We start from the raw sequence: 144,179 nt of genomic DNA, 5'->3' as shown, positions 1-144,179 counted from the left end.
TACAACCTAATGGAAATATATATGAATCCCCCCACCCCCATCATGGAGTCCCAAACCCTTGGACACTTCTCTTCCTGATTCCTCCCTCCAGTTTTGCGGGCTTATTTTCCCAGGCTTTGCCATGAGCATGTGCCAAAGAACAAAGGAGGGACTGAAAGTCTCTGCATCACCTTAGGGAATGCACATTTGATCCAATCAGACTACTTTTTGCCTTACATGGGCAAATGCAATGTCTGGGTAAGGCTGTAACCTCTGTGGTACTCAGCCAATGAGGAATCAGGGGAGGGACTTCTTGCTAGGAGATAAATTGCCTGCTGTAACTGCCCCGGGTGTGCCTGTCCATCAGACATCTGCTCTTGACTAAAGCCTTGCTTCACTGTGCTCCCAGTCTCCGCGTCCCTCCTTTGATTGGGTCAGTGGACTTATTTCTCAGAGTTTATATATGTCGTTGAAGGGGCACCTGGCTGGCTCAGTCTGTGAAGATGTGACTCTTGGTCTCAGGGTCGTGAGTTTGAGCCCCATATTGGGAGTAGAGATTACTATATATATATATATATATATATACATATATATGTATATATATATATGTATATACATATACATATATATATGTATACATATGTATACATGTGTATATGTATATATACACATGTATATGTATACATATATATGTATATATATACACATGTATATGTATACATATATATGTATATATACACACACACATATATACACATATATATGTATATACATATATGTATATGTATACATATACATATATGTATATATGTGTATACATGTATACGTATATGTGTGTGTATATGTATATATGTGTATATATGTATACATACACATATATGTATATATGTATACACATATATGTATATGTGTATACACATATATGTATATATGTATACACATATATGTATATATGTATATATATATGTATGTATATATATGTATGTATATATATATATGTCATTGAGTTTTCTCAAATCAGGATATACCCCATTTTTCATCAAATGCAAGATCCAGTTATTTTTCTCTAGCTTTACTGAGGTATGATGGACCAAAATTGTATATATTTAGGTTGTACAGTGTGGTTTTTTAAAAAGATAATACAACACGATGATTTAATATACATATACATTGTGGAGTGGTTACCACAATGATGTTAACTGATACATCCATCACTTCATAGAGTTATCATTTTTTTGTCTGTGTGGCGAGAATACTTAATTAAGATCTGTTTACTTATCAAATTTCTGGTATACAGTGTGGTATTGTTAACTAGAGTCACCATACTGTACATTAGATCTTGAAACCATTCATCGTGTAAGTGGAAATTTGTAGCCTTTGACTCACATCTTCCTATATCCCCCACTCCCCAGACTCTGGCATCCACCGTTCTACTGTCTGGTTCCACGAGTTCAACTTTTTAAAGTTCCACATATAAGTAAGATCGTACGATATTTGTCTTTGTGTGTCAGACTTAACTTTACTTCGCATAATGCCCTCCAGCTTCACCCATGCAGTAGCATAAGTCAGAATTTCCTTCTTTTCGTAACGTTGAATGATATTCCATTTTTTACATATATCACACTTTCATGATCTCTTCCTCCATTGACAAACATTTAGGTTCTTTTCAGGTCTTGGCTCTTGTGAATAATTCTTTAGTGAATGTGGGGGTGTAGATATCTCTTAGAGATTTTTAAAAAAAATTTTTTAAAGTTTATTTATGAAAAAAATTTTTTCAATGTTTCTTTAGTTTTGAGACAGAGAAAGACAGAACATGAACGGGGGAGGGGCAGAGAGAGGGAGACACAGAATCTGAAGCAGGCTCCAGGCCCGGAGCTGTCTGCACAGAGCCCGACGCGGGGCTCGAACTCACGGACTGTGAGATCGTGATCCGAGCTGCTTAACTGATTGAGCCACCCAGGCACCCCGTTGTTTATTTATTTTTGAGAGAGAGACAGAGAGATAGAGAGACAGAGCATGAGTGGGGGAGGGGCAGAGAGACAGGGACACAGAATCCTAAGCCGGCTCCAGGCCCTGAGCTGTCTGCACAGAGCCGGACGCAGGGCTTGAACTCCTCGTGAGATCATGACCTGAGCCAAAGTCGGACGTAACCGACCCAGCCACTCACGCACCCCATCTTTCAGATGGTGATTTTATTTCCTTTGGATATAACCCAGATGGGGGATTGCTAGATCATATGGTAGTTTTCTTGTTAAGTTTTCGAGGAACTTCCTTACTGCTTTCATAGTGGCTGTACCAATGTAAGGTGCCTTTTCTTTTTTTTTTTTTGAAGTTTATTTATTTTTTTACAGAGAGAGACAGCACGAGTGGGGGAGGGGCAGAGGGAGAGGGGGAGACAGAGAGAATCCCAAACAGGCTCCATACTGTCAGCGCAGAGCCCAATGCGGGACTTGAACTCACAAACTATGATCATGACCCAAGCCGAAATCAAAAGTTGGAGGCTTAACCCACTGAGCCACCCAGGTGCCGCAGTGTAAGGTACTAATTTCTTCAATACGTTTTGAAAATAAGGAATATTTTTCTTTTTATAAATTAAAAAAAATTTTTTTTTTAACTGTTTATTTATTTTTGAAAGAGAGACAGAGCTTGAGCAGGGGAGGGGCAGAGAGAGAGGGAGACACAGAATCCGAGGCAGGCTCCGGGCTCTGACCTGTCAGCACAGAGCTCGATGTGGGGCTGGAACCCACGAACTGCGAGATCATGACCTGAGCCGAAGTCGGACCCTTAACCAACGAGCCACCCAGGCGCCCCAAGAATATTTTTCTCGAATGGAGTTATAGAAGTCTGTTCCCAACAGCAGAGCATCAATTCAAGCATATCCACGTTTTCCGTAAGATGGCACAGAGGGAGTCTAGCTGGCTGCTTAGCATGTCTATTCATGGTGGCGGGAGGAGGGAGAACCACAATGCATTACAGCGTCTACTTATCGGGGGCTTGAGGGGTAATGTTCACAGTGAAATATGTAGTAGATAAAAGTCTCTTTTGGTATAAAGGAAGCATAAAGGATTGAATTATCTTAATGGCTAGGGTAATCCAGTTATAAAATCAGATGCATCCACTGCTTTTATAGGGATAGGGCTGTAAAGAAAAACTGCGATGAATCACGGGAATCTACCCCCGAGACCAAGAGCACACTCTTATACACCGTATGCTAGCTAACTTGACAATAAATTATATTAAAATAAAGAAAAATAAATAAAAGAAAAATAAAGAAAAACTGAATGGCACCAGAGAAATGGACATATGGCTACACACTGAATCTCTTACTTTATTATATCTCTTTATCAATTATCACAACTTTTGTCCATTTTAATTTTTCCTCATGAGAGACATGTTTTACGTGGCCTTGATTATAGCTCATTGTTACATTTTAACCTGACACCGTCTTTTAAATGGGGTGTTTCCGACTTAACCCCCTAGTCCAATTATAAACATACTCAGAAATCACCTCTTACGTGGGTTATTTTCCTGAAAATATTTTCCCAGGAGATTAATTTTATCCATTTGGTTTTGATTCTTTTATTTTTATTTTTTTTAATGTTTATTTTTTTTTTAGAGAGAGAGAGACAGAGTGTGAGCAGAGGAGGGGCAGAGAGAGAGGGAGACACAGAATCTGAAGCAGGCTCCAGGCTCTGAGCTGTCAGCACAGAGAGCCTGATGCGGGGCTCAAACTCACGAACTGCGAGATCATGACCTGAGCCGAAGTCAGAGGCTTCACTGACTGAGCCACCCAGGCACCCCAAGGAGATATCTATTTTTAAAAAATATAGAATGCAGGGAGGCCCAGTGGCTCAGTCGGTGAAGCCTCTGACTTTTGATCTAGGCTCAGGTCATGATCTAAAGATTTGTGAGATATATCCCCGCATCTGGTTGTGTGCTGATGGCTCAGAGCCTGCTTGGGATTTTGTCTCTCCTTCTCTCTGCAACTCCCCCGCTTGTGCTCTCTCTCTCTCTCAAAGTAAATAAATAAATTAAAAAAAAAAGAAATATATATATATATATATACTAAATACAAAATACTTATATAATAAGTACTATACTATATATACTATATATAAATATATACTAAATATATATTATATATATAAAAAAGCATATATACTTTTTTTAAGTTTATATATACATATATATATAGAGAGAGAGATAGAGAGAGAGAGAGAGAATGCATTTCAAACCACTAAAAGATTAACATTTTGTATTCTTAATTTCAATTTCAGCTAAATACATCCCGAGTTCCTGCCAGGTTTTACTCACACTAAGGTATATTCAAAAGCTGTTTCTCTGGGATTAGTCACATCTCACTGACTTCACTCACTGATTAACAGGCCGGGTAAAGGTCAGTTGCTTTCAAGCAGACCAATGAAGTATTTCCATGCATTTAACCAGTTTCTCAAATTGTAATATGAAACCTGTCAAGGAAGGGTTATAGGTGGGAACCAAGACAGATTTCTTTAGTTTCAACCCACTACATTAAATTTCGCCTTACTTCAATTTCAGTTAGCTTCTTAATGCTGAAAGAATAACCAAAAAATGTTAGAAGTTTTGGAGTTGTAAATAGTCACTTTAGGGGTGACTGGCTGGCTCAGTCGGTAGAGCATGAGACTCTTGGTATCGGGGTTGTGAGTTTGAGCCCCATGTTGGGTGTAGAGATCACTTAAAAAAATAAAAAATTAAAGGGGTGCCTGGGTGGCTCAGTCAGTGAAGTATACTACTTCAGCTCAGGTCATGATCTCACAGTCCGTGAGTTTGAGCCCCGCGTCAGGCTCTGTGCTGACAGCTCGGAGCCTGGAGCCTGCTTCTGATTCTGTGTCTCCCTCTCTCTCTGCCCCTCCCTGGCTCCCGCTCTGTCTCTCTCTCTCTCAAGATAAATAAACATTAAATAAAAAAATATAAAATAAAATGAAATAAAGAACACAAACAAAAAAGCCAGTTGAGGACATTAATAGAAGTTCTCCTATTCCTTCGTTAACATTTCTATGATTACAGCTTATATATACATTTTGTATTTTGTGAGCCTATTTTTTAAGACAATGTTTCTGAAGCCTTTATTTTTATATTAAGAAAACATTTCTGAAGGCTTTATTTTTATTTTTTTTTTTTAAGGAAACAGGAGACTAGATTTCCAAATACGCTCCTATTTTTACCCTTTCTGTATTACAAAGCTATATACTTTGTAATACTTGAAAAATCATTTTGCTGTGGACTTTAAAAATTGGCTAGTTTTTATATACGGATTCGGCTGATAATATGTTCCTAAAGGTACAGAATGGTTTAAATTTGTTTTGAAGTTCAGAAACTGAACATTACCTACGGACTGTGGCTGACCCATTATATTTTAATGTGCAAGCCTTTTAATGATAAATTTCCAAACCACTCTAGGGGAGTTACCATGGACACTAAGAGGCACTCCACTGCCAAATCAGATGGATAGGAAAATGGTTCTTTTAATACATTTCAGGTATCTGTAGACTTCCAGAACTGGTTCTGTCACAAATAAATGGGACTTCGCTTGAATTTATCAGAGATTTTCTGACAGCGTTTCAGTGACACATTTTTGTGTTTCTCTCTTCTGCGCTCTACCTCAGTCTATATTTTATCTTTGTGAAAGACCTTAGAGTGAAGACACAAGATCATTTCCTGAATGTTAGTTAGCTTTGACAATAAGGCCTGTGTTCAGGATTGGACCGGCAGATGAGGGAAGGAGAGATTTGCTTAGTCTGTCTCCTCTACAGGGAGAGCTACCAAATCTTGGGGAGACATCTTTCCGCCTATAACCTTTCATTTGGTAAGTGTCATCCTGCATGTGTTCTTGTTGTTGTGTTTTTGTGATTGTTGCTATACCTACTCTAAAATAATGAATTTACAATCTATTTATGCTCTTGGGAGGATCTTCTTTGATAGGATTTACAATGTCATCCAGTTGATAGACTTATGAAGCCGGTTCTACTCTGAAAAGGTTTGGCATGTGGAGGGAATATCTAAAATCTCTTTTAATAAAATGTTATCAAGTGAGTTTGGGGCAAAATAGGGTTGGCTCTCTCCTGATTACACAACAATTAGACATTTTTATGTATCATCAACTACGTCGGAAACATAATTAGATAAATTTACATTCACGTATTACAATGTTGCTTCCGTAAGAGTGTTCTCAACCTGATCTCTGGTGTTGACCTGACCAACAGACAGTCAAAAATGTCTATGTTTTCCTCGTTCTAGTCATTTACTTTTACCTTCAGACAATTTAATTTTTTTCCCCAAACTTTTATTGCTATTAGGCCTACACAAATTCACATCCATTTCCATCCACCACCCCGTGGTCTCTTCTTAGAGGGAGGTTAAGCCATTAAATATACATAATCCGGGGAAGTGTTATATAACATTATTCTTTGTCTCACCACACCAATTACCTTTATTTAGGTCACTTGTTCAGAATTTCACCTATATTGGCAAGACTTTTGTTTGTTTTCCTCTCTACAGCAAATGCCCAACAGATACATTAGGAAAATAGGCAGACAGCTGGTAAACAGAATCATTCCCTGCCTCAGGGCTGAGAAAGCAATTCGCCAAATCCATCTTTCCCTAGTTTGATTCACATCATCACTATTTCCAAATCTTCTGCTTTTGTTCTTTACGGATTTGAGCATCCCTAGTGTATACAAGTAGCTGAAACCAAACTTGCACTTCACCAGTTTCGATATTAGTTGAAAGGGTTCTCTTTTACTAATGTCTAAGGCATGGTTTCTTGGTTTGGATTGATTCATCTTCCTTTTATTTTTATTTTGTTTTTATAAAGTTTTTAAAAAAATGTTTGTTTTTGAGAGAGAGAGGGAGAGAGAGAGAGAGAGGGGAGGAGGGGCAGAGAGAGGGGGACAAAGGATCCTAAGCGGACACTCACAGCAGGGGGCCATGAGGGGCTCAAACTCAGGAAATGGAGGTCATGACCTGAACCGATGTCCTATGCTCAACGGACTGAGCCACACAGACGCCCCTTTTCCTTTTATTTTTAATTACATCATATAACTCCCATTTAAAAGATTATTATGGGGCGCCTGGCTGGCTCCTGACCTCAGGGTTGTGAGTTTGAGCCCCATGTTGGATGTAGAGATTATTTAAAAATGAAATCTTTTAAAAAATAGATAAAGAAAAAGAGAAGATTATTATTATAAAGACTGTAAACAATGTATTTCCTAATATGCTGAATCATGAATTTTCAGCATCAGTCTTAATATAATATTAGAATTTTCAAAATAAAATTGCTATTAATTTTTTTGGTTTGGATGAAGTCAGAATCACAGTTATGGAAATACAATACCCAGTTATGGAAATCTTTACCAGGTGTTGAGGAAACTGGCAATCTCATGCAAAAGAGGAGAAAAGCCAGGGTCAGCCGTGTCCAGCCATGACTGTAAATTACATTAGACTAGGGTGATAAGGTGATGTTCCAGAGTCAAGAGCAGCAAGACATCATGATGGCAGTGACAACCATTATTCCTGGACCCTCACTATGTTTCGGGCTTTGTATTTGTAACGTAGTTCTCCCTTTCAATACTAATGACAACAATGGGATAGGTATGTGCCCAAATCCACATTTTATGGATTTGTTATTCAATCAACAAATATTAACAGAATAATAATAATGTACCAGGCCCTGGGGCTGTCATAGTAAACAAGATTCTTGTCTTCATGGAGCTTATGATCTGGTGGTCATGAGCCACTTACCTGAGTCTTAGAGAGGTTGCATAAGTAACTCAAGATCAGTCTGTGTGGCTGCGTATCCACACATTTACCTTCTACTTTATATGAATGATGGCGGTGAGGTAGTAATCAGAAAGTAGGTAATAGTCATAGGAAACATTGTGCCAGAGATCAAAGCCAGCTGGGCACTAGGTAAGCAAGTAGGGTTCCAGAACATTATTGCTGAAAGTCAGAGCAAGAGACTGTTCTGTGTACTAAGGAAATGATCAGAAAACCAAGTAGTCAAATGGGACAATGAGTGTATTTAAAAAAAAAAAATGTTTTTAATCTTTATTTATTTTTGAGAGAGAGAGAGTCAAAGTGCAAGCAGGGGAGGAACAGAGAGAGAAGGAGACACAGAATCCGAAGCAGGCTCCAGGCTCCGAGCTATCAGCACAGAGCCTGAGGTGGGGCTTAAACTCGCAAACTGCAAGTTCATGGCCTGAGCTGAAGTCAGACACTTAACCGACTGAGCCACCCTGGCTCCCCGACAGAGAGTGCCTTTTAATGTATACCAAACCATTATTAGAGTTCAGTGGTTCACAACTGGAGATAAAAAACAATAGAAATGCATGAATAAAAAATCTGGACATTCTCAGTGCTCCTTGTAGGCTGTTTTCTCTCTCTCTTTTTTAATGTTTATTTCTGAGAGAGAGAGAGGCAGAGTGTGAGCAGGGGAGGGGCAGAGACAGAGGGAGACACAGAATCCGAAGCAGGCTCCAGGCTCTGAACTGTCAGCACAGGGCCTGGAGGCGGAGCTCCAACTCACCAACTGTGAGATCATGACTTGAGCTGAAGTCGAGCGCTTAACCAACTAAGCCACCCAGGCGCTCTGTCTGTCTGTCTCTCTCTCTCTTTTAATCTTTATTTTAAGTAGGCTCCACACCCAGCATGGGGCTTGAACTCACAACCCTGAGATCGTGCTCTACCAACTGAGCCAGCCAGGTGTCCTGGCTCTTTGTTCTCTCATCTGTAGCTTGTTAGTTTTCATAGGGATTTCTCCTAGATTTTCTCACTATACTCTCCCTGGGTGATTCTGTCTATTTCATGTGGTTTCAAAAGCTGATGTCTTTCAAACCTAATCTCTGGCTCAGATCCCTCTCCTTCTTCAACATATGCAATTGCCTATTTTCTATCTTTATGTGGATACCTTATAGGCTGCTCAAATTCTCCATGTTCCAAACTGACCTCATCGTGTCCACCTTCTCTGCATAGAACCTATGGCCCTTATTTCTCTGTCTCACTGAGCAATGCTACCATCCATTCAGCTGCTCAAGCCATAAACCTAAGAACTGTCCTTGTTTCCTGCTTCTCCTTAACCCTTACATCCAATCATCAACTCCTATCAAAGATAACTTATAGGGGCGCCTGGGTGGCTCAGTCAGTTAAGCGGCCGACTTCGGCTCAGGTCACGATCTCGCGGTCCGTGAGTTCGAGCCCCGCGTCGGGCTGTGTGCTGACAGCTCAGAGCCTGGAGCCTGTTTCAGATTCTGTGTCTCCCTCTCCCTGACCCTCCCCCGTTCATGCTTTGTCTCTCTCTGTCTCAAAAATAAATAAACGTTAAAAAAAAAAAGATAACTTATAATCTTTCTCAAATAATTCACATCTCTTCATCTCCAATATCTTCTCACTGGTCTAAGCAATGTTGTCTTTCTTCCAAACTACTGAAGAAAGCCTTTTGTAACTGGTGTCCAGGCCCTTAGTCTTGCCTGCTCTCCAATATTTTCTGGGCACTAAAAAATATTTTTTGGTAAACTAAAAATTTGATCCTATTATTTTCTTTCTTAAAACCCTTCAATGGTTCCACATTGCCTTTTGGGATAAAATCCAAAGTCTTTATTATGATCTACATGGCCCAGAGAGATTTGGACCCCCTAGACTATTTTAGTCTCATTCAGACTTGGACCCCATATACCGTTTCAGTGCCAGTGCCCCCTGGCACTTTTATTCTAGCCATTCTGAATTGCCTTCATTTCCCTGAGTGGGTTTGCTATCTTTTGCCTCCTGCCCTTTGCATAGGCTCTTCTGTCTCTGTGCCTCGTTAACTCCTGCCAATTGTTGAGCTCTTAGCTTAGATATTATGTCCTCCAGAGAGCATTCCCGGACTCCCAAATCCAGTGAGGTGCACCTTCTTTATGTTCCCTTAACACTTTGTATTTCCTCCATCACAGAACTTATTGCTCTGTAATTGTACCTTTATCCTGTTTTCTGACTACACTGTACATTCCATGAAGACAGGAACATTGCTGCCTGTTGACCATTGTATCTCTACAAACTAACACAGTGTTCAATTCATACTAGTTGCTCACAAGCAAATGCTAAATAAAGGAAAGATCAAAGAGGGGCACGCGGGTGGCTCAGTCGGTTAAGCTTCTGTATCCAGCTCTTGATTTCAGCTCAGGTCATGATCTCATGGTTCATGGGATCTAGCCCAGCATCAGGGTCTGCACTGACAGCAAGGAACCTGCTTGGGATTCTCTATCTCTCCCTCTCTCTCTGCCCCTCCCCTGCTCACTCTCTCTTCCTCAAAATAAATAAATAAACTTAAAAAAAAAAAAAAAGGAGAGGCGCCTGGGTGGCTCAGTCGGTTGAACGTCCGACTTCGGCTCAGGTCATGATCGCACAGTTCGTGGGTTCGAGCCCCGCGTCGGGCTCTGTGCTGACAGCCTGGAGCCTGTTTCAGATTCTGTGTCTCCCTCTCTCTGACCCTCCCCCGTTCATGCTGTCTCTCTCTCTGTCTCAAAAGTAAATAAACGTGCTTCAGATTCTCTGTCTCCCTCTCTCTCTGCCCTTCCCCCATTCACACTCTGTCTCTGTGTCTCTCAAAAATGAATAAACGTTAAAAAAATTTTTTTTAAATAAAAATTAAAAAAAATTAAAAAATAAAAAAAGGAAAGATCAAAGAAATCAGCATTATCAATTTTGGAGGCCACGGCATAATCTCACTAGTTTGAAGCTTTTTGCATAAATTTATCAAGTGCGTGAGTTAGAAGGGGTTCAGGAAATCACTTTGTTCAACTTCCCACTCAATGTAAAAACCCTATGACATCGTGCCTTAAAGACAGCCCTTTATCCCCTCTATATGAACACTTCTAGAGATGAAGAACACGCTGATTTTCAAGAAAGTTACTCCTATTGATGACTAATTGTTTTTTTTTTTTTAATTTTCCTCATTGTAAGCACTTCCCTATTACAGCTTCCATCCATAGTTAAAGTTCTGCCTTCTTGAGCAGCACAAAACTAATCTTTTCCTTTCTTGAGCAACTCAAAATTAATCTTTTCCTTTTTCCGTATAAGAACCCTTCCAAGTAGATGAAGGTCATTATTATGTCCTTTCTAAACCATTGATTTTCAAGATTTAATGTACAACAGAATTGCGTGGGGAAGATGCAAAAAATGTAGATCTCCTGGTCCTATCCCCAGAGACTCTGATTCAATAGGTCTGGGATTGAGCTCAGGAATCTGAAATTTTAACAAGTATCCCAGAGAATTCTGATACAGATAGTCCATAGACTACTTGTCAAGAGACACTGCCTAGGAAAATGTATTTTTAAAAATTTCCAATAAATGGTGTTTATAAGACTTGGTCTTCAAAGTCACTAGATATTTGTGTCTATTCAAGTGTAGCCCCCATGCTAGAACCAAATATTCAGGTATATTTTTTAATTTTTTTTTTACACTTATTTATTTTTGAGAGAGAGAGAGAGAGAGAGCAGGGGAGGGGCAGAGAGAGAGGGAGCCACAGAATCCGAAGCAGGCTCCAGGCTCCGAGCTCTCAGCACAGAGCCCGACGCGGGGCTCGAACCCACGAACTGTGAGATCACGACCTGAGCCGAAGTCCGACGCCCAACCCACTGAGCCTCCCGGGCGCCCCGGGTGTATTTTGATTAATTAGAAGTGGAGCGAAGATATTATCTCCATTAACCTGCTTTCTGTACCTTCTGAAACTGTACACGTGTCACGTTATTGACTGTGGTTTTGTTGTTAGCTAAAACCCGTTAGGGCGGGAATGGATTACAGGGAATGGATAACCTGAAGGTCACAGATGAGAAAGAAAGAGAAAGGGGCACCTGGATGGCTCGGCCGGTCAAGCGTCTGCATCTGGCTCTCGATTTCAGCTCAGGTCATGATCTTACGGTTCGTGGGATCGAACCCCGCGTTGGGCTCCGCGCTGACAGTGAGGCGCTGGCTTGGGATTCGCTCTCCCTCTCTGCACCTCCTCTGCTCACTCTTTCCCTCAAAAACAAACACGTAAACGTTAACAAATAATGACAGAGGGAATGGGGTGAGACGACAGTAGATAAAGGCATATCCTGAAGAGGGGCAGCCATATATAGTATCCCGCTAAAGGTGGCACACTGACTTCTGGGTAAGTCCACTTCCCCTGAGCCCCTGAGATGTCCCCCTGCCAGCCTTTTGCGGGAACTGCTGCCCCCGGTCACCTCCTGATCCTCTCTCTGGAGTCTCAGCAGATTAACAATCTGCTTTACGTCTTATTAGAAAGCTGTCCTTCTTGTCCAGCTGCCCAACCTCTTAACCCACAATAAGGATCACTATTCTGTAAGCAGCCCTGCCACATCAGAAGGAACTGGAACCTTGGCACACTTCTTCGGAAACATTTTTGATATCTCACAGACTACCGAGGGTACCTTGGCATATTTGTAAAAGATGATCTAAAACTCTAAATATAGCTATGAGCACAATTCTCCCACATGCATACAATTTGAATAGGTCTGGCAAGATGCTTTTAAGCTCATAAAAGTGTCATAGAATGTTATGAATTGGCTTTACATGCTTCAGTACACCCGGTGTACAGATTAGCACTTTCTGTTATGACACCCAGGCTCTGTGCTCTCTACTCCAAACAGCAGGAAAAATTTATGAGCCAGAAAACCTTTCTCGGATTTGGCCTTAGGGCAGTAAGCAGTGGAATTTAGCTGCTCACAAGGCTGGAGTCTGAGGCTCCCAGAAATCCAGGGGGGGGAACAGTCACATTGGGTGAAATTAGTTGTTAGCGTCTTCAGATAGAACTGGAAGTCTGAAAGGGACTTGGGGTTGCAAGCAACAAAACTTTGAAACATGGCAGCTTTGTGGAGAATGCAAGGATGGGGACATGATCTCAACTATGATGTGAACAGAGGCGAGTTTAGAATGTGAGTCTGAGAAAAAAAAGATCTTTCTTTTTTTTTTTTTTTTTTTTTACATTTATTTATTTTTGAGCTACAGAGAGAGACAAAGCGCGAGCGGGAGCAGAGAGAGAGGGAGACACAGAATCCGAAGCAGGCTCCAGGCTCCGAGCTGTCAGCATGGAGCCTGAAGCGGGGCTCGAGCCCACGAATCGTGAGATCATGACCTGAGCTGAAGTCGGAAGCCCAACCGACTGAGCCACCCAGGCGCCCCCAAAAGATCTTTCTACTGCAGATGTTAGGATGAAGTGATTTCAATTCTCACATGCATATATGCATACCTCAAAAAGAGTTGGGACCAGACTCTTTTAATTTTTGAAAATTTGTTTTTTTTTTTTTTTTTTTTTTAATTTTTTTTTTCAACGTTTATTTATTTTTGGGACAGAGAGAGACAGAGCATGAACGGGGGAAGGGCAGAGAGAGAGGGAGACACAGAATCGGAAACAAGCTCCAGGCTCTGAGCCATCAGCCCAGAGCCCGACGCGGGGCTCGAACTCCCGGACCGCGAGATCGTGACCTGGCTGAAGTCGGACGCTTAACCGACTGCGCCACCCAGGCGCCCCTGAAAATTTGTTTTGAGAGAGAGAGCAAGGGCGAGTGGGGGAGACGGGCAGAGGGAGAGAGAGAATCTCCAACAAGCTCCAGGCTCAGCGTGGAGCCCACTGTGGGGCTCGATCCTATGACCCTGGGATCACGACCCGAGCTGACATCAAGAGTTGGATGCTCAACCGACTGAGCCACCCAGGTGCCCCTGGACCAGAACTCGGTAATAACCAATTAGAGAAAAGCCCAGAACGTATTGAGAACAAAGTGAGCCGGAGGGAAGCCAGCTGATGAGAAGTTGAATAAAGGCTTTTTGGAAAAGCGATGCCTCAACTGAATCCTGAAAGATGAGTAGGCGTTACCCAGAGGAAAGAGTTCGGGGAGTTCAACTCAGTCAAGGGGAGCGGCATGGTATGTGGCAGGAAATGTAGGTAACCGAGGAGGACTAGACCAGAGCATGAAGTACAAAGCCAGTGAGTGGTGAGAGATGAAGCTGGAAAGATAGGCAAGAGCCAAATCATGAAAGGCCCTGTATGCTACGCTAAGGCTGCTGGACTTTCTTCTGTACGCCGTAGGGGAGCTGGTAAGTGACCATTTTGATAAGGTGCTCTGGCTGTAGTGTAGAGAATGGAAAGGACCAGAGAGAGGCAAGACCAGAAGGAGGGCGACTAGTTAGGAGGCTGCTGTAATAGCTCAGGATGTTGTGACTAGGGTCTGAACCAAGAGGGAGCACTGGGGATGGCAGGAAGGGAATGGGTTTGAGTCTGAGAGAGACTGTTCAGACAGAGTTGTGTTGTCCTCGTTTTGTGTTGATCCACGCCTTAGTTTGACCCTGAGGTCAAAGTGGTGGATGTGGTGGCAGTAGAGAGAGGGTATGAAAATCATTCTGAAAACGTCCTTTTCAAAAGAAAAATATTCTCTTCTCTGCTCAGCTTGCAAGGGTAACCATTTGCCGACGATTGGTCGCTTAGCCTATCGTGGAGGGTTAATAACTAATGTAGTTCAGCCTGATCTGGGCAATTGTGCAATGGGAACAAAGCAAGCTAGGGTCAGAGCAGGGGAGAAAGGTTCTGCCAGCTGTCTCTTTTCCTCTCTCCAAATGCCCAAATACCCTCTGCGCAATCCCACAAAAAAAAAAGAAACTTTCTGGGCCAGAAATCTGTTTATTTTACAAAGGAAGAGTCCGGAAGAGGTATGGAATGCATTTGACAATGATATTGACTTCAGTACATACAGGAACAGTCAGAAGAAATAACTAGAATAAAAAATTATTAGGACAATTATCACAGAAATTAAGTTTAAAACACTACAGGAAGTTTTAGGGGCACCTGGCTAGCTCAGTCGACAGAGCATGCAACTCTTGATCTCAGGGTTGTGAGTTCAAGCCCCAAGTTGGGTGTGGGGCCTGCTTTAAAAATAATACTAAAGAAAGTTTTAAAAATTATAGTCCAAAAGTTTAAAAAATTATAGTTCAATATATCCATTTAAAAATGAATCTTGTGGGGCGCCTGGCTGGCTCAGCCCTTGGAGCATGCGACGCTTTTTTTTTTTTAATGTTTATTTATGTTGAGAGAGAGAGAGAGAGAGAGAGAGAGAGATTGAGAGAATGGGGGAGGGGTAGAGACAGAGGGAGCAGAGAATCCGAGGCAGGCTCCACACTGCCCCTCAGAGCCAGATTTGGGGCTTGAACCCACCAACCTTGAGATCACAACCTGAGCCAAAGTTGGACGTTTTACCAACCGAGCCACTCAGGAGTCCTAAGTATGGGACTCTTGATCTCAGTGTTATGAGTTCAAGCCCCGTGCTGGACACAGGGCTTACTTAAAAAATAAATGAAAAAAATAAAAATGAATCTTGTTGTAAAAAAAAAAAAAAAAACAACAGAATAAACAGAATAAGCAGTATATCAGATTATGAAGTGAGGTTACAATAAAGCCATCATATAAAGCATGTTAATAAAACTGAACTCAGAATGCTTAATACTGAATAAATTAATCAGGAAGAGTTAGATGATAGATTATGCTTGAACAAGAATAGAAAAGATCCCAGGCTTAGATTATATAAATGTGACTATGTAATTATTCTTAACTATGGATGTGAAAGGAGACTTAAATATTAGATCAACACTAGATATCAATCAAATATCAAGGAAACAAGGAATAGAACGAATGATGTGATGGAAATAAATGTCTAATAGGTCTCCAAGCCTTGTTGAGTCCTCCTATAAAATCTCTCTTAAATTTGTCTCCTAAACATTTCTGATACCACTACCTTAGTCTTCCAGAATAGTTAAATCTCCTCTATACCAATTTTTTCCTGTTTAAACTCATCCAGTGTAATGATATCATATCCTCTTTGAGAAATTTGTCTAATAAATCCAACCAAAACATCTCTTTCTGACCTGAAGGTCTTTTATAATCTAGTTCCATGCTACCTATGCAAGCTTATCTTTCATTCATTCCAACGTGCCCCCTATGGTCAGGCCATGCTGCGGCCTGTTCCTAAAACACGACATGCTCTTTTCTGTCTCTGTCCCTTCCTGAGGTGTAATACTCTATCTGCTCTGTCTGCCCCACTGTCCTTCATGGCTCAGATCAAATTCCAACCCTGCCATGAAGATTTCCTTAACTTTCTTAGTTCTTTGATTTCCCATTACGATTATAAATGGAAACATATACCCTATAGATAATTTAACTATTATTTAACAGTGTATTATATGCAAGTCTTACTTCTTCAGCTACATTGTAAACTCATCAAGGGGATATAATTCAATATTACTTCAATTATCCCAATTGGGTCCAGGCCATTTTCATTCTAACATTTTCACCGATTTTGCTACAGTACATATTTGAACTCTAAGAACATGTTGATTTCTTCCTTTCCTTTCCTTTCCTTTCCTTTCCTTTCCTTTCCTTTCCTTTCCTTTCCTTCCCTTCCCTTCCCTTCCCTTCCCTTCCCTTCCCTTCCCTTCCCTTTCCTTCCTCCCTCCCTCTTTCTTTCTTTCTTTCTTTCTTTCTTTCTTTCTTTCTTTCTTTCTAGTAGGCTCCACGCCCAACATGGGGCTTGAACTCACAACCTTGAGATCAAGAGTCACTCTCTCCACTGGACTGAGCCAGCCAGGCACCCCAAACATGTTGATTTCTTACTTGTATGTACAAACATTTGATTCAGAATTACATTTCACTGACTGTTTTTGTTGAGAAAGCATATTAAGAGTGAATTCAATGAACCCAGTTTAAATCTTTGATCAATTTTCTATTAAATGCTATTAAACCATTTTAATATTTTTTGTATTTTTATTTTACTGAAACTTTAATCTTAAGCACTTTTTTCCATGTTCATTTTACAATGAATATTTATCAATTTTCACATTTTTACAGAGACATAATTGACATACAATGAAGTACACATAATGAAAGTGTGCAATTTGATAAGTTTGGACATATGTAGACACTCATGCAGCCATCACCATGATGAACTTGGTGAATATACCATTCTCTCATTCTGTGCTTTCTTTTTTCATTCCCTCAACAAGAATCTTTGTCTTTCAAAGAGCAGAGATTTATAATCTAGATAAGGTCAAATTTGTTAATTTTTTAATGGATTGTGTTATTGGTGTCACGTTTAAGACATCTTTCCCTAAAATCAAGGCCACAAATATTTCCTCCTATGTTTTATTTCAAGTTTTAGGTTTTACATTTAGGTCTGTGATTCACTGTTGGTTAGCGTTTATATGTGATGTGAGGTATGGATCTATGTTTGTCTTTTTTGCATATGAATATTATTTATTTATTTATTTATTTATTTATTTATTTATTTATTTTTTAAGTTTATTTTTGAGAGAGGGAGAGAGACAGATGCAAGTGGGGGAGGGGCGGAGAGGGAGGGACAGAGAGACTCCCAAGCAGGCTCCGCACTGTCAGCACAGAGCCTGATGTGGGGCTCAAACCCAGGAACTTCGATATTATGACCTGAGTGAAGTCAGATGCTTAACTGAATGAGCCACCCACGTGCCCCCGCATATGAATATTTAATTGTGCTAGCAGCATTTGTTGGAACTGTCTTGTTTTCCACTTATTTGCCTTTATACCATTGTCAAACGTCATTTGTCCGTATATATGAGTTTATTTCTGGACTTTCTATTCTGTGCCATTAATCTATTTCTCTGTTTTTAAACGAGTACCACACTGCCTTGATTAGTGTAGCTTTGTCTTGAATTTTGTTCTTCTTTTTCCAAATTGTGATTACTATTCTAGATCCTTTGCATCTTCGTATGAATTCGAGAATTGGCTTGCCAATTTCTACAAAAATGCCTTCTGAGGCTTTGGGGAGAATTGACATCATAACAGTATTGTCTTCCAACCCTTGGAGTTGATATGTATCCATTTATGATGTATTTAATTTGTTTTAGCAGTAGTTTGTAGTTTTCTGTGTACAGGTCTTTCACATCTTTGTCAGATTTCCTATTCTGCAACTGTGTCAAACTCATTTATTTGTTCTTGTAGCTGTTTTGTAGACTCCATTGGATTTTCTGCATTGATGATCATATCATCTACGAATAAAGATTCCTTTCCAATCCAGATGCTTATCTGCCTCAAACTCTCCCTCTCTCTCTCCCTCCCTTCCTCCCTCTCTTCCTCCTTTCTTCCCTTCCAGCTTGTCTCCCACCCTCCTACCTTCCTGTTCTCTTTTCTCTCTCTCCTTCTCTTCTTTCTTCCTTCCTTTCTTTCTTTCTCTCTCTCTCTCCCCTCTTTCTTTCTTTCTTTCTTTTTTTTTTTTTGAGAAAGAGAGAGAGTGCACATGAGCAGGGGAGGGACAGAAGGAGAGGGAGAGGGAGAATCTCAAGTAGGCTCCGTGCCCAGTGCTGAGCCAGACGTGGGACTAGGGGCTCCATCTCACCACTGAGATCATGACCTGAGTCAAAATCAAGAATCAGGCTCAACTGACTGAGCCACCCAGGCGTGCCTTGTTCCTTCCCTTCTCTTCCCTTCCCTTCCCTTCCCTTCCCTTATCTTTTCTCTTTTCTTTTCTTTTCTTCTCTTTTCTCTTCTCTTCTCTTCTTTCTCCTTTCCTCTCTTTTCCTCTCCTCTCCTCTCCTCTCTTCTCTTCTTTTCTTTCCTTCCTTTGCCGTCTTACTCTGTCTAGAAATTTCAGTACAATGTTCAATGAGTTGGTGAGAGTGGGCATCCTTTTCTTGTTCCTGATCTTAGAAAGAAAGCCTTCTTTCACCATCAAGTTTATTGTTAGTTGTAGGTGTTTCATAGATTTTCTTTATTCCAGTCGAGGAAGTTTCTGGAAATTCTCTCAAAGCAATAAAATTGAGCATTTGCAGGTCTTACTTCACTTGTGTCTCATACCTCATGTATTACTTTTTTTTGTTGACTGATATTCAGTGTCTTGAAAACCATAGTTTCATATACTTTGTTCAAGTTTTTGGCTATTTCAGGTAGGACAATAAATCTGGTGTCTTTAGGCTATGTTGGCTTTAAGCAGAAGAACTAAGACTCTTTTTTCTTTTTTGCCATATATAATATATTAAAGATATTTAAAAAAACTGAACATTCCCAGTACTGGCAAAATAATCTTACTTATATTGTTTTGACAATGTAAATAGGTACAACCTTTTGGGAAGCAACTTGTCAATATTTATTAAGAGACTTAAAATATTTCTACCCTACGATTAAGTAACTGAGTTTCTTGGAATCTAGTGTAAGGAAAACATACATAAGAAAAGCACTTTATTAGTAATAATCTTAATAGCAAGGTTATGCATAATAAAGGAATATTGGTAAGAACCTAACATGCAATAACAGATGTACAGATCAAGCAGTATATGGTTATATAATATAGAGAAATATATAATATGCAGTATATAGTTATATCTGTAAAGAGGGGTGCCTGGCTGGATCAGTCAGAAAAGCATGCAACTCTTGATCTGGGGGCTGTGAGTTCAAGCCCCACATCGGATGTGGAGATTACTTAAATAAATAAATTAACATTTAAACTAATATCTGTAAAGAGTAGATAATAATAAAAATGCTTATATCAATTTATAAAATAAATAAATACTATAGATATTTATATGTATCATAACTAATAAATAAAATAAAAATTTATGCCTACAGGAAAACCTGGAATCAAATGTATAAAAATATTATCACCAAATACATACCTTTGGTTGTCTCTGTGAACCAGGGCTAGGGGTAAATTTTCTTAATAATAATAATAATAATAATAAAACCTTTAACAAATCTGTTGTGATAATCTTGGGTTTATAGGATTTCAAAAGAGAAGACAGTCAATATAAGTCCATATAAGAAAGTTGGTTGATTTGAAAATTGATGGAAATTGTTAATGAGTAAACTTAATGATTTTATATAAATTAACCAGGCAGTACTTAGCAACTGGTAGTAACTGTTATATGGAGATAACTTTGAAGGACTTAAGTAGCCAAAATTTTTTGGACTGAGAAGAGACATTAATGCAGATATTTTTCTGCCAGAAGTTACAGTGGTTAAGAACTTAGGGTTAAGGGCACCTAGTGGCTCAGTTGGTTAAGTGTCCGACTTCAGCTCAGGTCACGATCTCGCGGTCTTTGGGTTCGAGCCCCGTGTCCGGCTCTGTGCTGACAGCTTAGAGCCTGGAGCCTGTTTCAGATTCTGTGTCTCCCTCTCTCTCTGCCCCTCCCCTGCTCATGCTCTGTGTCTCTCTGTCTCAAAAATAAATTAAAAAAAAAACATTAAAAAAAAAGAAGGGCACCTGGGTAGCTCTGTCGGTTAAGCGTCTGACTTCGGCTCCGGTCATGATCTTTCAGTTCATGGGTTTGAGCCCTGCATTGGGCTCTGTGCTGACAGCTCAGAGCCTGGAGCCTGTTTCGGATTCTGTGTCTCCCTCTCTCTCTGCCCCTCCCCGACTCACGCTCTGTCTCTCTCAAAAATAAAATAAAACATTAAAAAAATTTTTTTTTAAAAAGTGAACCTAGGGTTAGGAGTCAATCATATTCCTGTTCAAATTTTTGCTTTGCTACTTTTCAACTGAAACCTTGAACAAGTTACTTAATTTCTCTGAACCAGTTTCCTCACTTATAAAATGGGGATAATTTGGGCGCCTGGGTGGCTCAGTCGGTTAAATGTCAGACTTCAGCTCGGGTCAAGATCTCACAGTTCATGAGTTTGAACCCCATGTCAGGCTTGCTGCTGTTAGTGCAGACCCCACTCCGGAGCCTGCTGTCTCCCTCTCTCTGCCCCACCCCCCCTCTCTGCCCCTCCCCCTGCTCGTGTGCTCTCTCTCTCTCTCTCTCTCTCAACAATAAATAAGTAAGTAAATACAATGGGTTTAATAATAATGTCTACTCCACAGGACCTTTGTGCAATTAAGAGAGATCATTTACTAGGTATTACTAGCAAGCAGAGTATGTTAATGATAATGGCAATTATACTAGCAAAGGTTCTTTGAGGACTTACTATGTGCTAGATACTCTTCTAGATGCTCTACATGTATTAAATAATTCTAATCCTCACAGTATCCCTGTAAGGTAGGTGGGATTATCATACCTGTTTTTCAGATAAGAAAAAGGGGACACAAAGAAGCTAAGGTACTTGCCCAAGACCACATAATTATTATTAATTAAAATTTTTTTTGTTAACATTTATTTATTTCCAAGAGACAGAGAGAGACACGGTGTGAGGGGGGAGGTGCAGAGAGAACCAACTGAGCCACCCAGCTGAGTCACCCGGGCGCCCTTAGGTAATTACTAAATTGTAGAGGAATAGAAGCAGAAAGGCCAGTGTGAAGAGACTACAATAGAGAAAATAATGACTTGAACGAAGTTTATGGCGGTAGAGACGATGTTAGTATTCACGTAGTATGGTGCATTTATGGTTTTGCCAACCTATCAAAAGGCTATTGTTTATGACCGGTAGGAGAAGCCATTGCCAGCTCAGAAAATCTTATTTTATTATTATTATTATTATTATTATTATTATTATTTAGCTAAGAAAATTTTAAAGGCCTCTGGAACTGTATGTCTGTATCCTTAAAAAAAAAAGGTTTTAATCTAAGTAGAAGTATTTAAGGTGAAGAATTTATTAAGGAGTGTTCAACTTGCACAAAATAGAGAAGTCAATGAAGCCATCAAGGATAACCTAGTTGTTTATTCAGTAGTACCTTAGAATTATCTACTCCGTTATTGAATGACTATGGCTAGCTGTTTCAATAGAGAGACCTTTACAACCACAAAAGAGTGGGAAAGTGTGTTAGTTTTCTACATTAACTATTCGTGTTAAAGACAGGAAGTGTAAAACATGAGGTCATTGCAACCAATATATTTTCTCCTACTTTGTGGAATCGTACCATAATTGTAGACAAAGTACTTAAGCAGAAATAAATAGCTCTTGAGGGTTAGCATTGCCAACCTAAACCTATAATGTTAGTGAAGACTGAAATTTCTGACTGCCTCACCAAAACAAGACACATCTAAAATAACTTGCAATATTTGATCATACCCTCTCTTGTTCAGGGAACACAGCTTTGACCCTTCCTTCTGACAACTTACAAGTAGGCTAACTGGGGTCATGATTATGGCAGTGGCCAAGAAGAAATAGTCTTGGTGCCACATGGAGAGGAAAAACTGGAGTTTAGGGTCATTTGTGACCCAGTTATCACTTTAGAGCTTTAGGTTTATCAGATTTTAATTAATCTTTTAAGTAATCTCTGCACCCAATGTGGAGCTCGAACTCATAACCCTGACTGAAGTCAAGAGTCACATTCTCTACCAACCAAGCCAGCCAGGCAACCCTAGAAATTTAGGTTTGTAGACTTAGTCTTTAAGAGGAATTTTGGGGTGCCTGGGTGGCTCAGTCGGTTAAGCGTCCAACTCTTGATATCAGCTCAAGTCATGATTTCATGGTCATGAGATTGAGCCCTGCATTGGGCTACACACTGAGCATGGAGACTGCTTGGGATTCTCTCTCCCTTTCTCTGTGCCCCTCCCCTACTCTCTCATGCACGCACATGTGCTCTTTCTCGCTCTCTCTCAAAATAAATAAACTCAAAAAAAAAAAAATAAAAGGAATTTCATCATCAAACCAAACCCCCCGCCCCCAACAAAAAAGCAAAAAGCCCGTGTAGTTTGGGTATACCATCACCAGGTGATACCTCAGTCACAGTCCCACAGAGATTTATGTCCTACATTTACGTGATCGAGAGAGAGGGAACCAAAAAACATAAACCCGTAAACCAGCCACTCTTCACATGAAATAAATGCTATGTATGATAATGAAGATTTGAACCCCCTCCCCCCCAATTTTTTTTAATGTTTATTTATTGTTGAGAGAAAGACAGACAGAGCATGAGTCGGGGAGGGGCAGAAAGAGAGGGAGACACAGAATCTGAAGCAGGCTCCAGGCTCTGAGCTGTCAGCAAAGAGCCTGACATGGGGCTGGAACCCACGAACTATGGGATGATGTCCTGAGCCGAAGTCGGACGCTCAACCGACTGAGCCACCCAGGCACTCTTGAACCAAAAAATTTTTTGAGCCAAATTTTAAGGTAAACAAATATAATTAGACTTTCGTAGATGTGTAGATGTCCAACTTGATTCTTCATCATTTCATCACAACCTTTTTTTTTTTTTTTTTTTTTTTAAGTAATCTCCATGCCCATCGTGGGGCTCAAACTCATGATCTGGAAATCACCACCTAATGCTGCACCGACTGAGACAGTGACCCAGCCAGGCGCCCCACAAGCTTCATTTTATACACAGATTTTGGGCCAAATGTTTCTATCTTATTCTATTTAAGGACATAAAGAATCTAAACCCTGCTGGCATTTATATTTTCTCCTGAGGTTTTAGTCTAGCTTGATATCATAATTCCTTTAATATGCTTTACTGAAATGCCACTAATGTCTGTTTTTCTCTATCACAGATATAGCCTGCTTATAGGTAGCATGATTGTTGCCTAGGTTTTCCTATTAGGAATTTGGATTTTGCTCAAAAAGGCCCTACTTCATCATTCTCTTTCACATAGTGCAAGAAGAAGAAGAAAATTATACAAGACAAGATTACCCAAAAGGCATATGGCATGTTTCCATGTTTATATATAAAGAGGAGACTTTCCAATGTAATACTAAAGAAGACTAAAAAAAAAAAAAAAAAAATCTTCCTCAACCTTATGTTTTCTAATTACAGTTTTAATAATCTAGTGTGATGCTTTATATACTTTCTTTCGGCCAAGCTAAAGTAGCAAAATTCTGTGCTCTAGCTCTGTATCTTTTACATGCTCCTCTAATAAGAAAGCTCTTCAGGATGTTTAACAGACTTGTGTCACTTACACAAAACAAAATAAAACAAAACAAGCAAATATATATATATATATATATATATATACAGAAAAAATATATATACAAAAATATATATATGTATATGCTTTTTATTTTTATTTATTTATTTTTTAATTTTTTTGTAATCTTATTATTTTTTAAAATAATGTATTGTCAAATTGGCTTTCATAAAACACCCAGTGCTCATCCCATCAAGTGCCCTCCTCAATGCCCATCGCCCATTTTCCCCTCTCCACCCCCACCCCGCATCCACCTTCAGTTTGTTCTCTGTATTTAAGAGTCTCTTGTGGTTTGCTTCCCTCCCTCTCTGTTTGTGTTGGTTTTTTATTTTTGAGTAAACTCTACCCCCAATGTGGGACTCGAACTCACAATTCCAAGATCAAGATCAAGAGTCACATGCTCTATTCACTGAGCTGCATTTTAAGGTATATTTTTGAGAAGGATTTGGAACAGATATTTAAACTTTTTTTTTTTTTTTTTTTTTTTTTTTTTTTTTTTTTTTAAGAGGGAGAGAACGCGAGGGGCACCTGGGTGGCTCAGTCGGTTAAGTGTCTGGCTTTTGGTTTCAGCTCAGGTCATGAACTCAGTTTTGTGGGTTTGAGTCCCACATCCGGCTCTGTGCTGGCCTCGTGGAGCCTGCTTGGGATTCTTCCTCTCTCTCTGCCTCTCCCCTGCTCAGGCTCTCTCTGTCTCTCTCAAAATAAATAAATAAACTTAAAAAAAAAAATAAGAGAGAATGAGTGGGTGGGGGAGAGGAGCAGAGGGAGAGAGAAAGACTCTGAACCAGGCTCCATGCTTAGCACAGAAATCGATGTGGGGCTCGATCTCACGACCCTGGGATCATGACCTGAGCTGAAATCAAGAGTTGGGCCACCCAGGCACCCCTGGGACAGATATTTAAATGGATTTCATGATATCAGGTTAACATACTAGAAACCTAGAGGTCAAAATCTGGAATTGCATTAGAGACATTAAACAGGAATTGGAATCAGGTTAAGGGGTCATAGTGGTGACACAAAAGTTAGGAGAGGCAGAAATTTGGAGTGAGTTAACAAGGATATAACTTCAACAGCAGCACAGAGGAAAATGTCTGTTAGCGCTGGTGGCACAATAATACAGAAGAATTTAAGAATTGCCATGCTGGTAATTCATGGTTCACTCAATTCAGTGTTCTATTGGCAAAGTGAACCTAGAAAAAAGATAATAATAACCTTTATAATATGGTAGGTGTTTTATGTAATTTTCTCATGTAATCCTCACTACAATCCTATGAAACAGCTAATAATGTTATGATTTCTGGTCCTTAGATGAGGAGTCTGAAGCTTGAGAGGTAAGACTTGTCTATCTCATACCTTGTAAGTGTCATAGCAGGGATTCTGACCACGACAGAATAAAATAGTGCTTGTTGATGTCGACACTGAAGATTAGGTATGCAATAGCTTCTTTTAAGTAATAATGATCACTGATACATTTGTCAAAATCTCTTTTGAGTTAATAAATATTAACTTTGGGATTAGAGAGTTTGTCAAGATCGGTTAAAGCAGTGCAAAGGGTTAGCTGCAAGGGTAGAAGCAGGGACAGAGAGGCAAAGGAGGATCAAGGATGTTGTAAATAGTGTGCTATAAATTATGCTGAAATAAGTTAACGTATAGTCTTCTGAAAGTCCCATACCAGAACAGGGATTTTGGAAGGGACTAAAGATCAAGTTACTAGAGAGAGGAGGACCAAGTGAGTTTCCCCTTTCCCCATGTCGCCAATCATTTTAAGTGCACTTCTCAGGGCTTTCTCTAATTCAAGAGTTGTGCTGAGATTGGAGTGAGCAGAACTGCACATCTCGTTCTAGCTGCAGCTGTGAAGTAGTTCAGTACAGATATATTAATGGCTTTTCCAGGGGTGCCTGGCTGGCTCAGTCAGTAGAGCACGTGACCCTGGATCTTGGGGCTATAAGTTTGAGCCCCGTGTTGGGTGTAGAGATTACTTAAAACTAAAATCTTAAAAAATATATCTTTGTTGATTTAAAAAATAGGTTGTTTTTTAAAAAAACTTTTTTAAACGTTTATTTATTTTTGAGAGAGAGAGACAGAGTGTGAGCGGGGGAGGGCCAGCAAAAGGGAGACACAGAATCCGAAGCAGGCTCCAGGTTCCGAGCTCTCAGCACAGAGCCCAACGTGGGTCTCGAACCACGAACAGTGAGAACATGACCTGAACTAAAGCCAGACGCCTAACCGACTGAGCCACCCAGGCACCCCAAAAATAGGTTTTTTTTAGGGCTTCTGATATATATCTTGATGATACCCACCATTTCTTATTTTCCCTGAATTTGTTTATTTATTTAAGTAAGCCTTATGCCCCAGGCAGGCTTGAATTCACAACCCCGAGATCAAGAGTCACATGCTCTCCCAATAGAGCCAGCTAGCCCCCTGCACCCCCTTCCCCCAAAATTAGCATGTAATTGACCTGATGTTTTCAGGGAACAAACTGCAGAGACTCACAGGGCTTTTTCTTGGCTTCTGATCAAGATTAAAAAAAAATTCATACTATAGTTTGGTCCATTTAATCCCCAGGTTCATTGACTTGCTCTAGATCCTGAGATAAAACATATCTCACTTTTGATTCATTTACAGACTGGTTAAGAACATCCTGTAGTCTATCGCAATAATCTTGTTCTCTAATAGAAGAATTTGGAGTTTTGGACTGTGCCTTTCCACCTCCATATTGTTTGGAGATGTTGAGTAACTACCAATTTGTTTGGAATAGCAGTGACTCTAAACGGGCCTGGAATTTCAGAAGGTCCCTTTAGACTTCTCTTGAATACAATCACATTTGTCATTTGCCGGTGCTTTATTTGATAGAGGCTGCATATTTTGTTCAAAATCCCTTGTTTTCCTTCTGTAATCTTTGATATGTGTCATCTAGTCCTGGTGATATATCAACATTTGTTTTTCTTTTTTTTTAAGTTTATTTATTTATTTTGAGAGAGACAGAGCTCAAGCTGGGAAGGGGCAGAGAGAAAGAGACAGAGAGAGAGAGAGAGAAAGAGAGAGAATCCCAAGCAGACTCTGCAGTCGGTGCGGAGCCGGATGTGGGGCTCGAACTCAGGAATCCCTGAGGACCACAACCTGAGCAGAAATCAAGAGTCAGACACTAACTGACTGAGCCGCCCACGTGTCCCTATCAACATTTGTTTTCTAAGTTTGGCTTGGATAATGCTGACTATTGACTGCAATTTAACCAATGGCTAACATGTCCATATCAGAAATAACACTGAAGTGGTAATCATTGTAAAATATTCTCTAGTGTAGACTGATACAAAAAAAAAAAAAAAAAAAAGAATCATGCAACATGTCAAGTATCTCTTTGCCCACAATTATCAACAAATCAACTGATTTCTCCGTTGGCTCCTGTATTTGTATATTCCTTGTTATTTAGTTTTCTTTTTTGAGAGGGGCAAGGATATAATAAAGAGATTAACAGTTATTGAGTACCTAATGCTATACTATTACTTGCAGAGAAGAGTTGCTGGAAAAGCGTAATAGCTCATAAGTAACCTTATTTATTCCTAGAACAATCCTTTGTAAAGCACAGACTGTTTTATCTCATCCATAAAATGGAAGAATAATAGGGCTTATTTTACAGGATTGTTATGAGGGCTGAATGGCTTTGTATATGTAAAGGAATGAGACCCGTTCCTGGTAAATAGTAAGCACTACTTTAAATTTTCTTCTCCTTGTTCTTCTTGTTGTCATTTTTTAGTGTCATTTTGCGGAAACTGAAGTACAGAGATTTTAAGTCACTTTTCTGAGTATTCCAGAGGCAGCTAAGTGGTTGGAACGAATTTCTAAATTTCATATTCTTTCCTCTAAACCTTCTCTCTCCTGTTAAATTAATGAAACAAGGAGGCCATCAGACTGAGTGAGGTGGCTCTAGTGTTAAGGCGACTTACTTAAGCAAACCAGAATTTAAGCCTATAAATGCCTCAAGGTTATGAAATCAAAATGCTAAGGACAACCAATCACAAACAGCCAAGGAAGTTTTAAGTCATAGCCAATCAGATAATTTCCCTTCTCTGCTTCCGCATTTTTTCTACTTGTCTTTCCCCTGGCTCCTGTTGGCCGAGCTACTTCTGGTTTGGTACTCTGCCTAATTTAAGTCGATGAGTGCTCAGATCAACTCTGAACATTTTAAAGTATGCCTCAGTTTACCTTTTAACACTCCTTATGGCCTTGATATTTGTGTGAAAGAGCTCTGGAATGTGTTATTTTGTCCGATTGTCTTGTATATCTAGCCAACTTTGCAGGCTTCCTGCTTTTTGTACTTAGACTCTCTTTTAATTCTTTGAACGATAGTTCTTTTTTAAGAATTAATTTTTATTTATTTTTGAGAGAGAGAGAGAGAGAGAGAATGAGCGAGCACGAGTGGGGGAGGGGCAGAGAGCGAGGGAGACACAGAATCCAAAGTAGGCTCCAGGCTCTGAGCTGTCAGCACGGAGCCCAATGCAGGATTCTAACTCATGGACCATGAGACCATGACCTGACTAATGACTTTAGTTTCTCCACCTGCCCTTCTTGATTCTGGAAGTTCTCAATTAATACTTGATTTGAATTGTGATATAAAGATGAGATATAAGGTACAGCATCCCTTTCGGACACCAGTGGGTTTAAATAATTTGATTTCACTTGCTAATTCATCGTAGGGTCTGATTCTCAGTTCTCTTCCTTCTGTGGGTCATGCATATGGCAAATGTGATTTCTGACAGCATAATTTTAATTAGCCTGTATGGCCACAAAGCAATTTAGACAAGTTGTTAATTTCTCCTGCATTTTTCCCCAAAGTAGAGCCAATGGCAGATAAACTTTTGTGGAGATAGCTCTAAGAAAATGAGATTGTTAGCAGATTGCTCAAATTGAAATGCATGTAAAAGAGATGCATTGGATATTCAAATTAATGATAACCGAATATGTCCAAACATTCTGATAGGGTTTTTTTTTTTTTTTTTTTTTTTTTTTTTTTTTTTTTTTGGTAACTTTACTGACTCTTCATGAAAAAGACTTGAATACTCTGAGTGCAGGTAGAGAGGTAACAGTGGCCTGAATGATTGGGTTCAGGTTCTAAGAATGGCCTCCTAAAATCCAAGATTGATTAGCTTGTTATCTTCAGTGTTAAACCTACAGAATTCCACCTAAAACCAAAACCTTCATTCCAAAAATAAACTTTAAGGTTGTTTAACGATCAAAGAGTTTTCCATCAGCCATACTGACATGATGAGAAGAAACCTGAGATATTTTGGAGATCTTGGCACAACTTCAAAGAGTGATAGAACAGCATGCAGAGAACTTTTCCAAGTTTTCGAAGGCAGCAGTTTGGCTGGGACCCACACATACTTGAAAACATTTAAAAAGTCGTTTCCTATTTTGGAAGTCTAAATTATATGGCAAAATTCATATATGCTTAAAACTCAATTCTGCACCAGTTTTCCTCCCCAAATGCCCCTCCGCCGTTTCTCTCCGTGTCAACACTGGTAAACAATTCCTGAGGCATGTGCGGTAAGCGTTTCAATAAGGTGGCTGATAGCCCTTCTGAATGCTGTTTCAATATATTCTGAAACGAATCCCTTTCACCCCTATCTGATATATTTGCCTTTGTTTTGCAGAGGGAGAAAGGTGAAGCAATTTCCAGATTTGGAGACCCACTGCTAACTGACCTGTGTTTAAGCTGGTGTCGCTTCGCAAGATTTTGGTACCCAAAGCAGCGGAACCGACATTTAGCATCCTTCCTCTGAGCACACATTTCTTAAAGCAAGCGTTCTGCACGTTTGAACACCGTCTCTTCTCTACCCAACACCTCCTCCCAGCCCGCCCCCTGGTTCCTTCCCACCCTCAACCTCGCCCCCCCCTCAGCCGCCACCCCCCCCCAGCCTGCGCATGCGTCCTAAGAATCCCCTACACTCGCGGCACAAGCTGAGAGTATTGTCGGGGGCTATTCTCTCTCCCAGGAACATGGCGGCGAGTCAGGGAGGTGGTGTTAACAGTGGGGGCGGCGGTTGTGGTGGAGGTGGAAGTAGCGGTGGCGGTGGCGCAGCCGGAGGGGGAGGTGGCGGAGCCGGAGGGGGAGGCGGCGGCGGCGGCGGCGGCGGGACCCTGGTGGTGCCCATCCCGGTACCGACTCTTTTCGGTCAGCCGTTCCCCAACGGGCCGCAGTGGAACCCGGGGAGCCTGCAGCCTCAGCACACGGTGAGGAGCCTGGACCGGGCCCTGGAGGAGGCGGGCAACTCCGGCATCCTGAGCCTCAGCGGTAGGAAACTCCGAGACTTCCCCGGCAGCGGCTACGACCTGACGGACACCACCCAAGCAGGTGACAGGACGGGGTGGGGGGCGGGGAGGGGAAGCTGGGCTCGGATGGAGGAGGTGGGGGGAGTAGGTGGCTGCGTGGCTGCGTTGTTGGACTCTGCTGGTCTGGGCGGGTTCGCGGGGGCGGCGAGACTGACAAAGTCGGAGCAGCCTGTTCTCCTGAATGTGAGGGGGAGAGGAGGGAATGGTGGCGGGTGTGTGTGTGTGTGTGTGTGTGTGTGTGTGTGCGCGCGCGCGCGCGCGCGTGCGTGTGTGCTGATTGAAGGATGTATGGAAACCGGGCGGGATGTGAGGGGTGAAAGAGCATTATTGTTAAAGCGACTTTGTCCAGTAAGGAGTAGGGAGGGAGGTATTGACACCTTCCTTAATGCACTTCTTCCAACTCTCCTGGATGTTCCCATCTTTCCCCGGACGGGTTAAAAAAAAAAAAAAAAAAGACAATACATAAAATCACAATTGCTACATATTCTTTAAAGGCATACGTGCCTGTAAGAATGGCATATTCCTTTTCGTAGTGCAGCGACAGCAGCATTGCCACGGTTTTCTTGTGTTCTTATTTTGTGTGTGTATGTGTGTGAATCATCCGAGAATATTCTTGCCTTCTTGTCACGTATGCCTGTAAAGACTGAGATTTTTCATTTTCCTGGTGTTGAGAAGGTAGTGGTGGTTAAATTAGTATTTGCTGCAGTGGCAAATGAAATCATCAATCACTAACGTGTCTGGTCACTAGGGGAAAGGATCCTTCTTTTGAGTTATGTTAAGAGTCCTAATTTTTATAGCAGCAATAGCCAAAACATTGAAGGGCATTTTTGAGAGACAGAATGAACTCTGTTCTTCAGGGAGTTGTGGGCTAATGGCTTATCATTTTGGTTGAGAAATTGGCTATTGTAATGTTCTTCGTACCCTCTCTGGTACTCTTTGTTGTGGATGGCATTTTTTGTTATGAACATACTCTCTTTCCCCTCTGTCTTATAAATCAGCGCTGATTGTTTTAAATGTGTTTTGGTTTCATGAAGGGTTTTTTGCTTTTCATAATCTTTACATTTGTTAGCTATTTTTATTTGCTTTGCTGAAAGAGATCATGGATAAAATTATTTGAATAGATGTAGTAATTTTGAAACAGTACAGCAAGTAAATTCGCCCATAATGAGAAGTAATAAAAGGCCTCTTATTTTCGGAGTAACACTATTTCAGTGTGTTCAGTTTCTGGATATTAAATTTAGATATGTGTTTGGAGGAGGGTGCAGAGAGGAGGAAAACCTAAAACTGAAGCCTTCCGCCCAGTGTTCTCTTAGGAATTACCCTAAGAACTATGAATGCGTAATCGATCGCTGATTCTGTATTTTGGAAAGCATGTTTGAGTATTTACTCCTTCACTCTGAACACATTTCATAAACAATATGTTCACATATTTATGAATATATTGACAAAATATTATAGTACTTGGTATGTTCTTCAAAGGCTTCGAGAAAAATGGTTTCAGACTGCATCATTATAAGGCTACACTGTTGCTTATTGTCCTTTATAACCTGTAAAGGATCTGTCTGTAGGACAAAGTTGGAGCATCCTGGCTTGGCGTTCAGGGCTTTCACTGTCTGCTCCAGTTTATTGTTGCAACCTTATTACCCCAAACACTCCTACATAGAACCCTCTGTTCCGACCAAGTCAACTCCCCGTTCCTCAAATGTATTTAATGAATTTTCTGCCTCATGTTTGTTGAAGGTCACCCACATGCTTGGGATTTCTTCCTTTACTCCACCTATTTAGTTTTGTTCAAGCCCCAGCTTTTCCAAGAAGCTGTCTGTGACTCCCTGAGTCCATAGCAGTCTCCCTGTTTTTGAGTCTTTATGGTACTTACTATCTTTACCACATAGTTGTTAGTGCTGGCCTTAGTTTCTTTTTATGTTTGTGTCATGTGGTGCCTGAGAAGATGGGGAGCTACTTAAAGGCAGGGGATAGGTCATTTCCTTGTTTCGTCTTCTCTTTATATATTGCTTATATTGTACTTGATAATATTTTTCATACGCATCAGTATCATCTTGTGTGCTTATAATCTTTAGCTTTTAAGCCTTCAGTTGGTTTTCTTGAGGCGAGCTTTTAACACAAAGCAGAACCGTATTTGTCGTTGGCAAGCATTCATTTGTCATAAACTTTATTGGTGTCTACTGTAAGACAGAGGGTTTGAGATAATTCCACCTCATTGTACTTTTTTTTTTCAGTCGAATGCGTGTTCCTTGTGGGAACCCTTCCAGATTTAAATGAGAAATTTGTGAGTGACTCATTTGCCATTCATTTTTGACAAAATTCAGTCATGAACTATTTAGGGGCAATATTTTTGTATGTTGGGGACTACTATTCATTATGTATAAATGAAGGTGGGCACACTGAAACTGAAGAAGAATAGAGCACATTTGAGATGATACATACACACATACACACGCTCATACATACACATATGTATACATAAAGTATCCTCGTTTGATGAAAACAGTTCTGTTTGTTGGTATTGTTACACTTAAAATGACTCTCAGTGGGATAATGTTTCAGAACCAAACTCATTAGTTAGGCAAGCATATCATGGTTTATTGGATTGGGAGGAGACTGGAGGAAGGGAAAATAGGTAGGAAGGTATTCTGTTAATCTAGGTGTGAGGTGGTGAGAATCTGGGGGTAAAGCTAAGTTGGATAAGAAGGGAAAAGTGATAAATTTCAAAGGAAGCAGGGAAGGCTTTTTGTATCATTTTGCTGTTTCTCACATATACATCCATAAGACAAGGTTAGACCTGTGGTTCTTCACCTGGGCTGCACGTTAAAATCGCAAGGGAGTGTTTTTTAAAAACCCTGGGCCCCACCCCAGACCAATTAAATCAGAATCTCAGGGGCCAAGAGGCTCGTTTTTTGTTTTGTTTTTAAAGTCTTCCCAGATGATCCTAAAGTGTAGTCAGGGCTGAGAAAGTCTAAAATAGCTCATTTTTAAGGTACTCAAGAAATACTGTTTAAGTGAATGAGAACATGGATAAGAATGTAGTGACTAAACCGAAGTCACTTGTCAAGAGGGTCAAAATCAAAATTAGGAGCTATGTATTCAAGATCTAGTTCAGTATTCTTTTCATTTTATTTTATTAGTTTTTAAATACCTAGGAATAAACTTTTCTTAATGTTTATTTATTTACTTGGGGGGGCAGAGAGTGCGAGGGAATGAGTGGGGGAGGGGCAGGGGGAGAGAGACAGAGAGAGAGAGAGAGAGAATCTCAAACAGGTTCCATCCCTGCTGTCAGCGCCGAGCTGCCTCAGGGCTTGATCTCACCTTGAGATCAGGACCAGAGCCGAAATCCTGAGCCGAAATCAAGAGTCTGATGCTTATATATGATTGAGCCACCCAGGTGCCCCTCAGTATTATTTTTATTAGACTTGGTGAAGCAGAGACACATTTTTTTCCCATTATATCATGCCTCTAATGAGTAGAAACTTACAAGAAGCTATAGTTTCTTCAGTTTATATTTGCACTGGTTTATATTTAATACTGTTCAATAACTTTGCGTTAAGAAAATAGTGCCCCCAAAACACGTAGCAGCAAAATCTTGTTTTCTCTATTAATAGTCTTGCTGTGAGGGAAGATGGATAGTTGGTAGCTATTGACCAAGTTTGTTTTTGATGTTTCATTACCTTTTTTGCATTTCTGGTGTGTGTTCTTCACCTGGCCCTGCCCGCCTGCTCTCCTTGTTTCTTTTCCCCTCTTTAGCTCACTCCCCTTCTTCTGCTCTGATGTAGCCCAAAGCTAACTAATTATGCAGCCTTTTCAGGAGATGAATATTTAAAAGGGAGAGTTTGCTAATTTACTTGAATCTTCAATTGGTGGTTTGTGCTCCTGACCTTTTTGAATATGTCTGCCTTTGAGATTCTTCTTGGTTAAAGTCCTCGTCTATATAAAGACATAAAAACAGGGATGAGAAAGCTGGTAATCCATTTCAGGAAAGTAGCTGACTCTTGTTGTAATGTCTTGTCTTCCACGGTCTATAGGTAGACTTGGCGAGGCAAAGGGAAATTACCTAGAACTTTTTCGTCTCTGTGGATACTGTGATAATTTGTTGACCTTAAGAGAGCTTGAAAATTATTTAATAGCCACCCAAACAAATCTTGAAGCTTTTCATCTTTGACTTTGTCACCAATGCTACAAATAAGTCTCAGCCTACTTGCAGCTGCTCCCTCTGCTTCTTCCTACCCCTTTATGTCCATAAACAATAGGTCTGTGAAACAGAGTTAGGAATTCTTACGCGCATCAGATCGTGCTGTGTCCTGGTTAATCACATGTTTTCCTGTAAACCTGGAGTCAACTGTACTATTTCCTACATGTGCTGGTTCACCCCTTCAACTGCGGGGCATATGGTGCATTGTATCAGGTTGTACAATGGAGCCAGATAAACTTTGCAGCATCTGATTGTAGGTGAAGGTCCTCTCAGTGCATCCAGTGGAATGGACCTGTGATTGTGATTTTGTGGACTGATTCAGGTATCTACTTTGCTTTATGTAATAAGCGTCTTCCTGGAAAATTGGACGTGAAGCACATTTTTGACAGTTAACTCATCGTTTACTTGCTCTAGATTGAATTTCAGTTGCTGGACCTTGCAGCGATTTATTTTATTCAGTGATGAATTCTTCTGCAGCATAAGTAGGTGCCCCTAATTGCTCTCTTTTGTAAGTTCACATTTTAAAATAAAATGTCATCTTAAATTGGAGGGTATGTTCATCATTAAAATATTACCATTTATATAGTTCTTTATAAATTTCTAAGCGCTTTCATGTACATTATACTATTGTATCCTAATAATAACCCTGTGAGCTCGGCAGAGTATACATAGTAATTACTCCTTGTTGTTGTGAGAGGTTAAGTGATTTGCCCAAAGCGAAATGGCCAGCGTATGACAAAGTGTGGGTCAGAGCCTAGGTTTTCCGCCGGTAGCACTCACCATTACAGTGTTATTTCCACTGTGACACATTCTGCCTTTATAATAAAACTCTCGTTCAACTAAACACTATATTAATAGAGTATTTGTTCTGGAGAATGCTTACCTAACTTCATAGGTTATATAATTTTCGCTCGTGGCGCAGTGTGTTTTGTTCTGTGTCGCGTGATAGTTGCATAGCTTGTCGCCATGCTTCTCATTCTGACGGTTTTAGAAGAGATTCATTAAGAAAGCCTTTACTGAACTCCAACTTTGGAAACATGACTAGCCAGTACAAAAGAAAAAGACATGGTTCTTGTCCTTGAAGGGTTTGTAACATAGTAGTTGAATGTGTACAGGAATATGTGTGACAATTATAAAAGAATAGGTGTGCCTGGCTGGCTTAGCTGGAGCTCCATGTTAGGTGTAGAGATTACTAATAAATAAATAAATAAATAAATAAATAAATAAACAAACAAACAAACTTAAAAAAGAAACTTACTAAAATATTCATAAAAAGGAAAAGAATTATATGAGAATACTCGAAATTGTATGCTTTTATAAAATCTACAAATAAGTGATGTGAAACTGTGTCATAAGGCTTCCTTTTAGTGGGGGTGAAGTTAGTTTGAGAAAGCTTCCTTTAAAGTTAGATGTATGCTGAATCTTGAGATCAACAATCAGCATGGGATCAAGTTATGGTTAGGTAGGAGGGGCAGTTGCAGAATTTCAGGGGAAAAACTGTTATGAACACAGAGTTGAGAATAGACACTGCGTGTTAAGGGCAGATGTTAACCGAAGGTTTACTCTGTATTTTTGCAAACATACTAAGAGGCTGAGAGGAGGAAACTGGTGGAGAGTTCGGTGTTAAAATGCAAGAGGAGGAGGAGAGAGGACCTTTATTTGAGGGCGAGGGAAGCAAGAACAGGGTGGGGAGCTGTTAGCCAAGGATGGGAGAAGTAGCCTGACTAAGGTGCAAGTGAAGTTAGATGTCTGGGGACGCTAATGTCTTGACTTTTAATCGTAAAGAACTGAGGCAGTGTCATCAGGGAAAAGGTTGATGAGCGTAGGAAAAGGTATTCAGTAGAGCATAGTGCTTTAAGGAATCAATTTGGAGAAGAAGCCACAGTTTAGAATTAGGACTGTGTGGTAAGCAGCTAAATTAGTAGCTTTTGGAAAATATGAGCTTATCATATTTTATGAAAAAATATATATACTCTGTGGCAGGTAAAAGAACAGAAGTGGTTGATCGGGATATTTTGGAATTGGATTTACAGGGACACTTTGCTTAAAGTTTAAAATTTAATACTTGGATTTAGATTATCTGTAATACAAACCCTGAAGCATTTATTTGTCATCAAAGCATAAAGTGGGACAAGATCCAGAAGCATACGGACAAAATAAAAGATGATGCTAGGAATACTTTTCACAAATAAAATATATTTCACCAATGGAAATAATTGAAGACTTGCAGCTTATTGATTCCCTGGTACGTAGTAATTGTTTAATTTCCAAGGCACTGTGAAACTGTGCAGAAGGGCGTATCATTCTCCTAGACCATCCCAACAGTTCACTCTAAGGGATGCTTAAACTGTGTGATACCCACCCTTTATTCTACAAAGTTTTTATTTTTTTAATTTTAATTTTAATTTTTTTGATGTTTTATTTATTTTTGAGAGAGACAGAGACAGAACGCGAGTGAGTTGGGGCAGAGAGAGAGGGAGGCACAGAATCCGAAGCAGGCCGCAGGCTCTGAGCTGTCAGCACAGAGCCCGACGCGGGGCTCAAACTCAGAGCTGTGAGATCACGACCTGAGCCGAAGTCGGACGCTCAACCGACCGAGCCACCCAGGCGCCCCCAAAGTTTTTCATCATGACCTAGAGGGGAAATCTTTTAGTTCTCTCTGTTTTGTTACACTCTGGTATATTTGGGTACTCCTTGAATCATTTTAATACTCTGGAAAGTTTCAGAAAGTTTTGTCTGCTTCCCTTTATAGAAAGGAACACCTTACATTCCAGGGAACCATTTAATATAATAAAAGCTGTACCAGTCAGTTTTATTTTATTTTTTAAAAATGTTTATTTATTTATTTTGAGAGAGAAATAGAGGGAGTATGAGCAGGGGAGGGGCAGAGAAGGAGAGAGAGAGAGAGACAGAGAGAGAGAGACAGAGAGAGAGAGAGAGTGTATCCCAGGGAGGCTCTGTGCTGTCAGTGCAGAGCTGGATACAGGGCTCGAACTCACGAACTGTGAGATCATGACCTGAGCTGAAATCAAGAGCCGGACGCTTTAACTGACTGAGCCACTCAGATGCCCCTGTACAAGACAGTTTTATAATTGTAATTTAAGTTTATGTTTAGTCTCACTTAAAAACTAGTGCACTCAAGTCTTCTAAAGGTCAAGTTTTAAATTTTAATCTTTACATTTCTCCTGTTTCAAATAAATTGTAAGTTGGTAGCATTCCACTTACAGAATATCAGTGTCCTGTAATGGGTAAACAATGGCTGTTTTCTAATGTATTTTTTGATAGGAAAAATTTTAAAAGTTGTTTTTTTCCAAGTAAGGATGTAAATCTAATTTTATGTACTCCTGTATGATTTTTGACAGAGATTTTTGTCACTTTACCTTTAAATTGATCACTTCAGTCTTTTTCAGTAGAATTTTATGCATAATATTAAGGATTCAGGATGACAAAAGACAGAAATAAAATAACTGCAGCATAAACTTTTATTTGAACTCTATGGAGACTAACCAGTTCTAGAACATTTGGGAATTTGGATTGCATTCAGAAATCACTTCATTAGATGGTTATGCCCCAAAGAGGCTCTAGAATGCACAGCCTAGAATTCTTCCTTTCTCTCTTTTTTTTTAATCTTTGTTTTTGAGAGACAGAGACAGAGCATGAGCGGGGGAGGGGCAGAGGGAGAGGGAGACACAGAATCCGAAGCAGGCTCCAGGCACAGAGCCCGACGTGGGGCTCGAACTCACGAAACGTGAGATCATGACCTGAGCCGAAGTCGGACACTTAACCGACTGAGCCACCCAGGCACCCCTAGAATTCTTCCTCTCTTAAAAAAGTAATTACAATATCTAAATCCTTAATACTTTGAGCTATTTGGTTGGGGATGTCTGTGTCAGTGGGAAATCAATTGCTTTTAAGGGTACCTGCCTGGCTCACTCACAAGAGTATGTGACTTTTCATTTTGGGGTCGGAGTTCGATCCCCATGTTTGGTGTAGTTAAATAAATAAAATAAATAAATAAAAACTTAAAAAGAAATCAATTACTTTTAAAGATATTTATAAATTAAAAATAGTAAATTGGACATAGATAACTTTTTTTTTAAGTTTATTTATTTATTTTGAGAGAGAGAGCTCAAGCCGGGGTGAGGCAGAGAGAGAGGGAGAGAGAGAGAATCTCAAGCAGGCTCTGTGCTGTCAGCGTAGAGCCTGATGCAGGACTTGAACTCACAAACTGTGAGATGACCTGAGCTGAAATCAAGAGCCAGATGCTCAATCAACTGAGCTACCCAGGCACCCTATGAACATAGATAACTTAACCTGCCTTAATATGTAAGAATGGATTTGTCATGGGGTACCTGGGTGGCTCAGTCAGTTAAGTGCAGACTTTGGCTCAGCTCATGATCTTGCGATTTGTGAGTTCGCACCCCGCGTTGGGCTCTGTGCTGACGGCTCGGAGCCTGGAGCCTGCTTCCGATTCTGTGTCTCCCTCTCTCTCTTCCCATCCTCTGCTTGCACACTGTATCTCTCTCTCAAAAATAAATAAACTTAAAAAAAAAAATTTGTTTTTTTTTTATTTAAAAAAATTTTTTTAAGTTTATTTTTTGAGAAAGAGAGCACACAAGTGAGGGAGGGGGCAGAGAGAGGGAGAGAGGGAATTCAAAGCAGGCTGTCAGCACAGAGCCCAATGCGGGGCTCGAACCCAAACTGAGACATCATGACCTGAGCCAAAACCAAGAGTTGGACACCCAACCAACTGAGCCACCCAGGTGCCCCAAAGGAACATTCGTTTAAGAAAAAAAAGAATGGGGTTTTCATATGTATTTTACCTATATGGACAAGATTGTAAAGTTGCTGCCTTAAAGGAATTTATGATTTCATAGTGCTATGAAATAAATACTTATTTGTACTCACGTATCTATTGTATAGGCTAGATCAATTGTTCTCAACCAGGGAAGATTTGCCCTAGAGTATATTTAGTAATATCTGGAGATGTTTTGATTGCCACAACTTTGGAATGCTACTGACATCTAGTAGGTAGAGGCCTGGAATCCCCTAAGGATCCTGTAGTGCATAGAGAGGACTGCCACAGTGCAGGTTCAAAGAGGGAGAGGTGACATCTGATTGCATTGGTAGAAAATCAGAGAGGGCTTTATAGAGGATATTGGAGGTAGGGGAAAGGATCAGATTCTATAGTTACTCATGAAGAGGGAAACTACATAAATATTGACATCTTAAAGAGTCTCTTCAAACTCAAAATATATTTAAAAAATCAGCTCCTGGGGTGCCTGTGTGGCTCAGTTGGTTAGGCCTCTGACTCTTGATTTCGGCTCAGGTCAGGATCTCATGGTTCGTGAAATCAAGCCCTGCTATTGGCACAGATCCCGCTTGGGATTCTCTCTCTCCCTCTTTTTCTGCCTCTGCCTCCCTCGTGTGCACGTTCTCTCTCCAAATAAATAAATAAACTTAAAAAAATAAGTTAAAAAACCAGCTCTTGCTATTGACCTTAGGCCCCCTGGTCACCCAGACCATAAACTTGGGAATGATTTTCGACTCTTCCCTTTCCCTTCTATATCTAGTTAGGAACTAAGGCCTGTTGGGCATAGCCCTTTGAATAGCTTTCAGATCTCTTTCCTTCCTGTCTATTTTCGCTGCTATTGTTGTAATTCAGGTCCTCCTCCCCTCACCTTTAACTGGACTTATCAGCAGTTTTCCTGAATGATCTCTCTCTGCCTCCTATATGCTTCAAATCCAATTCTTCACACTGTAGCCACAGCACTCTTTCTAATATGCAGATCTGATTGTCACTCGTAGCTGCTAACACACCTTGGAGCCAGTAAGCTTATTCCTTGCTTATTCCTTGTCTTGAATATTTAAAGAAACGTTTAAAAAAGCTAACGCGTACACTATGCTCTATATGACTGGTAATTTTTGTATTACTTAATATTTATCTTTCATTGTGTGACTATACTCTATTCACTTTCTCTCTGATGGCCATTTGGGTTGTTGCCACGTTTTTGCTCTTGTGAACAGTGCTGCTGTAAGTATTACTATGTCTCCTGTGGTGCACGTGCAAGAATTTCTCTAGAGTATACACTTGGTAGTGGAATTTCGGGGTTATGTGGCATGCCAGCGTTCAACTTGAGAGACTGCCAGATTGGTGTAAAATTTACCTTTCTCTTGGAGCTCCTGGGTTGCTCAGTTGGTTGAGCATCCAGACTCATGATTCAGCTCAGGTCATGATGCCAGGGTCCTGGGATCGAGCACGGTGTCGGTCTCCACGCTGAACGAGGAACCTGCTTAGCATTCCCTATTCTCTCCCTCGCTCCCTCTGCCCCTCTCCCCTGTGCATGCGTTCTCTCTCTCTCTCTCTCTCTCTCTGAAATGAAAAAAAAAAGTACATTTCCTTCATCATGTATGAGAGAGCCTACGAATCCAGATCTCCAGCACATAGTATTGTCAGATCTACACATTTTGGCCAAATGAGTTTAAAATGGTGTTTCAGTGAAGTGTTTCTTGGTATACATTTTTCTGATCACGAGTGATGTTAACATACCTTCAGATGTCTTTTTGGCCATAGGTGTTTCCTGTACTGTGAAATAACTTTTTGTGTATTTTGCCCAATTTCTATTGGCTGTTTGTCCTTTTCTTATAGAATTCTATGAGTTAAAGTATTCCTTACACTACTCATTTGTCAACTTTGCATATTGTGAATATTTTCTCCTAGTTTATCACGTCTTTTTGCTACTTTTTTAAATTGTTTTTTTAAAATTTTTAAAAAACATTTGCTTATTTATTTATTTTGAGAGACAGAGAGAAACAGAACACAAGCTGGAGAGGGGCAGAGAGAGAGGCAGACACAGAATCCAAAGCAGGCTCCAGGCTCTGGGCTGTCAGCACAGAGCCCGACGCGGGGCTTCAACTCACGGACCGCGAGATCATGACCTGAGCTGAAGTCGGACGCTTAACCGACTGAGCCACCTAGGCGCCCCTCTTTTTGCTTTTTTTTTTTTTTTTTCAACGTTTATTTATTTTTGGGACAGAGAGAGACAGAGCATGAACGGGGGAGGGGCAGAGAGAGAGGGAGACACAGAATGGGAAACAGGTTCCAGGCTCTGAGCCATCAGCCCAGAGCCTGACGCGGGGCTCGAACTCCCGGACCGCGAGATCGTGACCTGGCTGAAGTCGGACGCTTAACCGACTGCGCCACCCAGGCGCCCCTCTTTTTGCTTTTTAAGAAGTCTTTTCATTAGCAAATGTTCAAAATTTTAATACAGTCAACTTTGTCCGTGCTTTATAGTTATTGCTTTTTGCGTTTTGTTTTAAGAATGTGTGAAATATATTCATCTACCTTTTTTACTAAGAGTTTTAAAGGGTTGTTTTGGATAAACGTTTAAGTTCCTAATCAATATGGAATTGATTTTTTTTTTTTTTAATTTTTTTTTTTCAATGTTTATTTATTTTTGGGACAGAGAGAGACAGAGCATGAACGGGGGAGGGGCAGAGAGAGAGGGAGACACAGAATCGGAAATAGGCTCCAGGCTCTGAGCCATCAGCCCAGAGCCCGACGCGGGGCTCGAACTCACGGACCGCGAGATCGTGACCTGGCTGAAGTCGGATGCTTAACCGACTGCGCCACCCAGGCGCCCCTGGAATTGATTTTTATATAATAGAATGAGGTCCAGTTTCATATTTTAAGACACAGATCTTTTTTTCCAGATCTATCTCTGCTTACTCCTTTTCTTTTTAACATTTTCTTGAGTTATAAGTCACATAACAAAAATTCACCCATTTAAAGTATATAGATAGTATAGGGGCACCTGGATGGCTCAGTTGGTTGAGGGTCTCTTTTTTGTTTGTTTATTTTTTAGTTTATTTATTCTTAGAGAGAGAGAGAGCACAGCAGGGGACAAGAAGAGAGAGGGAGACACAGAATCTGAAGCAGGCTCCAGGCTCTGAGCTGTGGGGCTCAAACCCAGGAACCGTGAGGTCATGACCTGAGCCGAAGTCTGACGCTTAACCAACTGAGCCACCCAGGCACCCTGAGCGTCCGACTCTCCATTTCAGCTCAGGTCATGATCCCAGGGTCATGGGGTTGAGCCCTGCATTGGGCTCTATGCTGAGCAAGGAGCCTGCTTAAGTTCTCTCTCTCCTCCCTCCACCCCTCCACCACCCCTGCATGCACGTGTGTGTGCCTGCAAGCTCTCTTAAATTAAAAAAAACAAAATAAAAAAAATTAAAGTGTATAGTTTATTGATTATTAGTTCTGCACCCATCACTACAGTGTAATTTTCGAATATTTCCATTGTGTTCCCCCAAAACCCCATAACTATAAGCAGTCCCTCCCCATTACCTTCTCATTCCCCTCATCCAGACTTAGTTAACCGCTAATCTCTTTTCTGTCTCTATAGAATTAGCCCATTCTGGACATTTCATATAGATTGATTCATAAAGTATCTGGCCTTTTGTGACAGATTTATTTACCATAATGTTTTCAAAGTTCGTTTATGTTGTAGCATGTATCAGTACTTCATTCCTTTTTAAATCTGAATAATATTCCATTGTACATTTTATTTATCCATTCATCAATTGATAGACAATTGGATTGTTTCCACTCTGGCTGTTTATTATAAATAATACTGCTGTGAACACTGATGTACACGTTTTTGTGTAGATGTCTGTTGTCACTTTCTTGTGTATATAGGTAGGAGTGGAATTCCTGAATCCCGTGGTAATTCTATGTTTAACAATCTGAGGAAATGTTAAGTTTCCAAAGTGCTAGCACCACCATTTTACATCGTGAGGATTCTAATTTCTCCACCTCCTGGACAACACTTGTTATTACCTGTATTTTTGTTGACAGCCATCTTAGGGTGTGAAGTATAATCTCCTCATGGTTTTGATTTGCATTTCCCTAATAACTATTGATGTTAAGCATCTCATGTGTATATCTTCCTAATGGAAATATCTATTCAGACTTTTTGCCCGTTTTCTAATTGGGCTGTCTTATCTTTACTGAGTTATAAGAGTTTTTATTTTTTTAATTCCGTACATAAATCCCTTAACAGATATATGGTTTGCAGATATTTTTTTCCTATTCTGTGGGATCTCTACTTTGAAACACAAAATTTTGAAATTTTGACAAAGCACATTTTATCTATTTTTAGTTATGTTACTTGTGCTTTTGGTGCCATACCTGAGAAACCATTGCCTAACCCAGGGTTATGAAGGTTTACCCTTATGTTTTTGTTTGAATTTCATAGCTTTAGCTTTTACATTTAGGTGTATTGTCCATTTTTAGTTTTTTGTGTATGGTGTGAGATCAGGGTCCACCTTTATCCTTTTGCATGTGGATATTTGGTTGTCCTAGCACCATTTCTCGATAATAAATTTCTTTCCTCATCCACTTGTCTTGTCACCTTTGTTGAAAATCAGTTGATTGTAAATGTAAATGTTTATTTCTGGACTCTCAATTCTACTCCATTGATCTTTATTTCTGATATATATATATATATATATATATATATTATATATATATATATATTATATATATATATATTTCTGTCCTTATCCCAGTACCACACTCTCTTGATTTCTGTAGCTGTGTAGTGAGCTGTGTCTGAAGTTTTATAACCAGGAGGTGTGAGTCTTCCAGCATTGTTCTTTTCCAAGATTGCTTTGGCCGTTCTGAGACCCTTGCCTTCTTGTATAAATTTTAGGATCAGCCTGTCCATTTCTTTAGAAAATGCAAGTTGGGATTTTGATAGGAATTGTGTTGAATTTCTAGATCACTTTGGGGGAGTTTTACTGTCTTAATATTAGATTGTCCAACCTGTGAATATTCATGTCTGTAAAAATTAAAAAAAATTTTTCCTAAAACGTTCATTTATTTTTGAGAGAAAGACACACGGCATGAGTAGGGGAGGGGCCGAGAGAGAGGGAGACACAGAATCCCAAGTGAGCTCCAGGCTCTGAGCTGTCAGTACAGCTTGAACTCACAAACCACAAGATCATGACCTGAGCTGAATTCGGACCCTTAACCGACTGAGCCACCCCGGTGTCTCAAATGTTCACGTCTTTTGACTTATTTATAGTTTTCATTTCTTTCAACATTTTATAATTTTCCTAAGTTTTTATTTTTTTTTGATTTTACTGTAAATAGAATTTTTCTTTTTTAAAGTTTACTTGTCATAGAATATTAGATTAGTTTCAATTCTACAGTGTACTGATTTGACATTAATAAACATTACAAAATGATTACCATGATGTGTAGTTATCATCTATCACCCTACAAAGTTATTACAATACTATTGACTATATTCCCTATGCCACACTTTACATTCCTGTGACTTATTTATTTCATAACTGGAAACTTGTTCCTCTTAATCCCCATCACCTATTCTGCCCATCCCTCCTCCCACCACCAGTTTGTTCTCTGTGTTTATGTTTGTTTTATTTGTTTTGTTTTTTAGATCCCAAATATAAGTGAAATCACAAGGTATTTATCTTTTTCTGCTGACTTATTTCACTTACCATAATACCATCTGGTTTCATCCAAATTGTTTCATATGGCAAGATTTTTTTTTATGGCTGAGTAAATATGGAAATTTTTTCTTAATTTTGTTGTGGGGATACTCATTGCTAGTGCATAGAAATATAATTGGTTTTTACATACTGACCTTTTATCTTGCAACCTTGCTGAACTAGTGTCTTCATTCTAATAGTTTTTTAATGGTTCAGTAGGTTTTTCTGTATACAAGATCATGTCATCTGCAAATAGAAATGTTTTACTTCTTTTTTTTTTTTTTTTAATCTGGATGCTTTTTACTTGTTTCTGACTTAATTGTCCTGGCTAGAACTTCTGGTAGTACAATGTTGAGTAGAAATGGTGAGAGTGGAAATTCTTGCCTTGTTCCTGAATTTAAGAGGAATGCAGTCAGTCTTTCACCATTGAATATGGTGTTAGCTCTGTTTTTTTTCATAGATGCCCTTTATTAAGTTGAATAACCTTTTATAACCTTTTATACCGAAGCCTTTTATACCGAAGTTTTTGAAAAATTTTTTAAATCACAGTAGGGTGTTGGATTTTTCAGATGCTTTTTCTGTGTTTGTTGAGATGATCACATGGGTTTTGTCTTTTACTGCATTAATATGGTATGCTTACATTGATTGTTTTTTTGTCTATTATATCCCCCTTGCATTCCTGGCTTACTGCTCTTCAAGTTAGTCTTTTTTTTTTTTTAATATTTATTTATTTTTGAAAGAGAGAGAGACAGAGCGTGAATGGGGGAGGGGCAGAGAGAGAGGGAGACACAGAACCGGAAGCTGGCTCGGATCTGTCAGCACAGAGCCCAACACGGGGCTTGAACTCACAAACCGTGAGGTCATGACCTGAGGTGAAGTCAGTCGCTTAACCGACCGAGCCACCCAGGCGCCCCTCAAGTTAGTCTTATACTGCCCCCAGACTCCACAGTGCAGTCTCCCAAACTACATGCTGTTCCTTGACGGTATCATGCACTTCTTTTTTTTTTTTTTTCTTTTTAAGTTTATTTTGAGAAAGACAGAGCACGAGCGGGGGAGGGGAAGAGAAAGAGGGAGAGACAGAATCCCAAGCAGGTTCCACGCTGCCAGCACATTAGCCCGGTGTGGGGCTCAAAGTCACGAAACTGAGATCGTGACCTGAGCTGAAACCAAGAGCTGGACACTTAACTGACTGAGCCACCCTGGTGCCCCATATCATGAGCTTCTAGGTTTCCATGTTTTTTTAAATTTTTTTTTTTCAACGTTTATTTATTTTTGGGACAGAGAGAGACAGAGCATGAACGGGGGAGGGGCAGAGAGAGAGGGAGACACAGAATCGGAAACAGGCTCCAGGCTCTGAGCCATCAGCCCAGAGCCCGACGCGGGGCTCGAACTCACGGACCGCGAGATCGTGACCTGGCTGAAGTCGGACGCTTAACCGACTGCGCCACCCAGGCGCCCCTAGGTTTCCATGTTTTTACCACCTACTGTTAAATGTCCTTCTCCTTCTTTTCTACCTTGTGAATTCCTATTGATCTTTTGTATCCCAGATCAGGTCTTTATTTGTTTCCTGTCCTCTCATCTTCCACATATAGTGATTACTCTATACTTCTGTTATAACAGGTGTGATCCTTTATTGCAATTAATGTATTTCCTTTGTTGTAGCATTCACCATCAATTTAATAACTTTTCTGGAAAAAAAACTTCCACAATAAGCACACACGTGGATTTCAGAAATGTTAACATTAGAAGAAAACGGGCATTATAAAATCAAAGATATATGGTATTTGTTTACATTTCCTTGTACTGATTTTGGAGTTATTTGAATGTAGTTACTTTGCTGCCACTCCAGCACTAAAGTAGAGTGTGTGGTGCATAGTAGGTGTTTAACACATTTGTTCAATTAAGCATACTTCTTACCCCGAATGCCTTTTCAGTTCTCCCATAATTTGTCTATTTCTTTTTCCTTTATATTTCCCACTGCTCATCTGTGTACCCTGTTCTCCAGTCAGATTGGACTTCTCATTGTCTCCCTGATGTTGTTTTAATTATTTTGTTATTGAGGTACCTGGGTAGCTCAGTTGGTTAAGTGTCCGACTTCGGCTCGGGTCATGATCTCGCAGTTTGTGAGTTCAAGCCCCGTGTCAGGCTCTGTGCTGACAGCTCAGAGCCTGGAGCCTGCTTCAGATTCTGTGTCTCCCTCTCTCTCTGCCCCTCCTCCAGTCACGCTGTCTCTCTTTCAAAAATAAACATTAAAAAAAAAATAATTGCTTTGTTATTATTTAAAAAAATGAAAAACTATTAGAAGAAAAGAAATACGTTTATTTTTTATTTTAGTTTTTGAAGGTAGGCTCCATGCCCAGCGTTGGGCTTGAACTCACGACCCTAAGATCATGAGTTGTGTGCTCTACCGGCTGAGCCAGCCAGTCACTACAAAAATAAGTTTATTATTGCTTCATACGCAGAAATATGATTATTTAATTTTTAACTATTGCACATTAGCTATAGTTTTTTTTAAAGTTTATTTCTTTATGTTTTTAATAACCTCTAGACCTAGTGTGGGGCTTGAACTCATGATCCTGAGGTCAAGAGTCATGCTCTTCCTAAAAAAAAAATAGTGTATTTATTTTATCTATAGTTTTTGTATATTGTTATATTGTAGCATGGGATATGTTTTTATTTTATAATAATTGACAGCTTTTATTTATTTATTTGTTTGTTTGTTTGTTTGCTTATAGACTGTATGACCAACATAGGGCTTGAACCCACGATCCCGAGATCAAGAGTTGCATGTTCTACCAAATGAGCCAGCCAGGTGCTCCACAGAATAGTTGACTACTTTTAAATATTTAGGTTAACTAATAAAATTGATTTTTGAAAACTGTGGTAGACTCTAAGTCTAAAGTTCTCTTTTGGCCAGCAAAAGAGCGGGATGCAGGATTAAAGTGAGAGATGGCTAATGTCTGGAAAAAGACAAGAGCCCCAAATAAGGGTCCTTGCCCTGTATTTATTCAGATCAGAAGGCTTACAAACGTGATGGGCGTGCACAAAGAGACAAAGGAACAGTGAACATTAACTTGGGGACATGAGGGAAAAGGGGGGTTTTGAAGATATACGGTGTTTGGGGTTTGGGTCAGTTACAAAACAAAATCCTGGCGCCGGGCAGATGGGCAGATGGTTGTTGAGGGCAGACAGGAGGCGCTGTGCTTGTTTATCTTAGCTAGCCTAGGGGATGAGACAGATAGGGGGAATAACCTCAGGGTTAACAAGGCACCTTTTCTTTTGTTAACCATCTCCACTGTGGGCTGCTTCGCCTGCAGCACAGCAATCCATAGTCCAGTTTATCAGTTTACCTAACTTGGCCCTTCCCTCCTGTGAAAGCAGCTTTTCTGCTATAGTACTAAATTGGGGGGCATTTTGGCCCCGCACGCCTGATCTGGTTTACGTCATATACCTTTGTATTGGGAACCTTTGCGCCCTTTCCTATTTTGGGTTTTTGCCCCTCTCTCTCTATTCTGGGGCTCTGCATCTCCTCTCTATTTTGGGGTGCTTTTATACCTCCCTATTCTTAGTGTGCCAGTCTGGTTTACCCAAACTCGGGTGTGAGCATCCTATGGCTTTGTATTTCTTTGTGCCTTGTTAACCCATTGGTGTAAGCCCGGGGGATTCCTAAGCCCAGCCCCCACAGAAAATATTGAATTATAAAATGTTTTGAGGATTATTATGTTGGTTTAACAAATTCTGTTTTGAAAATTACATTGGTAGATGAAGTCCCGTAAAAATTGGGAGATAAATGCACATTTTATGATTAGCTTTAGCAGTTTTCTTGGTAGTATAGCTCTAAATTGTTTAAAACTATATTTTTTGCATGTCTTGTTCCAGTACTCTGTTCTTACATGATTCGTCTGTCGTCCTCCATTTGCCTTAGGCAAAGCTAAGGTCTACACTTCCGAGCTGCAAAGTTTATCATCCTCAGTAGGATCAGAGCTTAAAGGCCCTCATAAACAACTCTTTATATGTTCAGTGCTTCTCTTGTAAAAAGCCTCATCACCTCATCGTTGAATTTTCTCAACATTTATCTGTGTAATGTTGCCATAAAAGTCTTCCCATTATAGTCTATTGTACAGTCTTCTTCCAAATTGTTCTTCCTGAGTCTTCCTTATGCCAGTGTTCATTGAAGAAAAATTTTTATAACATTTTTTATGACGGCCTAATAGTCTATTGTATGAATGTACCGTATTTTATTTTTTTTTTTATTTTATTTTTAAAAATTTTTTTTTCAACGTTTATTTATTTTTGGGACAGAGAGAGACAGAGCATGAACGGGGGAGGGGCAGAGAGAGAGGGAGACACAGAATCGGAAACAGGCTCCAGGCTCTGAGCCATCAGCCCAGAGCCTGACGCGGGGCTCGAACTCCCGGACTGCGAGATCGTGACCTGGCTGAAGTCGGACGCTTAACCGACTGCGCCACCCAGGCGCCCCTGTACCGTATTTTATTTAACCATCTTCTACTGTTAGAATTTTAAGTGACTATTTAATGTGAGTAGACAGCCAGGTGCAATTGTATTTTTGGCTTTAAATTGCTTGCCCCGAGAGGAATTTAAATGCTTTGAGGGCAGATACAAAAATTCCCTATAGTGTTTGGTTCGGTGTTGTGCTTCTCTGCAATGGTTGTCAGATTTCTGGATTTAAAATTGTGGGGAGGAGCACGTCATGGTATATTCTTTTATGTACGGACTTCTTGTTCTTTTTTACTAAAAACTAGTGGAATGGCTCTGCCACGGTACCTTGGTGATCTTGCACGTTTCCTCATAGTCCACATACGCCGGGCTCGACCACGGTCTGACCCATATCTTGGGGGAAGACTCCTCCCCGGTACAGGGCACATAGACAGATGACGTGAGGTCATTTCTTATCCACCTCCCTATCTTGTGGGAGTTTATTATCTTCTTCTCTCATTTTGGGACGTTGGACATCCAGGTATAGCTGTGAGCATAAAAGTGCAGAGCTGCAATCCAGTCTAGAATTGACGTCTCCAGAACGGGCGGCCCACTGTGCCTGTGGTCTGTCACTTGGTCCCTCCCTCCAGTTTGGTTGTGTCCTGTAGGACTTGAGACGTGGGGGACTGACAGCGTTCCTACGATGCTTTCTCTGTTAGCAATAAAGTGCCTGTGAATTCACTCGGTCTTACTGGTAGCTGCCAGTGTGCTGCTCTGTAGGCGTTGCTTGACCACTTACCACGAACGGATGGAGTCTTCTTTGGCCTGGTTTGTGGAATTTGTCATTACTTTGTGATTAATGTGCTGTAACTTGCTTTTAATTTCCGCATCCAGGGGCGCCTGGGTGGCTCAGTCGGTTGAGCGTCCGACTTTGGCTCAGGTCATGATCTCACGGTCCGTGGGTTCGAGCCCCGCTTCAGGCTCTGTGCTGACGGCTCAGAGCCTGGAACCTGCATCAGATTCTGTGTCTCCCTCTCTCTCTGACCCTCCCCGTTCATGCTCTGTCTCTCTCTGTCTCAAAAATAAATAAAAAAAAAAAATTAAAAAAAAATTTCAGCATCTGATATTTTAGTGCTTTGTTGTGAAACAGCTCAAGTAAGCATGATCTTTGCTTTCTAAATACAGTACTTTTTCTTAAAGAGCACAGTATGCTGCCTGTAAAATTCCTCATAATCTGGATTCATCAAAGATGAAGCAGTTAGTTTTATTTAGGATGGTTTTGTATCTATTTAGCTTGCTCTTGGCTTTGTTGTTGTTGTTGTTGTTTTTAACCCTCCTCAAAGACTACTTTTTTTAAAAAAGATAATTCATTAGCCATTCTTTTGACACTTGATCTTAATCAAAAGGCTGAGAAGCAGTCATTAGCCTCTTTTTTTTTAAGTTTATTTATTTATTTTGAGAGAGACAGAGTGTGAACAGGGGAAGGGCAGAGAGAGGGAAAGAGGGAGAATCCCAAGTAGGCCCCGCATGGTCAGTGAGCAGCGCCCGACATGGGGCTCGAACCGGTGAAACCGTGAGATCATGACCTGAGCTGAAATCAGGAGTTGGTCCACTTACGGGGCACATGGGTGGCTCGGTCAGTTGAGCCTCTGCCTCTTGATTTTTGGCTCAGGTCATGGTCTCGTGGTTCATGAGTTTGAGCCCTGCATCTGGTTGCATGTTGGCGGTGTGGAGTCTGCTTGGGATTCTCTCTCTCTCCCTTTCTCTCTCTCTTTCCCCACCCCTGATCTCTCTTTCTCTCAAAATAAAAAGATTAAAAAAAATTAACAGAGTCAGATGCCTAACTGACTGAGCCACCCAGGTGCCCTTAGGACTACTTTTTTTTTTAAGTTCATTTATTTATTTTGAGAGAGAAAGTGCAAGTCAGGTAGGGGCAGAGAGAGAGAGAATCCCAAGCTGGCTCTGCATTGTCAGCACACAGCTTGTTGCCAGGCTTGAACCCGTGAACCGTGAGATCACAACCTGAGCCGAAGTCAGACGCTTAACCAGCTAAGCCACCCAGGTGTTCCCCCCCACCCCCACCACCCCAGGACTGCTTGTTGAAAGTAAGCTCTACTTTATGAGTACTTTTTGAGCCCAATGTGGGGCTCAAACTCATGACCCTTTTTAGATCAAGAGTCACATGCTCTACCTACTGAGCCAGCCAGGTGACCTCCCCCGCCTCTTTTTTTAAAGAACTACTTGTGTTTTGGAATCCAAAGCCTACTGTTCTGGGGAGTCCATTTGATGCAGACTGTTCTCTTATTACATTAGATTTTTCTTTTCTCATGCAGTAGGAAGCTACTAAGGTGTCTAAATTAAGACAAATAAAAAGTATACTGTATAAACGTATCCTATCTCTCTGTCTCTCAAAAATAAATACACTTAAAAAAAAGAAAAGGATTGACATGAGAGCATGATCTTGCCATTAAAAGTTGCATACTTTCCTGGTAATTTAATAAATTATGATGTTTAGTAGAGTCAGTATAACATGACTCAGCGTCATGTTATAGATGATAACGTGTGATAGATGCTTTGTAGGAGGTTGTGGTAGCAGGACCAAGTTGTGTCCCATCAAAAGAGAAGATTATATATAATACCAGCTTACCAAGCCTGTAACTGTCTGCACATACCATTTTAATGAGTGGGATGTATATGGTTAGAATTCAGTTTACCTTGTGTAGTCAGTCGAATACCTTTAAAATAGTATAATGTTGTGTTTTTCTTATAACAGAAACGTTTATTTATTGTAGAAAACCTGGAAAGTAAAAGCATAGGGAAGAAAATACAAAATACTCTGCATTCCACCAACCTTGAATAAATATTAACATTTTGGTATATTTACTTCATACTCCCACACTCCCTACCTTTATATGTGTATGAAGGAGCGTATAAAAGGTACTTTCTAAAAATGTACCTTTTTAAAGGAAACGGTTCATACTGTGTATATAGTTTGATATTTAAAATGCTCTAGTTATTTTGTGAGTATTCTTATTTTCGTATTAAGAAATTAAATTAAATTAAATTAATTAAATTAAATTTAATTAAAATTAAATTAAATTTTTAAAGGCTGCAAGATCTTCTACTTTAAGGATATACCATATTTTACTTAGCCTTTACCTACTGTTGGACATTTAAGTTGTTTCTAATTTTCTACTGTTTTAAATAATCCTTAAATGTACATAATTTCCTTTTTTTAATTAAAAGGTTTTTTTAAGTTTATTTATTTTGAGAGAGTGCGGGGGAGGGGCAGAGAGAGAGGGGGACAGAGGATCCAAAGCGGGCTCTGTGCTGACCGCAGACGGCCCCATGCAGGCTCGAACTCAAGAAATGTGAGATCATGACCTGATCCGAAGTTGGACGCTTAACCGACTGAGCCACTCAGGTGCTGCCAATGTACATAATTTCTTATGTATCTTTATTTGGTTTCAAAAATTGCTAGAGGTTGATTTCTTGGATCAATGGGTATGAACATTTTTCGGGACCTTGATTCATATTGTCAAATTGCCTTCTAGACAGGTTATCTCATTTTGAAATCCCATCAGTGGTGTATGGAAATGCCTTGCCAATACTGAGCGATACCTTTAAAAACCTTTAAATTTGATGAGTGAGTTATGGTATCTTATTCTTTGCATTTCTTTTGATTGACAGTGAGGTTGAACATATTTTCATGGGCATCTTGGTCATTGATAATTTTTCATTTTTGATTCTGTTTATGTCTTTGGCCCAGGTTTTACCTATGAGCTATTGGGATGTGTGTATACATATATATACACACACACATATATATATATATATATATATGTGTGTATGTATGTATATATATATACATTGCTTTTTTTTTTACTTCAGTTTTCCTTTCTTGTTATGTCACTAAATCTAGAAATCTTTTCATTTTTGAATTATTCCCTTATTTAATGCTTTGAAAGTCCTTCCCCATTCTAATAGTGACTATTCACTACAGTGTTTTTCTGGGTTTTTTTCTGGTTCATTTTTATCTTTTTCCTCCATCTGGAATTTATTTTAGTAAAAGTTATATGATGAGGCTATAACATTTGTCTTTTGAAAATAAAGGTTTTCCAAGAACCATTTAATAAATAATACTGCATAGATTCATAATGCCAAATGTACAGTAGAATAAGTCTTCATAAGGTTTGAAGTATAGTGTCATTTTTAAACATTACTTTGATGTTGGAGTGTCATTGCACGGTTAATTAGTCGTTATTTCTTGGCGAAACTAAAACACTTCGCAGGATTTCCTACAGATAACTGCATGGAGCTGCCCCCTCCTTTTTTTTTTTTTTTTTTTTTAAATAAAGTCTCATACTTCCACGTGGCCTCATAGTTGTATGACTCACAGTCCTTTTCTCACTGAGCATGCATGTAATCTACCCTCTGGTTAGCAGCTGTGGTTTCTCCTTGTAGCATCTGTTTTTGTTTGCACCCTTACTTCTCAAAGTGCCTGTGCTCAAAAAGAGCTTTCCAGTGTTGGTTGCTGTAGGCCAGTGAGGTCTGCCTGTTATTGTTTCTCATAATTGTTGGCTTTAAAGCATTTTTTCTTCATTTTTTTTCACATATCTACTTGACCCCCCTTTTTTTTTTCTCTCCACTGTACTTACGGTTAGCAATTTAACTCACCACGGAGCTTAGAAATTCTGTTACCCATACGTCTTACTCATTCAACAAGGCTTCAGAGTTTTAGATGGACTTTCCATTATCTTGTCCCGAATGACAGCCCAACACCCTTCTAGGGAATACTGAATCAAGAAATCACCTGTCTTTGCAGAGGGCATCTGTTGAAAGCAGATGCCAGAGCCACGGGGTTGTCATTTCCCATCAGGCTCCAACATCAGAGTCTCCGATACTTCAAAGACACTCTCCATTCTTGCATCAACAGACAGCTGTGATGCCTCCTGGTTTCTTGTTGCTTTTGTTTTTGGTCCTGACATTTCTTCTAGATGGAAAAATAGGTAAGGAAGCATTCATATTTGAGAGCATATTAATGAGATTTTACATACTGTAACTGCTTACATTTGAGTAATATCAGTTACCAAAGGGCACAGAAAATTTAATTTTAAAATTTTCATATTAGGATACATGCTTTTGGGTTGGTTGATTTTTATCCACACCCTAAAGACATAGAATTCTGGTACATATTTTCCATGTCATAAGAACTGAATATAATGATCAATTTCTATCATTTTATTTTGTATCTTCATTAGCATATATATATATATATATATATATATATATATATATATCACCAGGTGCAAGTTGGTAATTTTCCCTTCATTTCTATTGTTTCTTGGGATTTTAGGTTTTTCATAGAAGATTCACTCCTTTCCAATATCTCTGAGTGAGTGAGGAATAGTAAATAAGTGACTTTGGCGATGTTTTATAGGTAGTAATCAGTAGAATCAGAATATTCAGATCGAGTTTAGTGCTCAGCTGCTAAATAGTGGCTACCTTTCCCTTTTCATGCTGTCAGTCTTTGTGTGAACTTTGAGATATACTCCAGGAATGATATAGTACTGGTCTCACCACAACAGCTTTATAAAAATTACAATTTTAGTAGAACTAAGTGGGTGTGATTCTTTTTGCATAGCTTCTTTCAGTGAGTTGTTATTATCTAAGTAGATTATATTTGGTGCTAGAGTGAAACAATAATTGGGATTACTTAGGGTTGGTGTCTGATTGGGCTTTTTACCTACCTTAACACCTAGTGCCTAATTCATAGTGCTTAAGAGAATTTTGTTTGAATAAATGAGTCCAGTCAGAATGCTGCCCAGGAAATAAAGAGAATGGGGCTTAGAAGGTGAGGATCAGGATTTGCCTGCCTCTATCACAGACAGTAAGTGCAGGACGACAGCGAACTTGAGAATTAAGGTAATTGTTTTACCTTGTATAGTCTCTGTGGTGAGGCTGCAACTTCAAATCCCTGCTTGATAAGGAATGTACATGGTACTATTGGGAGATAATTTTCCATGGGCTTCATGTTTCTGCACAGCTTGTGAATGAGGCACTAACTGCTCTTTGTTCAGGACTGTCTTTTGGAAAAATGAGATAGTTTCTCTCTGCAGAGCAAAGGACAGTTGTGCTTAATGTCTACTATGAAGATAATGCCTCCCTTTGAACAAAGTGCATGCATGCTTACTGTCTATTATAAAAGATTTGGTTCTCCCAGCTCAGAGTTCCTCTCCTATAACACGATATACTATGTGGGTAAGCATTCATCTGTACTTATCTGTGTTGCCCTGGTGGGATTTGGGAGGCAAGGAGAACTGATAAAAATATGCTGCTTCTGCCACCTGTGAGTAATAAAGTCCTTTGTCTCACAGGAACCTCCTACCTTCATCCAGCATCCATACAACTATGTTAGGCTAACTCGTTGGCTTGCAAGTAGGATAAAGTCTCAGATTCTTCAGAGTTTTTGACAGGTACTCAGCTGACTGGTTTTGCCTATAAGATGTTACTTACCTTTTGAAGAAACTTGTTTCATTTTCTTTAATCCTTGTTCATTGGATTGGTTAAAAATACTGAAAAATTAGTAGAGTCCACTCTTCAAGGAGCCAAGAAAGCTATGTGTTGGCTCAGACCAAACACTTCTGAATTGGTAAATTAGGAACAGCTGAGAGCTTTATAAAGGTGTTCATTATTTTCTTAATTAAAAATTGGACTTGAACTAAGATTTACACACTGCTTCCTATTGCAAGAAGTAACCTAGCCTATGAATGTGGCTAGGAGATTGAGAATTTCTCTGACCCCGCTTTCTGATTCCAGTGGAACAGAATATTTGAAATCTGGGACATGAGGTCATAATAGTGTGTTGAAGGAGTGGAAATCCACACATAGAATGTGGGCTTTGAAGTCCCATCTGAGTTTGGAACCCTGGTGCTGTCAGTTATTACTAGTTTTTTAACATTGGGCATGACATTCAATCTGTTTTTGATTCATACATATAATGTGGAATAATAGCTACCTTACAAGGCTGTTATGAGGATTAAACATAATTATGCAAGGCCTCTAGTATTCTGATCTAGCATATGCAGGGTGTGTGTGTGTCAGAGAGAGAGACAGAGACAGAGAGAGACAGAGAGAGAGAGAGAAATAGTCACCCCAGTTCCACTTAGGTTATTGTTGGTGTGAATTTTGAGTTCTCATTTCAAATTATTTCTCCACTTAATCCTCATGTTTCTTTAAAAAAAATTTTTTTTATTAAGTAAACTCTGCCCCCAACGTGGGGCTCAAACCTATGACTCCCGAGATCAAGAGTCACATGCTCTGCTGACCGAGCCAGCCAGGTGCCCTCCTCATGTTTCTTTCTTTTTTTTTTTTTTTTTAATTTTTTTTTTCAACGTTTATTTATTTTTGGGACAGAGAGAGACAGAGCATGAACGGGGGAGGGGCAGAGAGAGAGGGAGACACAGAATCGGAAACAGGCTCCAGGCTCTGAGCCATCAGCCCAGAGCCTGACGCGGGGCTCGAACCCACAGACCGCGAGATGGTGACCTGGCTGAAGTCGGATGCTTAACCGACTGCGCCACCCAGGCACCCCCCTCATGTTTCTTTAAGCAGAAAATTCTACGATGATATCTCTGTTAATGATGAGGGTGTGTTCCAACAACATGCTTCATTATTAGATATTTTTCCAGAGGTAGAAATGTGTCAGATTTTCAGATATTATCTAGGATTCTTTTAATAAGAGGGGCTATAGTAATCTATATTATTAAATATCACCTTAAGAAGACTCACGCATCTTCGTTTAAATTTCAACAATTTGTGACAAAAACCGTACACTCTTTTGTACATGGAATAAGATCAAACTATAATTAGTATAATTACTATGGTATAATAGTATAATTTCTGAAAGCCGTTTTCTATACCTTGGCAGGAATGCCAGCCGGTGGGCCAGGAATGGCACTGGCTGGCATATGGACCCATCTGTGGCTCTTGTGGCTGCAGCTTGGGGGACAGCAAACAGATTTCCATTCCATCTGACTCCTTTCCTTCCTTCCCCTGGCTTCCTTGACCTCTGAAGCCCAAGAGTGATACAGGACATAATTTAGATCAGATTATGTAAAATGACCTATTAACATCTCTAAAAGGCTCCTCGCAGTTTTACCGGGAGAGGTTTGAAGGAAGGCAGGAAACAGTACACAGCAGTCTGTCTGCTGTTGAGTTGTTGCCAGTACTGCTTGGTAATGATTTATGATTAAAACCAAGACAAAAGAAAAATAATTCAGTGGTTATAAAGGTGCTTATCTCCAAGGACACTAATTAACTGAGATATCACCTTCCTGCTTAAGGAAGAAAAAATGTGCAGCTATTTCATTTAAAAAAGAAAAATTGCAGGCATTCTCTCATTACTTCTGATAAACTATTTTGATGAGGAGTGTGTTAGTTTCCTGTGTCTGCTGTAACAAATTACCACAAACTTGGTGGTTTAAAAACGGCAGAAGCTTATTTTTTTTTTTTTTTTTACAGTTCTGGAGGCCAGAATAGGAAATGAGTCTTATGGGGCTAAAATCAAGATTTCAGCAGTGCTGTTCGCCCTCCAGAGGCTCTACAGGAGAATTCTTTCCTTGCCTCTTGCAGCTTCTGGCGGCTGCTGGCATTCTTTGGCTGCATCGCTCCAATTCTCTCTCCATCTTCACACGGCTTTCTCCTCTTATGTGTGTGTCCAACCTCCCCGTGCCTTCCTCCTATCAGGATGCCTGTGGGGGAAGTTAGGGCCCACCTGGACAATCCATGTTAGTCTCCTCAGTGCAAGACTCTTAATTATATCTGCACGATGTTACCGCGTAAGCGTTCACAGCAATTAGGGCCTGGTGTCTTGGAGGGCCACCATTCAACTCACTTCAGGAAGATACGGAACGAATTTTAGTTTTCTTTTGTGTGTGTGTGGGGGAAAGCAGGAACATCTTTATAATTATCTTTTCCCAAGTCCCGTTTACCCCCAAAGAAGGCAGGCTTTATAAGGCTGTTGTGAGATGAACGTCCCCATAAGGAATAAATTAACAGTTTGTTTTCTCATCTTTGGATGGAACCATATTAAATACGATACCAATTCTGCATGTGTTTCTTGAGTATGTTCGTTACCAGTCATGTTAGTCTAGGTGCCCAACTGTACGTGTTAATTAAATGATTTTGAATGTTGTAAAAATTCCTTTATGTTTTCATTGTACGTCGCAAGATGAAAAATTTAGAAGTTAGAATTTTATCCGTTGTTATCGATCTAAAAGTCCATTTGTACTTTTTTGAAGGAAAATGTGAGCTGCTGTTAGTGTGTGATATTTCAAGAAATTGAGATACAGATTGTTTTGTGTTATTCCCTTTCTTTCCTTGGTCGTATTTTTTTCTTTTGACATTGTTATTCTATTTATCGAATTCCTAGAAAGGATGTTTATAGAGATTTAAAATCTGAAAAACCCTAGAACAAGATATTCTTAATTAAGGGCTTGATAATGGCTTGAGTTTTAATTTTGAGTTTATTATGCTTTGATTTCACTCAATTAAATTAGAATAATTAATTGTAATTTTAAGTGGTGTTTACTAAGCAAGTATATTAGCTCATCCAGAAAATAGGTTATTATTGCAAATTTAATTAAATTCCCTAAGGGAACTCTCAATATTACTTGGTAATTTAAATAATCTTTTTTTTTTAGAGGGGAAAGAACATAAAGCCTCACACAATAATATGTAACTTATTAAAATAATGTGTTCATAGTATTTAAATTATTTTATTAAAATCATTGTTTTTATTAATACTGATATTTTGGCTTTTTTATATTGTCAGGAAATAAATGTACACTCATTTTGTTTCTCTTATGTTTGGGGCTACAGTTACGCATCAGACCAACAGTTAGCTTGTCTGCTGATAAAACAAATCAAGAATAGGGTTATGATTGCTTTTACCTTGTAGCTGAACAAATAGTAATTTTGATATTTTTTTCCTGTCACTTTTTAGAGCACTCTTTCTCTTGACCATTATTTTTAGTCTTCTCTGCTTGCTTTCCCCCCCTCTACTCAGCTTGTAAATATTGGCTATCCTGATGGCCCATTCTTGAGCTTTTTCCAACTCCATACTCTGATGTTTGGTGATGTCTTCCATTTCTATGATTTTATAGTACTGACCACGTTCCCACCACTTTCAGTTTTATATATCCATCCCAGACCTCATTTCTGAGATCTATAATCTATAATCATCTGACTAACTCCTCCATTGGCTCTCTTTCAGATATCTCACATTATACAGATATGAAATAGAATCTTCGATTCTAACCTCTGCCTCAAAAAACAAAATAAAACTTCCACCAGCAGAAAACCAAAAATCCTGTTCTACCCCCACCTCTTTTATTAAGTAGCATCATTTTTAGTTGCTTAGGCCAGAGTCCTGGATGCCATCCTTGATTCTTGCCTCTTATGTATCCCACATAGACAATCACTTGCCCAATCCCTGTTAAGTACTAATGCCAAGATATATTTCAAATTCTACCTAATTTTCTTATCCTTATTCTTGCAATCTTAATTGAAGCTTCCATCATCTAGCTCTAGGACCACTGTATTATTTATGGGTATATAATACTTATACAGAATAATGAACTAGGCAAAGTTTGTTTTTAGGATTTAAAATTAATTGTAAACAGTAATTTTCAACTCCTGGGATTCTGAAGTTACAAGAGCAAGAGGTACAACCCTAAATGTAAAAGAAACATCCTAAACTAAAGAAATAATGAATTCATTTGTCCTCCATGATGCTTGGGTATCCAGAGGAAGTAAGCCAGGATATTGAGAAACTTCTGTTTCAAGTTCAGATTTTGGTTTCTGGTAATTCTGTCTATCCTTTTATTTAGTCATTCAGAATCTTACGGTTGTAGGAAGAAGTTTCCAAATTAATCCTCAAATAATCATAACTAATGTTTTCTTTTGCCTATTATAAAATTTTACATTAGGTGAGTACGTGTTTATACACACATATATTAATACATGTATATTAATATTCCAAATAGGAATCTACTGTATTGCTAAGTAAATGGGTCTCATTCTTCAGAGTGAGGAAGTTGAGCATTGATAGGAGGCTGTTCTTCTCATGAGGGCAGATCACATGCTAAATGATACACGGTGGGTGAAGGTACACTATCGATGTTCTCCCTGACACAGATAAATAATATTCTTATGTTTTTAACCAAATAAGTATAATGAATTAATGTAAGCAAAGTGAACTTCTCTGATGAGGTAGCAGTGGTTCTCAACACGTGTAGGGGGGTTTGAACCCCAGGGGACATTTTTTGGCTGCCATGATTAGATGGTATTAATGGCATCTTATGGATAGATGGCAGGGATGCTGCTAAATATCCTATAACACCCAGATAGCCTCACACGACAAATCGTCATGCCCCCTAAAAGGTCAGTAGTGCTTCACTTAAGAAACGCTTTTAGGGTATTTTTTTCAACCTGCCACATGATGTCCTAAGTTTTTTTCAAAATGCCATTTAACAAACCTTTAAAGGAGGTGTAATGGTTATAATAATTCCACGATTTTATTTTTGTGAAAATTGAAATGAATGGAAGTATATTTGTGTGTATGTGGAATAATTTAGGAGAGGAAGGAATCAAGAATCAATACCAGGTGTCTGGCTTGTGCAACTCAACAGGAGGATGTTGGTGACATTACCTGAGATAAGAGAAACAGATGTGAGGAAGAAGATCTTCAGTTCGGATTTTTACAGAATCTGTACAGATTTTGTAGAATTTGAGGTGCTTGAGAGTTATCAAGAGAAGTTCTGACGATCAGAACATAGGTGTTGAGACAGAGCTTTAATTTGAAACTTGTCGGTATATAAAGATTATTTTGGCCCTGGGACTGGGTGGAATCATCCGCTAAAGTGTGTATCTTAAGATGGAGAGAATATCTTGTCACAGCTCTTAGGAACATCGACGTTTACAATACAGACAGGGGAAAATCTAGCAAGAGACTAATAAGTAGCCAGAGAGATGATAAGAAGTGATGCAGAAATGTAGGCTTCTAAGCCAAGAGAAGGGAAATGTTTCCAGGTGGATGAGTCATTAGTGATATGGAGGCTGTTGGTGACCTTGATGAGCATGAAAGTGGAATAGAAACAAAATTACAGTGGGTTGAGAAATGCATGGTAAGTAAGGAATTTAGATGTGTTGTAGATTTATGTAAGTTTGGCTGTGAAGGAGGAAGAGGTGGAGGAGGATGTGGGATCAGCGGAGGACGTCTTGTGTTTTTGAAAGGATCGGAGAGAATTCTTCATTGGTATTTTGAAAGATAAATTTTAAAGCTATCAAAGCGTATCAAGTACAATTTGTTAATAAATAAGCTTTAAATGAGTATGTTTCTACATGGGTTTTTTTTGCCTTTTTGGATAATATTTTATAATATTGTATGTATGTACGTATGTATGTATGTGAGCTCTACACCCAACTGGGGCTTGAACTCACAATCTTGAGATCAAGAGTCGCATGCTGTACCGACTGAGCCAGGCAGGAGCCCCATATTTTATGATATTTTAAGTAGTTGCTTAGATTCTAAGTGATTCAGCAAGTATGAAAATAATTCTGTTAATTGTTAATAGATACAGGTTTATGTTTGATACTCAAATATTACTTTTCTTTTTCAGATCTTTCGAGAAACCGTTTTACAGAAATTCCTTCTGATGTTTGGTTATTTGCACCTCTTGAAACATTAAATTTATATCATAATTGCATCAAAACCATTCCTGAAGCTATTAAAAACCTGCAGATGTTAACATACCTTAACATTAGGTAAGGAAACCTTTTTTTCTTTTTTTGTAGATTTTGTTTTTTATTACAGTTCTAACCCTTTCCAGTAACAAAGGATTGTGTTTGGTTTGGCTGTGTAACCCATATTTATTTCAGCAGTGTCTTACTTATATTTGTTACGTGTTCACATTACTTTATAGGTTTTTGGTCTTGTTCTTGAGAGTAGTGCTTCTCAACCTTTAACCTGCACAGGAGCCACCTGGGGATTAAAACATCTGATTATCTGCATATCTAGCGAGCCCCCTGGTAATGCCAATGCCTGCTGGTCCTTATCCCTTTGGGTAGCAAGGCTTTAGAGCAGAAGTATTTTTCTGAAACCATAGCACCACACTACAGATTTATTTATATGCATCCTCAGAGTGAAACATTATTATTATTATTATTATTATTATTATTTTTAAGTTTATTCTTTATTTTGAGAGAGAGAGCAAGTGCAAGGAGGGGAGGGGCAGAGAGAGAGGGGGACAGAATCCCAAGCTCAAAGCCCGATGAGGGGCCTGAACTCACGAACCATGAGATCATGACCTGAGCCGAAACCAAGAGTTGGGCACTTAACTGACTGAGCCACCCAGACGCCCCTTAAAGCGAACCATTATGAAGAAACAGTTCTTGAGCTCTGTTTTTCACACTCTTGTGAGTTCTTGTTGCCACTTTAAGGATGGATGGGATTGGGATGGGAGCGTTGGAATGCTAGGAAGTAGATAACAGTTGATGTTAATAATGCTTACTGTGTGCCAGACATTACAAATATGTTATCCATGTGACATCATCTCCTCAGCAGCATTTTGAGAAAGGTACTATTATTATCCCTGCATTATGGATGAGAAACTGAAGTGCAGAGGGAAACCGTATGCCCAAAGTCGTGTGTGTGTGTGTGTGTGTGTGTATGTGTGTATGTGTACACATATAGACACACACACACACACACACACACACACACACACACAGCAAGTGGTAGAGCCAAGATTCAGATCAAAGCAGTATGACTGTAGAACTCTCTTTCTTAGCTGTTACCCTCTATTTATACCAGTCACCATTCGATAAGTATAAGAAAAAGATTGTCCTGTCAAATGAGTGACATTGAATGGAAACTGGTATATTGTGACTTATGGTTAAGATAATTTTCGGGGCGCCTTTGTGACATGTGTGGCTCTTGATCTCGGGGTTGTGGGCTTGAGCCCCATGTTGGGTGTAGACATTATTAAAAAAAATCAAATCTTCAAAAAAAGTAGAATCATTTTCTTGCGTTCCTTTTTTTTTTTTTAGTTGTAAGGGTCATTTCTTCCCCCTCCTTAACAAAATGACCTGTCTAAATTCCCATATAGGGAAGTGGGAAATACTAATACATATAAATAATAATGCTCCTTCCTCGCTGCGATGTATTAATCCTTCTGTGTGTCTCCCTCAGTGACGTCATCTAGCAGTACTTAACTATTTTAGCTGAAACTTTATACTTGAAAATGTGTGAGAGGAAATTCCTTTCATAGATGTAGTCATTTGGGTTGCTCTTTTCTAATTCTCTAATATCTCCTTGGCCTGGCTTGGGGGAGAGGTTTGAGGCAAGTAAGGCCTTAGTTTAAGTTTTGTCTGTTTTTGTTTCAGTTTGCTCTTTTATGGAAAAAAGTAACTTGTCAAAAATTGAATTTCCATTTGAATAGAAATGTATGGTAATCTTAAAATAGTTTCACTGAAACTTTCTCTGATTCTTTGCTGTTTTGATCTCTAAAAGTCACCTCCCGATTTTTGTGTATAGTCACAAACAGTTTTGAACAAACTATTGAAATAACATTAGTCCTTGTTTCTGATTTCTTTTGTCTCTAAAACATGGCAAAAAAGTGAAGATTAATGACTTAGTAGCTGTGTATAAAGAAATTCGACTCTGGAGAAAGCTGACTGCTAACTCAATGAACCTTCTTAAAGGAGGAAAATAGGCTTTTTTTTTTTTTTTTAAATAAGCTCTAGGCCCAGCGTGGGGCTTGAACTCACAACCCTGAGATCAAGAATCGCATGCTCTACCCACTGAGCCAGCCAGGTGCTCCCCCCCCCCCAAAATAGACCAATTTTTAACTTTTTTTGGTCTGGGGAAGGTTAGAATGAGTTTGTATGTGCTGTTATTTTCCTCACTTACTTTGTTTTTTATTTTGGTGAAAATACCTTGAGAAACTTGTAAGATGCTTTTTCAGCTCTCTCTTCCTGTGTGCTCTTCCCTTTTTTAGAAGAATTCTGTAGGAAGATCCTTGTGTGCTCCACAAGGGCACCTTCCCAAGGATTCTATTTGATCCTGAAAGTGTCAAGAATTGTAACAAGCTCCTGGCATATTTGACATTCCAGCAGCCTGGCCAGGATTGCTGGTCTAGGGGCATTGTCTATTTTTTTAAGTCTGTTCCTTGTGATTAAAGCCAATCTAGTATTTCTGGATGTCCTCTGCAGGCATAACATGGGGAGGGAGAGGTCCTGATGTTCTTCCTTGGGCTGCCACTGGGTTTTTGTTGCTGTGTATGTTCCGCACAATGCTAGGTACAGGTCTATCACTGCCACTTTGAAAAACAGGAAAAATAATAGCTTATTTTTATGAATACTTGTTAGTGTGTAAATGTAATGGTATACTTTATATTTTTTTAGTAGGGAGATTGTCTTAGTCTGTTTGGGCTGCTATGACAGAATGCCATGTACTGGGTGCCTTGTAAACAACAGAAACTTATTTTTCACATTTCTGGAGGCGGGAAGTCCAAGGTCAAGGCACCGGCAGATTTGGTGTCTGGTGAGGACCTGCTTCCTGATTTCATAAACGGCCGTCGTCTAGCTGTCCCCACTTGGCAGAGGGAGCAAGGGAGCTCTCTGAGGTATTTTTTTTATAAGGGCACTAAACCCGTTCATGGGGGCTCCACCCGTATGACCCGATCACCTCCCAAAGGCCCTACTTCCAGAGGCCATTACATGAGGGATTAGGTTTCAACATTATAATTTTGTGGGGAACACAAACATTGAATCTATAGCAGGGATCATTTGGGTCAGTCTGCATTGGTATGTGAATTTGACCCACCGTACGTACGTTGAGGGGAAGGACCCCAGAGCCTTACTGCCCAGATTTGAATCCTGGCTCTCCTATTTCCCAGCTGTGTGACTTGGAGCAGTTTGCTTAATCTCTTTTTGACTGATTCTTCATCTGTAAAATGGGCATCGTGATATTCTCTCTCTTCCTAAAGCAGGTTGTTGTGAGGGTTAGCGAAGTTAACTCATGGGAGGTACTCCGACCGTGGCCCGACACGTAGTATGTACTCAATAAATGCGAGTTGTTGCTATATTTAGGTTAGTTGTTTCTAATGTTAGTTGTGCTATATCCACAGAGATAGGAATGTTCTGTCAGCTTTGATCCGAGATAACGGTGTGGGTGGGCCCTTATACCATAAACTCATAAGAAAAGGGAATGGATTAGGGTTACTACATGTTTTTGAACATGTAGCCCCAGTCATTCTTTTATAAACGTTTTAACATGGTGGCATGTGCAAACTTATCCTTGGGACTTTTCCTTAGGTAAAGGTATGGAGGTATTGAATGCAGTGAAATGAGACCAGAGAACAAGGTTCTGGCATTTTCTAGCGCAGAAGAATGATTCTGGGTTTTGAGAACTGATGGCATGTAAGACAGTATCATAGGTGACAACACAGGCTTTGCAGTCTTTTGTGACTGGGCAAGTCACTTAACACAGTTGTAACCTTTGTTTTCTTATTTGTATAATAGAGATAGTACTGCTAACCTGCCTTACGGGGTTAATGTGAGTATTAGAGGAGATACTACATTTAAGGCTTTTGGTATGATACAGAGTAAGCACTCATTAAATGATAGTTATTATTTGGTGAAGCTTTTTATTTACTTTTGAGGTGATTTGTTCTTTTTCAACAGAGCAGAAATTTCAGACATATCTCATAATGAGACTCTCTTATTCTTTTCAGTCGAAATCTTTTGTCAACATTGCCAAAATACCTATTTGACCTTCCCCTTAAAGTTTTGGTCGTCAGTAATAATAAACTGGTATCCATTCCAGAAGAAATTGGCAAGTTAAAAGACTTAATGGAATTGGTGAGTAAAACAGTTGTATTGGTCGTGTATAATAATGTATTGTGTGTAATATGCATAACATGTATTTTGGAAGATTGCTTTTTATGGAATTCCAGTGTAATTTTTTTTAAAGAATAACTTGGTATGTGTCTGTGTTCACCGTAGTAAAATTTTGAGATCCCATTGCTTATGTCTGATTTTAGCTCACAGCCACATTAAGAGCCTGGCTGTTTCTCAGGCCTAGTGAGGTCAGAAGGTTTGCTTATAAGCTTTGAGAAATGCTTTTCAAACCAGTAAGCATTTGTCTGTGCATTTTGGGGGCAGTAAAGGTCTTTGACCGGGGCTGCTATGAAAGCCTCAGAGAAAGGGAATAAAGGAAGAGAGTGTAATGCCTGCAAAGTAGAATGAACAAAATAGCTCTCGCGCTTCTATATTCTCATGTGATTTTACAACACTTTTGGGACCAAGATAGAAAGAGGCTATTGTGTACAACTGATTGTAGAAATAAAGGAATAAAGTAATTACCTTGTACAGGACATTTTAGGTATTAAAGGACATTGAACTTTGAGAGAAACATAATTATCTCCTCAAAACATTGGCCCGTTTTCTCATCTTTCTGTTACTTTCTGGAGGGGCCAAGGGCAGGCCAGGATGGGCACTTTGGCATGCTTCTTTTGAGTTAAAAGCAATCCATCCAACAGATTTAAGAAAAGTTCTTTAGTCCCCCACCTCAACTGTCTAAACTTACAGTGGAAAGGAGAGCCTGTACCAGGATAGGCACTATTAACAGAGGTTCCTCTTTGCCTAAGAAAGTTATTTGAATAATCCAGCGCACTTTGTTTTCCAAACATGTCCTCTCACCTTCCTGCTAATAATGTTCTTCCTCCTTTGTATCCCCAGACTCTTACCCTTCTCCTTAGCTCAGGATGTCATATAAGCCTCTTCTTGCCTGTCTTGGGAATTGCATGTTGGTATGGATTCTCCGTACTTAAGAAACGGGATTTCATTTTCTCCTGTTAATTTGTCTCATGTCAGTTTGATTCTTAGTCCGTCTAGAAGGACTTTGAAAGGCATTTCTTTCTCGCCAATGCTTCCACCTCACACGGTATAGCTTGCCGTTTATTTCTATTTTTTGTTCTGTCTGGAGTAATGCTTTCCTGATATACGGACATTTTAAAAGTATTCTTAAGTATTGGGGTGCCTTGGTGGCTCAGCTGGTTAAGCGTCTGACTCTTGATTTTGGCTCGGGTCATGATCTCACCGTTTGTGGGGTTGAGCCCCACTTCAGGCTCTGCGCTGACAACACGGAGACTGCTTGGGATTCTCTCTCTCCCTCTCTCTCTCTCTCTGGCCCTCCCCTCCTCGTACTCTGTCTTGCCCTCTCTCTTTCTCTCTCTCAAAATAAGTAAACGTTAAAAAAAACAAAAGTATTCTTAAGTATGACTTTATTATGTGTGGAGGGCCAAAAGTTTTTTTGAGGAACTTATCCATGATTCTTCAGGGGCAAATTAATGTGCAAACAGAATGTTATGAACAGACGTTTCAGGAACATCATCCTTTTATTTCTTTTATCCAGTAATGAATACCTGCATGTGCAATTATAACACAAGGAGACTGCCTTGAACTTAGTCCCGTTATGTTTTAGAACCATAGAATTTTAACCACTTGCTAGCATAGGGAACCCCAACACATCTAGTTGTACGTTTTCAGTGGTGGATAAATCTTGTGTGTGTGTGTGTCACCGAGGCATCCTTTATTCTCTTTTGCAAAACTCCTATTTGTTATCTTTATTATTTTGAACTAAAATACACGCCCCCTACCACTTTTATCCATTGGTCCTGGGACTACCATGTGAAAAAGTATAGATAATGACAACTTTTCTTCCCTTCAAGTATTTGTAATCTGTCATGTGTTTACTCTCCCATTTCACCAAACTCTACGGCCTATTTTTCTGTAGTTTAAACATCCTTACTACTTTTACTCCTTTCTATATTTTCTGTATTTCTGTTCTTCATTACTTTTTATTTTTAGCTATTTAAAATTTTTTTTTTAACATTTATATATTGTTGAGAGACCCAGCATGAGCAAGGGAGGGGCAGAGAGAGAGGGAGACACAGAATATGAATCAGGCTCCGGGCTCCGAGCTGTCAGCACAGAGCCCGATGTGGGGCTCAAACCCATGAACCGTGAGATCATGACCTGAGCCAAAGTGGGACACTTAACCGACTGAGCCACCCAGGTGCCTCACTATTTTTAGCTATTTTTATCCTGAAAATGTTTCCCTTTATTAAGGTCCCTTTTAACATTATACTCACAAATGAACAGAAGATTCTAGATGTGATTTAACAAATTCATAGTAAAAAGGGGACCAATATTTAGCTTGACCCAGACACCGTTAATATTTCTTTTAAGTGTATTTATTTTGAGGGAGAGAGAAAGAGAGAATGTAGTGAGTGAGGGAGGGGCAGAGAGAGAGGGAGACAGAGAGAATCCCAGACAGGCTCCAGCTGTCAGCACAGAGCCTGAGGTGAGGCTCGAACTCATGGACCTTGAGATCATGACCTGAGCTGAAGTCAAGAATTGGACGGTTAACTGACTGAGCCACCCAGGTGCCCCTAGATATTTAATATTTCTAAAGATTTTATAAATATTATACTTTAAGATTCTGTGGCTGTGTAATTTCTTTTTCTTTTTTTTGTCATTTAGTTTTGGCCCTATGTTCTAAATTATATTACATGAGATGGTTTTGGGATAGATAAAATTTTAAGAATATTTAGGATTTTTGGAATTATTCTAGTATTTTTAGTTATTAAATAGAATATTTTAAAGCTACTAAAGGTTGTATTTTACTAGACACTATAAAAATATCATGCTTTTATTTAAATTCTTGAAATCAGTAAGAGTGGATAGATAGCATTAAGATGGCTAATTGATAATGGTAAATCATGTAATGAATTTGTGGGTATTACCTGTCATTGGAGTATTTCCCGTGACACCATTCCGCAAGAATGTGGTGGCCAACTATAGTGCGATTCTATAATTAGAAACCTAGGAAATCTTCTCAGGTCTCCAATCCCGGCAGAGTATTGTGTAGAGTACCTATTGGTGAGTGGGTCAGTTTTTTGTGTTTGGGTTTATTTCTTCTGGGCGGCTATCAAATTTCAATGGATTTTTTTTATATAGAACTCTCCAGTATTGGATACTTTTTGCAGGAAGCAATAGTATTAATTTAAAGGACGTTTTCTCCAAATTTGATTATCTTTCATTTGGATAATAGCCTATTCTCACCGTAGCAGCAAAGGTCCTGTCAAAATAGAAGTCAGATCATGTCATACCTCTGTTTATAAGTTTTTGGTTCCTGCCCACACCTCTCCGAGTAAAGGCCTAAGTTGTACCCCTCCCCCCAGTTTAGTCTCCTGCTTGCCCGCTTTCTTCTAGTGACACTGAATTTCTTACTGTTTTTTAGTACAAGTCAGGCATGTTTTGCTCACGAGCCTTTTTACATTTATTGTTCCTTCTTTTTTTCCTTAAGTTCCTTCTTTTTTGCCTTTCTTATATATTGGCATGGCTCATACTTTCAGCTCTGACAAGACTGCTCAAATACCAGCTTCTCCATGAGACAATCTAAATTCAGCACTTAGAACCTGGTTTAGCAAATAGTATTTGATGAATAGATATTGTTGAATGAAGGTGCCTTAGGTATAGTTTGAAAGAAGTATGTAGGGTACATTTTTTCTTTTTTTTAAAGTTTATTTATTTATTTTGAAATACAGCGAGAGCACGAGCGTGTGAGCAGGGGAGGGGCAGAGAGAGAGAATCCCAAGCAGGCTCGGGTGCTGTCAGCACGGAGCCTGACTTGGGGCTTGATCTCACGAATCGTAAGATCATGACTTGAGCCAAAATCAGGAGTCAGGCACTTGACCAACTGAGCCACCCAGGTGTTCCGGGATACATTTTTCCAATGTCTTAGCTCTATTGGATTTTTCCCTACGTGGCTTCAGTATTCAGAATTTACCCTCTTGCCTTTTTAATTTTTGATAAAACTGAATATATGTGCCACTCTGTTCCCTTCAAGCTAATATCATTTCCAGTGAAAGCTGGAAATTGGAAGAAGTTGCAGAAGAATGTGAATTTCATTTGCCGTGTGTCTGGAATGATTGCTGTATGAGCTCACGCTGCAGATTTTTCTTTGAGGGGAGGAAGAGGAGAGCACAGTTACTTTCACCTGTCTCCTGTTATGGGAAAGTGGTGTCATTTACCTTTAAATCAGGAACTTGCATTTTAATTTAACCTTGAGACATTTCTGATTCAGATCTCCTGGAAAGTCTTTGCGTTATGATGTGAGCCACAAGATTTTGAGCTTGTAACCCCTCATATTTTGTGTCCCGTTGAGAAAGAGGTTTAAATTGATTCTGACCATAGCCTTTGGTTCTCCAGCTCACGTCTGTAAATCCTTGACTTTCTCAGCTTCTGTCCAACAGAGTAATTCAAAACTACCATAATTGACAGATTATCAAAGTGATTGATCGTTGTTTTTTATTTTACCTCTGAATGAGGAGTGCCTGGATTATCCTTACTTCTGGTTTTGGCTGGTGAGAGTAGTCTTCAGCTGCGATTTTCAAAAGGCTGAATTATGTAGTCCTAAGTTATTATTCACAGTTTTGCACGGAAAAATTTAACTGTGCCACCTTGACTTTATGATGAAACATTAATAGAAATCTGCCAGATAATCCATTTTCAGAGAAACAACATTTGAGGTAGCTTTTGCTATTAGCCATGTGCTTTGATTTGAAAATGGAAATATGTCTCAGGGGCACCTGGGTGGCGCAGTCGGTTAAGCGTCTGACTTCAGCCAGGTCACGATCTCGCGTTCCGTGAGTTCGAGCCCCGCGTCCGGCTCTGGGCTGATGGCTCAGAGCCTGGAGCCTGTTTCCGATTCTGTATCTCCCTCTCTCTCTGCCCCTCCCCCGTTCATGCTCTGTCTCTCTCTGTCCCAAAAATAAATAAATGTTGAAAAAAAAAAATTAAAAAAAAAAAAGAAAATGGAAATATGTCTGTATTTCTCAGTTAGTTTGTTATCGTTTTATTTTCTTACTTTCCTTAGGATATCAGCTGCAATGAGATTCAGGTCCTTCCCCAACAAATGGGAAAATTACATTCACTTAGAGAGCTAAATATCAGAAGAAATAATCTTCACGTGTTGCCAGATGGTAAGATGCTCATTCTTTTTACTGAAATGAACAAGAGAGCAACTATATGCAATGTAATTTAATTATTTTTCATTTCTGAACAGAATTAGGAGATCTTCCCTTAGTCAAGCTGGATTTCTCCTGTAATAAAGTGACCGAAATTCCAGTTTGTTACAGGAAGCTGCATCATTTGCAAGTAATGATTTTGGATAATAATCCATTGCAAGTACCACCAGCACAGGTTTGTAATAAAAATACAGTACGTGTTCCTTCTATTTTTCTTCATAATTATCCATCAGATTGCTAAATCAGAAAGCATCAGAATTAGGAGTCCATTCGTTGTTGAGGCCTTCTTGGCCAAAGGAGTTTTTCTGCGAAGTGACTTTTTCACTTTGGTAGGAGTTTTAGTTTCGCTTCTGGAGCACAGAATTTAGAATGCCCAGATGCGTAATTCTGTTTGTCAGCGTTCCTTTAAAAACATAGACTGTGGAGGGTCTCTGCCTCTATCCTACTCGGGTATGTATCTACTTGACTTTTTGTTGTATGATTGATTGGAACGCGTTCTCAACACTGATAGATGGAATCCTAACAGAAAGAACAAGATACAAGTGGAAAAGAATTAATTCAGCCTTTTAGTTTGAGGATTCAATCCATATGGAATCTACTAAAATGACAGTAAAGGAATGTACCAAGATATAAACCCATAATAAGGCCAGAGAATGAGAGGGAAGAGGGCAGTAGGGGAGGGATGGCAACAGAATTTTGGAACATGGAAGATAGATGAAATAGTGGGAACTGGGGTCTTTACTTACACTGGCACGAGAGGATCTGGCTGAGGAGGCACAAGGCAGTGAGATGCCAGCAGGCGCTCTGCTCCAGAAGAAGGGTTGCCTTTTTCTTTCTACAAAGGTACATTCCACTCATTCCAAAGAGGATGCTTTTTCTAATTCAAATGAAGGCTGCCTGGTGTCCTGGTAGTAGCTGCCTTAGCAGCGCAGGGGAAAGCTGGAACTTGGGTCTGTTATGGGAGAGGGCAGCACGAAGAAGGTTGATTTACTTGCTGTGTTAGACCTGGGAATGGCTTGGTACTGGAGGAGAGCTGTAACTGAACAGAAGGATGAAAGACTGGAACTGTGAAAGTCTGTAGAATGTCTGAGGCAGTGCTGTCCAGCAGAACTTTGTCAGCTACAGGAATGTTCTGTGATTTGTGCTGTCCAGAATTGTTTTTAATGTTTATTTATTTTTCAGAGAGGGCGAGAGAGAGAGAGAGAGAGAGAGAGCGAGCTAGCGGGGAAGGGGCAGAGAGAGAGGGAGACAGAATCCAGAGAAGGCTCCAGGCTCTGAGCTGTCAGCACAGAGCCTGAAGTGGGGCTCAAACTCATGAACCGTGAGATCATGACCTGAGCCAAAGCCAGACTCTTAACCGACTGAGCCACCCAGGCGCCCCCTAAGGAGCCTAAATTTAAATTTAATCTTATCTTGATTAATTTTAGATGAAATAGCTTCATGTGACTAGTGTGACTGCCATATTGGACACTACAGGTCTTAAGATTTACACCCTCGGGGGCGCCTGGGTGGCTCAGTCGGTTAAGCGGCCGACTTCGGCTCAGGTCACGATCTCGCGGTCCGTGAGTTCGAGCCCCGCATCGGACTCTGTGCTGACAGCTCAGAGCCTGGAGCCTGCTTCAGATTCTGTGTCTCCCTCTCTCTCTGACCCTCCCCCGTTCATGCTCTGTCTCTCCCTGTCTCAAAAATAAATAAACGTTAAAAAAAAAAATTAAAAAAAAAAAAAAAGATTTACACCCTCGGATTCTTGCCCTTAGCTCTGTAGTCGCATGCCTAGCCCTCACTTGCCTTAGCAAAAGCCTGGGGTTTATTCTACGGCGTAGGTAGATTCTCTCAGATTCTCTTCCATAACTCAGCAGCCAAATGTGTATCACTCTTGGCCTCAGCAGAATATTTTCTTGTCATAATACTGTATTTTGATTTAATGAGAGATTGTGACATAGGAGTAATAATAGCAGAGATATTTCTAGTGCTTACTGTGTTCCAGGCACTATCGAAATGCTTTACATGCACTAAATTATTTGATTCTTACAGTAACCCTGTAAAACAGGTACTATTATATCTCATTTTATATATGAGGAAACAGAAGCATAGAAGTTACGGGACTTACTTATTCAATGCCACATAGCTAGCGTGGGTACAGCTGGTTCCAAAGCAAGGCAGTCTGACTGCAGGGTCTGTGCTCTAACCACTAGGCTATACTTCTGAAGGAGGAAATAAATTGATGGGGATTGAAGATGGGAGGATGGTATGGTGGCGGTGATGATATGTGATAGTGGTGGGCAGTGGTAATGTAAGAAATCTGAGTCCTCATTTTCCTTAGTAAGACCTCAATAAATAACATATATAGCTAAGAAGTAAAACAGAACCATATTACTGATATATATGAAGGTAAATAGCAGAAAACCGCTCGAAAGAGTTGGTATGTGGGGACTAAGTCTTGGAGATTGAAAGGAGTGAAATGGGGGATTAATTTTTCGTTACCACTTTTGTAATTCTCTTTGATTTTAAATTATGTATGTGAATTACTGCAATAAAAAATTTACGGAAGAAAAGAATTCACCGGTATTTAATTTGGTAATGAAAGATGATTGTTTTTTGGTTTATACAGATAATGGGATATATTTTAATTGGTAATTATTTATATTCTAATAGCTCAGAGTTTCTCCTTTTAAATGAAGTTTTTCAGTGGTCAGGTCTTGTATCTGTTACAATTATCTAAGAAACATTCTTTATGCCTGGAATGATAATTACTGTTTCATGTACTTTTCTTACTGGTTTTTTTTTTGTTTGTTTCTTACTGTTTTCTTTGTTGATTATTTTTTACATGTTTGTAGGTTATGTAAGACCATCCATAAAACAAAGCATGGTTTTTAAGATTTCACTTTCTAAGTAATCTCTACACCCGATGTGGGGCTTGATCTCACAACCCCGAGATCAAGAGTCCCATGCTCCACCGACTGAGCCAGCCAGTCCTTCCAAAACCTTTTTGAATAAGTTATAAAAAACTGTTTTTATTTTTTGTCTTCATTTTTTAAAATGTGTGTGTGTGTGTATGTGTGTGTGTGTGTGTGTGTGTGTGAGAGAGAGAGAGAGAGAGAGAGAGACAACGCACAGGAGAGGAGGAGGGGCAGAGTGAGAGAAACCCAAACAGGCTCCACGCCAACAGCGCAGATCCAAATGTGGGGCTCGTACTCATAAACCATGGGATCATGACCTGAGCGGAAACGAAGGGTTGGAGGCTTAACTGACTGAGCCACCCAGGCTCCTCTAAAAATTTTTTTAAAGTAAGCTCTCTACACAATGTGGGGCTTGAACTCAGGACCCCGAGATCAAGAGTGGCACGCTTTACTGACTGACCAGCCAGGCACCCCATGATTACAGTTTTTGAGAAATATTTATTTGATATTATTCATGGTGACTGAAGTTAACTTACCATTTTCTTACTGCTCATTGTCTTTTTTATGTAAAATACTTTCTTTCACATAGTATTTTAGCCCTCATTATTCCTCTTCTCCACCACCAATGAAAGTAACTTTTCAGGACAATATTTTAGTTGAATTGACCATTTGAAAAATTATTTAACTCTAACTGGCCTGCTATCACACCTTTCAACAAATTCATTTTTCCTATATTATTTTGATTAACTTTATTCCAGTGTTTGGACCAAACAACTTTGTGGTTCTGATAAGATTATTTTAAAGAATTACATGGGTTATTATTATTTTTTTTCTGTTCTCATCACTACAGTGAATATATTTCTTCTCACTTTTTTCTAATAAAAACAACTTTTGTGAGGGGCGCCTGGCTCAGTCGGTGAAGCATCCAACTTCGGCTCGGGTCATGATCTCGAGGTTTGAGTTTGAGTCCTGCATCGGCTCTGTGCTGACAGCTTGGAGCCTAGAGCCTGCTTTGGATTCTGTGTCTCTGTCTCTCTCTGCCCCTTCCCCGCTCTCTCTCTCTCTCTCTCTCTCTCTCTCTCAAAATAAACATTAATAAAATAAAATAAAATAAGCAACTTTCGTGAATTATAGATTTTATATTATTTAGTGGTTTGTTGTACTTTTAGCAAGAAAACTTTAGTCACGTACAGAAAAATTAACTTATAAATGGCAGTAGACTTTTAGTTGGTATTGTTAGATGTTTTCATAAACTGTCAGAAGTACAAATGATTCAGATATGTAAAGTTTCTATTGTGATTGTGATGTTTCAGCATAATTTAAGATTATTAAAATATATAAATAGGGGCACCTGGGTGGCTCAGTTGGTTAAATGTCCAACTCTTGATTTCAGCTCAGGTCATGATCTCTCAGTTTGGTTAGTTCGAGCCCCACGTCAGGCTCTGTGCTGACCCTGTGGAGCCAGCTAGGGATTATCTGTCTTCCCACTTTGTCTCTCTCTCTGTGCCGCCTCCTCTCGTATTCTGTCTCTCTCAAAGTAAATAAACTTAAAATATATATATATATATATATATATATATATATATATATATATATAAATAAATTGGTAGGTGACATTAATATTTGGGCCTATATAACTAAATCTACTTTCTCAATTATTTATTGACAGATATGTTTAAAGGGTAAAGTACACATATTTAAATACTTAAATATCCAAGCATGTTGCAGAATGGATAAGAAACCAGATTCTCTGGATCTTCCCTCGCTGAGTAAAAGGATGCCCTCCCAGCCTCTCACAGACAGGTAATGTAATATTCTTAATATTCATACAGTCTCATTTCATGATTGCTGTCTTCTCTGTAGGTAAAAGATACAGATTCATCTTGAGTGTACTGAATATATTTAGGTTGATTGGCCCAGGATTAAAATCAACAATTGACTGAAGTGAAATATCACCATCATAGAATTCTGTGATACTAGAATAAATTTGGGATTTTCTCAAAAAACTAAGTATTACTAGTATTTTGGTAGCAAAATGTAAATGTTTGACTTTATATTACAGAAACACTAATTTCGTAGCCCTTGGCAACTGTTAATTTATTATGATAATCCCTCTATTGTACTAACTAGTATTGTAATAACTAGTAGAATTTGATTTGGGGGTGAGACATTTTAGGGTACCTTTCTCCTTTTCTTCATATTCTTTACGTCTGGATTAAAGATGACTTATCACTGATATTCTGTACGACGTTGGTGTTTATCTCCTCGTGAGATTTTGAAATGGTAGATTTGACTATCTGTTTTTGATTCATCCTTTCGGGATGTCTGAAAGATTTTATGAAAATACAATTCCACCAAGTAGTATGGGAAATAATGTGGAATGGGGTGAGACTGCAGAAAGGGAGACTACACTCCTGCCTGAAATGTTTAAAGGTTTGTCATTTTATTTGTGACAAAGTTTAGAGTAATTGGAATGGCAGTATATTAAGTAGTGTTTTTGAATTCCCAAATGGGATGTTTTCTAGAATATTTCTGTTGCCTCAGTAGAATTAAATATTTACACGTTATATTTAATTCCTAAAGATTATTCTGTTTAATATTATGAGTGATAATAAACCAAACAGTTCTATAAAAATTAGGCTTTATTCGTATTGTGATCTCTATTAGTTTGCTTTACGTTTATGTAAAAATGAATTTCCTTTAGTAGTGACATTGATTATATTAATCATTTGTTTATTGTACCAATATCAGTTGAAACAAACACCAAATAGCAGTCAGATGCCTGCTGGCAGGTTCAGGGTATGTTTTGTTGAATGGCCTGTACCTTGGTGTCGGCCCTCATGGAGCCCACAGTCTAGTGGAGAAGGAGCCAGCCAGCAAATGAAGCAAAGAAACCTTAATACACATGCACACATACGACTTCAAATTGTGGCAAGGGCTACAAAGGAGAGGAACATGTTTCAGGAGTGTGGTCAGGGAATGTCGCTTTGGGAAGGTGAGGTTTTAAGTCAAGACTTGAAAGGAGAAAAGCTAGCTGCGTAAAGACTAAGGGAGGAACATTTCAGGCAGAAAGAACGACATGCGCTAAGACCCGAAGTTAGGAAGAAACCTGGTGTGTTAAAGAAACTGAAAGGCCAGCACGGTCGGAGCAGAGTGGCTGAAGAAAAAGACGTCCAAGTTGATTTTGGAGAAGTAGTCAGGCCTCAAGTCACGTGGGGGCTTTGGGGGCTGTGGTGTGCAGAGTTTGAATTTTACTTACAGTGCAGTGGGAAGTCAGCAGACAGTTATGAGCCGCGGAATAACATGATCTGGTTTATATTTAAACAGCTATTTTGGCTTTTGAAAGGAGCGTAGATTGGAAGTAAACAAACGTAGAAGCACAGGGACTAGTTAGGTTGTTGAAGTACTGCCAAGAGATCAAGGGGTCTGGAATAGGGTGGGTGCGGCGGAGATGAAAAGGAGTGGAAAGAACGGAGATATATTTTAGAGATGGTCTCTAGCACTGGTGTCCAATAAAAGTGGAATATAAGCCACATGTGTAATTTTACATTTTCTTGTAATCCATTAAAAAAAAAAAAAAAGCAAAAATGGGGCGCCTGGGTAGGCTCAGTCAGTTAAGCGTCCGACTCTTGATTTCGGCTCAGGTCGTGATCTCACGGTTTGTGAGATCCAGCCCCTCTTGGGATTCTCTCTCCCCCTCTGTCTCTCTCTGTCTGACTCTCTCTCTCTCTCTCTCTCTCTCTCTCTCAAGATAAATACACATAAAAAAAAGTAAAACTGAAACAGGTGAAATTAATTTTAATGTTACTGAACCCAGGATATCCAAAACCCGTAATTACATGTTTCAACATGTAATCCCTATAAAAAATGTAAGGTTTTTCATTCTTTTTCTGTTACATCATTGAAATCTGGTGTGTGTTTTTCATTTATAGCACGTTTGAGTTTAGACTAGCCATATGTCCAGTGCTCAACAGCCATATGATGGTTAGTGGCTACTATATAGGATAGTACAAGTCAATTGAATCTACTTATGAAGCGACTCTTAGGCGTGCTAATTTTCTACTCACAGGCTGTTTTGAACTACTTAGAAAATTCCTGTGTGCACTTTCCACCTCTATGCTTATGCTTTTGTCTCTTTGATTCTTACTACCTAGAATAGCCTTCTGTGCCTTGGCGATTTTGTAAAGTATTTATTCTACATAGATAAGCATTACAGTGGTTAGGTATATCAACTTTTGCAGTCAGGCATAATATACCCGTGAAGCCCTTCTCTGACTCTTGATAACTTCATGTCCTTGTGTCATAATGTCTGTAGTCCTCAGTGTTCTTACATTTGTAAAAAGGGAAATAATCGTATGGATGCTGTCGGGATTAAATTAAATAATGTATATAGAGCACTTAACACGCCTTACCCGTAACAGTTCCTCAACTAATAGCTTATTGTTATCATTGTCAACTATCACAGATACGCATAGATTTTAGTATAGTACACGGATGTATTATTGTGCAGTGGCGTCAGGTGGATTTTGCTTCTAATCATGGTTTAACCTCTTAATTCTTCTTTTGCCTGCATAAGTTGTTTACTGTCTCTGAGCCTATTTCTTTGTTTAAAATGTTAACAATACCCACTTCAAAAGCTTGTTGTGAGAATTAAATGTGTACTCGGCAACTAGTTCAAGACATGATATTCAGTAAGGGTTCTGTTTTTCCCCCCTGGGAGGGTAACTTTTAGAAGTTCTGTTCTCATTTATGAAAAGAAATGATGCATGAATTGCAGAATGTAAGGATTATAAATAAAATACGATGTGTACCTGGCACAGTAGCTAATAAGGACACTCCATAAATGCTAGCAATTATTGCCTCTCTTCATCCTTCTAGACTAAGCTCCAAAGCCACTTTCTTGGGTGAGGCCCTTCCTAACCTTACCAAGGAGAATTAATTGATCACTCTTTTCTCATGTTACTTGATATATTTACCTTTGTCATAGTCTTCAAAATATATAAACACACTTCTCCTCTGGGCTGAGAGCCCTTTGAGGCCAAACATTTGTTTAATTCATCTCCTATCTTTTCAGGCATTCAGCATAGTGTCTGACACTTGGTAATTGCTCACCTGAGTTTATTTAATTTTTTATACATATATAGTTTTAAATCTTTATGTTCCTTTATTGGAGCAAGATTCCTGACCCGTATACACTGATGTAGTACTTACTAAACATGACCTGTGCAGAAATTATACGTGCTATCCATCTAGACAGGTTTTCATTACCCTTTGCCTATCGATGGAATCGTTCCATTTATAAAGTTTCATGCATCAGAAAACTTTGAATTTGACCTGGCTCTCCACGAATTCCTCTCTGAAAAAGTTAAGTGGCATTTAATTTTAGCTATCATCCTTTACAGCATGAAAAAGCTTATGCATTAGGTAGCTTCCCAAAATGTTAGTCTGCGCACAATGGCATTTAGCGGAGCCGAGCCGGTCATTCTTACCCAGATTCACACAGACAGGCCTCGCTTGAGAGCTGTGCGCGAAATAGCTAGTACTTTGAGACGAAAGTACTCCTGAGTTCACCACCAGCACAGACTTCTCTTGAGAGTCTGTCTTCTCGGCCACATCTCATAGTGCCAATGAAGACAGGCCAGCAACCGCCCTTCGTGTAATTCGGCATTAGAGCACCAGGTCTGTCTGACCGCGGTGGCAGGCACTGTGATTATATCCAGGTAAATAAAGGCCCATTTTTAAAAACGCCAATTTGGGATACAAATCAAGGGCACAGCATAATCAGAACTGACTTTTGAGCAATCTGGTACCCCAACTGAGGTGGAAGATTTCAGAAGCTGATGGCAAATCGTACCCATTAATTCAAATCCCTTTCTCAGTCCACACAAGCCCTGAGGTCACCCGGCAAAGTGCATGTCAAAAAATACGGAGTCAGGGTGACCAAGTTTGACAATACATTATATGACTCAAACTTGGAAAGTCATAATGAAATACATCTGTTCTGAGAGAAAAGCATCAAATCCTTTTTGTAGAAATTTAGTTTTATTGTAACAAAGCAACTTGTACACGTTTAACGTTTAAAACTGAGCATCATCTTTCCAATGAGAGAAAAAGATATTTAAAAATAAACAAGAACAAAATTCCAAGAGAATGTCAATTCTAAATAAGATCCTACAGGTTCTGCCGACTCTCCTGGCAAGTGGCAGGGCTCAAATCATCATCAGGAGAGAATTTTGTTGTAAGAGTGTCATCTTCAGCTGCAAGGATGTCTGTTAAACATCACAATTCTAAACCTGCCAGAGCAGAAGCCATGTGGTCAAAGTGCCCGCTCAACCCACCCAAACATCTCACCCTTTGCTCACCTTCTCTAATCCTATTTTTTAAAGTTTTCTTTTTTTTTTTAAACAAGAGAAAGCAGACAGATAACGGTGGTAAATGCTAACTGTCCATATTCAGAGACACAGTGTACTACTCTCTGAGCCCAGTATACAGAGAAAGGAGGGAAACAGCTAGAATTCTATGCACTACTACACAGGGGCCTAAACACCCTCCAGCTTCCAGCAGAGCTAAGGGAGCAGAACGTTTGTCTTTTTTTTCCCCTTTTTTCCCCACAGAACATGGCAGTGCTGATTCCATAAAGTTTTTGTTGAGACGAAATTTTTAAAGGGATAAAAATGAATTTGGAACAGAAAGGGGTAGAGATTCTTTTCCCAGTGTATTCTGCTCAACGTATTCCCCCTCCCCCCCCCCCCAATAAGTAGAGAACCATGGCATAAAGGGAGAGAAAAGAGACTTCAAAACATAAGGCAAACGAGGGGCGCCTGTGTGGCTCAGTCCAACTTGGGCTCGGGTCGTGATCTCACGGTTTGTGGGTTGGAGCCCCGCATCCGGCTCTGCGCGGACAGCTTGGAGACTGGAGCCTGCTTCGGGTGCTGCGTCTCCCCCTCTCTCCACCTGTGGCTCTCACGCTGCGTGTGTCTCTGGCTCTCTCTCTGAAAAACAAACAAACATTTTTAAAAAAAATGAAGTACACAAAAAACAGGGCAAATGAGCACAAGAGGAGGAGAAGGGCGGGGGTGGGGGGGGTGGGGGTGGGGAAGACTGCAAGTTGCTCCCAGAGACTGGAGAAAACTGAAAAAGGAAGGTTGGCATCCATCCGCGTTCCATTAGTCACCTTTGTCGTCATCCGGCTCGCCTTTCTCCCCATCCGGCTCGCCTTTCTCCCCCTTGTCATCATCTTCACCTTCTTCTTCCTCTTCCTTCTTCTCTTCTTCTCCTTCCCCTTTTTCTTCTTTTTCCTCTTCCTCTTCTTCTTCTTCCTCTTCTTCTTCGTCTTCTAATTCTTCATCATCTGTATCAGGAAGCAAGTAGTACTGCAGTGGATTTGGCCAAATATCATCTTTGATGAGCTCGCCTAACTCATCCACGTCTGCATCAGGATGGTTAGTGAACCAGGCGAAAAAGCTCTCAGGTTCTTCATACTTTCTCTTCCTGCTGCCCGTGTCCGGTGCCTGACTTGAACGTTTCATCAGATCCTTTCCAGATTTCCATATGATTTCGGTGGACTTCAAAGATGCGTCACCACTCTCATTCACGTGAAATTCCTTGGAGAGAACTTTATTTTCGAAGTAAGGGTTTTCATCAAAATATAAATCTATTTTGTAACCTGACTGGGTATCTTCAAATTCTGCCACTTCAACTCTTGTCAGATAATGCAGCGCCGCTTCATCCTCCTCCCCAAGCAGCGCAGACACTTGTGGATGGTTGACGAATGTTGTTACCCAAAAATTTGGGATTTTAGCGATCACTTCTGACCTCTTCTGAAAAAACGGTTGGCAGAGTTTGTTGTATTTCTCTTCGATTTTCAGGATCTCCTTGCTGGCTTGTTCATTAAGTATGTCGATTTCACTCTGTATTTCATCTATATGTTCAATCGCTTCTTGCTGTTCTTTTTCTGCGGTCTCGCTGGACCCGTCGTGGTTGGAGTTGAGCTTTTTACCGAGTTCGGCCGCCGGCGCCCACATGGTGCTGCTCCGCGGTCGCGGTCACGGTCGCAGGGAACAGGAGAGAAGGGAAGGCGAAGGGGGCAGGCAGCGGCTTCCCCTCACGCCTCACGCCACACGGGTCACGCGCGCGGGCGCTCGCTCGTTCTCTCTATGCGACCTCCCGGCGTTCAGCCCCCTCCTCCCGGCGCGCGGTCGCTCGGTCTGCCTCGTGGCTCACGAGCGCGCTTCCTGACGACGTCACGGCTTGATGATGGGTGGGGGAGGGGGGGAGTGGGCGGGGCGTCGCGCGGGCCCCGCCCGGCCTTCTGCGTACGGAGGGGAGGAGGCGGCGCACCTATATTGATACATTCCTGGAAAGTGTACGGATCGGCATTTGGGGAAGAAATAAGAGCATCGTGATTAAGATCAGAGACTTCAGTGTTAGATAATCTTGGGATCACATTTAAGCCGCCATTTGCAAATTGCGTGTCATGGAAAAGTTGTTCAATCCCTCCTGGCCTCAGTTTTCTCATTTGCAGAGTGAGACTGCACCACCAACCTGCTAGAGTTTTTACAAGGCGTGTGTGAGGTATTGTCTTTAAAGCACTTAGCTTAATTCCTGGCACATAATAAATGGTCCGTATGGAGTGTATGCAAGGTTGCGCGTATGTAAATTTGCAAATTAAAGCGAAAAATACCTTGCAACCTGGGTGGCATACTGTTGTGTTGTGTAATTACGAAATTTTCAAGGACAGCTCTGCCAAAACAATTGTTTATTCAGTGCTTTGCATGCTTTTTTTTTTTTTTTTGCATTTTCTCTTAATTATCGGATGGGCATTATTTATAAAGCGAAAGCGTATTTTTACAGCTAATGAAGAAGAAACTATGAAGTTAAAAACATATTTCAGTGTTCTATGGTAAAATTTGTTAAAGCAATGAGAAAAATAGAAAGGGCTTTCATTAAGAGTATTTTTTAGCAGGACTCTGCTTTTCTGAATCTCTCAGGAGAAGTAATAGTTTATTGTTAACAATTGACACTTTACAACAGAGCACATGAAGGGAAAATATTACATGAGGGATATGAATAAAATATTTTATCAGATGGTTTCTGATACTTTCCCTTCGTGTCCTTAAGGATGTTAAACATCAAGAGTATATATTCTGTATTATCTAGGGACATTTTAGGTCAAGTCTGTATTGATTTAAGAAGAAAACCCTAATTGTCCTTAGAATTTCTATTTCCATAGTATGGAAGATTTTTATCCAAATAAAAATCATGGCCCTGACTCTGGGATTGGAAGTGATAATGGAGAGAAACGGTTATCTACAACTGAAGTGAGTCTTTTTTATTGCTAATCTATTTTATTTGTAAATTTTGTTAGAGTTTTGAAATACATAGACACTTGTGCACACTTGATTTATTTTGCTTAAAAATACAATCATTATTGCATTTCATGACTTCAGATGAAAAAAGGACATGCACATTTTTAGAAGCAGAACAGGAAAGCTTAACATACTAATTTTTGGTTTGAGAACTGGAGATGTAAAGCAGATACTCTACGCGTCTTATGTGAAATTAAAATAACCTAATCCTTATTCTATGTTTCAAGTGCCTCATTTGTACTTTGTGCTTATTCCTTTCAGCCATCAGATGACGACACAATCAGCCTTCACTCTCAAGTCTCCGAGTCAAATAGAGAACAGACATTAAGAAATGACAGTCACTCAATTGGAAGCAAACCTGATTCTCAGAAAGGTAATTCATATGGGTGCCTGCTATTTTATTTTAATTTTTTTTAATGTTTATTTGTTTTTGAGAGAGAGAGGGAGAGAGAGAGCATGTGCGCGTAAGTGGGGGAGGGGCAGAGAGAGAGACACACACACACACACACACACACACACACAGAATCTGAAGCAGGTCCAGGCTCTGAGCTATCAGCACAGAGCCCGACGTGGGGCTCAAACTCACGGACCTCAAGATCATGACCCAAACTGAAGTCGGATGTTCAACTGACTGAGCCACCCAGGCACCCCTATTTTTATTTCATGTATATTGCCCTTAATCAAAAATGCATTTCGAAAAATTACAATGTCTTTGGCCACCTCTTTTATTGAAAAAATATACTTTTATTCTAAACACTACAGTATGAAAGCATACTGCTTACTATTTATATTTTCTAATAATTACTAATCTATACTTAGACCAGGAGGTGTATGATTTTATTGATCCCAACACAGAAGATGTAGCAGTTCTTGAACAAGGAGATGCACATATTGGATCATATGTCTCTTTCCTTAAGGTAAAGAAAACTTTGAACAAATATTAATAACATACTCTCCTTTATCTCACAAAAGTACACCACACAGATTTAAAATGGTAACTTTCTTTTATGTAAGGGAAAAGAAAAAGGTCCTGAGAAATCTCAGAAAAATGAAGAATTGGGAGATGAAAAAAGGTAAGCATACACGAATCCTCCAGTTGAAATGTAACTTATACACGAAACATTTGTCTGCATTCCTCAATTAAACTGAAGAGGATAGTAAGCATTTAAGCTCAGTGTAGTATATACATCCCCCCACCACCCTGGCTAAGAAGTGTAATAATTCTATTATTACCGAGGACGACTGTACCTTCACATTCATTGCTTCATTTGAGCTATTAAGCAACTCTTGAAAATAAATGATTTTTTTTTTTTTGCATCATTTGGCCAATAAGGATATAGACCTGGAGTTTCAAATGTCTGGAACTGAGATGTTTCAACTCTTTGTCTACTACACTTTCCATTTCATCAGACTGGTTATAGTAATTTTAAGGGTATTTACTTCTGTTTTATGAAAATAATGCACTTGAGATCTTTTCTGTATCATCTTAGGAAATCATGGAGTGTGACCTGCCACATTCAGTCACTCCTTAAAGTTGCTATACAGCTGAAGGAAGGAAGGAAGGAAGGAAGGAAGGAAGGAAGGAAGGAAGGAAGGAACATTTGTCGTATACCTACCATGTACCAGGATCTGTGCTGTGTGCTTTCCCGTGTTTCTTATTTATTTATTTTTAAAGATTTTTATTTTGTTTTAGTAATCTCTATACCCAGTGTGGGCCTCGAACTCATGACCCTGAGATCAAGAGTTGCGTGCTCTTGCAACTGAGCCGGCCAGGTGTCCCAAAGATTATTATATAGTTTTTTAAGTTTTATTTATTTAACCCAACATGGGACTCAAACTCATGGCCCTGAGATCAAGAGTTTCGTGCTCTCCCAGCTGAGCCAGCCAGGTGCCCCTCATGTTTCTTACTTAATCTTCACTAAATCTTGCAGGGTTAATGCTATCCCCATTTTTACAGATGAGGAAGATGAAGCTTGGGAGACTCTAAAGTTTCTTGCCTAGAACCACTTAGATGGCATCCACTAGAACCTATGGTGTGACCCTAGCTGTTTCTGATCTCCAGGCTTTTCTCTTTTCTGTCCATTGTGCTTCCTCCAAATGACCTCATTGGTAACTTTTTAAGCAATCTTGAATTAATCATCTCTGGTACCCCATAAGGAGGTACATTGCTTTGTCTTACACTCTTTATATGTCATTCTTCTCTTACTTTCTCACTTTATCTCCTGAAGATCTTTGCCTAAACTTGAGGGTCACAGTGGCATACAAGATATGGTGAAGATACGGAGTCTTAGGGTTTGATACTGCGTTGTAAATGAAATACCTTTGGGATAAAATCACTGGAGTTTGGAGAACTTATTTAAAAATTCCTTTGTTCTCTTTGATTAAAAATTATGTATTTTAATGAGCATTTTCCTGCAAATTCGCCAGTCTTACTTGGACCTGTTTTGCACTTCCTCTACTTAAACATCTTACATAGAGACTTTTAACGTCACGATGAATAAACTGATAAACTGATAACATTTGATATTTATAAAGACAGGCATATAGGGCTCTGGAGTTCTTATTACACTCAAGACTGAGGAGTATGCGTTGTTAAATTATACATTTCAGAAATTACAAAACGGTAATACAGTTTACTTTGTTAGCCATTTATTAATATCACCAGTATGACACATTTCCTATTGACTAGAGGTTAGGTATGTTTTTATATTCCTTAAATATTCCTTATTTCTTGTTTTAATGTTTCAAGTACAAGGACATTAGGATTTTAGCTTTCAGTTGATATTAAAAACGAACAAACGGTTTCTGCTTCTGGAAGCTGGCATAAAATGTCATCTGCCTTACTTTCTGGATAACCATGTTTGTGTCACCTTTCAGACTTGGGAAAGAACAGTTACTTGCAGAGGAAGAGGATGATGATTTGAAGGAAGTAACTGATTTGAGGAAAATAGCCGCTCAGTTATTGCAGCAAGAGCAGAAGAACAGGTATTTTTTTCAGTAATGAGATTCAAATAGGCAGACGTTATAATCCTCAAATGATTATTCAAAGATTATCAAATGAAGTTTCCAGTAAACAATAGGACCATTTAAGATCTGTGTCAAGGGGCTATTAAAAGACACTAGGAAATACTTAGGAGAGAAGCGTCCAGTTACACCCACAATTAACAAATGGTTTATACCCACATAGTCATTTTATTTAACTACTGTGTAGGTGTCTCTTTTTTAGTCCTGTGTGCTAAATAATAGTAACTGATTTATTTGTTGGTATTCATTTTAGCTCACAATAGCCTTAGAGACGTTATAAGCATTTTTCCCCGTGTCATGTGTGTGTAGTATGCTTTTTATGAAATTCCAGATTACTTGGGATATGCGTAAACTCCTTAGAATTGAATGGACTTACATAATTGTTGATTAAATCAGCATTATGGTTTGAAGGTCACAGGTTCACTTTGGTCTGCTTCTTGGTCAGGGAGGGTTTCTCCCTCTGGCTGGACTTTCTCCAGATACACGTGCCGTTGGCCATAAGAAAGACATTATATGAAGGAGTATGAAATGAGTGCGAGTCCCTTTTTAATTACAGAAGTTCTGCGTGCTGCTCAGGGTCAGCTCTTCGTGCATCTGCATGATTTAGTTTAGTTTTGAAATGATAAAGAAGATCTGAGTGGTTTTTTGCTTTGAGAAAATTAAAAGGATAATTTTGGTACATTTATTAGTGTGGGTAACTAATGAGTATTTGGTTTTTCTTAATCAAAACAATAAATATTTGTGGCTCACGTGACCGTGTTTTAGGATGTATACTGGCATTTGCTTAGATAGGCTGAGCATATGAGATATACTGGCATTTGCTTAGATAGGCTGAGAATAATGGCTGTTAAGACTTAGCAAATTGCAGATGTGTGGTTTTAAGGGCCACTATGTTTTTTAAAATAATTACTAAATATTTTTTGTGCGTGTGTGCAGCTACTACATTTATAGAATTAAAAACCATACTAGAAAATATCACTCATCCTTATTCCTTCTATATCTAATGTATCCTCATTCCCAGTTCATGTTTTTCTTTTACCATAACTTTCTATCACCCTTTTCTGTGAAATTTATTTTCTAATCTCTTCCTATGATTCATTTCTAATGGGCCTCTTTTGATACTAGCTACTTGTGAGTGCTAGTGTATGTTTTTCCCCTTCCAGTATAATCCGAGTATTGATCTCCCCCATGGTTTAAGAGGTTTGTTGAAGCAAGCCATCACCTGCTCTGTGTAGCTGAAGAAATAAGTTGAGTTTCTATCTTTTGTACCTGGCGGGTGAAATAATTGTATTTATCATTATGAGCAGATAATATTGATTTTGAAAGAACCCACGACAGTATTTCTCTGATTGTGTGAAGAATAGCACCAGAGTACATAATTTTAGATTTTAACATCGTCCTATATATCATTTCTATATTTTCCAGTTTTCTACTACTGTATTAGTTTTTAATCTATTCCTATGACTTGAATTATTCTTTTTAGCATAGAAACAACATCAAATGATGTTTCCTAGGGTTTTTTTGTGTGATAGTTTTGTGATCTGTACAAAATAGCACCTAGCACTGTGCCTTGTACATGGTAGGTACTCAGTAATATTATTAGTTAACTGATTGCTGGAAGATGAGGTAAACAAATGTAAAGCTAATAGGAACTATTAATTTAGTAGTGATGTCCTTTCTAAATAACTTATTTTTTTAGATGTGTGCAAAAGCAATTTATGTCTGATGTTTCTCTTCATCTCCCTTTTCAGATGTTAACACATAGGAGTACAGATTTTTTAAAGATAAACGTTAATATGCAGTGACATTAATGTAATAATTATGTCTAGCTTTGGAAGGCATTAAAATATTTATCATATCTGGTCATAATGTAAGGAACACATTTTACTTTTGAAATGTATAATTTATAAACAATTTTAATTAGATCCTTGGCCAGTTCTGTTAAATTGATCTCAGAATTTTTTTATGCTAACTCTAGCATTTTCTCCACTAAATAATCTCTTCCCTTTTTCTAAAGTATGTTGCTATTGCTCACATCTCTTAGGTATAGATAATTAAAATTTTTGTTTACTATTACAATACTTGAATTGGAGTGAGTCCAAGAAAATCAGAAGTAATCTTCTATAAGGATATATCCATCCCTTAGAGGATTTGATGTTATTTACACCTTCTCTGGTTGTAGATTTCTCTTCCATACTGCATTGTAGATTCCAACTTTATTCATAAAGAATCTGAAATGCTATTTAAAATTGCAGATCAACCAGGAGTTATAATATGTCTCTTTAGGTTGTAACACAGTCGTTGCAATGTTTTTGTTTGTTGTTTGTCACGATTTAAAATAATTTATTTAGAGTAAGGTTACCCTCGCATATCAGGAAGTACCACCTCGGACTCCTGTTTTGACCGTATACGACTTAGAAGTTCTTTAGCTAGCTACTAGTTGAAGGTAAATGCAGTGGTAGCTCTGAGCTGAAAGAAGCCGTGTGTGCACTCCCAAACGAGAGGCTGTTAAAAAGCTGCTTAGGTTGGGTTCAGCGATGATTTTCTTAAAGCAACTTTGCCAGTTGTTTAGTTCCTGCTACTTTTAAAAATGTCTTTTATTCATTACGCATGTTTATACTAATACTAGGTGGATGAAGCTACCCTAGGAAAATAACAAGAGGGTATTGCACAGAATTAATAGTCAAAAAGAGTGGGAAAGGAGATCGAATAGACTATCAAGTAGATAACTGGTACGTGTTCAAAGTCTGAAGCCTAGTTTTTAGAAGACTGTTTCCTCTCTGAATTGCATAGGTTAAGCTACTTTGTGTTGGCAGTTTACTGTTGAGTTTTTAGAAGCTCATCTTTATCCCCCTTATCAAAATACTGGATTATTTCTACTTGTATTTGAGTGTATTGAAGTCCCTCTGAATCAGTGAAGCTGTCCATATTAAAATAGCTATTCTGCAAGTGTTTAAAAAATGTTTTAATTTATTTTTGAGAGAGAGAGAGAGAGAGAGAGAGAGAGACAGAGTGTGAGCAGGGGAGGGGCAGAGGGCGAAGGAGACACAGAATCTGAAGCAGGCTCCAGGCTCTGAGCTGTGAGCACAGAGCCTGATGCAGGGCTCAAACTCACAAACCATTAGATCATGGCCTGAGCTGAAGTTGGACGCTTAATCTACTGAGGCATCCAGGCGCCCCTATTCTGCAAGTTTTCAACATTCGCTGTAATTTGGGAAATTAAAAAAAAATACTATTGTCTTAAAAATTACCTTAATGTTCTACCCTAAATTATTTAGCTAATTCTTCAAATTTCCACCAATCCTTCTTATCTATCTTATTATTAGAGAGGTGGCTACTGTTATTTTTCTTACACAGATTTTCTTATTATGTGGCTTTATAATAAGTTGACGTTTAGCTGGCTCCTTAGAATTTGCTTGGTTATCATCCTAGAGAAAGGATTACAATATGTGTGGGTCTTTTGCAATGAATAGCTTCAGTTGACCGGTTCCCATTGCATGTTCATTCCTCTTAACTTGTATGCTATTTTCTATTATATCTTTCTTTTTAATAATTATGTTATTTGCTGTTAAGTGTGTCCTGAGAGTTTTCACTTATTGTGTAAAGATGTACTTCTGAGTACTATGTGATATGGCTGAATAAAAAAAAAAAAGCAATTTTGAAACGTTCTATTGATGTATAACTAAGGATCATGGAAAGGAAAATCAGATTTTGAGAAGTTCATTACTTTGGTTTGGAATTTTGAAATTATGTACATAACCAATTTCATGGGATTTTTTTTTCTGACCATACAAGTAGTCCAGTGTTAACCTCTAGCTTATTATAACTAATTAAGTAGTTCTCTCAACCCTTGAAATCCATCCATTCTTTCTTTTCTATTTGCTTTACTAATGACTTCCCTGTCCTCTCCCCCTAATCTTACCCCTTCCGTCTTTTGGTTTGGGTGATGTACGGGAGATGTGAATACAGACGGAGGCGTTTATGTTCTAGAGCATCGCTCAGTGAAAACCTCTTCCAGAGGACCAGAGCAGCAGGGCATGCATCAGGGTGTCTATAGAGTTTGTGGAAGCCTTAAGTGTTAAGGGGCCAGGTGGGTACAGCTGAATTTTATAGTCTTTTACTTAAAACATAGTACTGGTAACTGGATTAGGGAAATGTGTTAATAATCTAGAATAGATATTTAGATAAAGCAGATGTTTATTATTATTATTATTTTTCAATGTTTATTTATTTTTGAGAGAGAGACAGACAGAACATGAGCAGGGGAGGGGCAGAGAGAGGGAGACACAGAATCCGAAGCAGGCTCCAGGCTCTGAGCTGTCAGCACAGAGCCCGACGCGGGACTCGAACTCGTGAACCGGGAGGTCACGACGTGAGCTGAAGTTGGACAGCTTAACTGGCTGAGCTACCCAGGCGCCCCAAGCAGAGGTTTATTTTGACCTTTAATATCACAGAGTAAAACATTAAAGATCCACGTACAAACAAACATTTACATAGGAGAATTCTTAAGTGTATGAAATACATTTTATAGGTAAGTAGGTCTCAACTGTTTTTTTCTTTCTCCTCCAGTATGACTCATATGCATCAGTGATCACAATGCTAGTAAGTGTGGTTTGAGGAGAATTCAGAATTTACTGTAGTGAGGGCATAGTAATATGATCCCCCCCCCCTTTCGCCCCCCCCCCGCAATAATTCTGACACTCACCCCTCAGGATAGTTCACACTGTTATATCTCTTTTTTAAAAATCACTCTTTAAAAAAGTATTTCTTCTTAATAGTCTTGGGTATTTTTTTACCCTGATTCTTCTGCATTTGGGGATTAAGTGCAATTTTAGTTACATGCCCATACTAAGAAGAATAAAGATGCCATTAATCTCGAAATTCTTTGGTGCAAAGCTACACTCCTTTGCCTGTGTTCCTTGTCCTTTGCCTCTCATGTGACTTTCCCCAGGGGAGCTTTAATACATCCAAGCTAGTGAGGAACGCGGGGTCATAGAAATTGGCTTCTTTATGTCAACCATCTTTCTATAGTTACCAACTTATCTTTAGCTTATGATATATTTTAGTAGTTAATATGTAGTTTTAATTTTTAAGTGTTTTCTCCTGTATATTTTGATAGTTGACCTCCAAAAAGTTTTGAATAAAAGATGTATTTTATTCTTTATTAGACTAAACTTTAAAATTGAAAAGTTACATTTATATCTATGGTCACTAGATAAATATTAAGAACTATTAAATATGTTGGTGACTTATGCTAAAGAAATATATTAATTCATTACTTTTGACTTTGAGAATAATATTTAGAATTCTATAAAATTATGGACAAATAGTTCTCTCATATAGTGCTTTATCATTCTTTTTCTTTTTTGTTTTCTTCAAATACCATTTCATTTGGGTATTAAAAATGTAATAAACTTGTGTTTTTTTTTTTTTTAAGAATGGAACTTCAACATGGCTTTGCCTTTAGAATTAAGATGTATTTGGCTTTTAGCAAAATAGTCATCTGTTACATCAATATAACTCGTGTCATTTGCTGTGCTGGGAAAATGAAATCAATCATGATGGTACCTAAACAACCTGCATCTGTTTATCTTCTGTCTCGGCCAAAAGTTAGATACGTAGGGCAATAGCATGGTTAGAAGATCCCCAAACTTAAAGAAAGGGTTTATGAAAGAAGATGCATGGAACAGTCGGTGAGCTTCATTCCCTAGTAATACCCAGTGCGCTTATAGGCATTAGATCGAAATAATATTTAACGTTGTTTTCTAGCAGAGATCTTCATGGACCAGATGCAGTTTATTAGGGAGATCTTTTCTATCGTGTGCCAAAAAAAAAAGAAGACTTTTCGATGTATTTTGAAATTAACGTATTGCTTTACTTCTAGGATTCTTAACCATTCAACTTCTGTCCCAAGAAACAAGCCAAAACAAACTGTGGAATGCGAAAAGAGGTATATAAATATCTTAGTCCTTATATTTAGTATTGTATAATGAAACTCGATTCTCTAACAGTGATGTTCCCATGTGTGGGCTTTAATTGAATAAATGATATAGATTTAATATAACTAGATAACTTAATGGGGAAATGTGTTTACAGCACGAGTTGAATTTACTTTTGATATAAACGAATCCAAAAATATTTATTTGATCTATTTTGTGCTCATACCTGCATTCTGTCTTGGTGATAGAATCGTTTATTCATTTATTAATTCAGCAAACCATTTATTGGATTACTATTACTGCCAGGAATAATGTTTTTCTTCATCATTGTGTTTATTCTCTGTTACTGTTCACTTTTTCGTTTCATTTTAATTGGGTTTTACTAAATTCTTCTACATAAATACAGGGTCTAAGTTAATCTATATGAATTCCACAGAACTAGAAGACTTTGAAAGTTTCGATTTATTCTTTATGGTGGTTTGAAAATTTGCATCAGGCTCAACTCCTGGGTCATTCCCCCAGGAGTGTAGAGGTCCAAGGCTAGGGGTAGGCTGAGTATTAAAATACAGAGAGAGGGGCACCTGGGTGGCTCAGTCGGTTAAGCGTCCGACTTCGGCTCAGGTCATGATCTCACGGTCCGTGAGTTCGAGCCCCGCGTCGGGCTCTGTGCTGACAGCTCAGAGCCTGGAGCCCATTTCAGATTCTGTGTCTCCCTCTCTCTCTGCCCCTCCCCTGTTCATGCTCTGTCTCTCTCTGTCTCAAAAATAAATAAACATTAAAAAAAATTAAAAAAAAAATACAGAGAGAGCGAACATTTCTTGAATGCTTGTTATATGCAAACTGTTCTGATGTGTTAGATGTCTTCTCTCATTTAATCCTCTTTGTGAAGTTCGTTACTGTTGTTACCCCATTTTGTAGGGGAGAAAACTGAGGCTCAGAAATTACCATAATTTGCTCAAGGTCACACAGCTAGTAAGTGGTACAGTGAAGATTCAAGCCCAGGTTGTCTGGTTCCAGAACCCCTCATCGTAAGATATGGTAACAGCATTCAGCTTCCTCGAGGTTCACACATCCCACTGATAACTTTTCCTGGATACCTCACGGTCTAAAGTGAACTTACTTTTTCCTGACGTGACTGCTTCTCATAGGGTTAGCCTGAATGAATGTGTCACTACTTAGTCACCCAAGCCAGCAACTTTGAAATCATCGGAAACTTCTCTCTGTTAGGCACCCCTCCCAATCTAGTCAGTCATCTAGTCAATCACAGAAAATTCTAGCTCCTTAACATCACTTGCATCTTTCCCAACCTCTCCATTCCTAGCACAGTGGTGTTGGTTTAGGCCCCATCCTTTTCCTCCTGGATTACTGCAGCAGTCACCAGTCATCTCTTTTCTTCACGTTTGCCTACCTTTAAATTTGTCTTCTGCACTGATGTAAAGAGTGATGGCTCTAAAACCATCTAACTGTGTGCCTCCCATTTATTATTTTCTACTGGTTCTTTGTAACTTTCAGGAGAAAGCTGAAAATGTTTGACTTAACCTGTAAGATTGAAGTGAGTTTCTGCCTACCTCAAGAACCTTATCATGTGCTTTCCCACTGGCAATTTTGCCGTTTGGAAGGGTGCTTTTTCTTCTTTATTCTAGCATGGTTTCATATATCTGTGTTCTATATCCTGGTTTCTCTACTGGGATCGCCCTTCTTTTTTTCACTTGGGCTTTCAGAATTCTGAGTTCAAGTGTGAGATGACTGTTTTTTAAGTTCGTTTATTGATTTATTTATTTAGAGAGCATGAGTGATCTGGGGAGGGGTAGAAAGAGAGGGAGAGAGAGAATCCCAAGCGGGCCCCATGCCCAGTGCCAAGCCCACCGCGGGGATTGATCTCACAACTGTGACATCATGACCTGAGCCAAAATCAAGAACTGGACGCTTAACTGACTGAGCCACCCAGGCACCCCTAAGATGACTTTTTATACTCCAGTCTAGAAACTTTCCTCTACTCAAATTTCATTAATTGGATTTAACCCACTCCCTCCCTTTTTGAAAACTGGTTGTGTTTTCTTACATGTTTGCTCTCGTAAAGTTTGTGTTATCACTTTCCCTGTCACTTCCTTTCATTCCCATCTTAAGCTTCCTCCCCAGGTTCCTAACATTCTCTTGAGAAAGCCCCAGTTACTCAGACCTCAAAATTGTGATGTATAATCCTGGCCTCTCCTTCATAGAACTGTTACTTCTACTTTCCTCATCTTCAAAACACTCAATATTTTCTTTTTTTCTTTTAATTTTTTTTTAACGTTTTATTTATTTTTGAGACAGAGAGAGACAGAGCATGAACGGGGGAGGGGCAGAGAGAGAGGGAGACACAGAATCGGAATCAGGCTCCAGGCTCTGAGCCGTCAGCCCAGAGCCCGAGGCGGAGCTTGAACTCACGGACCGCGAGATCGTGACCTGAGCCGAAGTAGGACGCTTAACTGACTGAGCCACCCAGGCGGCCCTCAATATTTTTTTTAAGAACAAAAAATAATTTAAATTTGTTCCTGATTATAAGATTAGTGTAGCTTTTTTGTTGAAAAATTATGAAATTTAGCAAACACATAAACAAACAGCACCTATTGTCCATCTCTCTAGAGATGACAAGCTATAGTACTTTGGTATTTTTCCCTTGAGGCCCTTTTTTCATCTGTGTGTGCGTGTGTACACAGAGTTGTATGACCCGGTGCCTATTGAGCACCTCTACTTAGATGTATCATAGGCATATGAAACTTAATTTTCCAAAACCACACTCTTAATCTCCCTCCTTGTACCTCTTAAACTTGGTTTTCCTGTATTTTTTTTCCCATTTCTGAAAATGTCAACTCATCCTTGTAGTTACTCATCTCAAAAACCTCAGAGTCAACCTCGTCACTTTCTTTCACACACCCTATCTAATCCACGAGCAAATCTTGTTGATGCTACCTTCAAAATATACCCTGAATCCGATCACATCTTGTCACCTCCACACCTACCACCCTAGCCCTGGCCTTCTCTTACTTCATTTATTACAGTAGCTTCCTAACAGTTCTCCCGCCCTTGCTTTCCTTTAGCCTGTTTTTCAAAAAAGCATCAGATCGGTATTTTTTCAAATGTAAGTCAGATCACGTCACCCTTCAGAAGTAATTCTTTAATGACTTTCCATCTCATTGAGAATAAAAACCAGAGCCCTTTGAGGACTCGGAAACCTCTAACATCATCTGGCTCCCTGTTGTCTTCCTCTCTTGCCTCGGTCTTCCTAGTTAGTTAGTTCTTCTCTAGCTCTACTGGCCTCCTTGTTGAATCTCAATATACCAGGCATTTTCCACTCCTTCAAGGCTTTTGCCTCTGCCTGGAATGATTCCCCCCCAGGTAACCGTATAAGCCCTATGCTCTGCCGTCAGGTTTCTGCAGCAGCAGCAAGGGGTTCCCTGAACAACTTAAGTAAAAGACCATGCCTCTCCCACTTCTGTCTCTTTATCCATATCTCGGGTTTATTTTTTTCCACAGAACCCTATGACGTTCTAAATTTATACTTTTTTACTATCTGGCATCCTGAATGTGTATTGCTTTATTTGTTCATTGTTTGTCTTCACTACCCCACCGCCCCCTTGGCACACTTCAGTGTCAGTCAGCTTTATCAGTTGTTAGAGAAGACTATTGAAATCTCCAGCACAAATCGGGGATTTGTCTTTGAAGTCCTATCATTTTTCCTTCATATGTTCTGAGGCTTTTATTAGCTGCATAAATGTTTAGGGTGAGTTTATACGTTGGTCATTATGAAATGGCATTTTTTATATCTCTGGTAATGTTCTTTGCTCTGAAGTCTACTTTTCTGATATTATATAGTCATCTCAGCACATGATACATCTTTCTCCATCCTTTTATTTTTTTGAATTTTTAAAAAATGTTTATTTATTTCTGAGACAGAGAGAGACAGAGCATGAGTGGGGGAGGGGCAGAGAGAGAGGGAGACACAGAATCCGAAGCAGGCTCCAGGCTCTGAGCTGTCAGCACAGAGCCCGACGCGGGGCTCGAACTCACAGACCTTGAGATCATGACCTGAGCTGGAGTCGGTCGCTCAACCGACTGAGTCACCCAGGCGCCCCTACCATCCTTTTATTTTTAACCTATTTGTGTTTTTGTGAAGACAGTGGGTTTCTTATAGTTAGCATATGGTGGCACCTTCCTTTTTTATCTAATCTGACAGTCTGAATTTTAATGGCAGCGTTAATATTGCTCATATTTAATGGAATTATTGGTATTAATGGATTTAAATCTATCATCTTGTAATGTGTTTAATTTTTGTCTTATCTATTCTTTGTAGCCATCTTTCTTCTTTTTCTCTTGTCTTTTAAATTTTATTTGAAAATTCCTCTTTCTCTCCTTCATGGGCTTATTAGCTATAACTCTTGGTTATCATACGTTAGTTATTATTTTGGGGGTTACAGTATAGTATTTGAACATCTCACAGTCTATCTCCCAAGTGCTATTAGGCCATTTCATACATTGCATGACTTCACAACAGAATCCTATTTCTTCCCTTCTGGCCTCTGTGGTGTTGCGGCTACACATTTGACTTCTATACATGTCATAAGCCCCATAATACATTGTCATACTTTTGCTTTAAATAGTCAGTTACTTCTTTAAGGACATTTAAATAATCAGAATAATGCCTTTTATCCTTACTCCCTTCGTCACCATCTCTAGTGCCCCGTGTTCCTTTGTGTTTCCATAGTGTCATTTTCTTCGCACTTGAAAGAGATGTTGTACTTGTCATCTCTTGAACTTTGATTTTTATCTATTTTATGTCCATCACGTCTGTACTTAACATGTTTAGTCTTTTCCTCGAGCTTCCTGAACATTACCTGATTGAATTTTTGGTCGAACCGTGAACTTCACCTTCTTGGGTGCTGGATCTTACCGCGTTGCTGTAAATATTCTGGAACTTTGTTCTCGGATGTGGTTAAATTACTTGACAACGATTTGATATTTTGGGGACTTGGTTTTTATGACTTGTTACGTGGAATCAGTGTGACATTTAGTCTAGGGCCAGGTTTGGCCCCCTCATGGGGCAAGACTTTCTTAGTACTCTGGCTGGTGCTCCATCAACTATATGCTTTTCCGGTCTGGCTTGTGGGAACCCGTATTGCTTGTAGTCCTCTGTGAGTCTGAGAACTATTCTGTCGAATCTTTCTGGTGATTCATTCTTTTGCCTAGTATAAGATCAGTGATCAGTACTCAGCTGAAAATTTGAAGATTTTGAAATTTGAAAATTTGAAGAAAATTTGTGAGAGTTCGTAAGTTCTTTCTCTGCGTGTTGCTCTTTTCTTTATTACTTTGTCCTGTTAATTCCATCTACCTCTTTCACTCTGGGTCCCAGCTCGGTTTCCTTAATTCACGGATACCCTTGGGCCGTGCTTTGGTTCCTCGTCTGTGGGCTGAAGCCTGAAGCCTGGAAGCTCTCTTTCTGCAGCAACCTGGCACAGTTGTGGGGTTTGACTTGTTTGTTAGCCGTCTGTCCAGGAAAAAAAAAAATGTCTTTTTTTTTTTTTTTTTGGCCTTGCCTGATATTCAGGATCTTGGAAGGTAGAATTTTATATATCTTGTCTGTTCTTTTAGTGTTTTTAGTCAGGGAATAAATCTGATCACTGTTACTTCTGTCTTGGCCAGACACAAAGTATAATTCCTACATTTTGTGTGTTCTGTCAATATTTAGTTTGCTTCTTCATATACCTTGTCTGTCCCAATGTGTAAAAACTTCTACTGCCCATATTTTTCATGTGCTTGTGATGTTATCTTTATTTATATTTAAATCTTTTAGTCATTAATTTGGTATTTGATAAAAAGTAAGGTATCTGGTGTTTTTTTTTTTCCTCTCTTGCTCCCTCTCTCCTTTTTTCACGCCCTCTCCTCCTCCCCTTCTGTTTTTCTTTCTTTCTGTGTGTATTTTATAATTGGTTAACCAGTTGTCTCAACACTATTTGCTACATAACCTATCATTTCTACGGTGATTGTAAATTTCATATTTTTAAATCAAAAGTTGTTATATTTGTGGTCCTGTACTTGTCTTCCCCTGGAAAATCTGGATCTAGTAGTATTTAATTACTCTAATTTAATAGAATATATGTAATTTCCTAGTAAGGAAGTCCCTTTTATTACATAACTTTTCTCTTCCTGATCATCTGTTCTTCCAAATCAACTTGGAAATTCTTTTATCACATTTCTTTATTTAAAAAAAAATTTAATGTTTACTTTTGAGAGAGAGACAGAGACAGAGACAGAGCACAAGTGGGAGAGAGACAGAGAGAGAGAGAAAGGGAGAGGGAGACACAGAATCCGAAGCAAGCTCCAGGCTCTGAGCTGTCAGCACAAAGCCTGTCGCGGGGCTCGAACTTGTGAACCACGAGATCATGACTTGAGCCAAAGTCAGACCCTTAAACCACCGAGCCACCTAAGCGCCCCTATTGCATTTCTAATACAAGCCCCAAAATACTTTCTGGTTTTTTATTATAGTTCATTTCAGGTGTCCATTAATTTGAAGTAAAAGTTACACCTATAATAGTCTTTCTGTCTAAGAACTTTCCAATTATTCAAGTTCCTTACTAGACATTGGTAGTTTTTTTTTTTTCCATGTAGGTCTTATGCATGTTTAAGTTCAGTTTCTTCCATATTTTTGCTTTTCCTTCCTTTTATGAATGAGTTTTTTCCTAATATATTTTATAGCTTGTTATAATTGATATATGAGAAGGCTATTAACTTTTGTATATTTTTTATAACTGGTAACATTCTCTTAGTAAGAATAGATTTTACCTCCTTTGGCTAATTATGTTTTCTATAAATTTTGAAAATTTATTTCTTTCTCTCTAATTTTTACATGTTTCTTTTCTAACTGTACTATAGAGAAGTTCTATAGCAGTGTTGAATAATAATAGCTCTTGTGGGAATTTTGTTTGTGTATTTTTTCCAAAGGAACTTCTTGTTCAGAGTGGCTACCTAACAACAGCATGTGTGGTTTACTGTTCCCCACAAAAATAGATGAAAAGAATTTCTGCCATAGCCCCTGTGTGTCAGAATGAAGGGTTAGAGGTTCATAATCAGTAATTCAATAGTCAAAAAAGAATTGCTCCCCTATTCTCTTCGGCATTTAAACAAAAGACATTTGTATAAAGAAATTACTCAGCTTCTGTTTGTTTGTTTGTTTGGTTTTGGTAATGGTGTAATACAATAAACATTCTGTGTTTTCATTGTTTGTCTAGGTGTCACGTTTCTTTTGGCCTCTAAAAAGTCCTTAGAGGAGTTCTGTGCGTAGGATGATATTAAGTAAACTCGTTTTAATGTTTTTTAAAGGAATATAAGTGATTGGGAACTTAAATATGTTTTTGTCAGCTAAGTTTTATGTTATTAGTTCAAACCATAGACATGGGTAAATTCTTTAGATTTCTGCTACAAAAAGAGAGAGAGAGACAACTTTATAATGCTCATAATAAATACTTAAGGGTAATTCTAAAGATTTTAATATATTAAGGCATCTTTAATTTTGTAGTGTCTCAGCAGATGAAGTTAATTCACCGTTATCACCTCTCACATGGCAGGTAAGAGGAAAATGAATTACTGTTATATCTAATATTTTGTTCTCATTTATTTAGTTAAAAGAAATTGTCTCATTACAGCCTTTAGAAAATCAGAAGGATCAAATAGATGAACAGCAGTGGCCAGAATCTCAACCTATAATCTGGCAGAGTGAAGAAAGGAGGCGGAGCAAACAGATTAGAAAAGAATATTTCAAGGTACTTTATTGAATTGCAAAATTTACTTCGTAATTATTAGTTTTGATTTTATCAGTTTTGGGTTAATAAGGTAGAATAGAACTCTAGTTACATATAGTAAATATGTTATTTTGTCTTGATTTCCCCCATGCAAGAGTATAGATACTATGATCCAGTTAAATAGGTAAAATTTCAATAATTCAGAATAACTAAGGATGAGTAGATCAGTCTGAATTGTGATTTACCAAATACCTGACAAGAAAGATGAATGGTTGCTATCCTGCTAATTGTAGCAATATGTAGTAATGTTTTAGAAGAATTACTTAGAAAAGGTCTTTAATTAGATTTGTTTCAGTATGTAGTTCACACATATTTGCAATTAGCATTTAACTGTTTCTGTCTAAATAAATGCTGTGTACATGGCTCTTAAAAATGCCTGAAAGTGTTTGTCCCTCATTTTTTCTTCTTGCTACCTTAGTAGATTTCTTAAGATGATCTTTTATCATAGATAAATTTGGAAAGCTTAGACTATCTGAATTCTCTCAGATTTCTAGTTTAGGAGTGTTTTAATGAAATTTTACTGGGTATACCTTTGTAAGTATTGTAGTATTACTCATTTGTGGTTAAAGTCCGCTATGTTTGTAGATGCCTGTGGAATTAGCATAATATTCAGTACTAATCAGAATCCATTATTGGAATTTCTGACTCAAATGAACAGTGCGGGGAAGCTTCCTGCCCCATGAATAGCAAATTCTGTTGTCTTTGTGTACTTTTCTGTTTCCTGAAGCCTAATTTTTATCTAATAATAATCATTTTATGTAAATGACATTGCTCTATGCTAATGGGTAGGTAATTTGAAGTTTATATCACTAATGGGTAGGATAATATTTCATGTTTTTCTTTGGTAGAAGTGGTTATCTGTACACATTGATCTGTTTCCTTATATGGGAGTATAACATATATGGAAGCAGTATCATATGACCAAAACAGAAACATTACATGTCATAGCAAGTTTCATCTTTCAACAAGTAATTACTGAATCTTTTTATTGCGCTTCATGTTACCTGGTCAGTGTGAGAGGTAATGAAGTAATAAAAGACATAGGGAAAAAAGGAAAAACACTCTAAAGTAGAACCCTGATCAGTAATGGTGTAAGTCTGTTTATCCCATGTCTCTACAGATCTGCAGTTTTATGTACATTCTGACATTGATTTTAAAGTCTCCTCTTTTAGTTTATAGGATCTCGAACAAAGGCACTCGATAAAATTTGTTAGTAGAGAAAACCTGATGAATGAGTGATGATGTGGGGGAAGTTTTGGTATTTCTGGCTAAAGAATGAGATTTTGATATTTATTTGATCTACTAGTAAAGTAAAAGCATATAAATTCTGACAATTTATCAGAACTCTTGCACACCATGTACTAAGTGCTTTGCACTGTTCTAAGTACTTTACAAATATCAACTCATTTAATATTCATAACAATCCTGTGAAGTAAGTACCTTATCGTTCCTATTTTACAAATGGAGAAATTAAGGCACAGAGAGGCAAAGTAATATGCTCCACGTCACTTAGCTAATAAGTAGCTGAGTCAGGATTTGAACCCAGAGCCTATGCTGTGCTGTCTGTTTATCTACTGTGGATAGCCTAATATCAAATTAAACTTGCAAATCAATACAGTTTCATTGTTTTAAAAAATATTTTATGGTAACCCAACGGAACTTTTTAAAAAAAATTTTAATGTTTATTTATTTTTGAGAGAGAGAGAGACAGAGTACGAGCAGAGGAGGGGCAGAGAGAGAGGGAGACAGAGAATCTGAAGCAGGCTCCAGGCTCTAAGCTGTCAGCACAGAGCCTGACGTGGGGCTCAAACCCACGAACCATGAGATCATGACCTGAGCAGAAAGAAGTCAGACATTTAAGACTTACTGAGCCACCCAGGTGCCCCCAACTGAACTTCTCAATAAAGTCTTAATAGAAGCCTCAGTGAGCTCTTAAAAAAGTTCTTTGAGTTAATAGCATCATTTGTTGATAAGGATTTTATTTTTTATGGCTTAAATTGTCTCCTGTAATATTTCTCTTTTATAAGTTGCTAAGAGATCAAATGAGATAATATTTGAAATGTCCATTACATTATTATCTTTCAACAAATGTTAATGTCTTCCACTTTAAAATAAAGTGGGTGCAAAGATAAGTTTTAGTGACTGGGAAATTTTAAGGAGATATGTAGTTCTCCTCAACAGTCAGAAGATGTCAGTGTTAGGACACTGCAAAAAAATGGAATGTCAACAATTTTTTTCCTAAGATGTAAAAAAAATATATAAACCCTGAGATAGTTTCTAAGTCAAAACCATTATTCAGAATTGCCAGGATTTTCTTGATTGAAACATCATTGACAGCTATGAAGTGTCTTTATTTAAAAAAAACAAAATTTCTTTTAATCACCCGTCTCCCAGGAATCAAAAGGGTTATTCATAGGATATAGCACTGCACTTAATCTGGATTTATAGTTCATTCAACATTAAAATGCACTACTCTAGAGATTCATAGCAAAATATCACCAGGCTCACTTAGTGATGGCCCCTTTAGCTTTTCTGTGTTAAGAAACATACAGAGCTTTTGTTGCCACTTTATCCTAAGACATATAAATGGCTAAGCCACAAGGTTTCTTTATGTTCCATGGTAAATTATTAATGGTGTTGTTATTCAGTATATTTATTGAAAGCGTTTGTGTGAATGTTTGTTGTATGTGGATCTCTCCAGTTACTGCTTCCTAGTTGCCAAGACTGAATATGGGTAGTAAGGTTTTTCAGGTAAGCCCCTGAAAGTAAGTAAAAAATGTTTCAACATATTAGCCAGATTATGTGAACAAGAAGATAAATTGGGTCAGATTATCTGAGTAAGTAAATCAGTACAGCAGAGTGATACTGACTAACCCTTCTAGGCTTCCAGGCCATTCTTGTGTAGATTACTACTCTACTAAATCACATTTAGTGTCCTTATTGCCAAAATAAAGTCACCACATTTTTCAAAGTAAAAGTATTTCAGGAAATATATTACCTTATTAAAAATCATTTACAAAAAGCAAATGTATTTTACACTTTACAGAAACGTGTTAACCTTTTTAATGAGATACACAACAAAATATGAACATCTGATTTTTTGATAAATTACATTAATATAAATTAGTAGCTTTAATTTCTTGTAAGAATGATAACACATGAATTTCTAAATGCATTTGATGATTGATTTCTAAACAAAGAAGTTATAAAGCATTACAGTAACTGTAACATACCAGTTTTAAGGATGATTTGATTTATCGAAATGCCATACATATTTGTCTTCAAAGGTATCTTATTACTGTTGCGCTAAAACATTACAATGACCCTTTTTTTTTTTTTAATTTTTTTTCAACGTTTATTTATTTTTGGGACAGAGAGAGACAGAGCATGAACGGGGGAGGGGCAGAGAGAGAGGGAGACACAGAATCGGAAACAGGCTCCAGGCTCCGAGCCATCAGCCCAGAGCCCGACGCGGGGCTCGAACTCACAGACCACGAGATCGTGACCTGGCTGAAGTCGGACGCTCAACCGACTGCGCCACCCAGGCGCCCCTACAATGACCCTTAAAATACCTATCTGATTGCATAAATATAGTATAATGTTTGAATTTAAAGGCTAACTCCAAGGAAAATATTTTTGTATATTTTCTATGATCATGGTTAATTTTATACTGGGATGGGGAAGCCAGTTGGGTTTGTGAAATAACCTGATTTGTTCTGAGTTCGAGTTTGTGCACTAGTTACTGTCTCTCCTGTGAAATTAACTTAAATTTCAAAAGTGAATTGACCTTTTTGTTTCTCTGGTTTGTAAACAGGTCTTTATTATATTATTTGAATTTAGATATAGTAAGCTTCAGTCATTCAGACTAATACTAATTGAGGGCAGCTGCGTTGATTCAGTACAAGTTGGACTTCTAGAATATTTTCAAATCTGTGTATATATTAAGTTTGGGGTTTTAGGACCTTCAAATCTGTGCAGTAATGCAAACTAAGTAGTACCTTTCTGTGTTTTCATTAGAAGTATAGTTGAGTAGTAGGTAATATTATTACTATCTGTGTTCTTGACTTTTACTTCATCATCCTCTGTTTCTTTCCTTTATCAATTATTCACTTCTCTACATCCTTTCTATCTCTTTACTTTCCATCTTATAAATGTGCTTAGACCTCTACAGTTATCCCTAATTCCCCTTGCAGCTATTGCCTTATCTTTTTTATTTTAGGGCCAGACTTTCTTGACTCTCTAGTATCAATAACAGAAAGCTTGGACATTTTAAGAATTTTTTTATTTAAACTAATTTTTTAATGTTTATTTATTTATTTTGAGGGGGAGGGGGAGAGAGAGAGAGAGAGAGAGAGAGAGAGAGAGAGAGAGAGAGAGAGAGAATCCCAAGCAGGCTCTGTGCTGTCAGTGCAGAGCCTGACATGGGGCTCGATCTCATGAACCATGAGATCATGACCTGAGTCGAAATCAAGAGTCAGACACTTAACTGACTGAGCTACCCAGACATCCCAAGTTTGGACTTTTAAAAAATGTCAGGCGCCAGGCTTCCCGACTTCTCTAAGTCTTACTACCTTCCACAATTCACTCTTCTCAAGTAGCCATACTGCTACTCTTTGTTTTCTGCACAGACTGAGCTTTTTTATTCCTCTGTGCTTTCCTTCTTCTGAGAATGCCCACTAGCCCTTTGTATTCCTGGCAAACCTTTGCTAATCATTCGGGATTTAGAGATGGAAGTATAGCATAGGGGTTAATATCCTTGGCTTGTCAAATCAAACCACTTTGGTTCCAGTGTTTAACCGGGAGATCAGCTAACTGTGTGACTTTGACAAATTACCTAACCTTGCTAAGCTTAATTTTTTTCTATCCTCAAATGACTCGAATAGTGTCTTCCTTTACAGGATTATTTTCACTAATGAATTACTTAATAATATAAAGTGCTTATTAGAAAAGCACTTGCCACAGAGTATACAGTTAATAAAAATTAGCTTATTATTCACTCAAATGTCATTCTTTTGTTTTAGTTTTTGTTTTTGCAGGAGTCATCTTCTATCGGGTATTCATTCTCAATTAAAATAAAAAAGGTTGCAGCAAATTATCAGGGGTGCCTGGCAAAGAAGGTCATGGTCAGGAAGGCAGGAATCCATACTGGGCCTTCTTCAGTGGTACTTGTGTAGCTGCTTATGTTTGAGTGTCCTTGTATGAACGGCAGTAGTTGAAAAGCATGTAAGATGCCAGCGACATAGAAACCCCCACGATGCTCCCTTTCTTCGCATTGACATACTTGTGGTACTGGTAGTAACCTCTTTGAAACCCTCCCAACAGTGCCTTTAGGGGTGAGATCCTGCATCAGTATTCAGCTTGGCAGCGGCTCCGTTTTGACATCCATGCGTTTCTTCTCCATTATTGCTATGACTGACACCACCTTCAGGTCCTGGGGTCTGCTGTGCAAATGTCACCCTTTTTGTTAAAGTAGAATAGGACCAAGAATACATGCTGCCAGTGAGCATTGAGCCTAGAGATGGCAGATAGGTCTGCTCGCACATGCCGGCTCCCTTCAGGGGCTGTCTCTGGAACATCGGGTTGCAAACATATTGAGACTATGTCTGAGGTCAGCTTGAAAAAGCACCCTGGTAGGTTAGTGGTGGTTGTCATAAATCACTGGAGAGACAATGGAGGAACTTAGGTTTCGTATTTGTAATCCGTAATAGTGCTCGTTCACCAATCTGTGGTTGAGCTATCAGGTAGGTTATCTCGTTTCCCAAGAGTTAGGGAATTAAAGCTGCGTAAGTAAAGGGTGCCATTAAATAAAACATGGGAGTGCCAGGCAAAGAAATTTGCAAGTCGGTTTTCCAATAGGAGAATCCTGAGTTGCAAGTGGTATTTCGAGTGTTTAAAAAAAATTTTTTTTAATGTTTATTTTCGAGAGAGAGAGAGAGAGAGAGAGAGAGCAGGGTCAGGGCAGGAAGAAAGGGAGGACACAGAATCCGAAGCAGGCTCCAGGCTCCAAGTTGTCAGCACCGAGCCGGACGCCGGGCTCAAACCCACGAACTGCTAGATCATGACCTGAGCCGAAGTCGGAAACCTAACTGACTGAGCCACCCAGGCGCCCCAATATTTCAAGTGTTGTAACCTGCCACTGATTTACGAGATTATTTGTGGTGAGGAGGACTTAGAAATAAGAACACTAGTGGTTGTCATACTGCATTTCTTCAATTCTTGATTGTAAAAACAAGCACCTTTTCACATAGTAGCATTTTTTATTTTAAGCATATTATCTTTGTGCCTCAGTATAAGATGCAGATAATAGTATTTACTTGAGGGTGGTTACAGATGATTAAATGGGATGATACATGTAAACACACTTCTTTCAGTACTTGGGCTATAGGAAGCAGTAATATTAGCATTAGCTATTATTGCTATTACTGTTATTGTATAGTCAATATAAACACCTAGTATGGTATTTTTTCTTACCTGAAATCAGTAGGCTTCTTAGCAATAGGTTGCATTTTTGGTGAAATTACAGACAAAGTGTGAGATAATGGGGGCCCAGGATAAGTTGGTAGTTGTAAGAATTCAAATGTTTGTTTATTTTTGAGAGAGAGAGAGGGAGAGAGAGAGAGAGAGAGAGAGAGAGAGAGAGAACGAGTGGGGGAGGGGCAGAGAGAGAGGGAGACATGGAATCTGAAGCAGGCTCCAGGCTCTGAGCTGTCAACAAAGAGCCCGACGTGGGGCTTGGACCCACAAACCGTGAGATCATGACCAGAACCAAAGTCGCACACTTAATTGACTGAGCCACCCAGGCACCCTGGTAGTTACAAGAGTTCAGAAGAAGTAAGTCTGAGAGAGATTACGGAAAGAATTGACAATGATGTCTTGGATATGGTGGGTTAAGAAAAAGGGAGAACTTAAGACAACCTTCAGATAGCAAACCTGAATGGATGGGAAATGGATCGGCTCAGGAAAGAAACGTTACTAGATATATAGAACAATGCCTTGCACATAGAAAGCACTGTATGTTAGCTATTAGTAAGCGCCAAGGACTATTTAACTGCTTATATATCTAAACTTGGTATCAGGTAATTTAACGAAAGTATCAGAGAATTTAATAAGATATGAATAAACCTCACATAGCATTTACTCGTAGAGAATTCGTATGTTCAAAGAAAAGTAAAGTATATGTTTTAAATTTTTTTCAGTATAAATCATCAAGGAAGAGTTCAAGTGGCAATGAAAACGATGAGGTGAGAAAAGAGGGTAAAGCAATTCTTTAAAATGTTTACTTTTCATATGTAGTTGGTTCAATGAAAGTAAAATGTAATACATCTGTCAGTTTGTTAGTGATTTAATGCGTGGGTTTTTTCCAATAATACAAACAGAACATCATCATGCAGTTATTGATTTAATTATGTAATTTCCATATATCTTTTACCTCGAATGGAATTTCTGATAGTTCAGTTCTTTCTTTTTAATGTTTATTTATTTTTGAGAGCGAGACAAGTGTGAGAGCAGGGGAGAGGCAGAGAGAGAGAGAGGGAGACACAGAATCAGAAGCAGGTTCCAGGCTCTGAGCCGTCAGCACAGAGCCCGACACAGAGCTCGAACCCACGAACCACAAGATCATGACCTGAGCTGAAGTCAGACGCTTAACTGACTGAGCCACCCAGGCGCCCCATCTAATAGTTCGGTTTTAGAATTTCATTAACATTTACCTTTTACATTTTCTCATCTTTTGTCTCCCTAAACCAACCTTGTGGTCAGTTGAGATTCTTTGGGAATTTGTTAATCTTTTTCTGCAAATTCTGTGTACTATTTTAACATTTGAAATTAGATTTCTATGGTTTGTGCCTTACTATAAATTTTTCTACCTCACCATTTTAAGTTATGCAGTAACCTAGCATTTTTGGAATGACACAGTGTCATCACCATAAATACTTCAGCTTTGGGTATTTTTGGTTGAAGGGATTGGTATTAATTTGGTGTTGAGTACTTGGCAGGGCTTCTGAATACTTCAATTTTAAGAAATGGGACCACACAGAAAATGTTTGCTGAACCCTGAGCTAGACGCTCAGCTTGGCTATTGTCCCTGTCCCTTTATATTTTATATCCACTCTCGTCCTGCCTACCTCAATATCTAATCACTTAGCAAGACCTACTTTTTCTTTTTGATACTGAAATGTTTTGAATACATTCCCCACCTGCACTTCTGCTATTTCTGCCCTGGCCCAGGCCCTTAACAGTTTCTGCGTGTACCACCACAATAGCGTCCTTGCTCTCATCCCTTTCTCCAGTCCATTTTCCTCCCTGCAGCCACAGTGACTGCTCCAAAGAACACAGAAATGTGAGCAGGTTCTCTCCTTGCTTAGAAACCTTCAATGCGTCCCCGTCACTTAGAAGGTAAATTCTAGGGCCTTCCTGATCAAGCCCCTGTTTACCACACCAGCCTCTGCTCATGATGTGTTCTGCTTTCTCTCGCTTTCGTTGTGCTGTCCAGCAGTATGAACTGCTCACAGGTTTTCTGCCTCATCCTTTGATTTTTGCTCCCGTGCCTTCGTCCTTGTCCTCTCATCTTGGAATGTTGTTCCCTTCCTTCTGTTTCTGGTAAACACCTACTCAGTTTTTTACTTTCCCAGGAAATTTGCCTTTCTCCACCACCCCTACCATTTCCCCAAGTGCCCCTCATCTGCGTCTCATAATATGCCAGGCCATGGGTCTGTCATCGTACTGAGAAGGTTGTATTGCCTGTACAAATGAATCTATTTTCCCCCTAGACTGAGAGATCCTTGAGTGGATGATATTTTTACTAAGTTTTAATATTCCCACTGTGTAGCACAGTGTCTGACATACAGTAGGTAGTCGGTAATCTTCTGTTGAAGGAAATGATGATGTCCTATGGTATGCATATTCAAGGTTAAATGTTAAGATTTTTCAATTTGGTTGCTAGTGGTCATTAAAAAAACATGGACCATTTAATGTTAGTTTAGGCAGGTAAATCTTTTGTATTTATTTCTAAGCCTATAGTGGATACACGTAATTTTCCAGGTAAATGTTCTTATTTGAGGTGATGCAATTTTTACTTGCCTCCACGTACTTCTCTCAGATTGTCGCGTATTGTTGGCATTTTGAATTAATCCTAATATATGGATCTCTTGTAAGAAATAAAGAAAGATTTTCCTCATTTGTGTTACTTAAAGGACATAAATTCACAGGAATATTTGATATGACTAGATAGTGCTTCTGATACCTTAAAGTGCTTATGATTTTATTGATCTAGATTCTGGTTCAGCGGGTCTAGGGTTGGCCTGAGATTCTGCATTTCTAACAGGCTCCCAGAGGGTGCTGATGCTGTTGGTTCACCGACCACACTTTGAGTGGCAAGGTGGTAGATGGTATTTTCTAGATTCTTCCTTTAGCAGTGGATCAGAAGCAATTTTCAGTTTTTCTTTTATATGTCTAAATCATCATTTGTATTTTAATTTCATCTTTCATCTTTTTATTTTTATATTTTAGCAAGACAGTGATAATGCTTATATGTCACCACAATCTCCAGTATCATCTGAGGTACAAGTTCTCTTTTTATATGTGTTTACATAGGTTTCTTCCTTGTCTCTTCTCTGTAACCTCATCTTTCTTTTTTTTTTTTTTTTTGAAACAATACAATTTATTCACTCATATTAAAAAATCCACAGTAGGTTAATTTGTACAAACCTAGTCTGTAAAAAAATTCTGAGGACACCATCTTTTGTACAAATGTTCATAATCATAATTGGAAAATGCCTGTAGAGCACAGAAAAGACTTCCCTTTATAAAATTCTGTGTTTTAGAATTCATCTATATTTTGAAATGAGAAGAGCAACTTTACAGTTTTAAATTTGAAAGAAGTACTTCAGCATTGTGCAATGACCTTTGGTTTTTCTCATAACCACTTAGGTCTGAAAGCAATGCAACAGAAACTTCCTTTTTCCACGAGAAACATCCCTGCGGTGGGTTGTTCCTATCGACAGGAGGGTACACATTTCCTGGCATCTTAGACCTAAGGGCGAGCCTGGGGAAGGAGGGGTGGATGAAAGGTGGAGTTTGTGAGATCTTACCCAAATACTCTAGTGGTTTGAATGATTGGTTCTTCTAATTTAGTGAGACCTATTGCTTTACAACAAGAGATAAATGAACAATTCTAAGCAGTATCTTTGCTACTTCAGATGACCTTATTTAGTATTATAAAAGTGTGTTGGCATTGGTAAATAAATGATTATGTATTCATTTGGTGAATTTGGAACTTTGTCTAAATGTTTGGGTCATCCATATTCACCATATAACTTTGGTTAATTACAAAGGTAGTGTTTCATTTTATATAGGTGGTGTTAGTTTTTTTAAAAAGCCCGGATCATTTGTCTGTTGTTTTGGGTGAGTTGCATTATAAAACTTTTAAATGGACTTGGATGTTAGTTTTATAAACACATCTCTAAATTATTTGTATGGCAGGTAAAATGGTTTGCGTTCTTTTAGAAAGTAATTTAAGTTAGGGTATCGTAAAATTAGTCTTTGTCACATGCTTTTGTTAATCCTTTCTTTTACTTTCAGTTATAAAAATGTAAGCATAGGGGCGCCTGGGTGGCGCAGTCGGTTAAGCGTCCGACTTCAGCCAGGTCACGATCTCGCGGTCCGGGAGTTCGAGCCCCGCGTCGGGCTCTGGGCTGATGGCTCAGAGCCTGGAGCCTGTTTCCGATTCTGTGTCTCCCTCTCTCTCTGCCCCTCCCCCGTTCATGCTCTGTCTCTCTCTGTCCCAAAAATAAATAAACGTTAAAAATGTAAGCATATAAGTGACTAGTTGCCTGGTTGCTTTATGATTTTATGATCTATGCTCACGGGGAGAGAGTATTAGTGCCAGTTTTCTCAGATAAATTATATTGCTTTTATAATACATTTTGCTTGCATTTGGAGAAATGAAACTTGGGGGAATTCATAATACTTTTAACCAAAATAACGAACAAATCGTGAGGCTTGTGGATGGATAGGGTGATGAATACATGTGGTGGTGGCTCAATTAACATTCAACTTGAACTGCATGTACCATACTAATCAGCAGAAGATTCAGAGAATCACCGAAATTCTGATAACTTCCATTTCATCTGTAAAACAAAATGGTAAAAACATTTAGTATATTGCTATACTATTTATTTTCATTTTCATTTTTTAAAAAATGTTAAGGAGGCTCCATGCACAACGTAGGGCTTGAACTCATGACCCCGAGATCAAGAGTTGCATGCTCTTCCGACTGGGCCAGCCAGGCGCCCCTAGTTATAGTACTCTACTTTTAACAAAGTGCTTGCCTGTACACCTGAACTTAGAGCAGCCCCATGAGCTGAGTATTATCCTCATAATTTTATAGCTGAGGAGACTGGTAACCTTTGCCAAAGATCCCAGTCAATAAATGGTAGGGAAGCGACTGAGGCCCTTGCAGTTGTTGCAAGTGTTAAGTAAGCTCGTGCTAAAATTGTTTTCTTACAGCTGTACAATTTCCAGAGTGCTTTCTTTTAGTTATCTCAGTTAATCTTCACAACAGTCTTCCATTTTAAATGTGAAGAAATAGTCACAGAGAAATTAAATGTTTTGCTAAGCTTTCTAACTCCAAGCTCAGACGTTAAAAACATACCACAGTTCTTTCCATAGCACACCTCAAAATGCACTTGGAAACAATGAACCTTAAAATAGAAGAGATGATAATTTGTCATCTGTTGGTATCACCTGTCACTCCCTATTACTGTGAACGTGTAGATTTGCCTCAGATTATCTATTCAATGTCAAGTCCGTAGTAGACACTTAGTAAATGTTGCTAATTTCACTTATTTCTTCATTGAAGCTCACTTCATTTTTTTCGGAGGCTTTAATCTGGTTCTTCATTCAAAAAATACCTATTTATTTTATGTAATTCAATAATTTTTAATTTTCCTTAAACTATGAGAGAGAAGTATTTAAAAGCTTATGCAGTCAGATCAATTAGCAAATATTTGTAGGTCTTTTAAAAGTGAAATGTATCGATTTGAATTGAAATGCAGTTTACCTTTCTGTGCTCCACTAATCATGGAAAAAACCAAATACTTCTAAAATTGAAACGGATACAAATAACTACCTTGGTTATTTGGAAAGAGAAGTGGTTTTATTTATTTATTTTCTTTCTTTCTTTTTTTTTTTTTTTTTTTTTTTTTTTTTTTTTTTTTTTTTTTTTTTTTTTTTTTAGGAGTATGATAGAACTGATGGTTTTTCACATGGTCCTTTTGGCTTGAAGCCTAGATCAGGTAAATATATATTCTGCAAATAAAATGTATTGGTTATGTATGAAACTAGAGCTTTCCTGCTTAAATGGGATTGATTCCGTAGTTTTAAGTACACATAGATTCTTTCCCCTCTCCTAAAAGTAATTTTCTCTTAACCTTATTTGTCTTTCCAATTCCCATCCCCCATTTCTTTCTTCCTCTTTACCTTCAAGCTCCTGAAACCTCAGCTTTTTGCCTTAGATATACTGCAGTCTTATTTCTACTCTACTGTGACTGCTGTTAGAATGACCACTCTGCCAGCAGACCAAACACTGTTTGAAATTCTAGCACTCCATTATATTGTGGTTTTAAAAAGGGATCTTTTCGCATTTGGCAAGCCCAAAAGAAAATGGATCCATGTTACTTGGCAAGGTATTGAATTATAGTTTTTATTCCTGAATAACTGTATTGACCTTCAAGAATAATTTCCTTTTTCTTTAAAGATAATAACGGCTGATGTATGTTCAATAACAATTTTTAACCTGGATCATAAGTTTCTAATAACATATGTTTAAATAAGAACATGTATGGGTGGTAGAAATTGTTACACTTGTCTTCCCTGTTGCTTTCAGTTATGCACATAAGTAGATTTCAATGATATTCTACAAAAAGTATTTAGAATGTATTGAGTGATGGTGTTTTTTGTAGTTTTGTACTGATTCCTTTTCATCATGCCTCTTTCCCCACTGCTGGTTGCTTCTTCCTGTTAGCCTTGTGATAAGCTAGGAAATGTCTGTTTTTATAGCTTTTAGCCGCTCATCTCGTCAGGAATATGGGGCAGCAGATCCAGGATTTACAATGAGAAGAAAGATGGAACATCTCCGGGAAGAACGAGAGCAAATACGACAACTTCGCAACGTAAGCGAGATTGACCTTACAGATTTGCTTTGCAGAAATGAGTTTAACTTGGAAAATTAGCAAGCTAGATGCATTTTATTTGCAAAGCTTTTTAAAATTTTGGATTATATAATGGTTACTGATACAAACATATAGCATTTATATTTAGATAGAATATCTGTGATTTATACCCATTTCTTCATAGAATCTTGAATCCAGGTTAAAAGTCATTTTGCCTGATGACATTGGAGCTGCACTGATGGATGGGGTTGTTCTTTGCCATTTAGCCAATCATATAAGGCCACGCTCCGTAGCTAGTATTCATGTGCCATCACCAGCAGTGGTAAGTTTCTTCAGTAATTCTCTAAAGGAAGATAGAGCTTCTCAAAACTGTCTTTCAATAATACACGTCAGTAAATGTAATTTTTGGTTTTGATTAATTTTTGTATAAATGTGCCTGAAAAATACCTTTTTCCCCTTACTTCACAGCCTAAACTGAGCATGGCAAAATGTCGAAGAAATGTAGAAAATTTTCTTGATGCATGTAAAAAGTTGGGTGTCTCACAGGTAACTGTTCTTTTTCTAACAAAATGATCATTTAAATATTAACTTATTATGTGCATACCAGGGTTCTTCTTCACAATAGGAACAAATAATGCTTTCTGGACGTGAAAATGAATACGTTCTCTTGGTACCTTTTACTGAGTTCCAGCTTTAACTGTAGCAGCTGTCTAATGAATGTTTTAAAGCTGCTTTTAAAGTCATTTATAAAATAGCTACATATATGGAAAAATGCAGTAATCATACATATCATTGAGAAAACATAACTTAGTGGCTATATTAAAAGTTGATTGTGATGCAGTTGCTGCTTTCATTTCTCCTGCTGAAACACATTTGGACTGCTTTGTAAATCCATGGGTAGACTCTCATCAGAAGATTTGCATTCAGGGTGAACAGCGTTTTAAACTTTAGAATGTCGAATTCTACATATTAGTAACATATTATGACAATTTCTCATGGGACAAACTTTGTCTGAAATTTGTAGAATTTGGCTTATGTTTCAGGTGATAATTGCAGTACTATAAAATTAGCAGTTAAAGTAGTATTGTAAATGTATAATGAAAACAAATAATTAAAATACAACTTTTTTAGAAAACATCATAGGCCCAACATCAAGATGATCAGGTGTTGAAAGGACATGGTGTTGTTAGCAGATCACAATATAGTTGTGATACTTTTCCCTTTTATTTTCTTTATTTAGTTTTTTAAATATAATTTGTTGTCAAATTTGCTGACATCCTTTTATTTTTAAAAATTCATTTTTATTGAGATATAATTGATCCATAACATTAAGTTTGGTGTGCAGTGTGTTGATTTGATACATTTATATATTGAGTTGTGCTCACTTAGCTCTTTTTACCAGTGTCCTAATAATCTGGCCGACAGATTCCACTTTAATCTCTTTCCTCAAGTGAATAAATATAATTTATATAGAGAGAATCAGTTGAATTACCCTGTAATTTCGAAACTACATGCTGCTGTTCTCTAATTACATCTTTATGCTTGACATGATGTTTTAAAATTTTAATTCTTAAACACTTTTATGTTAGTTCTTCTTTGTTAGACTCTTAATCTCTTATTGAGAAAACAGAAAAATTAGGAAGTTTTGTTTTCTAGTTAGGATTACATTATATATATTTTTCTGTTTTATCATTTTTAAGAGTTTTTTGGGGGGGGCATTCTCGATAAACATTTATCGAATGAATGCACATTTTACAGATGAGTAAACTGAGGCACAGGGAGGTTAGAGAACTTGTCCAAGGTCTCATCTTTAGTGCACAGTGGGGCCAAGCTATGAACCCAGGTGAACTAACTTTAGAACATATCCTCAAGCTTGGATACTCTCTATTTGTGTTCTTTTATATGAAAGAAAAGACATTGCAACATATTCCAGATGCCTTCTTGGTACAGTAGGCAAGAAGCATCAATTAGGAAGGTCTTAACGGAAACTATTCTACTTAGCATAGTCTAATACTCTCTTTCTAGCTTGTTTTAGGAAAGGGTTAGTAACCCACCCATGCTACCACAAGAGGGACTATGGAAGGACCAGTTATCAACTCCCATTTTCAAAACTTCCCAGCTACTGGTATTGGGGAAAGAGTTTTATCATTAGCTTCTTGTTTTTCCTTGACTTAGAAATTGTAATATAGAGTCCATTTCTTCATTTAGTGTTTTTTTTTTTCATTTTAATGTACTTTTGTATTTTTGTATTTTTTTTAGAGAGAGGGTGCAAGTGAGCTAGGGGCAGAGAGAGGGAGAGAGAATCCCATGAGGGGCAGAGAGAGGGAGAGAGAGAAGTGAGGCTCACCCAAAGTTGGGCTCAAGCTCATCCGATGTGAGACTCTAATTCACGAACCCTGAGATCATGACCTGAGCCGAAGTCAGATGCCTAACTGACTAAGCCACCCAGGAGCCCCAAGAGATTTTTGTGTTTTAATAGCTTTTTTGAGGTATAATTGACATACAATAAAGTGCATATAGATAAGCTATACAATTAAGTAAGTTTTGACATGCATACACCATGAAATCATCACCATAGTCAAGATAATGAGCATGTTCATGACCCCTAAAACTTTCCGTGTGTCCCTTGGCAATCCTTTTTTCCGTGGGTAACCACTAATCTGCTATCTGTTGTTATAGTTTAGTTTGCATTTTCTGGGGTGCCTGGGTGGCTCAGTCAGTTGAGCGTCCGACTTCAGCTCAGGTCATGATCTCACAGTTTGTGGGTTCGAGCCCCGCGTCGGGCTCTGTGCTGGCAGCTCAGAGCCTGGAGCCTGCTTTGGAGTCTGTGTCTCCTTCTCTCTCTGTCCCTCCCCTGCTCATGCTTTGTCTCACTCTGTTTCTCAAAAATAAATAAATGTAAAAAAAATGAAAATAAAAAAAATAGTTTGCATTTTCTATCTAGAGTTGTATATAAATGGAATGATAGAATATGTATGATTTTTTTTCTGGCTTTTTTCACTCAGTGTAATTGTTTTAAGACTCATCAGTGATGTTGCATATATAAATAGATCATTCCTTTTTATTGCTGAGTAGTATTTCATTGTGAACCACAATTTGTTGGTCTGTTGACTTGTTGATGGTCATTTGGATTGTTTCCAGTTTTAGCGACCACTGAGACAAATAAGACTGCTATGAACATTTATACACAAGTCTTTGGATATATACATACATTCTTTAATTTGGGGTAGATACCCAGGAGTAACATGAATGAAACATATGGTAGGTGTGTACTTAACCTTACAGGAAAGTAAAAAACTGTTTCCCAAAGTAGTTGTACCATTTTACATTCCTGTCAACAGTATATGAGAGTTCTAGTTCCTCCATATCCTCAACAGCATTTAATATAGTGGGTTTTTTTTCTTTATTTTTTGCCATTGTGATAGATGTGTACCAGTTTGTCAATGTGGTTTTAATCTGCACTTCCCTGAAGGCTAATGATGTTGATCATCTTTTCAGGGGCTTATTTGCCATTGGTATGGCTTCTTTTATGGCGTATTCTATTCTAATCTTCTATTATTTTAGTCTCTTTTTTCAAAGTTTATTTATTTATTTAGAGAGAATGCATGCATGTGTGCACAGGAGAGGGGCAGAGAGAGAGAGAGAGAGGGAGAGAGAGAATCCCAAGCAAGCTCTGCACTATCAGTGACAGAGCCTGACACGGGACTTCATCCCAGGAACCGTGAGATCAAGACTTGGGCCGAGATCGAGTCAGATACTTACTCAACTGAGCCACCCAGGCACCCCTCTTTTGTCTGTTTTTTAATTGAGCTGTTTTCTTGTCACTGAGTTTGAGATTTCTCTATAAATTATGAACTAAGTTCTTTGCCAGATATGTGATAAACAAATATTGTATCACAAGTCTTTGGCTTATCTTTTCATTCTCATTAGAGTATCTTTTTTTAAGTTTATTTATTTATATTCATGGAGAGCACGAAGGGGAAGGGCAGAGAGGGAGGGACAGAGAGAGAAGCTCGAGCAGACGCTGCGCTGTCAGCATAGAGCTCAATACAGGGCTTGAACTCCAGAACCATGAGATCATGACCTGAGCCAAAGTCGAGTCAGATGCTTAGCCAAATGAGCCACCCAGGTGCCCCTCATTATAGTATCTTCCAAACAGCACAAGCTTTATATTTTTTGAAGTAAAATTTATCATGTTTAAAAATTGTGCTTTTGGATTTGTATGAAACCACAAAAGACCCCGAATAGCCAAAGAAATCCTGAAAAAGAAAAGCAAAGCTGGAGGGGGTCACAAATCCAGACTTCAAGCTGTATTACAAACCTGTAGGGACCAAGACAGTATGGTACTGGCACAAAAACAGACACATAGATCAGTGGAACAGAATAAAAAACCCAGAGATGAATCCACAACTATATGGTCAACTCCTCTTTGACAAAGCAGGAAAGAATATCCATGGTATGTCTTTCGATTTCCTTGTGGTGTCTTCAGTTTCCTTCATCAATGTTTTATAGTTTTTGGAATACAGATCTTTTACCTCTTTGATTTGTTTATTCCTGAGTGTCTCATGGTTTTCGGTAGAATCGTAAATGGGATTGATTCCTTGATTTCTCTTTCTGCTGCTTCGTTATTTGTGTATAGAAATGCAACAGATTTCTGTATGTTGATTTTGTATCCTGCGACCTCACTGAATTTGTGTATCAACTCCAGCAGTCTTTTGGTAGAGTCTTCTGCGTTTTCTCCATAGATATCATGTAATGTGCAAATAGTGAAAAGTTTGACTTCTTCTTTGCCAATTTGGATGCCTTTTATTTCTTTTTGTTGTCTGATTGCTGAGGCTAGGACTTCCAGTACTATGTTAAATAACAGCATTGTGAGTGGACAGCCTTGTCTTATTCCTGACTGTAGAGGAAAAGCTTTCCGTTTTTCCCCAGCGAGGATGATACTAGCCATGGGTTTTTCACATATGACCTTTAAGATGTTGAGGTACATTCCCTGGATCCCTACTTTCTTGAGGGTTTTATCATGAATGGATGCTGTAGTTTGTCAAATGCTTTTTCTGCGTCTGTTGAGAGGATCATGTTGGTTCTTATCCTTTCCTTTATGAATGTGGTGTTTCACATTGATTGATTTGTGAATATTGACCAACCCTGGCAACCAGGAAGAAATCCTACTTGATCGTGGAGAATGGTTATTTTAATGTGCTGTTGGATTCGCTTTGCTAGTATTTTGTTGAGAATTTTTGCATCCATGTTCATCAGGGATATTGGGTTGTAGTTCTGTTTCTAATGGGTTTATCTGGTTTTAGAATCAAGGTAATGCTGTCCTCGTAGAATGAACGTGGTGGTTTTCCTTCCATTTCTATTTTTTGGAACAGTTTGAGAAGAATAGCTATTAACTCTTCTTTAAATGTTTGTTAGATTAATCCTCTGAAGCCATCTGATCCTGGACTTTGTTGGGAGAGTTTTGATTACTGATTCAATTTCTTTGCTGGTTATTATTAGTCTGTTCAAGTTTTCTATTTCCTCATGTTTCAGTTTTGGTAGTTGATATATTTCTAGGAATTTATTCCAGATTGTATTCCAGAATGTCCACAATTTGTTTACATACAATTTTTTATAATTTTCTCTTATAATTCTTTGTATTTCTGTGGTGTTGGTTGTGATTTCTCCCCACTCATTCATGATTTTATTTATTTGGGTCCTTTCTCTTTTCTTTTTGATAAGTCCAGGTAGGGGTTTATCAGTTTTATTAATTTTTTCAAGGAATCAGCTTCTGGTGTCTTTGGTCTGTTCTACTGTGGTTTTTTGTTGTTCTTGTTCTTCCTTCTATATCATTTATTTCTGCTCTGATATTTATTATTTCCTATCTACTTGCTTTAGGCTTCATATGTTGTTCTTTTTCTAGCTCCTTTATGTGTAAGGTTAGGCTGTGTATTTGAGATTTTTCTTGCTTCTTGAGGTAGCTCTGTATTGCTGTATACTTCCCTCTTATGATCACTTTTGCTGCATCCCAAATCTCTTGGACCATCTTGTTCATTTTCATTTGTTTCCATGTGTGTTTTTTATTTCTTCTTTAATTTCCTGCTTGACTTATTCATTCTTTAGAATGATATTCTTTATCCTCCCATGTATTTGTGGTATTTTCAAAATTTTTCTTGTGGTTCACTTTCAGTTTCATAGCATTGGGATCTGAAAATATGCATGGTATGATCTCAATCTTTTTGTACTTGCTGAGCCCTGATTTGTGAACTAATACATGATCTATCCTGGAGAATGTCCCATGTGCGCTTGAGAAGAATGTATATTCTGTTGCTTTTGGATAAAATGTTCTGAATGTATCTATTAAGTCCATCTGGTCCAGTGTGTCATTCAAAGGCATTGTTCCTTGTTGATTTTCTGTTCAGATGATCTGTCCATTGATATGAGTGGGGTTTTAAAGTCTACCATTAGTGTATTATTGTCAATGAGTTCCTTTATGTTTGTTATTAATTGTTTTATATGTTTGGGGTTTCAAGTTGGGGACATAAATATTTACTTGTTAGATCTTGTTGGATAGACTCCTTTATTATGATATAGTGCCCTTCTTCATCTCTTGTTACAATCTTTAGTTTAAAATCTAGTTTGTCTGATATAAGTATTGCTACTCTGGCTTTTTTGTTTTGATGTCCATTTGCATGGTAAATGTTTTTCCCTCTGCTTACTTTCAGTATGCAGCTGTCTATAGGTCCAAAATGGGTCTCTTCTAGGCAGCATATAGATGCGTCTTTTTTTTTTTAATGTTTTATTTATTTTTGAGAGATAGAGACCGAGCACGAGTGGGGGAGGGGTAGAGAGGGAGACACAGAATCCGAAGCAAGCTCCAGGCTCTGAGCTGTCATCATGGAGCCCAACACAGGGTTTGAACCCACGAACTGTAAGATCATGACCTGAGCCAAAGTTGGACACTTAACTGACTGAGCCACCCAAGCGCCCCTCGATGGCTCTTGTTTTTTTATCCATCCTGACACCCTGTGTCTTTTGAGTGGAGCATTTCGTCCATTTACATTCAGAGTAATGATAGATATGAATTTAGTGCCATCTTATTACTTGTTTTGTCATTGTTTCTGGAGATTTTCTCTGTTCCTTTCTAATCTTTGTTGCTTTTGGTCTTTCTTTCCCTCTCAAAGAGTCCCCTTTAATATTTCTTGCAGGGCTACTTTAGTGGTCACAAACTCTTAATTTTTGTTTGTCTAGGAAACTCTTGGGGCGCCTGGGTGGCGCAGTCGGTTAAGCGTCCGACTTCAGCCAGGTCACGATCTCGCGGTCCGTGAGTTCGAGCCCCGCGTCAGGCTCTGGGCTGATGGCTCGGAGCCTGGAGCCTGTTTCCGATTCTGTGTCTCCCTCTCTCTCTGCCCCTCCCCCGTTCATGCTCTGTCTCTCTCTGTCCCAAAAATAATAAAAAACGTTGAAAAAAAAATCAAAAAAAAAAAAAAAAAAGAAACTCTTTTATCTTTCCTTCTTTTCTGATTGATTGCCTTGCTCGATAGAGTATTCTTGGCTGAAGATTTTTCCCATTCAGCACATTGAGTGTATCATTCCACTCCCTTCTAGCCTGCCAAGTTTCTGTAGAGAGATCTGCTGCTAACCTTATTTGTCATCTCTTGTAAGTTAGGGACTTCTTTTGTCTTCTGCTTTTAGGATTTTTTTCCTTACCTCTGTATTTTGCAAATTAATGATATATTTTGGTGTTGGCCTGTTTCTGTTGATTTTGATGGGAGTTTTCTGTGCCTCCTGGATTTGGAAGTCTATTTCCTTCCCCAGATTAGGGACGCTATAATTTCCTCAAATAAATTTTCTGTCCCCTTTCTCTCTCTTCTTCTGGGTGTCCTATGATATGAATGTTAACTACACTTCATTAAGCCACCGAGTTCCCTAAGTCTACATTCATGGTCCAAGATTTTTCTTTCCTTCTTTTGATTAGATTCATTATTTCCATAATTTTATCTTATATGTTGTTCATTCCTCTGCTTCTTCCATCCTTGTGGTCATTACAACCAGTTGGTTTCGAATCTTGGTTATTTCACTTTTCATTTTGGCCTTATCAGTTTTAAGCTCTTTTATCGCTGTGGTAAGTGTCTCCCTGATGTCTTCTATGCTTTTCCCAAGCCCAGCTAGTATCCTTATGATTGTTGTTTTAAATTCTGGATCAGGCGTATTACTTACATCTGTTTTGATTAGATCCCTGGCCATGACTTTTTCTTATTCTTTCTTTTGGGATGAATTCCTTTGTCTTGGCATTTTGTCTAGGTTTCTGTCTTCTTCTGTGTGTTAGGAAAGCCTGTTATGTTCCCTGCTTCTGAGGTTAATGGCTCTATGAATAAGAAATCATAGAACATCCAGGGCCTGACGCTTCAGGAAGTGTCTCTGGTGTATGCTACATGTGCTCTGCTGCTGCGTTATGACTGTTGTATCCCGTCCGTTAGTCTTCTGTAGAGTTGCTCCTTGCCTGCAGTGGGGAGTGTTTGGACCTTGGCCAGAGCGTGGCGAGTTCTATCTACATGTGCTTTGGTCTGCTTGTTAACAGACCTGATGCTTTTTCCACTAGAGCTGAAGCCTTGCAGATCTTTATGGTCAGTAGATGTGGTTTGTGCAGGGTTTTGTGCCGGTCTCCTGGGGGAGGAGCCTGCTGCATCAGTTCTCAGGGATGTTTGCCTGAGAAAAGCAGTACCAGCACAACGAAGGGTGGCGGGGCTTAGTGAAAGTAATTTCAGCAGCGGATGTTGGCACTGTGCTGTTGACTGAAGTTAGTCTATGCTGAGGGATGGGAGAGGGAAATGGCACCAACCAGCTCCTTTGTCCCCAGAGAGGGGTTTATGCTCACTGCTGTCAGGGAAGCCCTCCCAGAGGAGCTAATAATTTCCCCTCATGTGTCCTAGGTGTTTTTCAGATTGCTGTTTTCACAATATGTCTGGATTGTTTGCCTGCCTGGAGCAGTGCAGTGCACTTTGGACTCTATCCCAGCCAGGCCCACTGAGTTTAAAACTCTGAACTTTAGGGACCCAGGTATGGCGGGGGGGGGGGGGGACCTGTGCCGGTCTTCCTGGGGAGGGTCTTGCTGCACTGGGATTGATGCAGGTTTGACCCAGAAGGGCAGGGGCCAAGTGCGCTAAAGAACCAGTGCCTAGGTTGGCTGCCCTCAGTGGGTGTCTCTGTGTCTATGCTCAGGGGGCAGGGGTGGGAAATGGCGTTCACTGGCTCCTTTGTCCCTGGAGAGGAAACTCCACCTCTCTCAGATGTGCTCCAAGAATGGAGAACTGTCTCTGCCAGTGCATCTCAGGCAATCCACGCGTCACATATCTGCCCCCGGGTTACCTGCCTATCTCCTCTTACAGGAGCACTGCAGCGCTCTCAGGGCTCTAGACCAGCTGTGCCACAGACCTCCAATACTTCAGTCTTTGAGCCACTGGGTGCAAAAACTCATGAAAATCAGCCTCTCTCCTTTTCCCAGTCAGTAGCTTTGGAGAAGTGTTTTCCTTATGCTACCCCCTATTGTGCTTCTCTCTCTCTCTCTCTCTCTCTCTCTCTCTCTCTCTCTCTCTCTTCTCCACAACCAGGGCTCCCTCCCCTCTGCAGCACTTTTCTTCCCCAGACCATAGCTCCGTACCTCCTACCTTCCATGATGTGGCCCCTTCTCTCCCTTTAGTTGTGCAGTTTGTTCTGTCAGTCCTCAAATGGATTTTTTAGGTATTCAGAATGATTTGATGGTTATCTAGGTATGTTCCAGTGATGAGGGAAGCCTAGGGTCCTCCTAGTACTCTACCATCTTAGCTCCTCCCCTAGAATATTTTTATCCTCCCAGAAAGAAACCTCTTACCCATTAGTAGTCTCCCTGTCCATACTCCCCACCCCCAGCACCCCGCACCCCATTCTGTTTCTTTTTTTTTTTTTCTTACTGTTTTTTTTTATATGAAATTTATTGACAAATTGGTTTCCATACAACACCCAGTGCTCATCCCAAAAGGTGCCCTCCTCAATACCCATCACCCACCCTCCCCTCCCTCCCACCCCCCATCAACCCTCAGTTTGTTCTCAGTTTTTAACAGTCTCTTATGCTTTGGCTCTCTCCCACTCTAACCTCTTTTTTTTTTTTTTTTCCTTCCCCTCCCCCATGGGTTCCTGTTAAGTTTCTCAGGATCCACATAAGAGTGAAACCATATGGTATCTGTCTTTCTCTGTATGGCTTATTTCACTTAGCATTACACTCTCCAGTTCCATCCACGTTGCTACAAAAGGCCATATTTCATTTTTTCTCATTGCCACGTAGTATTCCATTGTGTATATATACCACAATTTCTTTATCCATTCATCAGTTGATGGACATTTAGGCTCTTTCCATAATTTGGCTATTGTTGAGAGTGCTGCTATGAACATTGGGGTACAAGTGCCCCTATGCATCAGTACTCCTGTATCCCTTGGATAAATTCCTAGCAGTGCTATTGCTGGGTCATAGGGTAGGTCTATTTTTAATTTTCTGAGGAACCTCCACACTGCTTTCCAGAGCGGCTGCACCAATTTGCATTCCCACCAACAGTGCAAGAGGGTTCCCGTTTCTCCACATCCTCTCCAGCATCTATAGTCTCCTGATTTGTTCATTTTGGCCACTCTGACTGGTGTGAGGTGATACCTGAGTGTGGTTTTGATTTGTATTTCCCTGATAAGGAGCGACGCTGAACATCTTTTCATGTGCCTGTTGGCCATCTGGATGTCTTCTTTAGAGAAGTGTCTATTCATGTTTTCTGCCCATTTCTTCACTGGGTTATTTGTTTTTCGGGTGTGGAGTTTGGTGAGCTCTTTATAGATTTTAGATACTAGCCCTTTGTCCGATATGTCATTTGCAAATATCTTTTCCCATTCCGTTGGTTGCCTTTTAGTTTTGTTGGTTGTTTCCTTTGCTGTGCAGAAGCTTTTATCTTCATAAGGTCCCAGTAATTCACTTTTGCTTTTAATTCCCTTGCCTTTGGGGATGTGTCGAGTAAGAGATTGCTACGGCTGAGGTCAGAGAGGTCTTTTCCTGCTTTCTCCTCTAAGGTTCTGATGGTTTCCTGTCTCACATTTAGGTCCTTTATCCATTTTGAGTTTATTTTTGTAAATGGTGTGAGAAAGTGGTCTAGTTTCAACCTTCTGCATGTTGCTGTCCAGTTCTCCCAGCACCATTTGTTAAAGAGGCTGTCTTTTTTCCATTGGATGTTCTTTCCTGCTTTGTCAAAGATGAGTTGGCCATACGTTTGTGGGTCTAGTTCTGGGGCTTCTATTCTATTCCATTGGTCTGTGTGTCTGTTTTTGTGCCAATACCATGCTGTCTTGATGATGACAGCTTTGTAGTAGAGTCTGGGATTGTGATGCCTCCTGCTTTGGTCTTCTTCTTCAAAATTCCTTTGGCTATTCGGGGCCTTTTGTGGTTCCATATGAATTTTAGGATTGCTTGTTCTAATTTCGAGAAGAATGCTGGTGCAATTTTGATTGGGATTGCATTGAATGTGTAGATAGCTTTGGGTAGTATTGACATTTTGACAATATTTATTTTTCCAATCCATGAGCAGGGAATGTCTTTCCATTTCTTTAAATCTTCTTCAATTACCTTCATAAGCTTTCTATAGTTTTCAGCATACAGATCCTTTACATCTTTGGTTAGATTTATTCCTAGGTATTTTATGCTTCTTGGTGCAATTGTGAATGGGATCGTTTTCTTTATTTGTCTTCCTGTTGCTTCATTGTTAGTGTATAAGAATGCAACTGATTTCTGTACATTGATTTTGTATCCTGCAACTTTGCTGAATTCATGTATCAGTTCTAGCAGACTTTTGGTGGAGTCTATCGGATTTTCCATGTATAATATCATGTCATCTGCAAAAAGCGAAAGCTTGACTTCATCTTTGCCAATTTTGATGCCTTTGATTTCCTTTTGTTGTCTGATTGCTGATGCTAGAACTTCCAGCACTATGTTAAACAACAGCGGTGAGAGTGGGCATCCCTGTCGTGTTCCTGATCTCAGGGAAAAAGCTCTCAGTTTTTCCCCGTTGAGGATGATGTTAGCTGTGGGCTTTTCATAAATGGCTTTTATGATCTTTAAGTATGTTCCTTCTATCCCGACTTTCTCAAGGGTTTTTATTAAGAAAGGGTGCTGGATTTTGTCAAAGGCCTTTTCTGCATCGATTGACAGGATCATATGGTTCTTCTCTTTTTTTTTGTTAATGTGATGTATCACGTTGATTGATTTGCGAATGTTGAACCAGCCCTGCATCCCAGGAATAAATCCCACTTGATCATGGTGAATAATTCTTTTTATATGCTGTTGAATTCGATTTGCTAGTATCTTATTGAGAATTTTTGCATCCATATTCATCAGGGATATTGGCCTGTAGTTCTCTTTTTTTACTGGGTCTCTGTCTGGTTTAGGAATCAAAGTAATACTGGCTTCATAGAATGAGTCTGGAAGTTTTCCTTCCCTTTCTATTTCTTGGAATAGCTTGAGAAGGATAGGTATTATCTCTGCTTTAAACGTCTGGTAGAACTCCCCTGGGAAGCCATCTGGTCCTGGACTCTTATTTGTTGGGAGATTTTTGATAACCGATTCAATTTCTTCGCTGGTTAATGGTCTGTTCAAGCTTTCTATTTCCTCCTGATTGAGTTTTGGAAGAGTGTGGGTGTTCAGGAATTTGTCCATTTCTTCCAGGTTGTCCAATTTGTTGGCATATAATTTTTCATAGTATTCCCTGATAATTGTTTGTATCTCTGAGGGATTGGTTGTAATAATTCCATTTTCATTCATGATTTATCTATTTGGGTCATCTCCCTTTTCTTTTTGAGAAGCCTGGCTAGAGGTTTGTCAATTTTGTTTATTTTTTCAAAAAACCAACTCTTGGTTTCGTTGATCTGCTCTACAGTTTTTTTAGATTCTATATTGTTTATTTCTGCTCTGATCTTTATTATTTCTCTTCTTCTGCTGGGTTTAGGCTGCCTTTGCTGTTCTGCTTCTATTTCCTTTAGGTGTGCTGTTAGATTTTGTATTTGGGATTTTTCTTGTTTCTTGAGATAGGCCTGGATTGCAATGTATTTCCCTCTCAGGACTGCCTTCACTGCGTCCCAAAGCGTTTGGATTGTTGTATTTTCATTTTCGTTTGTTTCCATATATTTTTTGATTTCTTCTCTAATTGCCTTGGTTGACCCACTCATTCGTTAGTAGGGTGTTCTTTAACCTCCATGCTTTTGGAGGCTTTCCAGACTTTTTCCTGTGGTTGATTTCAAGCTTCACAGCATTGTGGTCTGAAAGTATGCATGGTATAATTTCAATTCTTGTAAACTTATGAAGGGCTGTTTTGTGACCCAGTATATGATCTATCTTGGAGAATGTTCCATGTGCACTCGAGAAGAAAGTATATTCTGTTGCTTTGGGATGCAGAGTTCTAAATATATCTGTCAAGTCCATCTGATCCAATGTCTCATTCAGGGCCCTTGGTTCTTTATTGACCGTGTGTCTAGATGATCTATCCATTTCTGTAAGTGGGGTGTTAAAGTCCCCTGCAATTACCACATTCTTATCAATAAGGTTGCTTCTGTTTATGAGTAATTGTTTTATATATTTGGGGGCTCCAGTATTCGGCGCATAGACATTTATAATTGTTAGCTCTTCCTGATGGATAGACCCTGTAACTATTATATAATGTCCTTCTTCATCTCTTGTTACAGCCTTTAATTTAAAGTCTAGTTTGTCTGATATAAGTATGGCTACTCCAGCTTTCTTTTGGCTTCCAGTAGCATGATAAATAGTTCTCCATCCCCTCACTCTGAATCTAAAGGTGTCCTCAGGTCTAAAATGAGTCTCTTGTAGACAGCAAATAGATGGGTCTTGTTTTTTTATCCATTCTGATACCCTATGTCTTTTGGTTGGCGCATTTAATCCATTTACATTCAGTGTTATTATAGAAAGATACGGGTTTAGAGTCCTTGTGATGTCTGTATGTTTTATGCTTGTAGTGATGTCTCTGGTACTTTGTCCCCAGGGTCCCCCTTAGGATCTCTTGTAGGGCTGGTTTAGTGGTGACAAATTCCTTCAGTTTTTGTTTGTTTGGGAAGACCTTTATCTCTCCTTCTATTCTAAATGACAGACTTGCTGGATAAAGGATTCTCGGCTGCATATTTTTTTCTGTCTAGCACACTGAAAATCTCGTGCCAATTCTTTCTGGCCTGCCAAGTTTCAAAAGAGAGATCAGTCACGAGTCTTATAGGTCTCCCTTTATATGTGAGGGCACGTTTACCCCTTGCTGCTTTCAGAATTTTCTCTTTATCCTTGTATTTTGCCAGTTTCACTATGATATGTCGTGCAGAAGATCGATTCAAGTTACGTCTGAAGGGAGTTCTCTGTGCCTCTTGGATTTCAATGCCTTCTTCCTTCCCCAGTTCAGGGAAGTTCTCAGCTATTATTTCTTCAAGTACCCCTTCAGCACCTTTCCCTCTCTCTTCCTCCTCTGGGATACCAATTATGCGTATATTATTTCTTTTTAGTGTATCACTTAGTTCTCTAATTTTCCCCTCATACTCCTGGATTTTTTTATCTCTCTTTTTCTCAGCTTCCTCTTTTTCCATAACTTTATCTTCTAGTTCACCTATTCTCTCCTCTGCCTCTTCCATCCGAGCCGTGGTGGTTTGCATTTTGTTTTGCATTTCCTTTAAAGCGTTTTTCAGCTCCTCGTGACTGTTCCTTAGTCCCTTGATCTCTGTAGCAAGAGATTCTCTGCTGTCCTGTATACTGTTTTCCAGCCCAGCGATTAATTTTATGACTATTATTCTAAATTCACTTTCTGTTATATTATTTAAATCCTTTTTGATCAGCTCATTAGCTGTTGTTATTTCCTGGAGATTCTTCTGAGGGGAATTCTTCCGCTTGGTCATTTTGGATAGTCCCTGGTGTGGTGAGGACCTGCAGGGCACTTCCCCTGTGCTGTGGTGTATAACTGGAGTTGGTGGGCGGGGCCGCAGTCAGTCCTGATGTCTGCCCCCAGCCCACCGCTGGGGCCACAGTCAGACTGGTGTGTGCCTTCTCTTCCCCTCTCCTAGGGGCGGGATTCCCTGTGGGGTGGCGTGGCCCGTCTGGGCTACTTGCACACTGCCAGGCTTGTGGTGCTGGGGATCTGGCGTATTAGCTGGGGTGGGTAGGCAAGGTGCACGGCGGCAGGGGGGGCAGGCTTAGCTCGCTTCTCCTTAGGTGATCCACTTCAGGAGGGGCCCTGTGGCAGCTGGAGGGTGTCAGACCCGCTGCCGGAGGGGTGGCTCCGCAGAGGCACAGTGTTGGGTATTTGCGTGGAGCGAGCAATTTCCCTGGCCGGAACCGGTTCCCTTTGGGATTTTGGCTGGGGGATGGGCGGGGGAGATGGCGCTGGCGAGCGCCTTTGTTCCCCGCCAAACTGAGCTCTGTCGTCCGGGGGCTCCGCAGCTCACCCTCCCTTTGTCCTCCAGCCTTCCCGTTTTCCGAGCAGAGCTGTTAACTTATGACCTCCCAGACGCTAAGTCGCGCTTGCTGTCGGAACACAGTCCGTCAGGCCCCTCCGCTTTTGCAAGCCGGACTCGGGGGCTCTGCTTGGCTGGCGAGCCGCCCCTCCGCCCCGGCTCCCTCCCGCCAGTCCGTGGAGCGCGCACCGCCTCGCCGCCCTTCCGACCCTCTTCCGTGGGCCTCTCGTCTGCACTTGGGTCCGGTGACTCCGTTCTGCTAATCCTCTGGCGGTTTTCTGGGTTATTTAGGCAGGTGTAGGTGGAATCTAAGTGATCAGCAGGACGCGCGGTGAGCCCAGCGTCCTCCTACGCCGCCATCTTCCTCAGCTCCCCCCATTCTGTTTCTACGGATTTGCCTATCCTGGACATTACGTATAAATGAAGTCCTACAATACGGGATCTTTTGTGTCTGCTTTTTTCATTTTGTATAATGTTTCCAAGGTTTATCCGTGTTGTTGTGTAAAGTGGTACTTTATTTATTTTTATGGCTGAATATTTTATTGTATGTCGAGGTTACTGGGTCACTAGGTTCTTGGCCTGGATGCAGCAATGAATTAGAGACCTGAGACCAGAATAGGGAGATAGAGTTTATCAAGTAGATAAGTATAGTATACTTTTAAGAGTGAAAGCAGGCCCCTGCCGGAGTAAGAATGGCAATGGACCTGAGAAGCTCTAGCTACAGCCTTATAAGCCTGCTTTGTTTACATATAAATTTGGCTTTGACTGGCATTTTTGATTGTCGGCTGCTGATTGTGTAACATTTTGGCTTCTGTGCGTTGTGCCTACTTATGATGCATTCTGTTATAATTGTATTTATTTATGTGCTGCATATTCAAGAGTTTTAATGGGCTTTGCTGTGACTTTAAGGTAACCTAAGGTGACAGGGGATAGCACAAGGCAACCTTTTGTGTGCTTGCTCAGTTCTTAGAAGTCCCTTTGTGCCTTTTGAGCCAACTCTGTGGCTAAGCCTTTCCTGCTCTGTTAGCCCTTAGAGGTGGCTCTGAAGGTGTGGCTGTTAACCTTTGGGGGTGCCTCCGAGGGTGTGGCCAGCACCAGTTTATCCCTCCTGGCTGATACCTCCTAACTAACGGACTAACATTTATACCACATTTTGTTTACAGTTCATAAGTTGATGGACGTTTGGGCTGTTTCCACTCATTGTTTATTATGAATAATGCTGCTATGAACACTCATGAACAAATTTTTTTTTGAACACTTGTTTCAGCTTTCTTCATTCTATACGTAGGCCCCAAGGACACAGTTGAGGGTGGGAAAGAGGAGGGAGCAGGCAGAGATTCTCAGAGGAGCCGGGGAACGTCACATCATTTACTGTGCTTGGGAGAGATTCGCAGCTGCTGCTTTCGGTTTCTTGTGGCTGATGCCTATGTCGCCTCCCCTGCAGCATCCCTGCGCCTGGTCAGCTAGGGACCCAGTCCTGCCATTGCCTCGGGAGGGATTGGGCTCTGGGCTCGATGGGGGAGCCTGGGATGCAAAGGCTGTAGGATCCCATTGCCCCACCCCGCACCCAGAGTTCCTCCAGAGCTGAAATGTGGATCTGACCCATTTGCCACCCCTGACTGTTTCTGGACATCCAACACAATCCCCAGCATCCACAGCTGTGCAGCTGGATTGGGGACCCTCACCCTCTAGGGGAAGTTGACAGTAAGCTAGCATAGCTCACTGGATGTGAGGCACCCACAGCCATTGTGGTTTTAATTAGCATTTCCCTAGTGGCTAATTATGTGGGACACATTTTCATGTGCTTATTGACTATTTGTATACATTCTTTGGAGAAGTGTCTTCTCAAATCCTGTGCCCCTTTATTAATTGGATTATTCACCTTTTTATTAATGAGTTGTGGGTGTTTTTTTTCTATATTCCAGATAAAAGTACTCTATGAGATATATGCTTTGCAAATGTTAGCTGTTGTTTTTCTTTATAGATGAACTGTATCGGGTTGAGCAAATTCCTTTCTATTCCTAGATTGTTGAGAGTTCTTATCAGGAACGGATGTTGAGTTCTGTCAAATGCTTTTTCTACAACTACTGAGATGATAACATCCTTTTTCTTTCACAGTATTGTGACTTAATGGTGGTTGATTTTCAGATATTAACTCAAACCTAGATTTCTGGGATAAACCCTCTTGGTCATCATAGATTTTGTTGTTGTTTTGATATTGTTGAACTCAGTTTGCTAAAATTTTGTTTAGACTTTTTACATCTATGTTCATGGGGATGTTGGTCTTTAGTTTTCTTTTCTTTTAATATCTTTTGCCTGGCTTTAGTGTCATGGTAATATTGACCTTAAGAAATAGGTTAGGAAGTATTCCCTGCTCCTCACTTTTTGTGAAAATTTTGTGTAGAATTGATCTTATTTCCTTTTAAAACATTTGGTCAGATTCTTTAATGAACCCAGCTGGGCCAAAAGTTTTCTTTGTGGAAAGGATTTTAACTACAATTCTAATTTCTTTAATAGATACAAGGCTATTCTGGTTTTCTGTTTTCTTCTTGCATGAGCTTTTGGTATACTGTGTGTCAAGGAATTTGTCTATTTCATGTAGTTTGTCAAACTTATTATTATAAAGTTGTTTATAATGTCCCCTTATTATCAGTTTAGTATTTGTAATATCTCTTCTGATGTTACTTCTCTTATTACTGATGTAGGTAATTTGTGTATTTTCTTTTTTCTGATTAACCTAGCTAGAAGCTTATGAATTTTTAAAAATTTTCTCAGTGAACTAACATTTGGTTTCACTGATTTTTTTTTTTTTTGTCTATTATTTTCTGGTTTTTATTTTATTGCTTTCCTCTCTCAACTTCATATGTTCTTTCTTTCTTCTTGCCATCGGCTTAATTTGTTTGTTCTTTTTCTAGTTCTAAGGTGGAAGCTGAGGTCATTGATTTGAAACCTTTTTTTCTTTTCTAACATTTCAGTGATTATTTGAATAAATAAACAAAACATTGGGAAGGCAGCAAGTGCTATTGTGAAAATGGAGATAAGAAGATAGTTTTTGAGAATGCTTCTGATAAATGGGATTATTACCAGTAGTGTTTGGTGAATGGTTTATGGGAATAAGGAAGAAAGAGAAGACTATTAGGATTCCGAGGTTTATATTGAGAGAAATTGAATAGTGTATTACTGACGTAGGTACAGAATATAAAAGGACAGTTTAACTTAGTGATGATGTAATTCGGTTGTGGACAGATTGATTTTGATCTGCCTGTTGGACATCCATTTGGCTGTATCATGTTCATATTTGTATCTGGAGCTCAATAGAGAGGTCATGGCAGGAAATAAAGATTTGAAAGTCATCAGGGTGGAGGATATAGTTATTACTGTTTGGGAATAGGGGCCTAGTCTTGCCAAGGCCCCCCATGTTTGAAGAAACAGTGGATTTAGAAAAAAATGTAATGTTTCTAGACTTGTAAGATACTGTGCTCACCAAGTGTATAGTTATGGACCAGATGGGTCCTGTCGATGGTCTGTTTGCCGCCCACACTATCCATTACTAGCTTACTTTCCTGAGATGAATGTGTGTCCCAGCTGAAGCAGTGGACTGCCCTGTTTCTTCAGAAATAGCTACCAAATTTATTTAGTTAACCCTTGCAATTTTGATAAGGCTTTGAGAATACCAAAGAGAAGATATAGTACAAAAGAGAAGAGAGTGAAGACAGAACTCTTGAAAACATCAAGAATGCTAGAAGAGGGACAACCTGGCTGGCTGAGTTGGTAGAGCATGTGACTCTTGATCTTGGGGTGGTGAGTTTGAGCCCCACGTCGGGAGTAGAGATTACTTACAAAAAGGAAAGAAGTTAGAAGAGGATCAGCCAAGGCTAATGAAACCTAATGCAAAGCTGCCTTAAGGTCAAATGAGATGTGATGTGCTTACAAGCGGAGGCAGTTGCTACTTCTCAAATTCTAGACCACTGAACTAAGAAGCAACAAAGATCACTAGCAGCTGGAAAGAAGTAACAGTAAGACAAAAAAAAAAGTACTGAATCATTTCATATATTAGAGACCGTGGAACCTCAGAACTGGTAGAATGAACGAGAGAGGCCAATTTTGTACAGGACTGAAGAGTTTACACTCTTCAGTTTGTTTCTTACACGGTCCTTTCTTCAGGTTGAAGAAACTGAGTCTCTGGGTAGTTTTTAGTACCTTTAGTACTTCGTATTGCATGGCCCTTAGATTTCCTGACTGGAAATGGAGTGCTCTTTCTACTCCAGCACAAGAGCTTAGGGAACTTCTAGCATGGCTGTCTCACTTTAAAATACTCGCTTATTTATGTGGATCAGATCAACCTCAGATCAAAACAGAGACCGTAAAATAGAATCCCATACCCTAAAAGTCTATCGAAAGAGCCATTTTAGAATTAGAATTTGTACAATGAGATGCCACCTGACTGCTGTTAGAATGGCTGTTGTCCAAAAGACAAAATGTTGATGAGGACGTGGAAAAAAGAGAACCCTTGCGTCAGGTTGATGGGAAGGTAAATTGGTGCAGCCACTGTGGCCAACAGTATGCAGGATCCTCAAAAATTAAAAATAGAAATACCATATGATCCAGCAATTCTACTTCTGAGTGTTTATCCAAAGAAAACAAACATACCAATTCAAGGGGATATTCACACCCCTGTGTTCATTGTGGCATTATTTACGATAGCCAGGATATGGAAGCAACCGAAGAGACCGTTGGTGGATGAATGGACACAGATGTGGCATACATACAGCGGAATACTACTCAGCCATAAAAAAGAACGAAATCTTGCCATTTGTGACTTGGATGGTCTTTGAGGGAATTATGCTAAACAAAATTAAGTCAGACAGAGAACGACAAATCCTGTGTGTTTCCACTTACATGTAGACTCTAAAAAAAACCCAAGTGGACAAACAAAATAAAATGCACATTATAGATACAGAATGCTGTTCAAATCATTATGTTTTACACTTGAAACTAATATAATGTTACATGGCAATTACACCTCAAGAAGAGAATAAAAAGTTTAGAATTTAATTAAAATTGTTTACTTTCTACTTGAAGTTTTACAGGACACATGTTTTAAAAATCCAGTTCTGACTTGTTCAGGCTTTACTGCACTATTAAAAAACAGATGTTCTGATATCATTTATTTTGTTTTTCAGGAAAGACTCTGTTTGCCTCATCATATTCTGGAAGAGAGAGGTCTTGTGAAAGTTGGTGTCACAGTGCAGGCTCTTCTTGAATTACCTACAACCAAGGCATCTCAGCTTTCTACGGCTTGATGTAACATTTCAAAATTTTAAGTGTATAGTTTCATTTATTTGAAGTGATTTAAAAAATCTCAAATTCGTGATAAGAATGTCTAATCAAAATTAATAATTTTATTAGGTCAATCCATAGCTTAAAAAAAATCATGTTAAAACATCAAAGTTAAATTTCGAATTGCCCAAACTTCTTTTGGGGAAAAAACTGGATTAACTTAATAAGAGTTTTTGATAAATTCAAATTCTCTTTTTACTGAGTCAGTTGATAACCTTCATTATTTTTCAAAAACCAGATTGATACTAAATTTAAGATGTGGTTTCAATTTAATAATCACATTAGGTTTACTTTTTTATATCAGAGCATACTAGTAAACACCTGGATGAGGTAATCATTTTTTTACCGATTTAAAACTATTCTATATTTGAGTTATTTAATACACTTCTAATTCTAGTTTATACACAGTTTCTTCAATCTTTGGTCTTAGTTTTCTAGAAAAAAATGAGTAGAAAATGCAGAACTCTGGCTTTATATTAAATTCTTTTAGTATTATAGGTTAGTGCCAAAATATTTTCAGTTGTACTGTAGACTGTTTACATGTGAAGTGCCTGTGTAATTGATGACTCTTACATAGTCTTAAGCATTTTTGCAATTTCTTTTTATGTATTAATGGAATCAATGGAACTTTAAAATATTTTAGTAGATTTTGTAAGGTCAGTTATATGTGAGGATTTAAATGTGCCTCACACGGTGACATTTGTGGTTTTTTATTTAGTCCATTGCAGTTTTCCTTAAATTGGTTATGTCATGTTGTCAAAAAAAAAAAAAAACAATGTTAATATGCTTAATTTATGCTATTTAATTTTGCAAAACTTAATCATCTTTTAATATGTATTATTTGAAGAGTATTTTATTTCTGTATTGAAAATGTTACACAAAGCAGTAAGGTTTTTGAGAAGTAGCCAAGTACTCATTATCAAGGACACTTTGATAAAACTGCCAAAGTTTGGATCTGTGTCTGGACTTTCAGTCGGCATGCTGCCATTAGCTGGGTTGTTTTTTTTTTTTTTTTCAGATTCATAGAGCAGCGATTGAAGAATAGGTGTGTATTTGGAATCTGGCCATTTGTGGATCCTGTAAATCTTAGGATCCTCAATGAACATGATGTTGAATTAAACACAGACCATTCTATAAATATTTTCCTAAGTATGCCATGTTACCTAAAGTCCTTGTTTAGTTTGGAGCTGGATAAATTTACGTTGGTAGGAGTGCAGGAATTTTTCAAAAACATTACTGTAATAACTCAGTTTGCTATAGAAGAACCTTAGTATAATTACTTTTGTAGTAGCCAAGCAAGTACCATATCTTAAATATGTGATTATTTGCACTTGTTACCTCTTAATATGGATGCAACTTATTAAAAGTGTTGGCCTGGGTATTTCAAAGGGTATATATAAAAGGTAAAAACTAGTGTGCCAAATGGTATAATAAGGGTTGGTTTAGAAACAACTCTACTTTTATTGATCAGTTGGCAATGAAGCCATATAATTACATTTTGGCATTAGAATACACGTGTGTTCTTTACATTCCCCAAGTGTGAAATTGGAGCTTTTAAAGAACTAAAGCTTCTTATAACTGTAAGGTTTAAAATTAAATTATTAGTAATTTATTACTTTAAATATTTCAGCTAATTAGTTACTATTTTTCAGTTGGATTTAAAAAAAAACTTCATTGGCATAATCAATCTCCCTAGTGAAAACTTGGGTAATAAAGGTAAGAAATGGCAAATAAAGATCTCAAGTTGTTAGTTTTTATTGTACAGATCTGACAGCGTTACAAATCAAGTGACCATTAAGAGCTACAGCGATCATTCATACTGCTTTCATAGTTCCCATGCGGTAGGATTCCTCTTCTCAGTCAGTCTAGATGTTAATTATTTTACAGGTATTTTCCTGTTTCTCATTGAAATTATAGGCCATTTCCTTATTGCATTTCACTTACTTGTCAGTTATTGCTTTAAAGGGAAAATACACCAGAACCTCACTTACAGCATTCTTCGCCGCAAAGCAAAATTCCATTTAAGATGGGTCCATCTGAGGTTCACATCATGTCAGTCTATTTACTCTAGTGCCAAAAGGCAACACCACCTCTAAGTCAGTTTCTCAGCATAGTCCCCAAGGACACATTTTATCAAGGCTCTGATGTATTTCTTTTAGTAGTTTTTAAAATAAGTGTAAATTTTATTCTAAATGGTTTTTATGGTTATTTTATATTTACTTCATCACTTATTGAATTAAGAATGATTATAATTATTTGAATTGGATTTGTGATTTGAAGGGGTTAAATAAGTCAAGCAAATATTTTATCAGGCCCTAAAAAATGTAGTAGATAGCTACTTCTGCTAAATTTTATTACTGTATGGCACAAGAAAGAAGTGATGTTGGATATGTTAGAATTGAAATAAGGAGTAAAAATGCATTACCATTTGTTTAATAATTATCTTGACAGAATGCTAGTTTATCGACTTTTCTAAGTGAATTTTTTGAAGAATTCAGAAATCTTTGTATTGGTCACAGATCTATCATAATTGATTTTCTGATGCATTTAAAAATAAATGGAACACTAAATGTATATTACCGATGCAAACTGTGGATAAAGTTGAATGAAAAAATTAAAGTCTGAGATTTCTTTTCTCTCTCTTTACTTCTTCTCCCAACATCACAGCATCCATCTTTCCTAGGTATTTGATAGCTTGTGTCTGTATTCTCTACTATGGAAAAATAGACTTCAAGAGGATATTTCATGTAAGTTGCTTAAGAGTTCAGATTCTCTTTACAGTTCCTAAGATACCGTCACAAAATAAATCACCTTTATATAAGTTAGACTCTTTAGATACATAAATGTCAGATAAACTTTTACGTAAAATAAAAGATAGGATAGGTGGTTATTTATATTGTAGAATTTAGTGTGAGGTATATGATTGAATTACCCTTAAGCAATTTGATTAAAAAAAATCTTTCATTTTCAAGTAATTCCAGTTTTTAAAAGCTCCACCTATTTCATTAAAATGACTGTCATTTATTCATAATTATTATTCATCCTACTAGTGGAAGCTTATTCAGGTAAATATTATTATTAAAGGTGATATTGCCCCTGTAACTATAAAGTTACCCTAAAGTCTGAGATTTAAAGATGTGCTTAAGAAGTAAGTAAACAGTGGGGTGCCTGAGTGGCTCAGTCGGTTAAGCGGCCAACTTCGGCTCGGGTCATGATCTCACAGTTTGTGAGTTCGAGCCCCTCGTCGGGCTCTGTGCCGACAGCTCAGAGCCTGAAGCCTGCTTTGGATTCTGTGTCTCCTCCTCTCTCTGCCCCTCCCCAACTTGTGCTTTGTCTCTCTCTATCAAAAATAAATAAATGTAAAAAAATTTTTTTTTTGAAAAGAAGTAAATATTGAGCATAAGTTGTTAAAAAAGTATCCTAACTTTATCACAGAATTTTGAATTGTCTTTATTTGCTTTAATAAATATTGATGTTATACATAGAGTGGTTCTAAGGTTCTCAGGAACCTGTCTCAGCATCCAGAGTGCTCTAACAGACTGGGTGCCCTTTGATACATTAATGTATATTAAGTTAATTTGGAAATGCCTAGATGTCTTCTCTTCCTTAAGGCATAGTCTTTTTTATTTCTGCATTTTAAAACATGAAAAAAATCCCTGTGCTTATGGTGTTAAAATAGCTTAGATTTTCCACAGAAAGAGGGAGAGAGTGTGTGTGTGAGTGTGTGTGTGTGTGTGTGCACACACGCACGCACGTGTTAAGCAAGGCTTCGTCTACTGTAGCCAAGGAGAGTCTTACTGCATTGGAAAATCAGAGTTTTTACAAGCTGTGAGAATTCTGACATCAGTAGTTTAGGATGGGAAGTTGCTGACTGAATCATTTGAAAGTTACCACAATTTGTAAAAGAGAAGATTCTTTAAAATTCTTTAAATTTTTTCTTTTAAAAAATTTTGAAGAAGCTATTGCAGCCTATTTTCTTTGATTCTTAAATACATAATATTATCCTGCCACTTGAAGATTAAGGAAAGTTAATCATTTTTACTGTATGCCATTAATATTCATCAAGGGTCTACCTAAATAGGCAAAAAATATATTAGGTATGTACATATGTAAATATATAAATAGAAATAGATTTTTCAGATAGCAAATTGAATTTTCTAGAACTTTTTCAGATACCTCAGTCACTTCTAATGCAAAGAAATAACAAGTAATGCTGTATAATTTATGAAGTAATAATATTATTCTATAGGACAGTGATTCTGAAACTTTAATATGCATGTGGAGCACCTAGTGACCTTATTAACCAAATACCAGTTGATTCAACAGTTCAGGGGTGGGCTTTCAGATTCTCCATTTCTAACAAGCTCCCAAGTGATGCAGATCTTGCTGGTTGAGTAATCAGTTTTAGTAATAAGGCTTTGTGGTCGTTCAAACTTTATGTCAGTATCAGTTTATTATACAATAGTAGTTCGATATTTTAAGTGATGATTCAAGGTCTTGGTAACAGGTACTTAGCATTTTTTAATAGGTCTCTATTCTGAAATGTGTTCTACTTTATTAAGAACTTTTGGATTTTCTTTTATGGTTTTATTTAATTATTTTCTTAAGTTTTTATATTAATTTCAGCTAGTTAACATACAGTGTTGTATCAGTTTCGGGTGAACAATATAGTGTTTGAACACTTCCATACATCACCTGGTACTCATCACGACAGGTGCATTCCTTAGTCCCCATTGCCTATTTAACCCATTCCCCACCAACGCTTTCCCCTTCTTTTATGGTTTTAAAAGGTGTGCTTAGGGCGCCTTGGTGGCTCAGTGGAGTAAGCCTCCAACTCTTGATCTCGGCTCAGGTCATGATCTCTCAGTTCATGAGATTGAGCTCTGTGCTGACAGTGCAGAGCCTCCTTGGGATTCTCTGTCTCCCTCTGTCTCTGTCTCTCTCAAAATAAATTTTAAAAACTTAAAAAAAAAAAAAAAGAGATGTGCTTGATGCTCTGATTAATACTATTTTTTAAATTTTCTTTTAAAATCTATTTTAAGCACACATGACCATGTGATTTTAGTCACATGAAGAATAATATAAGTATTTATAAAACTCAAGTTCATATAATGTTAAATTAGCAAATATTAACGCAAAGCATGTTCCTCTTTTGGAATGCTTAGAAAGAAAACTACACTTATTTTTCATGGTGTTCATGTTAGTCCATTCTCCTCTTGCTAGGCAGAAATTCTTGGTTTCAAGTTCAAAGCATACTTACTCTTTCAGGCTACCATGATGAATACAAAATTTGGGCCCCATACAAATACATACTATTTTAAATATTTATAATTTTTTAATGCTTATTTATTTTTGAGAGAGAAAGAGAGAGAGAGCGTGCGCGCTCAAGTGGGGGAGGGGGCGGAGAGAGAGGAAGATGCAGAATCCGAAGCAGGCTCCAGGCCCTGAGCTGTCAGCACAGAGCCCCACGCGGGGCTCAAACTCACAAACTGTGAACTCATGACCTGAGCTGAAATCAGACGCTTAACCGACTGAGCCACCCAGGCGCCCCAATTTACGGTTTTTTAATTAGAGTTCACACTTTCAGTTACAGATTACATCCCTTGTGAACAAATGGAAAAAGGTATTTATTTATTTCATTCCTTTTTTAAAGATGTTTATTTATTTATTTATTTTTAGAGACAGAGAATGAGAGCATGAGCAGGAGAGGGGCAGAGAGAGGGAGGGAGAAAGAATCCCAAGCAGGCTCCATGCTGTCAGTGTGGAGCCCAGCGTGGTGCTTGATCTCACAACTGTGAGATCATGACCTGAGCTGAGATCAAGAGTTGGTGGCTTAACCGACTGAGCCACGCAGGTGCCTCTATTTCATTCCTTTTTTTTATGGTAAAGTAAGTTATATTGACTTAAAACATTTGGAATCATTTCACTTATTTTAGTGCCTCCCAAAGCATGTGGTAAATTGTCCATTAAAAATCAAATTAAAATACAAGTTAGCCTGAATTACCAAGGGCAGCTGAATGACTTCTGGGGCAAGATGACTCATTTACTCTGATGAAAATATGGGAAGGTTAATAATTAAATATAAAAAGGGAGAGCAGAATCATGTGAAACATTGTACTAGATGCTTTTTTATTAATTGAATTACAAATAATGAAATCCATATACTTTTACTGAAGTTTGTCTCTTATTCATAATGTTTAAAATTAAGATTGAGGGGCACCTGGGTGGCTCAGTCGGTTAAGCGGCCGACTTCGGCTCAGGTCATGATCTCGCGGTCCGTGAGTTCAAGCCCCGCGTCGGGCTCTGTGCTGACCGCTCAGAGCCTGGCGCTTGTTTTGGATTCTGTGTCTCTCTCTCTCTCTGACCCTCCTCCATTCATGCTCTGTCTCTCTCTGTCTCAAAAATAAATAAACGTTAAAAAAAATTTTTTTTAAATAATAAAATTAAGATTGATTTAGTGTTAGAAATTAGTGTTATGGTGTAACCTAAATTATAAAATCGTACTTAATTGCATATAATCATGCTTATTAGTGAAGAAACAACATCTATGCTGTATACATTTTTTTAAATAAAATGTACAAATATACCAAATGTACAAATGTACCGATATACAAAGTACTGGTATAATTTCTTGTTATTGTGTGCCACCAAAATTTCCAGGTGTTTTATGTAATAAGATAAGAAATAGTTCATGATACACTCCTAGGTATAATCATAAAAAATTTAATTCCATAAAAGCTTTTACAATTTGTGTACTGCTGCTGTTTCATTCTTTATACTAGGAAGCTGAGGCCCAGAATTATAAGAGAGAGAGCCCCAAATAAACTCATACTTATATGGTTAATTAATCTATGATAAAAAAGGGAAAAAAGTACAATGGATAAAGGACAGTCTGTCTTCATCAAATGGTTTTGGGAAAACTGGGCAGCAACATGTAGAAGAATGAAACTGGACCACTTTCTTACACCAAACACAAAAGGAAACTCCAAATGCATTAAAGACCTAAATGTGTTAGACATAAAACTATAAAACTCCGAAATGAAGAAATAGAAAATAGCTTCTTGGACACCGGCCTTAGCAACATATTTATGGATAGGTCTCCTCAGGCAAGGAAAACAAAAGCAAAACTAAACTATTGTGACAACACCAAAATAAAAGACTTTTCTACAGTGAAGGAAACCATAAAAATGCAACCTACTGACGAGAGAAGACACTTACAAATGTCCAATAAGGGGTTAATATCCGAAATCTGTGAAGAACTTACACAACACTAAAAAAAGCCCTGATAATCCAATTAAAAAATGAGTAGAGATTGATAAATTTTTTATAGATTATGATACTAACACTTTATCAGATATGTTATTTGCAAATATCCTCCCATTCCAATGTTTGCCTTCTAGTTTGTTGATGGTTTCCTTCGCTGTGCAGAAGCTTTTTATCTTGATGAGGTCCCAATAGTTCATTTTTGCTTTTGTTTCCCTTGCCTCAGGAGATGTGTCTAGTAAGAAGTTGCTGTGACCAATGTCAAAGAGATTACTCCCTGTGTTCTCCTCTAGGACTTTGATGGTGTCCTGCCTCACATTTAGGTCTTTCATCCATTTTGAATTTATTTTTGTGTTTGGCATAAGAAAGCGGTCCAGTTTCATTCTTTTCCATGTTGCTGTCCAGTTTTCCCAACACCATTTGTTGAAGAGACTGTCTTTTTTCCATTGGATATTCTTTCCTCCTGCAAAATCTGTAAAGAACTTATCAAAGTTAGGATGCCTGGGTGGCTCAGTCAGTTAAGCATCCAACTTCGGCTCAGGTCATGATCTCGTGGTCCGTGAGTGTGGGCCCCATGTCAGGCTCTATGCTGACAACTCGGAGCCTCGATCCTGCTTCAGATTCTGTGTCTCCCTCCCTCCCTCCCTCCCTCTCTCTCTCTCTCTCTCACTGCCCTTCCCCACTTGTGCTCTGTCTCTCTCTCTCAAAAATAAATAAACATTAAAAAAAATTGTAAGAACTTATCAAAGTCAACACCCAAAATACAAATAATCCAGTTAAGAAATGGGCAGAAGACGTGCATAGACATTTTTCCAAAGAAAACATACAGATGGCTAACAGATACGTGAAAAGATGCTCAACATCACTCATCATCAGGGAAATACAAATCAAAACTACAATGAGGGACGTCTGGGTGGCTCAGTCAGATAAGTGTCTGACTCTTGGTATCGGTTTGTGAGATAGAGCCCCGTGTTGGGCTGCACGCTGACAGCCCAGAGCATGCTTGGGATTCTCTCTCTCCCTTTCTCTCTGCCCCTCCCCCATGCTCGCTCTCTCTTTCTCTCAAAATAAATAAACTAAAAAAAAAAAAAAAACTGCAATGAGATATCCCCTCACACCTGTCAGAATGGCTAAAATTAACACAGGAAACAACAGATGTTGGCAAGGATGCAGTTAAAGGGGAATCTTCTTGCACTGCTGGTGGGAATGCAAACTGGTGCAGCCACTCTGGAAAATAGTATGGAGATTCCTCAAAGAGTTAAAAGTAGAACTACCCTACAACCCAGTAATTGCACTCCTAGGGATTTATCCAAAGGATATAAAAATGTTGATTTAAAGGGTCACATGCCCCTCAATGTTTATAGCAGCATTATCAACAGTAGCCAAATTATGGAAAGAGCCCAAAGGCTCATTGACTGATGAATGGATAAAGAAGAAGTGGTATATAATATACAATGGAATTCGTACAAGAGGATCACTGTTTCCCTAAGTTTTGGAGATCATTCAGTGCTGCGTTCAGTGAACCTTAAGTGTAATAATTTGTTATGTATTGTGCACAGAGCATAAGACAGACCCTTTAATCCAAAATTCCTTTACGAGCTATGGAACTTTGTGCTAACTTAACCTGTCTATATGGCTAGTACATGGAGTAGATGAAATGGGAATTGTGTAGATTGCCCAGCATAGCTCTTATGTGACGTAGGTTTCCTCCATTTGGATATTAAATGTGCAGATGGCCAAAGATACTTTGTTGAGAAAATTATATCATAATTCAGATGTAAGCTTTATATTGGTTGGCCACAGGATTGCCTGTAGGTAGGTACCAATCTTCCTTTATGGGTATCGTCTATTTAAAAGTCTAACAGGGGGCGCCTGGGTGGCTCAGTCGGTTGAGTGTCTGACTTCGGCTCAGGTCATGATCTCACAGCTCGTGAGTTTGAGCCCCGTGTCGGGCTCTGTGCTGACAGCTCGGAGCCTGGAGCCTGCTTCGGATTCTGTGCCTCCCTCTCTCTTTGCCCCAACCCACTCGCATTCTGTCTCTGTCTCAAAAATATATAAGCATTAAAAAAATTTTTTGAAAAAGAAAAAAAAGTCTAACAGTTGCTCAGTTGAAATTCCAGGTTTGCACTATAATGCAGAAGAGATTGCTTTAAACCAGAAGGTCTGATTATCTCCTTAGCAACAAAGTAACTTTAATATGATTCCTGCCATATTAAATACTTCATTTTGAGGTGGAATGCTTTCTCAGTGGTCCAACTAGAGGTAATGTATACAAATTATAAGTTTTTCAGGAATTTAAGTTCATCCCCACATTTTCTTGGTTAATTTGCTTCACACTTCATTTCATAAGTAGAAATGATCAGTTGAG

At 38.9% G+C, this 144,179-nt stretch overlaps 2 protein-coding genes and 1 non-coding gene across 3 annotated transcripts; 2 read left to right on the top strand and 1 right to left on the bottom strand.

Moving 5' to 3' along the window:
• The first annotated feature begins 29,838 nt into the window (after window positions 1-29,838).
• LRCH2 (leucine rich repeats and calponin homology domain containing 2) lies at window positions 29,839-137,166 on the top strand. The gene is made up of 22 exons (XM_030306154.1): window positions 29,839-30,193; window positions 62,014-62,158; window positions 66,130-66,256; window positions 71,340-71,445; window positions 71,529-71,665; window positions 76,060-76,193; window positions 83,623-83,710; window positions 84,020-84,131; window positions 84,578-84,675; window positions 84,773-84,831; window positions 86,636-86,743; window positions 92,667-92,732; window positions 100,274-100,322; window positions 100,401-100,517; window positions 107,753-107,797; window positions 110,064-110,114; window positions 112,792-112,849; window positions 113,613-113,725; window positions 113,910-114,047; window positions 114,194-114,271; window positions 134,392-134,512; window positions 135,567-137,166. Exons 1-21 carry the CDS (start codon window positions 29,839-29,841, stop codon window positions 134,509-134,511), a joined length of 2,304 nt encoding a protein of 767 aa, XP_030162014.1. The 3' UTR covers window position 134,512; window positions 135,567-137,166.
• Window positions 81,557-82,414, bottom strand: LOC115507706 (protein SET-like). Its single transcript, XM_032592234.1, has one exon. It carries the CDS (start codon window positions 82,412-82,414, stop codon window positions 81,557-81,559), a length of 858 nt encoding a protein of 285 aa, XP_032448125.1.
• On the top strand, window positions 110,441-110,569 carry LOC115507975. The gene has a single exon (XR_003966885.1). It is a non-coding gene; the product is annotated as a small nucleolar RNA SNORA35 (small nucleolar RNA).
• Window positions 137,167-144,179: the final 7,013 nt, after the last annotated feature.

Source organism: Lynx canadensis, chromosome X (genome assembly GCF_007474595.2).
Source record: "Lynx canadensis isolate LIC74 chromosome X, mLynCan4.pri.v2, whole genome shotgun sequence".
NCBI classification, from domain to species: Eukaryota; Metazoa; Chordata; class Mammalia; order Carnivora; family Felidae; genus Lynx; species Lynx canadensis.
The sequence above is the reverse complement of the archived record's forward strand: the minus strand, read 5'-3'. Positions and strand labels throughout refer to the sequence as shown.

Excerpts from the sequence above, each read along its gene's own strand:
- LOC115507706 (XM_032592234.1), bottom strand. The coding sequence starts at position 82,414 with ATGTGGGCGCCGGCGGCCGAACTCGGTAAAAAGCTCAACTCCAACCAC.
- LRCH2 (XM_030306154.1), top strand. The coding sequence starts at position 29,839 with ATGGCGGCGAGTCAGGGAGGTGGTGTTAACAGTGGGGGCGGCGGTTGT. Across the intron at positions 76,194-83,622 it reads TCCCAGCCTCTCACAGACAG|TATGGAAGATTTTTATCCAA; the intron begins GTAATGTAATAT and ends CTATTTCCATAG. Across the intron at positions 84,676-84,772 it reads CATATGTCTCTTTCCTTAAG|GGAAAAGAAAAAGGTCCTGA; the intron begins GTAAAGAAAACT and ends CTTTTATGTAAG.